General features: G+C 35.6%; 1 protein-coding gene across 4 annotated transcripts; it reads left to right on the top strand.

Moving 5' to 3' along the window:
- The first annotated feature begins 29,731 nt into the window (after positions 1-29,731).
- Positions 29,732-141,936, top strand: ZBBX (zinc finger B-box domain containing). Of its 4 annotated transcripts, none has more exons than XM_032836087.1 (20): positions 29,732-29,772; positions 37,089-37,226; positions 41,631-41,744; positions 44,077-44,167; positions 50,734-50,782; positions 51,670-51,779; positions 58,865-58,960; positions 89,482-89,637; positions 94,510-94,684; positions 99,262-99,382; positions 107,719-107,828; positions 108,249-108,349; positions 109,499-109,578; positions 111,698-111,837; positions 116,703-117,010; positions 120,579-120,732; positions 121,580-121,696; positions 127,993-128,250; positions 139,550-139,688; positions 141,455-141,936. In XM_032836087.1, the coding sequence occupies exons 2-20, from the start codon at positions 37,159-37,161 to the stop codon at positions 141,570-141,572; spliced, it is 2,505 nt and encodes an 834-aa protein (XP_032691978.1). In that variant the 5' UTR covers positions 29,732-29,772; positions 37,089-37,158; the 3' UTR covers positions 141,573-141,936. The 4 variants fall into 4 exon arrangements, with proteins under 4 accessions (XP_032691978.1, XP_032691977.1, XP_032691979.1 ...); XM_032836086.1 differs by lacking the exon at positions 29,732-29,772 and adding an exon at positions 31,064-31,156; XM_032836088.1 differs by lacking the exon at positions 29,732-29,772 and adding an exon at positions 31,581-31,613.
- The last annotated feature ends 2,243 nt before the right edge of the window (positions 141,937-144,179 follow it).

Genomic DNA, 144,179 nt, shown 5'->3' with positions numbered 1-144,179 from the left:
TAGCAATTCAATTGGTGGCTGAAAACAAAAACAAAAACAAAAACAAAAACAAACCCTGAAAAATGCAAAGGAATTGGAACCAGGGAATACAAGTGAGAAGTAGAAGGTGGTATGGAAAGGAGCCAGATTTCTACCACTGAGAAATCTCTGTGCTTAACTAATATCTCATCAGTTCTGCAAGCCAGTAGTTGAGTTTTTCATGTTTATAAATGAGATACTCAAGGATTTAATGATTGGGAAAGAAAAAAAAAAAAAGGTAAACAGTGTTGTGCTTGATATGAGACTAGGGCACAATTCCTTTCTCCCTGGTCTGTACAGTAACAACAACCAGATCTGACATTATTGTGATATTTTATTTAAGTCCTATGAGAAGCAGAGACAAATGGTGGTAGTTTAAATTTCCAAAGTAATTTGCTATGTCTCAGTTTTTATTACCCATTGCTCTTAGGAAGAAAATGGCAAGAAAAATTATTAATGTAATTATTTTCCAGTTAAAATGTTCATTGATGAAAACAAAAAGACTTTAGTTTAACACCACCATTGTGTACATTGTGTATATTTTGAAAGAACTTTATCATTTGTACATACTTATTCATAAATCATAAGTATTTATAACATGCCCAGACATTCATGACTAGTTTCAACAAAGCAAAACAAAATAAAATGAGCTACTACTTTTTTTATTTTTTATTTTTATTATTATTTTTTTTAATTTATTTGACAGAGATCACAGGTAGGCAGAGAGGCAGGCAGAAAGAGGGGAAGGAAAGCAGGCTCATTGCTGAGAAGAGAGCCCGATGCGGGGCTCGATCCCAGGATCCTGGGATCATGACCTGAGCCGAAAGCAGAGGCTTTAACCCACTGAGCCACCCAGGGGCTCCTGCTCCTTTTTTTAAAAAAGATTTTATTTATTTATTTACAGACAGAGATCACAAGTAGGCAGAGAGGCAGGCGGGGAGGCGGGGGAGGAAAGCAGGCTCCCCGCTGAGCAGAGAGCCTGATATGGGGCTCGATCCCAGAACCCGAAGATCATGACCTGAGCCACCCAGGCACCCCTTGAGCTGCTTTTTTTTTTTTTTTTTTTTGAGCTGCTACTTCTTAACAATAAGTCAAATCTGAGTATAAAAATGTAACAGAAATTTCTGGGTTCATGAACCCCATTTTTACCTACTTCTTAGAAATTATGAGAGTCCATTTAGATATCATTTTAACATAAAAATGAATATATATGTAATATTCCTTTGTTATACAAATAAAATATGTTTCAAATGTGATAAATTAAGATTTTTCTTGGAACTTAGTAGCCCATTTCTTCAAGATTTGGTTTATTGACTATCTGCATCAGAATGATCTGGATCGGGGCTTCTTAAGCTATGTGGGAAACGGTCGTTTTTGTTTTATTTTATTTTTTTCTTAATCTCTAGAGGACTGAAATTTTGTTCTATGTTTTGTGCAATGAGTCAGGTCCACTAATTATGGAGCTTAGATGTGGCACTTCTGTCAGCTTGTTCAGAAAGTTTTTAGTCCCTTACTCTCATTATCTGTACTTCTTTCTTCCAGGAGGGAAACAAATAGTTTGCAAACTCACAGTCATCCTTAAAGCACACTTCAAATAGCACTGAGTTAGCCAGCTCATGAAAGTCTTAATCAGAATCTCGTGAGGTGGACTGGATCTTTGAGATTGGCATGTCTAACAAGTCCCTAGGTGACATGTATGTATCCTTAGGTTTAAGCCTGTTGCTTTTAGGTAAATCCAAATTTTGTTATTGCTCTCAATCACGAGCCCAGGCAACCTACTGTCAATTATAATACTTTGTAGAGCAAAACAGTTTGTAAACACAGCCAAGCATATGGTCTTCCCAATGTCTCTAACAGTTATTGTCTGGGCACTGCATTCATTTTTTATCAACTGAAGACCCCTGTTCTCTGTCCATTAGATATATTTGGTCTTTTTTTTTTTTTTCCTTCCTTGGCTTTCAAAGGATCACATTAGTTGATTCATCTCTTCTACTTCTGCATTTTTTTTAAATTTTTTATTTTTTTATTAATGTATAATGTATTATTAGCCCCAGGGGTACAGGTCTGTGAATCACCAGGTTTACACACTTCACAGCACTCACCATAGCACATATCTTCCCAATGCCCCTAACCCCTCCACCTTCTCCCTACCCCCAACCCCCTGGCAACCCTCAGTTTCTTTTGTGAGATTAAGAGTCTCTTATGGTTTGTCTCCCTCCCTCCCATCTTGTTTCATTTATTCTTTTCCTACCCCCCAAACTCCCCACATTGCATCTCAACTTCCTCATATTGGGGAGATCATATGATAATTGTCTTTCTTTGATTGACTTATTTTGCTCAGCCTAATACCCTCTAGTTCCATCCATGTCATTGCAAATGGCAAGATTTCATTTCTTCTGATGGCTACATAGTATTCCAGTGTATATATATACCACCTCTTCTTTATCCATTCATCTGTTGATGGACATATAGGTTCTTTCCATAGTATCTTTAGGGTAAATACCCAATAGTGAGATTGTATCTTTAGGGTAAATACACTTGTATCTTTAGGGTAAATACCCAGTAGTGAGATTGCTGGGTCGTAGAGTAGCTCTATTTTCAACTTTTTGAGGAACCTCCATGTTGTTTTCCAGAGTGGTTGCACGATCTTGCATTCCCACCAACAGTGTAGAAGGCTTCCCTTTTCTCCACATCCTCGCCAGCATCTGTCATTTCCTGACTTGTTAATTTTAGCCATTCTGACTGGTGTGAGGTGGTATCTCATTGTGGTTTTGATTTGTATTTCCCTGATGCCGAGTGACGTGGAGCACTTTTTCATGTGTCTGTTGGCCATCTGGATGTCTTCTTTGCAGAAATGTGTGTTCATGTCTTCTGCCCATTTCTTGATTGGATTATTTGTTCTTTGGGTGTTGAGTTGGATAAGTTCTTTATAGATTTTGGATACTAGCCCTTTATCTGATATGGCGTTTGCAAGTATCTTCTCCCATTCTTTCAGTTGTCTTTTGGTTTTGTTAACTGTTTCCTTTGCTGTGCAAAAGCTTTTGATCTTGATGATGTCCCAATAGTTCATTTTTGCCCTTGCTTCCCTTGCCTTTGGAGATGTTCCTAGGAAGAAGTTGCTGCAGCTGAGGTCAAAGAGGTTGCTGCCTGTGTTCTCCTCAAGGATTTTGATGGATTCCTTTCTCACATTGAGGTCCTTCATCCATTTTGAACCTATTTTTGTGTGTGGTGTAAAGAAATGGTCCAGTTTCATTCTTCTGCATGTGGCTGTCCAATTTCCCCAAGACCATTTGTTGGAGATACTGTCTTTTTCCCATTGGATGTTCTTTTCTGCTTTGTCGAAGATTAGTTGACCATAGAGTTGAGAGTCTATTTCTGGGGTCTCTATTCTATTCCACTGATCTATGTGTCTGCTTTTGTGCCAGTACCATGCTGTCTTGATGATGACAGCTTTGTAATAGAGCTTGAAGTCTGGAATTGTGATGCCACCAACTTTGGCTTTCTTTTTCAATATTCCTCTGGCTATTTGAGGTCTTTTCTGGTTCCATATAAATTTTAGGATTATTTGTTCCATTTCTTTGAAAAAAATGGAGGGGATTTTGATAGGGATTGCATTAAATGTGTAGATTGCTTTAGGTAGCATAGACATTTTCACAATATTTGTTATTCCATTCCAGGAGCATAGAACATTTTTCCATTTTTTTTGTGTGTGTCTTTCTCAATTTCTTCCATGAATACTTTATAGTTTTCTGAGTATAGATTCTTTGCCCCTTTGGTTAGGTTTATTCCTAGGTATCTTATGGTTTTGGGTGCAATTGTAAATGGGATGGACTCCTTAATTTCTCTTTCTTCTGTCTTGTTGGTGTAGAGAAATGCAACTGATTTTTGTGCATTGATTTTATATCCTGACACTTTACTGAATTCCTGTACAAGTTCTAGCAGACTTGGAATGGAATCTTTTGGGTTTTCCACATATAGTAACATATCATCTGCAAAGAGTGATAGTTTGACTTCTTCTTTTCTGATTTGGATGCCTTTAATTTCCTTTTGTTGTCTGATTGCTGAGGCTAGGACTTCTAATACTATGTTGAATAGCAGTGGTGATAACGGACATCCCTGCCATGTACCTGACCTTAGTGGAAAAGTTCCCAGTTTTTCTCCATTGAGAATGATATTCGTGGTGGGTTTTTCATAGATGGCTTTGATAATATTGAGGTATGTGCCCTCTATCCCTACACTTTGAAGAGTTTTGATCAGGAAAGGATGCTGTACTTTGTCAAATGCTTTTTCAGCATCTATTGAGAGTATCATATGGTTCTTGTTCTTTCCTTTATTAATGTATTGTATCACATTGATTGATTTGCAGATGTTGAACCAACCTTGCAGCCCTGGAATAAATCCCACTTGGTCGTGATGAATAATCCTTTTAATGCACTGTTGTATCCTATTGGCTAGTATTTTGGTGAGAATTTTTGCATCTGAGTTCATCAAGGATATTGGTCAGTAATTCTCTTTTTTGATGGGATCCTTGTCTGGTTTTGGGATCAAGGTAATGCTGGCCTCATAAAATGAGTTTGGAAATTTTCCTTCCATTTCTATTTTTTGGAACAGTTTCAGGAGAATAGGAATTAATTCTTCTTTAAATGTTTGGTAGAATTCCCCTGGGAAGCCGTTGGCCCTGGGCTCTTGTTTGTTTGGAGATTTTTGATGACTGCTTCAATCTCCTTACTGGTTATGGGTCTGTTCAGGTTTTCTATTTCTTCCTGGCTCAGCTGTGGTAGTTTATATGTCTCTAGAAATGCATCCATTTCTTCCACATTGTCAAATTTGCTGGCTTAGAGTTGCTCATAATATGTGCTTATAATTGTTTATATTTCTTTGGTGTTGGTTGTGGTCTCTCCTCTTTCATTCATGATTTTATTGATTCGGGTCCTTTCTCTTTTCTTTTTGATAAGTCTGGCCAGGGGTTTATCAATGTTATTAATTCTTTCAAAGAACCAGCTCCTAGTTTTGTTGATTTGTTCTATTGTTTTTTTGGTTTCTATTTCATTGATTTCTGCTCTGATCTTTATGATTTCTCTTCTCCTGCTGGGTTTAGGGTTTCTTTCTTGTTCTTTCTCCAGCTCCTTTAGGTGTAGGATTAGGTTGTGTACCTGAGACCTTTCTTGTTTCTTGAGGAAGGCTTGTATTGCTATATATTTTCCTCTCAGTACTGCCTTTGCTGTGTCCCACAGATTTTGAAACATCGTGTTTTCATTATCATTTGTTTCCATGAATTTTTTCAATTACTCTTTAATTTCCTGGTTGACCCAGTCATTCTTTAGAAGGATGCTCTTTAGTGTCCATCTATTTGGATTCTTTCCAACTTTTCTCTTGTGATTGAGTTCTAGCTTCAGAGCATTGTGGTCTGAAAATATGCAGGGAATGATCCCAATCTTTTGATACCAGTTGAGACCTGACTTATGACCCAGGATGTGATCTATTCTGGAGAATATTCCATGTGCACCATAGAATAATGTCTATTCTGTTGCTTTGGGATGGAATGTTCTGAATATATCTGTAATGTCCATCTGGTCCAGTGTGTCATTTAAGGCCTTTATTTCCTTGTTGATCTTTTGCTTGGATGATCTGTCCATTTCAGTGAGGGGAGTGTTAAAGTCCCCTGCTATTATCGTATTATTGTCGATGTGTTTCTTTGTTTTTGTTATTAATTGGTTTATATAGTTGGCTGCTCCCGTGTTGGGGGCATAGATATTTAAAATTTTTAGATCTTCTTGTTGGACAGACCCTTTGAGTATGATATAGTGTCCTTCCTCATCTCTCATTATAATTTTGGGCTTAAAATCTAACTGATCTGATATAAGGATTGCCACCCGGCTTTCTTTTGATGTCCATTAGCATGGTAAATTGTTTTCCACCCCCTCACTTTAAATCTGGAGGTGTCTTTGGGTGTAAAATGAGTTTCTTGTAGACAGCATATTGATGGGTTTTGTTTTTATATCCATTCTGATGCCTTGTCTTTTGATTGGAGCATTTAGCCCATTTACATTCAGGGTAACTATTGAGAGATATGAATTTAGTGCCATTGTATTGCCTGTAATGTGACTCTTACTATATATTGTCTCTGTTCCTTTCTGATCTACCTCTTCTAGGCACTCTCTTTGCTTAGAGGATCCCTTTTAATATTTCCTGTAGGTCTGGTTTGGTGTTTACAAATTCTTTTAGTTTTTGTTTGTCCTGGAAGCTTTTTTATCTCTCCTTCTATTTTCAATGATAGCCTAGCTGGATATAGTATTCTTGGCTGCATGTTTTTCTCGTTTAGTGCTCTGAATATATCATGCCAGTTCTTTCTGGCCTGCCAGGTCTCTGTGGGTAAGTCTGCTGCCAATCTAATATTTTTACCATTGTATGTTTACAGACTTCTTGTCCTGGGCTGCTTTCAGGATTTTCCCTTTGTCGCTAAGACTTGTAAATTTTACTATTAGATGACGGGGTGTGGGTCTATTCTTATTGATTTTGAGGGGGGTTCTTTGCTCCTCCTGGATTTTGATGCTTGTTCCCTTTGCCATATTAGGGAAATTCTCTACAATAATTCTCTCCAATATACCTTCTGCTCCCCTCTCTTTCATCTTCTTCTGGAATCCCAATTATTCTGATGTTGTTTCATCTTATGGTATCACTTATCTCTTGAATTTTCCCCTTGTGATCCAGTAGTTGTTTGTCTCTCTTTTGCTCAACTTTTTTATTCTCTGTCATTTGGTCTTCTATATCACTAATTCTCTCTTCTGCCTCATTTATCCTAGCATTAAGAGCCTCCATTTTTTACTGCACCTCATTAATAGCTTTTTAAATTTCAGCTTGGTTAGATTTTAGTTCTTTTATTTCCCCAGAAAGGGTTTTATATCTCCAGAGAGGGTTTCTCTAATATCTTCATGCCTTTTTTGAGCCCGGCTAGAACCTTGAGAATCGTCATTCTGAACTCTAGATCTGACATATTACCAATGTCTGTATTGATTAGGGCCCTAGCCTTTGGTCCTGCCTCTTGATCTTTTTTCCGTGGTGAGTTTTTCTGCCTTATCATTTTATCCAGATAAGAATATATGAAGGAGTGACTAAAATACTAAAAGGGTGGCAAAGACCCCAGGAAAATGTGCTTTAACCAAATCAGAAGAGATCCCAAATCATGTGGGGAAGATGGGGTTAAAAAGAAGTTCAGAAAAAAAAAAATTAAAAAGAAAAATATAAAGAAAAAATATAAAAAAGAAAATATATATATTAGACTGGTAAATAGAACAGGGTCACCCACTTAATTTTGGGAGTATTTGGTCTCTTAGAAGAAACTACATCCCTAAATTTTAAAGAATGAAAAACATATATAAGGATAAACATGATGAAGGGATGGAATATGACTATAAAGATGAAAAAATTTTTTTAAAAATTTCTAAAAAAGGAGTTGATAAGATAAGTTGGTTGGGAGAATAAGGAAAGAGAAAGTGGAGAAAATTTGCTCAGGCTGGAGACTAGAACAATGTTCTAGATTTAGGGTATATTTTGATCTATTAGAAAAAGTTGTATCCCAAATATTTTTAGAAGATAAAACCCTCTGTGTATAAAAAATAAAGTTAGATACAATGAAGGAAGAAATATGACTATAATAATGAAGTTGCAAAAAACATTTTTTTAATGAAAGGTATTGTTAAGATAAACTAGTTAAAAAATATTAAAAGAAGAAAGAGTAAAAGTTAAAAAAGTTTTAGCATAAGAAAAAAATAAAATTAAAAAAAAGTAATTAACTTGCGAGACTAAAGAGTCATGGGGAGAAAGCCATGAATTCAATGCTTTGCTTTTTCCTCCTCTGGAATTCCGCTTTTCTCCTTGGTACGTGAACTTGGTCTTGGCTGGATTACTTGCTCATCTTCTGGGGAAGAAGCCTGTTGTAGTGATGCTCAAGTGTCTTTGCCTGAGGCAGAATTGCACCACCCTTACCAGGGGCCAGGCTAAGAATCCGCTCGGGTTTGCTTTCGGGAGCTTTTGTTCCCTGAACACTCTCCGTAGAGTTCTGGAGGACGGGAATGAAAATAGTGGCCTCCCAATCTCTGCCCAGAGGAACCAAGAGCTCGGGGTCCCACTCCTCAGTGCGCCCTCTCTAAAAAGCGCTCAATCACTCCCGTCTCCCTGATCTCTGGCTGCACTCCGAGCTCACCCAGCCTGTGACCAAGCATCTCTGTCTCTGGCACACAGCCCCACCTGGAGTCTCCAAACCCCACAGATCCCTGTGCTCTTTCAGGGAGGTCTCCCCAGATCTTGAGGGGTCCCTTCTCAAAGAGCAGTGGCCCTGACTGTGTCATGAGTCACAATTTAAGGTAACCCTGAGTTGAGAGCTCACTCCTCAGCTCTGTCTCTGTAGCTGGCTTCCCCGCTCTAATACCTGCGAGCTCTGCGACACTCAGATACCCCCGATCCTTCTGTGACTCCGTGGGACCTGAGACTATGCTGTCCCTGCGTGGGTTTCACCCTGGCTGAGCCTCTGGAGTGATGTCCCTCAGTGGAGCAGACTTTTAAAAGCTCTGATTTTGTGTTATCCATTGCTGTGCCACTTGCCGGGAGCCGGGCCCTCCTCCCGTGGTCTATCTTCCCGTCGCTTTGGATTCACTTCTCCACTGGTCCTACCTTTCAGAAAGTGATCGATTTTCTATTTCTAGAATTGCTGCTCTTCTTCTCTTCAATTTCCTGTTGGATTTGTCAGTGTTCAGAATGGTTTGATAAACTATCTAACTGATCTCCTGCTACCTGATATCATCTGAACCTGCTACTTCTCTGCCATCTTGACTCCTTCCGACTTCTGCATTTCTTTTACTTTTTTTTTTCCTGCTTATTCTAGCCACCAAGCTTGTTCCAAGTTCAATCTTATCATTGTTAAATTTTTGTACATACTTTCTTCCTCAGTGATTTTACCCACTGTGGTGATGTCCCACTATTATCCATGTATTAACAATTCCAATTTTGTGATTTTAATCCAGTGTTTTTCCTACTATTCCCCTCTGCCTAGAAGATTATCATCCTTAAAACTCTTTTATTCCCTTCATTGCTATCTTTGCCAGCCAGTGCAACAGTCTTCTGCACTATGCCTTGAAAATGGCCACATAAGCTTCATTCTGTACAGTTTTGTGACATGCCATTCAGGTATACTTCAAAGTGAATGTTGTCCCCTGGGGTTGTGCACCCTGGTAGTCGGGATTCTCTCAATCACCTGGCTTACAGCCATGCAGACAGACTTAGTTGACATGGTTTGCATTGTCATTCATTGATACATCCAACAATTGAACACAGTTGGGAGCAGCAGAGACAGAGCCAGGGAAACGCATCCTGCTGCAGTCAGCTCTGCTGGAGGTCAGTATAGAATGGAGACAAAGATGGATCTGAGGGCAAACAGACCCAGGATTACCCTACTGGTTTACATATACTCAGGAACTCTATTTTTGAATGGATTTGACTGGGCTCCCTGAAGTGAACATTTTGCCAGGAGAGCAAGGAATTCTGAAATCATGCCATGGCAACTATCTTCCTCTTCAAGTAACATACAAAAGTGTGAAACAAAACAAGTGTATATCTTATTTTAACTACAGTCTGGACACAAATCTTAAAGTAGAAATCTAGTAAGTGAGGGTGAGCCATGCAGAAGTTTCTTTCCATACCAAGTAAGTGAAACCCTGAAACTAAAGTGGGCCACATGGTTTCTCTCTTCATTCTATACTTTGACATTAGTTCTTCCAAATATGTAACTTCTGATATGTATGGACAAAAGGGCAAAATGAACCAGTATCAAAGAGAGATATAAAGAAGAGTAAAGAAATTGTGTGCCTGGGTGCTTCGTCGGTTGAGTGTGGGATTTCTGGATTGTAGGATCAGCCCTGTGCTTGGGTTCTGTGGTCAGCAGGGAGTCTTCTTGAAGATTCTCTCTCTCTGCCCCTCTAGTTCTCTCTCTCTCACAAATAAATAAATCTTTTAAAAAAAAGAAAAGAAAAAGAAAGTGTGTGCCCTGATATGAGATAGTGGGCTAAGGCTGTCTCTTGAGTGAGACTAAGGCCAAGACATATACCTAGACTTAGCAATCATGTGGTGAAGGAGGGATGAGAGGATGGTAGGGTCACTGTTAGGGAGTAGACCCCAGCATCTCCTCAGCACAGCCGGTGGTGAGTGGAAGAGAAGGGAAAAGGAGGGCCAGGCAATGTCTTGACTTTCAGCCCTTTCAAATCCTTTCAAAACATGACTTGTCAGTCTTCTACACTCTAGATGTGGGGAAGGAAGTGCAGCTCTTTCTCTGTGCTGGAGCAAAGGCGGCACAAGGGAAGAGGAGTCATGGCACCTGCTCTGAGGAAGCTCAAGGACACATGTGAATGAAGGAAGCTAACCAATAATTTTTCCTATTCCCATCTACTGTGTCTGGCATGAGTATGGTGTGTGCTTTAAAAATGCCACACATAGGTGAATTGATGTTGTCATCGAATAAGAAAGTAAAAATCTTCCTACTTCTCAATATTTATTATGGAAACACATAGGTATGTCCTGCTATCTAGACCAAATATTAACCTGGAATTAGATACTTTAATATTTTAAGTATATCTTTGTCATCATTACTTTGAGCAAAGGTGTCCAGCACAGAGTGTCCGTGTATACCATTACAAAACTCACCAAGTATAGTGTTTGTTGGTATTTCTTACGTGTAATCTTGTCTTCCCAACTCTTTATTGATTGAAATGCCAATAACAGAATATATTACCCTTTGAAAATGTGAACTTAACCAGTGTTAAAGGGTATTGTCTGAGCAATACTTTCATCATGTAGGAGTTTGGAAGAGTTTGCTTAGAAACAGTTTTCCAGGTTTCTTCTTCATAACAGTATCTTTGCATTCTTATATAGAATACAGAGTCTCAGGACACGTGGAGAAGCTGTCAGTAGATCTGATGTGGGGACAGGAAATTGGAGTTTTTAACACGTACTCCATGTGAGTCTTAAGATCAAGAAACACAGCCACAAGGTGTCTTTAAATTCTAATATTCTGCAATTCTATTGTAAACCCCTGGACCACAAAGAACATATCACTAATGGCTACATCAGAGTTAGTATTGCACTGAGAACAGAGAGGGTGTTCAGTGCTGATTTAATTGATCATTAGTGAGCTTTTGGCAGATTCTCAGTCTTCAATTCATATGCGCACTTTATAGCCAGTGGTGTTTGGGTGGTGACTTAGAGGTGAAATGGATCATTAGAAAAAAAAATACATGATTTCACTTATGTGGAATTTAAGAAACAAAACAGAGGAAGATAGGGGAAGGGAAGAAAAAATAAATTAAGATGGAAACTGAGAGGGAGGCAAACCATAGTAGATGCTGAACTCTGGGAAACAAACTGAATGTTGCTGGAGGGAAGGTGGGTGGGGAGAAGAGATAATTGGGTGATGGGCATTAAGGAGGCACTTGATAGAATGAGCACTGGATGTTATATGCAACTGATGAATCACTAAACTCTACCCCTGAAACTAATTTAAAAAAAGAGAAAAGATCACTGTGATTTTCAAAACATCTCCTAGTTCACAAAGTATTTTTATTATGTGCTCTCTTTTTAACCTCATCACAACCTGATAAAGTTGTTAAAGTGCTATTATTCATACAAATTTAAAAGTCATGGATGTTTAGTACCTGCTCCTATTTTCCTCAGTTACTACATGTGGAATTAAGATTCAAATTCTGATCTCAGGATTCTTTGTGATCTTTCCATGGTAGCAGTCTAATTTTCTACCTGCTTGTTCTTATTGTAAACCCAGAAGAAGAGAATTCACTACTTTATTCCTGCATAAAGATTGGTATTGCAAGTGAAATCAGCTAATACCAAAATTGATAACTATCATATACAAAACATGAGACCAAAAGTGGAATACTCAAGAACATTATCCCCTTTTAAGAAAGGATTTTAGTAATTTCTTTTTTAAAAAAATTTTATTTATTTTAGAGAGGGAGAGAGAAAGAGTGAGAGAGAGAACAAGTAGGGGGAGGGGTAGAGGGAGAAGAAGGATCAGTCTCCAGGCTTAGCAGGGATCCTGATGCAGGGCTCAATCTTAGGACCCCAAGATCATGACCTGAGCGAAAGGCAGCCACTTAACCATGGAGCTACTCAGGCACTTTGATTTTAGTAATCTCTAATGAGAACAAGAAAATACCCATCTAGTCCAATCTATAAATCCTCATATCTCACCATTTTTCCACCACAGTATTGGCCTTCATTCTTCTACTGAAATGATATACTTTTGAGAGGGTTGGGGAATGAGCCCTAATTAGTCAGCAAGAGATTTTTAAGTCTCCCTTCAGAGGAGGAATTGAAATTAGAGGGATAATCGAACTACCATTGCAGGTACTTGTAAAGTGTACAGATTCTTGAGGTCTACTTCAGAAAGACTAAATCAGAATTTTTAGGATTGGGTCCTTTATGGGATATTTATGATACTTAGACCAGACTGCCAGAGAGAGCTTAACCTGATTGTGTATACAGGTGTAAATCTTTTTTCAAGGAGCTAGTTTCCTAAGTATATCTCAAACTTCTGGCAGCGTTCTGTAGCACCTATTAGAATGGATCAAGATTAATGAAGAGTTGCTTGTTTGGGGCACAGAGCATTTTGTCTCAGAGGAATTGGGATATCAGATGCTTATTTCTCTTCTTGATGGCAGAAAAAAAAGTGAGTTTGAGAGATGAAAGGACAGAACTGCATTTTTGGCCAAGTGAATTATTATTTTCTAATCAATCTCATTAGTCTGCATTATTTTGGGGAAAATAAGCAACTGTATTCTTTGACAGGATTATTAAATCCTAAATTGTGTCCATTTGTATGTGGTTTGTATTTATACAATCAGAAAAGAAAATAATGCTCATGTCAACAATCTCCAAACAATTTCCAATGGGAATATTTTTAAATTCTACAGATAGCAAATATTGCTTAGCCATAAGTTTTATCAGGCCTGGAGGAAAAGTTAAAAAAGTTGAGAAACACTTTGAAATGTTAAGTTATAGTACAACTCCACCTGATGGATTTCTGTTGAATTTCACTTGTGTTGAGAAACACTATATATAAAAATAGGAGATGCCATCTGAATCTGTACTTGATCACAATTGTGTGAAGATTAAATGATTAGTGGTATGGATAGAGAAAGAGCTGGAAGAAAATATATACATATACAAACAGTTTTTGATATGTGCAGAAAACTTGGAGTGAATATATTTTCTATATTTAAAATATTTTCCACATTTTCATCTGTTTGTCTATATTGATGTATATATATGTAAACATAATAGTGAAAAAGTTCAGCAAAATAAATTTTTAAAAGGTAAAAAACATTTTATAAAGTGCTGATGGACAGTTTTTTGGTGCTGTCTCCATGATAAAAAGATTACGCTGCTTAGCTCTTTTATCCCATTTTTAATTGGTTGTGACTTGTAATCCAATACTTCAATAAAAACAGAAGTGAGATAATTGCATTTTACTTCCACCTTTTCCATTAACTTGGTTTGCTGTTATGGGCAAATAATTTAATATCTCTACTTTTCTTCAGTGAAATGAGGACAACCACATTAGCTTTTTTTTTTTTTTTTAAACTTTAGTATCAAGAATTAATTGAGGCAATGACTGGAAAGAATTGCTAGTACATGAAGAAAATATTCATTAATATTCTATAAGATAATATCATTATTTCTTGGAGCAGTTTAGAAATACTAGCAACCCAAAACTTTTTTGTAAACTAAACCTAAATAAGTAATGCCAGAAAATAAACAAGATCTTGATAAAATCAATAAAAATGAATAAAATAAGTGGCAATGGAGATTTATTTAGTTGAGCATAAGAAATAATTGGATATGCTTCATGATTCAGTTAAGCCTTAAGCTGCTAAAAAAAAAAAATCACATATAGTGCCTTAAATAAGATAGAGGTTAATTTTTATTTATTTATTTTTTAAACGTAAGAGTCTGGAAATGGACATCCAGACTGGTAGGGACACTATCACTAACATTCCATTGAATGATAAGAATTTAGCCATATGATCAGAAACATGAAAAAATGTTCATCATCACTAGCCATCAGGGAGATTCAAATTAAAACCACATTGAGATACCACCTTACACCAGTTAGAATGGCCAAAATTAGCAAGACAGGAAACAAAATGTATTGGAGAGGATGTGGAGAAAGGGGAACCCTCTTACACTGTTGGTGGGAATGCAAGTTGGTGCAGCCACTTTGGAGAACAGTGCGGAGATTCCTTAAGAAATTAAAAATAGAGCTTCCCTATGACCCTGCAATTGCACCACTGGGTATTTACCCCAAAGATACAGATGTAGTGAAAAAAAGGGCCATCTGTACCCCAATGTTTATAGCAGCAATGGCCACGGTCACCAAACTGTGAAAAGAACCAAGATGCCCTTCAATGGATGAATGGATAAGGAAAATGTGGTCCGTATACACTATGGAGTATTATGCCTCCATCAGAAAGGATGAATACCCAACTTTTGTAGCAACATGGACAGGACTGGAAGAGATTATGCTGAGTGAAATAAGTCAAGCAGAGAGAGCCAATTATCATATGGTTTCACTTATTTGTGGAGCATAACAAATAACATGGAGGACATGGGGAGATGGAGAAGAGAAGGGAGGAACTCTCAATGGAGAGTTGAAGGAAATTGGAAGGGGAGGTGAACCATGAGAGACTATGGACTCTGAAAAACAACCTGAGGGTTTTGAAGGGGTGGGGGGTGGGAGGTTGGGGGAACCAGGTGGTGGGTATTGGGGAGGGCACATATTGCATGGAGCACTGGGTGTGGTGCAAAAACAATGAATACTGTTACACTGAAAAGAAATTAAAAAAAATTTAAATTAAAAAAAAAAAAGAATTTAGCCATATAACCATACCTAGCTTTTTTTTTTTTTTTTAAGATTTTATTTATTTATTTGACAGACAGAGATCACAAGTAGGCAGAGAGGCAGGCAGAAAGAGACAGGGTGAAGTAGGCTCCCTGCTGAGCAGAGAGCCCGATGTGGGGCTTGATCCCAGGACCCTGAGATCATGACCTAGCCGAAGGCAGAGGCTTAACCCACTGAGCCACCCAGGCACCCCATCATACCTAGCTTTAAGAGAAGCTTGGAAATATAATCCCTAAGCAGTTTACTGTATTATTAGGGAAAAGGAATAAAAAAGATTTTATGTTTTATTGTTTTGTTTTAGGCTAAGTAGCATTCTGCTAGTTATATTTATACTTAGCTTGGTTTCTGAAAACAGCTTGTGAAATCATTGCATCATTGGAAGGAAACCACGTACTACAATCATTCCCTCTTGATCTTATCTCATCCCCTTGCTTTAAATTATACCATATGTTTATGATTTTCAAATTTGTATTCCCAGTTTTGATCCTTGATGGAAATATACCAGAATGGTATATTGAACAGTTTACGCATCCACCCACTTGAACACCTAAATCTCAAATTTAGTGTGTCAGGTTAGTTAATGGTACCAACATCCACTCAAAATGCAGAAGAAGCCAGATTTGATTTCTCTCCTTCACATGAAGTCAGTCCCTGAAATTTCCATTTTGTCTTTCTTCCACTGGCAATAGAAACCCTGAGTTTTAGAGCGGCAGTTAATATTTGAATTACAGACTATTTTTCCCATTTCTCTTGTGGTCAGATGTGGTCACATGACTAAGCTCTGTTTAACTGGATAAAGACTGAAGCCATACATACAATTTCCAGATCATGTTCATAAACAAAGTGATGGCAAATGGAAATCTACTTGCACACAGATGTTTCAGGCAGTTTTATTCATAATAGACAAAAACTAGACACAATAAAATGTCCATTAAAAGATGAATGTATAAATAAATTGTGGTATATCTATTCAAAGGAATAGCTCTTTGCAATAAAAGGGAATAAACTGCTGATGCACACATCAACATAGAAAATTTTCAGATACATTATGCTGAGTAAAGAAGCATTACACAAAAGAGTACAAACTGCATGTTTATGTTTCTAATGAATTCTAGAACAAGAAAATTATTCCACAGTAGCAGAAAGCAGGCTAGTGGTTATCTGGGAATGTTCACTGCAAAGAGGCAAACAGGAACTTTTTTGAAATGATATATATTTTCCATATCTTGAGTTTAGTGGTAGTTATACAGGTATATACATGTGTCAAAATTCATTGGCTATAAACTTAAAATGTGTATAATTTATTGTAGGTACATTATATATACCCCAATAAAGTTGGGTAAAAGAAAGATAGCCTTACTTGCAGTAGAAACTAAATGGTAATAATTAAAAGTTAATCATGTTGAAAAGAAACAGTTCTCAGAAATAGAAGCACAAATGGCCATTAGAAAATGCTCAAACTATGGGCGCCTGGGTGGCTCAGTGGGTTAAGCCTCTGCCTTTAGCTCAGGTCATGATCTCAGGGTCCTGGGATCGAGTCCCGCATCGGGCTCTCTGCTCAGCCGGGAGCCTGCTTTCTCCTCTCTCTCTCTATGCCTGCCTCTCTGCCTACTTGTGATCTCTCTCTCTGTTTCAAATAAATAAATAAAATCTTAAAAAAAAAAAAAAGAAAATGCTCAAACTCAGTATGAGTAAACGTAAATTTAAGAGATGATTTTTACATATCAATTATTGAAAAAACAAGGAGGATTCCAGTTTCCAATCTGGCCTGTAACAAGCTTGGGAGTCACCATTCAGTCCTAACAAATGAAAAGTTGAACAAACTGAATAATCAACAACGTTCCTTTGATCTGTAAGAGAAGCTCACAGGCAAACCACCGCCTCTAAATTGTAGAGACTTACAGGTAAATACAGAGATTCACAACTTACTGGAACAGAAACTTCCTTGGGAACCCGTGTGAGGGTCAGGAAACTTGGATTGTAATTGAAAAATTATTGGAGGTGCAGTTTAACTCAGAGTTAAAAACTCCAGGGGGAGCCTGGAGTTATTCCCCCCTGATTTTTGGAAGGACGACGCACTTTCGTGAATTTTGGCTATTGACATTCTACCAAGTTCTCACAGTGAATATTGGAGGAAAATCCCCTCATGCTTCCAGTAGGGGGAGGCGAAATTTAAAAAAAAATTTTCAGAGCATCCTGTTCTTAAGAAGGTCTACCTGTAGGAGAAATTACTGAACTAGAGTCTAACCTGCTGGTGTTTTTTTTTTTTTTTTTTTTCTTTGGAGTCTGACGTGGGGGAAGGGAAATACCCAACCCCAGCTGGCTTTAGTCATCTTGTCCCACTTAAAGATTTATTGATTGATTTATTTATTTATTTATTTATTTATTTATTTATTTGACAGACGGAGATCACAAGTAGGCAGAGAGGCAGGCAGAGAGAGAGGAAGGGAAGCAGGCTCCCCACTGAGCAGAGAGCCCGATGCAGGGCTCGATCCCAGGACCCTGGGATCATGACCTGAGCCGAAAATAGAGGCTTTAACCCACTGAGCCACCTAGGTGCCCCTCTTGTCCCACTTAAAGGGGAGACAAAACAACAGAGAAACAGGAAGAAATAGGAAGTTCAAAATTCGGAGGCACAGGCTCCATAAAGGACTGAAATCTAATTATAAGACTTGAATGTTTCTCCTCCTTCCACACTTTCAACCACATTACTAAAGGCCTTACAGCAATTCCTTTTAACCCAGTACCTCATGTCCAGCTACCAAGGAAAAAAGTTACAAGATACTAAAAGGCAAAAAGCAGTTCTAAGAGATGAAGCAAGTATCAGAACCAGACTCAGGTATGGCCGGCATGTTTAGGAATGATCAGACTGATAACTTGAAATAACTATGATTAATATACTAAAGGGTTTAATGGATAAAATAGACATCATGCAAGAACAGATGGGCAACATAAGCAGAATAGCAGATGTTCTAAGAAAGAACCAAAAAAGAAATGCTGGGAATCAAAAATGCTGTAGCAGAAGTGCAGGATACCTTCGATGGGCTTGTTAGTGGGGTGCCTGTGGCTGAGGAGAGAATCTCTGAGGATGAGAATATCTCAATAGAAACCTCTAAAATTGAAAGACAAGTGGGAAAAGACTGAAAAAACCTGGAACAGAATACCCAAGTGCTGTGAAGGTATAAGATGCATGAAATGGAAATAACAGAAAGCGAAGAAAGAAAGAGAAGGACAGAAGAAATATTTGGAACAACAATGACTGAGAATTTCCCCAAATTAATATCAAACACCAAACTATAGATCTAGAAAGCTCAGAGAATACCAAGCAGAGTATGTGTCAACAGCTATACCTAGGTATATCATTCTCAAATTACAGAAATCAAAGATTAAAAAAAACTTAAGGCGGGAGGAAAAACACCTTAGCTAGAGAGAAGCAAAGACAAGAATTATATTGATTTCTCCTTAGAAACTATGCAAGCTAGAAGGGAGAAAAGAGTTAAAACATTAAGAAAAAATCCTCACCAACTAAGAATTCTAAGTTTACCTGCTTGTGATGAGCACTGGGTGTTATATGTAACCGTTGGATTGCTAAATTCAACTCCTGAAACTAATATTACACTATATGTTAACTAACTTGATTTAAATAAAAACTTGAAACTAATTTTAAAAAAGCCTATAGAAAGCCATATTCTTTAAACAAGGAGTTTACCTAGAATTATCCTTCAAGAAGGAAGGAGAAATAAAGAATTTTCAAACAAAAATTGGGGAATTTGTTTCTAGCAAGCTTGCCTTGAAAGAAGTGTTAAAAGAAATTCTTTAGAGAGGAGGAAAATGAAATAGGCAAGACACAGGTCTACATAAAAAAAGAACACAGAAGGAAGGAATAAGTAATGGTAAAAGAAAAACTTTTGTTTTTATTTTTCTTATTCTTAATTGATTTAATAGATAACAGTTCAAAATGATAAAAGCAATGATTAAACAGTGAAAAGCAAGCATTTAAGTTTACAAACTTATTTGTAGTGTATATATATATGTTTATATATGTATAATATATATACATTTATATATAGTGTATATATAAATGAATGAATGACAACAATGTACCATGAAAATGAGAGAAGAATTAAGATTGTTATTATGTTATTATGTTATTACCCATCAAAATGGTACAGTGTTATTTAAAAGTGGACTGGGATGAGTTGTAATTGTGTACTACAAAAACTAGGACAACTACTAAAAAACATTTTTTAAAAAGACTTATTTACTTATTTATTTATTTGACAGAGATCACAAGCAGGCAGAGAGGCAGGCAGAGAGAGAGAGAGGAGGAAGCAGGCTCCCTGCTCAGCAGAGAGCCTGACGCGGGGCTTGATCCCAGGACCCCAGGATCATGACCTTAGCCGAAGGCAGAGGCTTTAACCCAATTAGCCACCCAGGTGCCCCTAAAAAACATTTTTATATAGTATATATACTAAATACTAAAAAACATTTTTAAAAAGTTATAACTGATAAGCTAAGAAAGGAGAGAAGATGGAATCATATAAAATGCTCAATTGAAACTACCAAAGCAAAAAAAAAGTAAAAACAAAAATAGGCCTGAAGAATAAGAGTAACAAATTTTAAGAAGTACCAAATGTTATAGATATTAATTCAACTATATTAATAATCACTTTGAATGTCAATGGCCTAAATGTACCAATTAAAAGACAGAGAGGGTCAGGGTGGCCTGGAAAAAAAACCTGGGGAGAGAGGAAGATGGCTGACAGAGAGGAGGGACTTTAGGCTTGCCCCAGCCCATGAACAAACCACATGATTATCAAATCATTCTAGATACCCCAGAAATCTACTTGGAGACTGATAGAATAAATTCTACAACTGAAGAGAGAGAAGAGGCCACATCAAAGAAGGAGAGGGAAACATAACAGGCTTCTGTAATATACAGAAGAAGGCAGACACGTAAACAAAATGCAAAGATGGAGGAATTTATCCTAAATGAAAGAACAAGGTAAGGCCACTGCCAGAGATCTAAGTGAAATAAGTATAAGTAACATGACTGATGGAGAACTTAAAGCAACAATCATAAGGATACTCACTGGGCTTGAGAAAAGAATAGAAGACATCTATGAGATCCTTATCACAGAGATAAAATAGTTAAGAAAGAACCAGTCAGAGATGAAGAATGCAATAAATGATATTGGAAACAGGCTTAATGCAATGAACAGCAGGCTGAAAGAAGCAGAGTAACAAATTAATGATCTAACTCTTGCTCTGTTGGTGGGAATGTGAATTGATGTAGCCACTCTGGAGAACAGTATGGAGCTTCCTCAAAAGGTTAAAAAAAAGAACTACCCTAAGATCCAGCAATTGCACTACTAAGTATTTATCCAAAGAATACAAAAATACTAATTCCAAAGTATACATGCATCCTGATGTTTATAGCGGCATTATCTATGATAACCAAATTATGGAAACAGCTCAAGTGTCTATCAACTGATGAATGGGTAAGGGAGATGTGGTGTGTGTGTGTGTGTGTGTGTGTGCCCACACACACACATATATAATGGACTATTACTCAGCCATAAAACTGATGAAATCTTGCCATTTGCAATGACATGAATGGAGCTAGACAATATTATGCTAAGTGAAATAAGTGAGTCAGTAAATAATAAACAAGTAAGTAAATAAAGTAAGTAAGAAATAAGAGAAGACAAGGAGAACTTAAGAAACAAAGCAAATGAAAAAAGAGGGGAGAAAAAGAAGAAGGCGCACCAAGAAACAGACTCTTAACTATAGAAAACAAACTGATGGTTACCAGAGGGCAGGTAGGTGGGATTATGGGTTAAATAGTTGATGGAGACTAAACAGGGCACTTGTTGTGATGAGAACCATGTATTGTATGGAAGTGTTAAATCATTATATTGTACACCTGACACTGTTAATTGGAATTTAAAAACTTAAAAAAAAAAGAAAAAATAAAAACAAAGCCCAACTATATGCTGTCTAAAAGAAACCCACTTTATATGTGAAGACACATACAGATTAAAAGTAAATGGAGAAATACAAAACATGCTAATATTACTCAAAGGAAAACAGGAGTATTAAATTCAGACAGAGCTGACTTCAGAGCAAGGAAGAGTCAGGACCAGAGAGGGGCATTATGTAATGATAAAGGGGTTAATTCTCCAAGATGTAACTTTTAACATTTATGTGCCTAACAACAGAGTGACAAATTATGTGAGGCAAATACTGGTAAAACTGTAAGTCAAAATACATGAATCCACTATTAGCTAGATATTTCAACATCCCTCTATCAGAAATGGACCGATCCATCTGGCAGAAAATCAGTTAGGACATAATTGAACTTATCAACACCATCAATCAACTGGATATAAAGGACATCTATTGACTACTTTATCCAGCAACAGCAGAATACACATTCTCCTAAAATCTCATGGAATTTTCACCAAGACAGACTGCATTCTAGGCCATAAAACACACATTAACAAATTTGAAAGAATAGAAATCATACAATGTCTGCTCTCAGACCACAATGGAACTAAAAATCAATAAAGAATGATAGCTAAAAAAAATCCCCAAATACTTGGAGATTAAACAACACTCTTCCAAATGGCGCAAGGATCAAGACAGAAATCTCAAGAAAAATGAAAAAAAATTTTTTTGAACTAAATGAAAAAGAAGACACAACTTATCATGTTTGTGGGATGCATCAGTGCTTTCAGGGAAATTTATAACACTGAATCTAAACTTTAGAAAAGAAGAAAGATCTAAAATCAGTCATCTCAGTTTCCACCTATGGAAACTAGAAAAATAAGATCAAATTAAACCCAAAGTAAGCAGAAGAAAAGAAGTAATAAGAGAGCCAGAATCAAAGAAATTGAAAATAGAAAATCAATAGAGAAAATCAATAAAACCAATTGCTGGTTCTTTGAAATGACCAACAAAATCAATAATTCTCTACCCAGGCTATACCTATGGAAAAAAGAGAGAGGATACAGAATACTAATAACAGTAATGAAAGAGGGGAGGATCACTTCAGACCTATTAGACATTAAAAGAATGATCAGTGAATACTATGAACAACTCTAGGCCCACAAAATTTGATAACCTAGATGAAGGAGACTAAGCCCTTGAAGGATACAATGTGCTAAAACATACAAGAAGAAATAAACTATCTGAATAGGCCTGTATATATTAAACTGCATGAGTAATTAACAACTTTTAAAGAATTTATTTATTTATTTATTTGACAGAGAGAGATGCAGCAAGAGAGGGAACATAAGCAGGGGACTAGAAGAGTGAAAGCAGGCTTCTCACTGAGCAGGGAGCCCGATGTGGGGCTTGATCCCAGGACCCTGGGATCATGACCTGAGCCAAAGGCAGACACTTAATGACTGAGTCACCCAGGCATCCCAGTAATTAACAACCTTCAAAAATGAAAAGTACAGGCCCAAATGGATTCACTGGTGAATTCCAGCAAACATTGAAGGAAGAAATTATACCCATCCTGCATTATTTTTTTCAGAAGCTAGAAGCAGAGGAAAGACTTCCTGATTCATTCTATGTGGCCACCATTACTGATACCAAAACCAGACAAAAGCATAAGAAAAGAAAGCTACAGACCGCTATTTCATGAGCATAAATGGAAAAACTTTATCTTCAGTTTTTTAAATAATGGGAATCATCCTTTGAGTCTCAGTCTCTCTAATCAATTCCAAGTCCACTGATGAGTTTTTAAAATAAAAATTGGATCTTTCCCCCTTCCTTTAATATTACTTCAAGATCAAGGCCTAGGCCACTAGTATGTTACTGACTATAGCAAAAACCTTTTAGTTTCCTTTTGGCCAGAGCATTACTCCCCTTCTTTTCTTCCCCTTATGTACTTCTCCCAAGCCCTTTTCATGTTTCAGTAATGATTCAAATTTTTAGATTAATTAAACTTACCATATTTTAACTCACTGTGGGGAAGTTTGCATATTCTTTCTTGTTCTACCCAGAACATTCCCTAATTTTACCCCCCCTCCCCACAAACAAGTCTGGAGCTCCTACTCAACCATCTGGGCCAAACCTAGATAGGACATCTCATGTGCTAAGAAGGCTTTCTTGAGCCTCAACTGTTGGGTTAGTGTTCTTCCTCTGCGCTCCCACAGTATCGTGTTTTCACATGGTTTTAGCAGTTGTTATTCTGAATTCTTCTCTGTATCTCCCATCAAGACTACTTTTTTTTTCTGTTCTGCAAAGACATAATACCACTCTGTCTTGTTTACGTCTGTACCAATTATCTATTAAAGTACCTGTTACATAGTAGGTCCTCCATGAGTATTTGGTGATTGTCCAAAGATTCACAGAAGCTAACCATATTAGATGCATATGGTTTTCTGAGTTAATGTGAAGATGGCTACATAGATCATGTTAACTCAAAGTGGGCACAAGAATAGTAAATCCAGTTTGTTGTATGGTGGAGAGAGTTGTGACAGCTCCTTTGGAATGTTTTGGAAGCAATTTTTGCAAAGGTAAGGTTGTTATAAAATGTTTCACAAAATCTGATGAAAAATCTGCCCTTGGGGATGAGAACTGTAGGAGAATAAAGTTGATGAAAGAAAATTACTGTTAGACATCTCATGTCAAACAAACCTTGTAACTCTTGTTTTGTGCCTCCCAGCTTGAGTGCATAAGAGAAAAATGCAAATTTTCCAAATGAAGTACAGCTAACAGTGCATAAATCTTGAGAAGACAGTAGGATACACTTATTAAAACTTGGCAAGGATCAGAAATGAATGACTTTTTCTCTGAAATGCCAGCTTTTTTCTTTTTAAGATTAGCTTTTCCCTAAAGCTACATCAATTATAAATAATTGTCTGCTAGCAAAACTGGCACAGCTAAACTTAAAGAAAATAAACTAAGAAATTAAACTGATTAAAAAATAGAGATTTGAGCATTTTGGGGAGAAAATGGCTTCAAAAGAATGCCAGATGACTTTCCTGTTTTGTGTATGTAGGAATATTAATTTAAAATTATCAGAGACATAGATTAATATTCTACTCCTGTTTACAAGAATTCTTTGGAAATCTATACTTTAGACTTGCCATTTTAAGACAGTTACTTTATATTACAATTCTTCTGGCAGTCATTTCAGTCAAGTTTCTTTGTTCTGAACAGCAAGCCACGCTAGTTTAAGTTACAAAGGAGAATTTATTTTAAGGATACATGGGTGTATCTTGAAACCCGAGGGTTAGACTGTAGCTAGTGTTCAGGAAAAGGAAAGCCTTCAGATAATCTCCTCCTTTCCTGTCTCCCCCGCCTTTTGTCTTTTCTGCCTTTTTTTCTTCCTATGGCTCAAATGACAAAATATTGCAACCCTAAGACTCTCTCTCAGACTCAATTCCACACTCTTGCCCAGAGAGAATCTGGTCTAGTTTGGACTCCTGTGCCAATAAACCATTATAAGAGTGGGTTGGGTTGTGTGGGAAAACATGGCTGCCAAGGCTCACAGATTGCTGTCAGGCAAATGGGAGAGGGTGAGTAGCAGATTGTTGGTGTCCACCATGGTTGTTTATCAACCCCTGAATGGAACCAAGGAATATTAACTGTTCAAATAAAGTGTGTTTCTAAGACCCTCATCACGAATTCTAGCTTCACTTATTCTGGACCTGTTTACATGACTTGTATGTAAACTCTTCCTTTATCATTGATTACTCTCTACATGCTGATGATACCCTAATATATATCAACCCCCATCACTTTCCTAATAAGTAGACCTATACATTTTGGTTTTAAAAAATTACTTCTTATTGCTATCTCAGAAGTAAAACTTTCAAAACTGAACTACTTTCTCTACCACCTCCTTGGTCCCCACTCTCTGTGAACTGTTCCTTATTCCTGGACAAGCACCTGTCTTCAGTCTCCAGATGTCAAAGTTCAAGAAATCCTCTTGAACTTGACTTGTGAGCTCTGCACTGATTTATTCCAGACTCACCATTTCTATCGTTGACTAATATAATTGTATTTCAAAATTGTCCCTTTGTCTTCATCTTCTAATTTTGCTCTATCCTCACATTGCCACCAGAGTTACCTTTGAAAGGTGCTGCTCTAAGCATACTGAGATGATTATTTTCTGTCTTAAAGCCAGTTTTGGGGTTTCCATTGTGAATGAGGTAGTATCTTAACTGAGACGCTTTTAAATGTGGCCACAACACTGCTTTTTTATCCATATCTCTGTGCCATCTATACTGTGTTTGAATGTTTGAAAGACCCAGAAATTCTGGCCATGCCACAAACATGTCCTGTTCCCGTATTTTGTGAATATAGTGCTTGCTGCATTACATTTTCTGTAAACTCTCACATCCCTCAACAGACAATGGGTTCCTCAAGGGCAGAGATGCAGCCTTTGTTTCTCTGTATCCATTAGGGCAGTGCCTGGGATGGAGCAGGTGTTGAGTAGGTGTGGGTTAAATGAAGCTGTGCCCGTCCAACAAGCCCGTACATTTATTTCTCAACCAGGAAAGAACCGCACACTGCATGAAGCAGAAATTTATCATATGCCCTGATGATTTTCCTCCACTTGCAAAACATCAGTAATAATTGCCTAGTGTTATGGAAATTTATTTGCTGAAGAATTCTGTGTCATCGGTGACAGCCAGAAATTACAAGGCTGAGAAAAATTATAAAAGGACAATGTCACCTCCGAACTACAAGTTTCTTCTTTTTCCTTCTTAAGTTCAGCCTTTCAGAACCACTTCAATATATTTATATCACACTAATTTAGGTTTTTGTGAAATCTTTTTGTAATTTTATGTTGCCTCTGAAGCTCAGCTATCCTTGACAATTTGAAAAATCCCATCCATAGTAATAGGATGTTGTATCCAGTATCAGCCAGCACAAGAAGGAAGTAGATGTTCTGTTTCAAAGTAAGGTTACATTGCAGGACTTGTAGAGTGGAATGGTAGAAAGCTTGTTTTTCAGTCCTGAACTGACTACCAACTTCTGCCTAGAAAAGGGTATGAGGAACCAAGAAGTAGAGTGTAGGTTGAGAGAATACTTTTGGAAAGCTCTTGGTAAGCTTTGTCCCATCTCCTTTCAAAAGAGGAAGGCCTGGTAATATAAAAATATAATTTCAGTAGGTCATAACATGATATTATATAAATAAAAGAATGTGTATGTTCCACAGTATATTTAAGTCATTACAAAAGGAACCCCCAGAATGGTAAAGCTGGGTTCAAAAAATTTTGAGAGGCTACCTACACACAGACATTGACCAAAACATTGGTATAAGATTTCTAGGTTAGATACCAAACTGGTTGATGTATTACAGGGCAGTAAAATTCTAATCTTTTACATTATTTTACCTAAATAAACTTATCTGGATATCTAGATGCAAAATTATAGGTGCAAAAACCTACCAAATAACTTGTAACTTTATATAGCCTTATGCATACAATAGTAAACGATAATCACACAGAGGTCTATTTTCCTAAAAAAAAAATAAGGTGCACTATGAGTGGGCTCTTAGAGGGGGCATTGGAAGGATATGTAATTATTCCTTTACCTGATTTCCAAGTTTTGGGCAATGTCTGTAAACAGTCCCTGACTGTCATTTGAAACCTGATGAGACATATATCAATGGGGTCCCTGCAGCTGGGGATGTAGCAGACTGGTTGTTTACTTCCATCTGGGGAGTCATAAGTGTGGCGGTTAAGCTGGCTGGCTCCTGGTCTATGTGCTGAAGAGAGGTAATTACACTGGCTGCCTTACACACCCACAGGGTGGCAGGGCAAAGTATACAAGAGGATTGCCTGTAGATCAGACACAGAATGTGTGAAAATGTAGGAGAAAATGGGTCATTTAAAATTCTGTCCAGGAGGATCACTGAGACCCCATAGAGAGAAGTAAGAATAATCACTTGATGCCTAGCGACCCAGTAAGCAAAGGTGTTAGGAGAATGCTTCACCTGCAGCTAGGGGAGTGTAGGTAGACGTCCTCAGTGGAAGGGGGGTGGGGTGGTCTCAGGCGAATGAGCTGCTCTAAATGCCTAGCAGGCTCAGTACCATCAAGTTAGGACTTTTCTGCTTTAATCCTTCTCCTTTTCCGTGATTTTAATGTAGGCAATTAAAAAGACTGAAGGAAGCATGGCTGGTGAGGAATGGAAACCCAAGCCTCTCCTAACAGTTCCTTGACCTCAGGTCTCCTCCCTCCATTCAGAAGGCCCAACCACTGAGAAGGGGGAAAAAAAAATCTCAATACTAAATCACATGCAAAGTTTTGACAATTATATGGAACTGGACATTTTTATTACTCATCTGAGAACTTTTATCACCTGTGAGTGACCAGAGAGTCTCGAGGCCCTGCGTGCGAGCGCACGCGCACGGATGCGTGCACATGTGAGAGAAAGAGAATGTCTTTTTAAGCATGACCTTGTAGCTTTGAATTCAGTAAGTCTGTGCTCTTGGTTTCTTCAGCATGGGTGATTTTTATCTCTACATTGAACAACCCTAGTTCAGAAAACTTGCATTCTAATCTTGTCTTCATACTGGCACAATGAAGCATGAATTTGCAAAAACGCTCAGGAATACCATGCTTCGGATATAGACATGGTAAACTATTTGCAGAATTGCTGGTGTCAGTTAAATGCACTCTGCTTCAGCAGAGAGGAAATCCTATCTCTAGAGGTGTCATTGTTTTTACATGTTTCACTTCATTTTGTTACTAATCATGGTTCTGAAAGACAAGCTCTTCATATTTTTCATTTTACTATGCAACTTGGCATCGGGATTATTTTTTGGCTCTGCTTTGTTTTGCATAACTGTGCATAAGCTAAGATATTTCTCTAAGTATAAGTAAGATAATGTCCTTTTAATGCTTTTGAAAAGTGCCAGAATATTTTATACATTATTTTTATGAGTTTAATTTTACTGTTGTACCAGTAAATGCATTTTAAGAATGCCTTTGCAAGTAAAAATGTGCTGTACAGAAGTAATCAGAGGTTTTTTGCAAAATACTCCTATTGATTGGGCCTGAACTGAAGTTTATTCTTCTCTCTGTCTGGAATGTTTCTGGCCCTAATTGCCCATGTCATCCTCCCTCCCTGCATTCTGGGACTTTCCTGACCATCTAACCTAAATTTGAACTCTTAATTATTTTCTGTTTCTTTATTCTGCTTTATTTTTTTCAAAGCACCTGATGTATATTTATGTTTGTTTATTGTCTTTCTGTCCCTATTAGGATATAAGTTTGCTAACAGGAAGGGCTATGTTTCCTTCACCGCAGTATTTTCAAGATGTAGAAGAGTGGACTTTCAATAAATATTTGTTGAATAAATGAATGAATGGATACACACTGAAAATATCTTTCCTGGTACTTGGAAGAGCATGTCTGGAAAAAGTCCTGCATAAGAGAATTCTCATAGTATTGCACGTGCATTTAACACTTGGCATTGTACTAGATTTAAAGGAAGGACTTGTTGAATTTATATCACGAACACTTAGATACCAATCACCATACAGCACCACCACCTTTTTTTTTTTTTTAAACATTTATTAAGCACCAATTAGGGGTCTGGCTTAGTGCTAAAGACTTAATATGCATCATTTCATTTATGTTTCCATGCTAGACTATGTATGGACTAAGTATATTATCAGCTCATTTAACCAATTAAACAGGTTTTATATTTCACTCAGGATCATACAATAGCTTACTTGTGGCAGGACCAGGACTCAGACTCAGGTCTGCCTTCATTTCAAAGTCTGGAATCATAGCCACAAGACTATCATTGTCTTTTCCTATCTAGGCTAGTTAAGTTTTGTACAACTGAACCTTCCAGGGGAAGACATTAAATGTGTTCTTAAATGAGTTTTGACAGACATATTAGTGCAGAAAGCAATGGTGCAAAGTTTAGTATCTTAACCATAATGGTTGAGATTATTAGTCTAGTAACAAGATAGATAACAATGTGGATAAGGATAGAGATTTTTAGACCAACTGACTGAAGAATCGACCACACATCCTACATGAGTTGTATAAAAAAAGAGTTAAAAACAACAAAAACACTGCAGCGTATTTAGGAAGCAAAAAATAAATTCACCACAGGTGACTGGACAGAAAAGTTTGAGAAGCATAGGTTGATTCTCTTTCTCTCTTTCACATACACATAATATATAATGTATAATGTATAATATATAAAGACTCACACACAACCATGGGTCATGTATTTGGTATAAAGAAAAGAGTGTTCTTAAGACCTGGATTCTAGTGTTGATTTTACCTATTGTGACCTTTGATAAATGATTGAACAGAGCATACATGTGGGATTTCTTAATTGCTTCGGTTAATTCTTCTTGGGTTTGCCATTTGCGAGCTTCGTAATTTTGAGTCGTTATTCAAACTTTCTGTGCCTTAATTCTCTTAGCTATAAATTGGGCCATTATGAGGATGAATTAAATATTGCAGATAAAACTTTTAGAATATTGCTGCGAATATGGTGGGAACCCCTGCAGCAGAAAGTCTTCAGAGCCTGCTGAGTTTCCCAGTCCTTCCATTTTTGAGAAGATCCTTCTCCCCCTCCCTGCTCCCCCTCCTTTCTTCCCTCTCCTCACTTTTCTGCTCCCCTCCCCTCTTCCCTCTCTCGGCAGGCTCCTTTGTGCCCTCTGCTGGTCAACAGCGGCAGGACCTAGCGTTCTGGTTGCTATGGGTACTGAGGTAACGCGGTAACCACGGAGACCGAGGCGGAAGTTCTGGGTAGCCAGAGCCGAGGGCAGTGACGCAGGCGGCGGGGTCTTCAGGTGGGTCGGCTGGCTGCAGAAGACGGTGGTGCCTGGCGGACTTCCGAGTTGGCGGGTGTGTGTGTGTGTGTGTGTGTGTGTGTGTGTGTGTGGTCGCCGGGTCTGCGGTGGTGCGGGGAGCAGGGCGGGACGGCGGGAAAGTAGACTGGGTTGAGGGTGGAGCTGGGGCCCCCGCCCAGTCGGTGTTTGCGGAGACTCTGCCCTGTGCCAGACACTGTCCCAGGCCCACGAACTGCGAGACGCAGCATCGGCCTCAGGAGTTGAAGCTCTTTTTTTTTTTTTTTTTCTGTAAACAAAGAACTTCTGAGCCCATGATGCTAATGGAGTCATGAACTGAGAGTGAACCCTAGACAGGGAAACCAGGGGCTTGTCCCCCCTCTACAATCTGACCTTTTCAAACGCCACCGTCTTTTATCCTTTGAAGTCGTTGGTGCCTTATGAAAAATTTGGTGCCCTGACAAGTCATTACCACATCCCCTTTTTAAGCCTGCTTCCTGCCTGGGGCCACATGCACCCGCTATATTCTGGAAGTCTGCTCCTCCCAAGTAAAGGTCATGGTGAGGGGTGGCAGATTCCTAAAAAATCTGAAGCTTGTGGGAGTTTTTTTCTCCTATCCCCAAATCAGCATTAGAGGTACTCATATACAGGTATAGTTATGTATATATATATTTTTTAATAGCCTGATTTTCTAAATCCAGAGTTAGCTAGACTCCTAAGGGGGGTAAAAGTCATATAAATTTGAAGCTACACAAGATTAACTATGCAAACTGTACGCTTATAGAAAATGAAAACAGGGGCGCCTGGGTGGCTCAGTGGGTTAAGCCTCTGCCTTTAGCTCAGGTCATGGTCTCAGGGTTCTGGGATCCAGCCCCGCATCGGGCTCTCTGCTTGGCGGGGAGCCTGCTTCCTCCTCTCTCTCTGCCTACCTCTCTGCTTACTTGTGATCTCTCTCTCTGTGTCAAATAAATAAATAAAACCTTAAAAAAAAAAAGAAAATGAAAACAGAAACAAGAACAAAAACACCTCACCTCCCTCCAACACCTTATTTTATAGGCTACTTAGAGGCCTGTCCTGACTTTATTATTAGTATTAGTAGTATTTTCGGTTGTGTTACAAATGTATTTGAAAGTGCCTCGGTCTTTTGTCTGTTTACTTCAAAACATTTAATATGTCCTCCAATTATTTTTTTGCTTTTTAATTTTTTAAAAAGCAAATACATTTTAATTTTTAAGTAAATTTTTAATTTTTTCCTATTTCTTCACCAGAGTAAGTTCAGTGAGGATTGGTGTTATACCTGTTTGATTCACCTTGTTCTTCAGTTCTTAATCTGATACCTGGCACAGAGGAGGTGTTTCTGTACTTACTGAATGTTCATCAAAGTCTGGTAGGATACAGAGAAAAAAGAACAAAAGGATTTGTTGAAGTGGGAAAGAGGGTGTGTTTGTTTAATTTTTTTCCCATAAGGTTAGTGCAATAAATTCAAAGCCATAGGAAAAAACTAAATATTTAAAACTTAACATATTATCACTGGCAGTACCTTATGAGTAGGCCCTCTTCTAATTGCTGGAGATTCAAAGATCAATGATATATTTGGGATGCTTAGGGAAACAACACCTGTACAAGCAAAGCAGCAAGAAATAACACAGGGCAGCATAGAATAGCAAATGATGGTGTTACACATGATGTCCTTACAGGAGAAGTTCACTTTTGATGGAAGAAATCTTCATGGTAGAGGTGGCCTTCCAGCTGGGCACTAAATAGAATAAAACTTGGTGAGCAGAGAAGTGGAAAATAAAGTATAATGCTTAGGAAGATTGGAATGCATAATTGAGGCTCTTAAGGTACCAAACAGAGCAGTGAGAAATATTTTTTTTCCTTCTGGGTACGGAGGGGGGAAAAATATAGAAACAAAAATTTGTTACCTTGTATTAAATGGGAGCGATTTGACACCTAAAAGATTTTCAAGGTATTTAAATATATTGCTGTAAAATTTAGAAAATGATCTGATGCCAAACAGTTCTTTCTCTAAATTTCTTTTTTATGACAGGTTAAGAGTATGAAAGGGGGAAGAAGATGAATGATATGAATTCATCACTTTAAGTACATCGAACAATATTTAGATTTCGAGGCTTAAGAGGAGCTAACAGGACTGGCAATAAAATTGTAATTTCTGGTTTTGTCACTAATCTTGGACGGGTGCCTTTAATTTTCCCATTCCTAAGATAGTCATAAGCGATCACTTAGGCTAATAGTGGATTTTATGAGAATGAATGGGATGGATAAATATAAAAGTATTGGATTTCTGAAAGATGTGATTTATAAACTTAATGCTTTCATTGCTATTTGTAATCATGAAGTTTTCAGTTGATACAGAATTAATAATGATTGTATATTGATTTACTGTTGTACCTTTAAAACATTTTTTTAAGCTATAGAGGAGTTTCTTTATAGTAAATCTGACCCAGAGGTTCATTATGTAAAATAGACGGAATCAGAGAAGCTGTGGTTTAAGAAAAGCCTTGATGCTCCCTCATTTTCCTCTCAAAGTAGTTTCTAAGGCTGCTCCTTCTCTGAACTCTGAACTCTCTGAGGTCCTTAAGGAGGATTTACAGGCCACAAATTTGAGTCCTTTGTTTGATATCCTGGAAATTAGGTGGGGGTGGGAGGCTGTGGGGGGTGGAATTAATTCTCCTTATTTAATACTGATAAACTGAGGCTCAGAGACCACTCTGACACAAAGGTCTTCAGAACTTAAAACTGGTATTTTTAATATTACTTGTCATTTTTAGTTGGCAAATATTTTATTTATTATTATTTTTTAAAGATTAGTTGGCAAATATTTTAAAAAGATACCTCACCCCTTGATATCTGAAAGAAAACTTTCTTAATTGTTCTCAAGGGAACCTGCACATACAAGGTAAAAACTGGGTGATGTGGGTACTACTTAGTACCCTGAGACAGTATTTATCAGATATGTTGGTTTGTTGAAAGAGTAAGCACAGCTGAGAAGTCAATACCTGATTTACTTTCATGGACTGCACTAGGAGAAAATGGCGTATTTCTCTTTAGTAGCCCAAGCCCAAGATACGCTAAGGATCATGTATTATCAGTCTTTTCCAGATTTTTAAAAGATTTTAAAATAAATATATACATTTAGAATATGGATAATATCAGATAGTGAAAATACTAAAGGTATAATTCTTTTAAGAGTTTAAAACTATTTTTTAAAAAAATTCATTTTTATTTGATATTTCTTTCTTGAGTCTCTGATTTCTAAGTACTATGGTAAACATGTTAATCCATCCAAAAAAAGAGCTTGCTTCTAGACCTTAAAATATGTGTTAAAATAAGGAAAAAATTCTTATTTGTTGGCTTTTAAGTTTTTAGGTCTAAGATGATCTGGGTCTTCAGAATAACTAACTCATCTTAGATAAGTTTTCAGTTATAAAAATTTTCCCTTCTTGGGTACCTGGGTGGCTCAGTCCATTACATATCTGCTTTTGGCTCAGTTCATGATCCTGGGGTCCTGGGATTGAGCCTTACATTGAGCTCCCTGCTCAGCGGGAAGTCTGATTTTCCCTCTATCCCTCACTACACTTGTGCTCTCTTTCTCTCTCTCTCAAATAAATACATCTTTTTTTTTTTAAATTAACATATAACGTATTATTTGTGTCAGGGGTACACACCTGTGAATCATCAGTCTTACAGAATTCACAGCACTCACCATAGCACATACCTTCCCCAATGTCCATAAGCCAGGCACCCTATCCTTTCCCCTGCCCCAGCAACCCTCACTTTGTTTCCTGAGATTAACAGTCTCTTACCATTTATCTCCCTCCTGATCCCATCTTGTTTCATAAAAAAATTGTCCCATCTTGAAAACAGTGGTTTCCCAAACCTCCCGTTCTGCCAATGATGTCATGGCAAATTCTAGGAGACCAGGGCAACTCTTGATGAATGCTCTGAGTTTCTAGGATTATAAATCATCATAATTTCCTTGTTTCCATTCTGTGGTAGCCAGTCGATGACTGGGTTGCATTCCCAGAACAGGAACTTATGTAGGAGGAGAATCAAACCATCATGGACAACATTGGGTCATATTAGGTGTACATGTGTGGGGAAGAACAAGGTTAGGGTTGGAAAAATGATGCAGTCTAATAAATCAGGTAATGAGAAAATTTTCCAAATAAATATTAAACTTTTGCTATTTAATCATAAGCAAAAAAATGGAGTCACCAAAGGACAGGAGGAACTACAAAATTTGCATTATAGGGTATTTATCTGTAGTTCTCTGATTCCATTAAGAGACAAAGTTTTGTGCTTTGCTTTTCTTCCTGCTGACATTGTTATATCCTTGCTATCCCAAGAAAGGTGACTAATTCTCTATTGGTTTTACGAAAGGAAACAGGCAGAACAGCATGACTCACAATTATAATCTTCCTTTTTTCTTCATACAAGAAAATTGGCTTATGTGTGTGACTTGATAAAACATTTAACTGAGAAGAAGCCTTACTAATTGCATTCAGTGAAGTGAAATGCCCTCAAATAAGACCATTTATTGGTTAAATCACATTATCAGCAGAGCTATAAATCTGAATCATCTCATCCTAATGAAATTTACAGACTTTTTTTTATTCATTTCAGTCCTCATGTACTGGTTTGGTTTTATGCATATGTACATATGCAATTGACCCTTGAACAGTGTAGGGGATTAGGTACAGCAACTCCCCACACAGTGAAAAATCCATGTATAGCTTTCAACTTAATTTTTTTTTGGTAATGATAACAATATGGAACTTTTCATGAAAAATTTAGCCACAGTAGACTAGGGCCCAGCTGTTGGATGTCTAGATTATAATAAAAAAGAGATATAGACTCTTTGAGTAGTATTATTCCTGGAGTTTTGTTTTTGTTTTCTTTCAAGGTTTGTGTGCTTTCCCTTTCATTTTGAGTTCTTTGAGGGAAGACACCATGTTTTTACCATTGTGACTTTGGTACCCCCAAGGGAGTCACAAAGGAATAGCTAAATGTTTGTTTTTGAATGCACAAATACACTTAATTCTACAATGCATCCACTACACTGCTTACAATATAAAATTATTTTGTATAATTCCATTGTGGAATTATCTCCAGAGAATAAATTCCTTCAGAATTTTCTCCAAGGTAGTAAAAATCTACCCTTTCAGACTAGGTTTTTTTTTGGAGGTAGAGTAACTTGAAACTAGATTTGACTGAAAAAAACAGTCACTCTTGCTGAACAATATCATTTTCAGTTTTAAATGAGGCATAACAAGGTAGATCTGTGTGTTTGTTGGGTATATGATGGACTCTTCAGATAGTTTCAAAAGAGTCTTTTTTTAAAAAAAAATTTAATTTATTTATTTGAGAGAGAGAGAGAGTACAAGCAGAGGGAGCTGCAGAGAGAGAGGGAGAAGCAGGCTTCCCACTGAGTAGTGAGCCCAACAGGGAGCTCCATTCGAGGACCCTAGGATCATGACCTGAACTGAAGGCAGACGCTTAACCAACTGAGCCACCCAGGCACCCATCAGAAGAGGCATTCTAAAAATGTTTTGATCAGTAGTTCTGTCATTGAAATTATGAGAGAGTGTCCCAAAGGAACAAAACCGAAGAACTACTAATTCGATTATGTAGACTTTGATGTTACAATAGCCTTCCATTTGGTTGCTCCTGTTCTGATGCCCTTCCTCCTCAAGTTTTTGAGCAAAGCTTCTAAATTTATTTTCTGTTCTTTTATCTAAAACTTCCGGTGACTCTCATTATTTAGAGAATAAATTCCAAATACCTTAACTTTGCATTTAAAGCCACTTGTTTTTGGGCCTCAGCCTTATTTCCAAATGTATGCCTACTTTCCCTCCTCCATGTAAACCCACACATCAACCAAATGGAACCAGTTATTAGTCCCCATTCAAAAGCTGTTCTTTCTTATAGTGTGGAGTGTTCATCCCATCCATATCTTCTTCTTTTTTTTTTTTTTTTTTTTAAGTGAGGGAGAGAGGGGGAGGGGCAGAGGATGAGAGAGAGCAAGAATCTTAAGCAGGTTCCATACCCAGCATGGAGCCTATCCCGGGCGCTCCTTCTCACAACCTGAGATCATGACAACTGAAATCAAGAGTCAGACACAACCAACTGAGCCACCCCGGTGCCCCCTATATCTTCTTATATAAGCCCCCCTTCTCCTCAGAACTCCACTTTAAATGCTAGCCAGCTCGAATTTTTTCCTTTCTCTCACTTATTATATTATTACACCTTGTTTTATGGCCTTTATAATTTTTACCCTATTTTATGGCTTTTATATACAGTTTTTATACGCCCTTTTTGACTCTTTGCCATTTGAGCCAGAAAACGAATCTCCCTGGGCCTTGATTCCTTCATGCCTCTTAGCACAGTGCTTTGCATATAGCAGAGACTTAGTTAATATTAGTGGAAGTTGTGAATATGTAGTAACACACATATACACTAACAATATCAAATGGTTTGGCCACTTAAGAGTCTGGACTCTACGGTAATGCCTCATATTTCTTTGAGAACGTTCAGAATTTGGAAATTTTTATTGGTATAAAAATCCAGTAGTTGTGCATGTGATTCAGTAATTCAGCATTACAGAATAAATTATTATAGAAACATGAATAATTGAGATATTCAGGAAATAGGGTGTTCTGAATAATTTAATTTTCTGGTTAACTTGGAGTTGGGTGGAAAATCTTTTTTGTTTCATTTCTTGTTAAAAAATTCTTTCTAAATATGCTAATTTCTGGTCTTGGGCAAAGAGCATCATTAAAATTTTCTTTGATGAATGAGGATATTAGAATGCCTTTGGGTAGTTATTACATACCTTAATTCTCATTTTACATTGCCATATATGTACAAAAAAAGTTTTGAGTTTGGATTGTATCTCAAAAGTTCTTTTCTTTTCCCTGTATTTAGCCATGGATATTTGGATGGGAGCAAAACCTGATATGTATTTTTATACTCTTTACTATAGAAAGTGCCGGAGAATATTCTCTGTCTTAAAGAGTGCATTCTTCACTTTCAATTGACTATTTCCATAGTCTTTTGCTATATAATTATTGATAAAATTTTAGTTCCATTAGATATGTTATATTTATAACTTTGTTAATATATAAATACTTATAAAATTTATATTTAGCATATATACATTTATTGTCTAGCCTTTAATTCAGCTTTTTCCTTCATAATGATCTCTGTTTTTAAAACCTGCCTGAACTATATGTAGTTTTGAATTTGTAATTTATCAGCTTACTCAGGCATAATTCTTTTATCTGTTACTTTTCCAGAAGTTTTTGCAAATCACAATGATTTTTATTTACTATTAAGACAGTGAAAAAAAAAAAAAAGACAGTGATCATGAACACCAAAGATTTTATAGTTCTTCCATGGGGAAAACCTGGAAATTCTGTAAAGCTGAAATACAAGTAAGTGTGTGTTTATTACTTAAATAGAAATAATTGCTAACATTTCTGTATGTTGTAATTTTAAGTATTCTTTTTATATGAGGCAGTTTAGACTTAAATTTGTGAATTATTATCTCCATTTTCTTTACCTTGGTGTATTTTTATCTATAAGAGAGTAGGTTTGACATATTATAAATCCACAATAGTTTTTAAAATAAGGACTAAAATTATGTCACAAAACTGAAGTGAGAAGTTATAAATAAAATCTGGGTTTGTTGACTATTAAAGCCTTCTAATAAAGTTATAAATAGTTTGTGGCCCTTGTTCGGAATTAAAAGGAATCACCCTGAAGAAACTGAAAGACACTGAAATTTAGGGACGCTATTGGGCCAAGAGATCTTAAACAGAGAAGGTACTAACTATCCCAGCACTTTGCCTACTAAGAGACAGTATATTAAATTCACCTTTCTTAGGTGGGGCACCTTCTGTCCTGGATTGCCTTGTGGATGCATTCAACTAAAACCAAGCCATTCTGGGTATCCTGGGAATTTCATAACATGGCAGGAATACTGGAAATGTCAATATACTGTTTCCCTTTGAGGTCATCTAGAGTCACAGGAAATTGCCAAGGCCTTCCTTTCAAGTATCAATAATGGCCAGCTGGTTTGGATTCAGGACAGACTGTAGACTTTTAATTTTAGTTTTGAGTTCCATGGATGAGATCAATAGTCCTGTTGTTATTCAGTGTCTTCAGGGCCTTCCTAATTCTTCCTTGACTTTTGAGATACTGTGGGTAAGAGCATGTGTAAGCTGGAAAATGTTACACAAATATATGGGATTCTCAGCACAATTGACCCTTGAACAACACATGGTTTAGGGGCACTGACCCTAAATCACTAAAGTACATTAAAAAAATCCATGTATAACTTTTGACATCCCCAAAACTTAACTAATAGCCTAATGTTGACCGGAAACCTTATGGATAACGTAAACAGTCAAATAACACATATTTTGTATGTTGCATGTTTTATATACTGTATTCTTTCAATAAACTAAGCTAATGAAAAGAAAATGTTATTAAGAAAATTGTAAGGAAAAGACAACAGTACTGTACTGTATTTGTAAAAAAAAAATTTTATGTGGAAGTGGACCCATACAGTTCAAACCCCTCCATTATCTGTATTAGTTTTACCATTTTTTGGTGGGAGGGGAGCTATCCAATTGCTACTAATACCAAATTTGCTTTTTTTGTGTAAAAAGAAAATGGGGCATACAAAATTTGATTTTGGTCATGTTTCCAGTCTGTGTTTATATACCTATAAACCATTTACCCAAACATTTATTAAGTGCATGCGTTCTATACACTGTGCTGGAGAATGGTGAATATGAAAGTAAGAAGACAAAACCTTCGCTCTCAGGTAGCTTGTAGAGGATGTGAATGGATAAAGTCACATTTATGAGATAGTGTGAAGTGTAGTGTGATGAGAAAGCACAGTGGGCTGTGAGAACATGGTCAAAACTACTGGATTAGTGGGGAGGAGGTCTCCAAGGTTCCTCTGAATGACGCAGTTAGTTGGGTAGTTACTGGGAGAAACTTGGGCAAAGGCACAAAGACCACATTGTCTGGAAACTTTCAGACACATCCAGTGATGTATGGAACAGAGACTTATAGAGCAAAGTTGGAGAGAAGGGCAGGGTTGTACAGATAATAAATTAATTTGTGTGCCACACTAAGGAGTTTGGAATTTATTTTGGAGGTAAGGTGGGGGGGATCACTGTTCCATGGCCTGCAGGTCTTCCTGATCCATCCATAATCAATAACCTATAGAAGCTATGACAGGAACACCCACTCTATGGTAATTGCTCTGGAGATCCATTTGTTCCCCTTTCCTTATTCTCCTTGTCCCCCTATTTTCATTTGATACTGTCTTAATGATTATCTTAACCTTGTTTGATGTATTGGTGCTCTTCAACATTTGTCTTCCTCTTTCTCAGCCTCTAACTCATTTCAGTAGGTTGTTTCTGGCCCTTGGATTTGGTGGGTTGACCTGGTCTCTGCAGGATCAACCCTAGTTTTCCTCAGTGGTCCTTCCTGCCTGCCCCCTGGCTCTGCGTCTGAGGCTGTCTCCGGAAGGAACCCTTGTCTTGTTTCACAACCATAGCATCCCATCAACTTGACCACTTGGTCAGTAAGCCAGTCTTTTTTTTTTTTTTTTTTTTTTTTCATTCTCATCCATTTCCTCTACCACAGTGGGGTCTTCAGAAACATTAAATGTTTTCTAAGTAAGTGAGTAACACAATCACATTTGTGTTCTTGAACCCTTTTTCTGGAAGCCATGTGAAAAGTGTTCTGGGCCATTGAGACTTTGGGCAGGGAGACCAGCTCAGGTATCAGTCCTGAACTGTGTCCCCATCCCATACCAAAGTGATCTAAGCATCATTATCCTTCTGGTTGCCTGAGTAAGAAACCTAGGATTATCTTAGATTCCTTCTTTGTACCTTCCCTGGTGAGTCAACTGCTTCTGGTCAGTCTCCAAGTCCAGTTAATTTTATTTCCTCATATTTCTCAGGTGCTCCATTTTTCTCTCCACTGTCTCTATCCAGTCAGACCAGCGTCATCTCTCTATTATTAGGATTACCAAAATAGTCTACCAACTGGCTACCTTGCCTTTGAGCCTTGCACCCTCTAATTTCCCATTCTGCAATCAGAGCGATCTTTCTAAATAAAATGCAAGTCTGATCAATTCTCTTAAAATCCTTTGGTGAGTCTCATTACTTGTAGAATACAAATCCTTGTCATGGTCTACATGGCTCTTCATGATCTGGCCATTCTCCACCTCAGCAGTTCCATTTCTTGCTACTTTTTCCATCCTGCACATAATGCCTGGTTACATGGAACCTCTTGCTTCTTGACCCACATGTCACCTGTATCCACTTGGGCTCACACTTTTCTTTCTTCCTGGAACACTGCTCTCACCATTTCTCTTTGACTGGCTAGGTCCTTTCATCCCTTAGGGCTCAGCTCAGACTTCTCTTTCTCCTGGAACTGCTCTTGTAGGCCCATCAGCTGGGTATGTGCCCTGTGCCCTTTCTGTGTGTTCAGATACCTGCAGGTACATCTCCAGTGATAGCACCATTATAAGGTATTTCAATTACCTTCAGGCATGTCTGTGTTCCTGTGTGTGCTGGAAGCTCTACTGGGTCTCATCACCTTTCATGTACTGTCACATATCCTGTGCCTGTTTGTTCTGGGGGCTGAAATACTCCTTGTGGAGCAGATATAATGAAAATAGTGCCTCCCCCTCAGCATCTTTGACAGTTTCTCTGAACCCTTTGGCAGCCTTTGCCTCCTTTCACTTTCTGTTTATCCCCCTGGATAGTGTATACTTGGGCATGGATCTTTGGCCCCCTTGCTCCTTGGTGCCTGCTTTTATAAATTAGTTCCCTTTTCTGATCTCCATTATTCTTATTTTTCAACTCCTCTCCATTAAATCCTTGGGGGTATGCACACTACCTGAATATGGACAAACACTAATGTAGTAATAAAGGAAGAGATTTAAACTCATGATAGATAATAAAAGCTAGAGAACTAGGTTGGCATAGACCTATGGAAGACGGAGTCAGTGACTAATACTGACAAGAGATGAGAACTGTAAAATGAAGAAAATGGCTTGTGTCAAAAGTTTGATGAGCTTCAGATATCATTATCAAAATCTCTTGCACAGGAATCTATAAGATGGCTCCTCTCTTTCTTCAAAAAAGTTCTTTTCTTATTGTCTTCCTTCAGAGGAAACAATAGGTGGTATTGGCCCAGTTCCCTTTCAGTCCTTTTGATGGCTCCTATACCGAGACCATCAATAGATGCCTTCTTCCTAATAGGCCCCAAACAGGCTCTGCTCTTTTATTTTTTCTTTGTATTGTACTTATACAATACAATAGAGGTAGAAATTTATTGAAGGTTTCCAAGATGATCAGGTCAGCAAAAAATGCGTATTCTGTCTATGGAGAAAAAAAATGGTTACTTTAAACCATATGCCTCAAACTATTTGAATTCTTTAGAGGAAAGACAGTATGAAAATTAGAACATATTTTTTTCTTTTGCATTCTATTTGTATAGCATAGATATTTGTGCATATGTGAAGGCAAAGTTCATATGGAAAGTGAATTATGATTTGAAGCATCTAACACTGTAATAGGAAAAACAAAAATTTGAGATTTGAAGAGATGTATACATCAAGGAGAATGTTAATGGAAGTTATTGCTAACTTGAGAAACCATATTTCACAGAATGCAAAGGAAGTAGTTAGAATACCTTATCACTTACTGTTCATAATTTTAAAGGCAAAAGATGATATAAAATTATTTTGTCTTTGTTTGTTTGTTTGTTTACCACAAATGAACATTCTGTGTTTAACTCTTACTCAGAAACGCTCAGGAACTGAGGATGGAGAAGGTCCAGTTAGAACTGGAGAATCAACAGATGGAAAAGAAGCTACAGGAATTCCAATCAGCCCGGAGTAAAGAAAAGGAAGAAAGAGAGTAGGTGACATTTTTAGGGAATTTGAGAGGAATAAACTGACTTTGGTAAAGAATTACTTCGTATATTAATATATCATTCCAAAAAAGATCTGCCCTGAATGAATAATTTCTGGCTTTTCCTGATGAACAAATAGTATTAAATTTCTCCTACTTTTTCTTTATGTCTTTTATGATGTAAGACATGTTGCTTTTGAAAATTACCATTACTTCTGTTTCCTTTGGACCTTATTTGGTCTTAGACTTTCTTATTTCTCTTTTTACATGACTTGTGAACCATTAAAGTCTGGGATGTTTAGCACAGAAATGCAGAAGTTGGCCTTTGCTCTCATAAAGCTGCCATCCATAGGAGATTGCGTTTGTGTTTAAGGTCATTTTTACTTAAGAAAAGACTTTGTGGGGATAGGAGTTTACATGTTCATCTATAAGAACCATTCAAACCCTCAAGTATGTTTAAAATATTTTTAGACAAATATGTTTTAGCTGAAATTTTATTAATGAGCACTCTCTAATATTGTATTTTGCATCTATACTAATTTTACTGGGCATTTTCCTTTATTATAAAAATGATAAGCGTAGATTATAAAAGTCAAACAGAGCTGATGGTTATGTAATGGAAATTATTTCTTCTTAGCTGTAGGCTGAGTCTCAGACCATTTGTAGCTCTGCTTTTAACAATTAAGTTTTTTTTCCCCACAAGTATCTTATCTTTGTGTAAGTTTGTGTGTGTGTGTGTGTGTGTGTGTGTGTGTATTTGTATGAATGTGTATTTGTGTATTTCTCACATATCTTTTACATTTTTATAAGTGAGGTTATCTATAAAATGATTCATACCCTATATTTTTTTTTTACTTAATACATCTTAGCACTCTTGCCACATCAGCATGCAATTGATCTCATTCTTTGAAAGGCCACATAATATTTCTTTGTGTATTTTTCAGATCTTTATTAAATTTTCTCAGTTTTGTAGTTGTAAGTGCTACTGTGAACATGCTTCTATGTATATTTCTGCTTACACATGCAAGAGTATCAAATGGTTAAATTTTAGTTCAAAGTGTATGTGCAGTTTACATTTTGGTAGATACTAGGAATATTGTTTTTCAGATAGGCTTTAAAAATGTATAACTTTCTCCTACGAGGATAACAGTGCATGTCTCATGTGCTTTGGCTGGTACTAAATCTCACCAGGCTTTTTGTGTATTAAATTTGCTTTTGTTTTGTCTTATCAGATATCCAAGTGATATTATCAAATATCCATGCAATACCTTCTGAACCATTAAATAAAATTCAAATGTTTACTATAGCGTCAGTAGTATTTATCTTTAGAATCTGATTCTCTGAAAAATATTCATGACATATGCACACACCTTTTCTAATAACAGATTAATCAAAGATCTCAATGTCATATGTCATCCCAGGTGATAAAGTATATTGTATATTTTGATGCTCCTCTTTTAATGATCCAATGAACTTAGTTTGCACTTCTCAATGGCTCATGAAATATTTGTGAATCAGAGTTCCTGAAATTAGCATCAAGAGAGGGTTTTCATTAGCTGAGGAAACTTTTCTAGATGTTTTTAAAAATGTTCTAAAGCTTGACTGAGTTTTCAGAAGAGGTAAGTGTTCTTCTAAGGTCACATAGATAGTAAATGCCACTGCTAGAATGAGAACCTGCCACTCACTGGTCAGGAAGATAGAAGTCTAATGTTCCGAACTTGACTTTATTATTTATTATCTGTGTGACCTTGGGGAAGTTTTTGTCTCATTATTTTTTAAGTGAGAATTGGACTTCTGTCCTGCTGACTTCAGAAAATTTTGTGAGTTTCAAAAGTGCTTTGAAAACTGGAAATTAAACAGTTTGCCTTCTTTCTCATCTCTGTTACCTTTCAACATGGGAGCTGATTTGTAGTCTTATACATGGAATTCATCACTAGTAGATCTGCCAAATATTTTGGGTATTATTTTGCTTCCTTTTCCTCTTTAAATTTGTAGACACTTAGGTTTTAAAACTGCACAACAATCTGTAAAGTTTCCTATAAATCAATAAAGCTATCTTTAATCATCATAAATGTCTAAAAAATGAAATTCTTCATCTGTGTTTGGACATTTTACTTTTATTCATTTCTTCTCAACAGTTCCAAATATGGTAGAGCTATATTTTGGAATTGCTGAGGATATCATGGCATTATTGATATTTCATTTTCATTTTGTGGTGGTCTGTTACATGTTAATGATTGAATATCATTTCTTGAAACAGGGAAAATATATTTGTTTTCATTAAAAGGAGAAATGTATTTGGTAATTACATTTTGTCTTCTGTTTATATATATTAAAGGTCAAGTGGATATCACTGGAAATCTGGACGAGTGGGAAAATTGGGTAATCAATCACACACGATGTCACAAACTAAAGGAAATATTATTAAGGTAAGAAAATACCATTGGGCTCTCAGGGAATTTACTCAGTGAAGAGATATAAGTTAATTTTTCAGATCTTGTATTCCCTTCTATACTTAAGAAACCTACTATTCTTATTTTAACAACTGTATATTATTGGATTTTGATTAATTCTTATGGGTTAATTTACAGCTTTCATTATTCAGATATATTTTGTTTTTCATCGACAAGATGATTTTCAAGAATTCACCTTGAATAGAATTTTTCTAGACTGATTTTTTTATACAGTTCAATCAGTTCTGATTTCAAGCATGTGAAATACAACTATGTAGTTTTATATATTAAGATGAAAACTAAGTTATTTGATGTAACAAAGGACAGACTTTTTTCTGTCTTCCTATAATCACATTTGTTTAATAGTATTTATGTTTTGCTTGAATAATTATTATTCATATACTATTGAGTTTATGTGTGAAGATACCCAAGGAAAAAATGTTTTCAGGTTTCTCAGCTGTAGAATTGCTTTAGCTTTACTGTGTATTATAAAATATAACATTACCTTATATTTAAGATTAAAACAAGATGAGTGACTTTATGTAAGGAAAGCTGTTTTGTTTCTGTATTGTTTAGTACAAGATCCGTGACTTCGTAAGTCTTAACTTATATAGCTTTTTCTCTTTTATATACCTATCATTAAACTTTCTTTGGACCAGTTGGCATCTATAAACATCTTACTTGATGCTTCTAACCTTTCTGGTTTCAAAAAAGCCTTTTATTCTTTAGTGTCATTCTCTTCTTGAGATACGTTTCTTTAATTTTTGGATTATAATCCACTTCCCATTTCTCGTGATCTTTCTGAGATAGTGTTCCATGTTTTAGATGTTATTGAAATATAATATAATAAAAATGCTGACTCTGTGATTATTGACCTATTTATTCAATAACAATTATTAAGTGCCTCTTTTGTCACATAGTGATTATCCTTAATCTCAAGGAGATCCTCATCTAATGTAAAAGATGACATACATATGAGAATAGGAAAAGTCAGTATGTCATTTTTGTCATAACCATTTAGTGTATAAACCATCTGTGTTTGGGAAAAAATACTTTAGTTCTACAAATAGTTGAGTCTTCTAGATGTCTTTGTAAGGAAAAAATGAATAAATCATAATGCCAGGCCCCACAAACCTCATAATTGAGTCAGATGTGAAAGCATGGGGTTTAGGGAGCTCTGGAAGGTGGGGTTAGAAAGTGAGCTAGGGCAGGAGGGAATAACAGAGTTCAGAGTCTTGACTCTTTCACTGTGGGAATGGAATTCCCTGACAGCTTTTGAGCAGGAAGACAGCAGAATTAAGGTGATGATTTATGATGGCTGATTATGTTTAAATATCCAGGGCATTAGGAGTTTATAAATAGAGGATAGAATAAGTCATATTGAAACTATTTCATCATGTCCCACATCAATAAACAATGTATTTTGATCATGAACTTTTCTATACATGAACTTTTCATTTATTTATAAATAGAATTTATTTATAAATATGATAGTTTACTAATATATCATGTGTATTATAAAACAAATTGTGGACATTATTTAAGGATGACACAAACTTCATTTCTACCTTCTGGTCTTTTCCTGAGCTCCCTCAGGCATGCATACATGCTACTTTGGAGGCCACTAATATAGATAGTAGCCTCCAAAGTATAAATAGGCAGAAAGACTATTTAGAAGACTAGTAAAAAAATCTAGAGGTCAAATGAGAAGAGTCTCAATTAGAATGTAGCAGAAGAAATATGAAGGAAACCACGGAACCAAAAAAGCAGTGAGAAAGGAAAGGAGGAAGTCAAATGTATAACTGATATCAGGATGATTGACAATGAGGTAGAATAAAGAAAGAAGCTGAAAAAAATTGGGATTTAGAAATCCCTCCCCCGCTTCTTCTTTCCTTCCTCCTTTCCTCCTGCCGTCCCTCCTTTCCTTCTTTCCTTTCTTCCGTCCTCTTCTTCTTTTCCCAGCTCTATTGAAGTAACTGACGATTACAATTTTAAGATACTTTAAAGTGTAACAGCATGATGATTTGATGTATGTATACATTGTGAAAAGATTTCACCCATAGGTATAATTAACCCATCCCTACCTGACATATTTACTCCTTCTCTTCTTTCTTTTGTCTTCCTTCCTTCCTTCCTTCCTTCCTTCCTTCCTTCCTTCCTTCCTTCCTTCCTTCCTTCTTTTCTTTCTAGGACATTTAAGTTCTACCTAGCAGATTTTGAGGATTTAGAATTTTATTTGACTTCTAATATGTTAGTTGAAGCCAAGAGAGTAAATATGCTTCCTAAGAATTTATAAAAGGGAGAAGAAGGGTATAAAGGAAAATGCTCAGAAAGGGCAGGTATGAAGGATAAAGCTCAAGGAATATGGAGGTAAAAGAGAACTTTAATATTGATAATCACTATCTATTTTATAGCAGTCAACAGTTCAGCTGCTTTTCCTGTTTTATCTCATTAAGTGCTTATATTGCTCTTGAGAGGCAGTTGTTATTTTTCTAATTCCACAGATGAAGTAATTTAACATCAAAAAAGTTCACTTGCTCAAGATCAAGCGTCAGGGCCAAGATTTGGAATGCAGGCTTTCAAGCTGATGCTAAGTTGATTTGCCAGCTCTCCGGTAAAGGGAGCTTGAGAAGTGGAAGAATGGTAGAACCCAAGTAATGTAATTTCAGAGAAAATGAAAGTAAAGGAGGGTGTTTTGACTGTGATTTTAGACCAGTGTTTCTCAACAGGGGTTAGTTTTACCCCCTAGGAGACATTCGGCAATGTCTGGAGACATTTTTAGTTATCACCACCAAGACGGTTTCAGGTTTTTGGTTTATGAATGTGAGTGGCTGCAGGCCAGGAGTGCTGGTATGCATCCTACAACATACTGGACAGCCTCACCACCAAAGGATTATTTGGCCTAAAGTGTCAATGGTATCAAGGTCAAGAAACCATATGTTCATCCATACTGACTAAAATCCTGACTCATTTCATTAGCTCTGTGATTTTAGGTGAGTCACTTAACTTTTCTGAGCGTCTATTATCAATTTGTAAACATACAATATTTGCTAACTACTTCACAGAGTTTTAAGCAATGTTAAGATTATGTGTCTGAAACCAATTGTAACATTGGCTGAAAATGTTTGTGAAGAATTAGAATTTTTAAAAAACACTGAATTTGATTTGATATTAGATGGAAAAATATCAGTTGGTTACAGGAAGAAAGGTGGGTGACAGTGAATAAAGTCTAATGTTGCAGTGAGCATGAGAATGTTGGGTGACATCTCAAGGATTAAACAGGATCAAGGAAAGACTTTATTATAGTTGACCCATGATCATCATAGATTTGAACTGTTCAGGTCCACTTAATAAGCAGATTTTTTTCAATAGATGTATATACAGTACTGTAAGTGTATTTTTTCTTCCTTATGACTTTCTAAATACCATTTTCTTTTCTCTAGCTTACTTTATTGTAAGAATACAGCATATAAACATATAACATACAAAATATGTGTTGATCAACTGTTTATGTTCTCTGTAAGACTTCCAGTCAACAGTAGGCTATCAGCAGTTAAGTTTTGGGGGGGCCAAAAATTGGTGCCCCAACCCCCGTATTGTTCAAGAGTCAACTGTATATTGTTTATTATAATCAGAAACATGTGAGCCAGTTTGTGGCTGAGGGATGGGACTCACTAGTGGGGGAAATGTAGAAGTTGCAAATGAGGAAGGTACCAGTTGCTGGGGTGTAGTCTTTGAAATGATGGTTCCTTAGGTAGGCCTTGGCCAATGGAAGAAGGACACACTGCATCTGGTTAGAAAGACAGAAGACAAAACAGGTGGCAGTAAAGGTAATATTTTAGAGGTTGCATTTGACAGGAAGTGAGGCAGGAAGCTGTGGAAAGATTTTAATGGGAAGACCTCAACATTTGTAGTAAATTTGAAGGCAGGATCATCTGCTCACAATAAGGAGGGGGAATGGGGTGAATGTGAGTCTTTCAGAATGGGGAACATTTGAGTCATGTGGGAGTCATGATTGAGGTTTAGCACAAAATGAATAAGTAGACTGCTGAAGAGCCGTAAGAGCATGGATTTGTAGGGGACCCAGTCAGGATTATTTCATCACAATGGTAGGTAGATAGAGGTGGAGGTCTAAGAGGAAGGAGGTAGGGTGATCATGTTTAGCACTGAATAGCTCTGAGTCTGGGCTTTTGAAGGTGTGGCCTTTCAGATTGCTGCTAGGTTTAAGGTTTGGTCATAATGGTCAGGTGGCTAAAGAGGCACTTAGATGTTCATAGTAGTCGGCATGGTGGAGGGTTTTCAGCATCAGAGTGTCAGGTGAACATGGACATTGAAATCTCTACGATCATCACTCAGAACTGTGATGGAGAAAAATACTGAGCAGATTACTCTAGTTCAGGTGGAAGAGGATCGTGGATATTAATGAAAGTGGTCCGTAGATGGTAAGGACCTTCAATAGAGGCATCATTGCTGAACGATGAGATCAGAGCAATATTCTGGAAGCAGCACTCAGGACCAAACAGGGAGAAAGATTTTCTTCTCTCCTGGTGAGTATAAGGGAGTAGAAATGGAGCTAGTTCCTCTGGAGAGTTCTTTGGAGAAGGTTGTGTCTGAAGCAAGGTGAGTCCCATTAATGGGAACTTTTGCTAGAGGTGTTTTTAGGAAAGGTTTAAGTCATAGGATAAATGACTATTTAATAAGAGCTCTATGGATTAGCAGGAAACCCGGATATAAGGACAAACAGTAGAAAATGGAAAAAAGTTATGTAGCTAATTGTATTAAGCATAAGAATATTTGAAAAAGTTGCTCATGGGAGGATGTGGGCCCAGCATGGCAGATTAGGGCATTGGTGGGAGTTTGGAGGCGTTTGTCAATGCCAAGGAGGCTGATGATGACAGCATAGTCTGACTCCCAAGGCCCATATGATATGTCTGTATAGTACAGCCATTAAGCTTCCCTGACCCTCAGTGTACCCCTTCAGTATTCTCTGGTGGAGGCATAAGTGGGTTAATAAGGCATAGGCTTCAGGATATCAAATTACTGATGTTTTAGATATACGTGTATGTACATATACATACATATGTGTACATATGTGTATATACATATGGATGTGTGTGTGTGTGTGAGATGTAATGTGTGTATCCCTGGTCCAAGCCTACCTGACCCTAGACTCTTCCAAACAGATGAAAATCAGACTTAGGAGGAAATTCTAGCTGCCTAAAAACAGCAGCCAGCAGTTTGTTCACTGAAGTATTTTTATGCAGTTTGAATAATTTCAAGTAAATGTGGCCATATTTATAGAGCTGAAAAATATTTACAATAATAAAAACAAATTATAAAATTTCCCTAATAATGGGTTCAGTTTATTTTGGCATAGCCATCCTGCCCAGGTTGCCTATAACCACCTTGACCATGTTGTAATTCAGATGTATCATTAAGGTAATAATAATGGATAATTTTGTTATGAAAAATGAGATTAAATTATCTGTAACTTGTATAACATTTTCAGTTTAAAAATAAGAGTGTGATTCACATAAAAGTTGATTATTTCAATCCCATTTTCTTTTCTACTGTGTTTGGTACATAGCATCTGAGCAGCTACTTGAAGAATGTGAACAAAAAATGCCCTTTTGAAGCAAAACCACTAGATTCACTGAGAATAATTATGCCTAAATTTTCAAAGATGACTGCAGTTGGTACAGCCGTCGACATAGAGGCAACTGTTGTTCTCATATTCTCATGTACAAATTGGGCAATTGAGCATGCAAATTGAAAATTGAAAACTAGGCATGAATTGACAGGGTCCGTGTAAATGTGCACCATTCCTCCATGCTCATTTGTGTACTTTGAATGTTGGTTTTAATAAGATCAAGGCAAGTAAATACAGTTAGTGAGTCCGTTTTATGTCTTAAAATCTTAAGATCCAAGGATTTTAAGTGACTATTTGAAACATCTGAAGGCAAAGCTTATTTACTCAATATTTTGTCTATAACTTCAGACTGTCAGGGATCACAGCTAATATATTGAAGGTTAAATCTATGATGCTTAAACATGTGGTTCTCCAAATTAGACAAATAAGATAATATTGGCTTCTACAGTTATGTAAGCAGAGTGGCTCAGTCAGAATTCAGTTTAGATTTAGTCTGTACAAATATTAGGCTTTGTGTGTTTCAGAAAGTTCAGAGATAGAAAAGGCTTACTGAGCCTTTACAGTGTTTGAATACTAGTGCTTTCCTAAAATAGTTTCCTGAGGATATATAATTATTTTTGTTCAAAACATAATTTATGGCATGTTTTTAAAAGTGGTTTAGATATTTCCCAAAGTTCCTTTTTTTGGGGGGGGGGTAATTTGCTCTTCCTTCAAAGTTTTATATAAGTTTTAATCATGATTTTCTATTAATTTTATATTATTCTCTCAAATGTTTGTTTTGCTCAAGAAGCCCTGAAATTTTATGGGTCTCTACCATTTTTGTTAGTAACTTAAACATTCTTTGAATAAGAGAATATATACCTGACAAATAATATCCATTTCATTAATACAGTTTTCTGCTGGAAAAGTGAAATTAAAATTACTGAAGGAGCAACTTCAAGGTAAACAGTTTACCACTGTGTTATTAGATGCTAAAGCTATAACTTTTCTTTTTCATTTGAAGTACATAGATAATTAAAGTGCTAGAATTGTTTGTGCTATATAATGATTCTAAAACCCAAAATGATGACTCTCATGTGAGGTTTTGATATTCAAATCCTTTTTATTTATTTTGGGTGGAGGGCAGCCTTATTTTATGTTAAAAAATGTCAACTTAAAATATGAATATAATAGTAACATTTTCCAAACTGAGGACTTTGATAGTACTATTCTGTGATCTTACTTATATAATCTTTTAACCAGGAAGATAATTGAGCAGTATAAAATTATATATTGAAATTCTACTCTAGGAATCTAAAAGAATATTGAAAATAGTTTTATATTTAATTAATTATTTCAAAATAGCAAAACCCAAAAATCAGTTTTGAATTCACAGTAAATCCAAAAGAAGTAAATTTTTTATGAGGATAAGTACATTTAATTTGAATGGATAAGATAATTTGGTAGAACAAATTCTAGAAATACATGTAACATTTATTATAGAAGGTTGTTTTCTGTGAGCTTCATTTAATTTAATCCTGAGACGGGACAGAATGCCATAAGGATTCTATCAAGAGCATAGTTTTTGACATTCTGTAATTTCACTTATCCAATTCAAGTGAGTTTTAAGCAGGATGGGTATGGGCACGTATGTGGGCCCTGAGATCACAGGGGGCTATGAGGGAGGACTATGGTTTCCACAGTTTACTGGGAAGAGTAGACTTGCCTGCACTCCATTCTTACTGGGGAATTAATATTTAAATACTCTTTGAGAATTTAGAAATGTGCTTAAGTTCATTACTTTATCAGTCAGAAAACTAATTGGCCTGACATTTTTCTTTTCTTCCAGATCCAGTGAAACCACAACTTAATTATAAGATGGCCAATCCTTCTGAAAGTAAAAAATCCAAGATAAAAGGGAAGGTTTGTGGACAGTGTGAGAACAAAGCTGCTCTGCTGGTATGTGCACTATAAAAAGGTACTAGAACCTAACTTTCACATGGCCTCACTCACCTCTCCCAAGTCGACCTGCTTTGGGAGCCAGATACTTTTCCTTCGCTGCTGTTGCTGAAGGTGATGTGTGCATGCCGCCCCGTTCAATGCACTGCATCTCATCCTCTCATTCCAGTTTAAGGATATCACCTTCCTCCTTTCCTCTCCCTCTTGGATCATGCCAATCAGCACACAAACATGTTGCGGTGCTTTCCAAAGCAAAACTACACCAAAAGTTCTTCCATGACCACCACATCTCCCTCTGCACCCTTGTTAGTAAAACTTCTAAGGAGGTGTGTACACTTGCTCTCATCATATTCTCTCTTCCTATTTTTTTCCTCTCTCTCTTTTTTACTGAGGTACAATGCACTTACTGTGAAACAGACCTTAAATGTACAATTAGAAACCTTTTGACAAATGTTTACACCGCTGTCAATGTAAGAGAATACCCCTGAGAGTTCTCTTGTGCCTTTTCCAATTAATTTCCACTACAAAGCCAACTGCTCTTGTGATTTTTAGCCATACCTTTAGTGGCACCTATTCTTGAACTTTATGTAAATGGAATGATAGGGTATATATTTTTCTGTGTAAGGCTTCTCTTGTTCCACATAGGGATTCGCCGATGTTATTACATTTATTAGTAATTTGTTCATTTGAATTACTGAGTAGTACTCCATTGTACAATATACCACAATCTGTTTATTCATTGACATACTGAATGACAGTTGGGTTGTTTCCAGTTTTTTACTACTGTGTTTAAGGCTGCCTTGGATATTTATGTGCAGGTCTTTTTATTTTTTCCTTCAAACAAATGATGTTTATTTTTTCTCCTTAAAAGTTATGAAGTGAAATTGAAAAAAAAAAAAAAGCCCCCAAACGGTTTCCAACGCTTCTCTAACTTCTCATTGTTGCTGATTTCATGAACTTAAAAAAAAAAAAAAAATTATGGCAAAATATGCCATAATTTAAAAGTTACCATTTTAGGGGCGCCTGGGTGGCTCAGTGGGTTAATCTGCTGCCTTCGGCTCGGGTCATGATCTCGGGGTCCTGGGATCTAGCCCCGCATCGGGCTCTCTGCTCGGCGGGGAGCCTGCTTCCTCCTCTCTCTCTGCCTGCCTCTCTGCCTGCTTGTGATCTCTCTCTGTCAAATAAATACATAAAATCTTAAAAAAAAAAAAAAAGTTTAGCATTTTAGCCATTTTAAGAGTACAGTTCAATGGTGTTAAGTACATTCATGTTGTTATGATGCCATCACCACCATCCATCCACAGAACTCTTTCCATCTTACAGAACTGAAACTCTGTACTAATTGAACAATAATTCACATTCCCCATTCCTGTCAGCCCCTGGTAACCATCCTTCTCCTTTCTCATTCTTTCTGTCTAGGAATTTGACTATTCCAGGTGCTTTGTATAAGTGGAAGCTACTATATTTGTCCTTCTGTGCCTGGCTTATTTCACTTAATGTCTTCGGGGCTCATCATATGGTAGCATGTGTCGGATTTTCCTTTCTTTTCAAGGCTGAATAACATTCTATTGCATGTATATTCCACATTTTGTTCATCCATTCCTCCACTTGGGTTGATTCCACTTTCTGACTATTGTGAATAATGCTGCAATGAACATGGGTATAAATATTTGTCCAAGTTTCTACTTTCAGTTCTTTTGAGTATAGGCCCAAAAGTGGAATTGCAAAATTCCCATTCTTTCTTGAACCTGTCTATTCAGAATTGGGTCTATGTCCAGCAACTGCTGCTATCAAGGTCACCGATGACATCCATATTCTTAAATACAGTGGCCAATTCTGAGTTCTTATCTTAATCTATCAGTAATATTTGGTACAGTATTCCTCTTTTCTTTTGTGACTCTTAACTTGGCTTCCTCCAGGACATAATTCTCTCTTGGTTTCATTTTACTTTGCTAGCTGTCCCATCTCAGTCTTTTGTTGGTTTTCTGTATTCTAGACCCCTGAATGTTGGGAGTGCCACAGGGCTTAGTCCTTAACCCCCTTCTCTAGTCCATCTATTTACCCTTTTTTTTTTTTTTTAAGATTTTATTTACTTATTTGACAGAGATCACAAGTAGGCAGAGAAACAGACAGAGAGAGAGGGGGAAGCAGGCTCCCTGCTGAGCAGAGATACTGATCAGGGCTTGAGCAGAGGACCCTGGGATCATGACCTGAGCCGAAGGCAGAGGCTTTAACCCACTGAGCCACCCAGGCACCCCCAGCTATTTACTCTTGATAGGTAATTTTGTCTACTCTCTTGGCTTTAAAGACCATCTCTACATGGATGGTATCCAAATTTACATCTCTTGGGGTGCCTGGGTGGCTCAGTGGGTTAAACCTCTGCCATTCAGCTCAGGTCATGATCTCAGGGTCCTGGGATGGAGCTCCACATCAGGTTCTCTGCTCAGCAGGGAGCCTGCTTCCCCCTCTCTTTCTCTGCCTGCCTCTCTGCCTACTTGTGATCTCTCTGTCTCTGTCAAATAAATAAATACAATCTTTAAAAAAATATACATCTCTTATTCATCTCCTCCCCCTGAACTTTTCCAACTCAGACTGCTTACTCAACAGCTCTACTTGGTTGTCTAACAGTAATCACTAACTTAGTGTGTTCAAAATTCAACCTTCAGTATCTCTCCAACATATTTTCTTTCCCACAGTCTCCTCAGAAAAATGGTCAATTCAAATGTTCCCTGCCCCAGCAGCCCTTTGTAAGGGAGGAACAGCTGAGTAGCCCTGAATTTTTTGGAGCTTCTCCATGCAACCACATTACATTTATTACCTCTTAATATGTACTTATGTGTTTATTTTCCACCTACCTATGTCAAGTTCATGAAAGTAGGGATTTCGTTTTGTTCACTGGTGTATGCCTGCCACCTAGAATTCTGGCTGCAATTTAGGAGGCACTCAACAAATATTTGTTGAAAGAATCCATTTTTTTTTCTGTAATAAAGACTTCAGATATATCTTCCTTTCAGTTGGTATTAAAAGTACTCCAATATCTGATGTAATTTAAAATATTATATGCCTTTGAGAAGCAGTTTCCCCCCCAATAATTTAATGATTATAACAAATATTTGTAGATGACTGTAATGATATTTGTTATAGGTTTTGGAGAATTTGGCCTTCATCATTTCTGATTTGAGACTCTGTTACTGTCCTTATTTCATGGCAGTTTTAGTTGGTCTAAGAGAGTTAGAATGCTGTAAGTCTGATAAAGAGATAATAGCAATGTTAAATATAAAACCCTGGCTCTTGCTACAATGCGCTTACTATTATATCATGCTGTCTTCTTATTTGATGTAATGATGGACAATAATTTAAGAAATCTTTACAAATTGTATCTATCCAGAAATGTTTAAAAAAATACAAACAATGTTAATATTCTTGAAGTTGGAAGTATGAAAGCTAGAAGGAACTTACTGGCTGAACTGAATTGTTGAGGCCCACTGTTCATGATCTGAGCAAAGTATTTATGTAGGAGCTGTCAATATTTCTTGTGAATCCTGTTCTGTGTTGAGCATTATTTAAAGACCATCAAATTTGAACAACATGACATATGTAGGTAGGTAAATTTGACCTGGAAATAAAGGATGTTTTTCCAAAGAGAAGGAAAAACAAGAAGAGGACGTTCCAGACAAGATAAACGGCACATGCCTTGTCTGGAAAGCAGACGAGAGTGATGATGTATGCAGTGATTAAAAGGCTGATTTGCTTGAAAACTGTTAGAAATAGAAGCCATCATTTAAATCCTACACAGTCTTGAAGATTTTTGCTAAGATTTTAAGAAAATATGTTGGTTGATTTGAAGTGAAAGTAATGACCCATGATTATTTGTCAAGCACCACAATAAGTTATTTAAAAATTCAAGTTAGGCATATCTAATGAAATAGACCATGGTGATGGTGAACTTAAGGTTATCTTGTATTCTTAGCATCCATCATTCTAGATGGTAATGCTGGTGTGTAGTGAGATTAAACCTTCTAATAAATTATGATAGGGACTGCATCAGGGTAAGCTGTATATGGGAAGTAGAGGTTAAGAGCTTGCATTTTTGATGGTTTGAATCTTGACTTTACCTTTTATTAGCTATGTGATCTTTAGAAAATGGCCTAATTCCTCTGTACTTCTGTTTTCTAATTTGTTACAATGGGATAATAGAGGTAGTATAGTCTATACCTCAGGGTTACTGAGAATAATGGTTAATGCATATGAAGTAGTTAGCATTGTGCCTGGCACATTGAGAGGAGATAGTAAATTGTGTGTTTTGTTGTTGGCACATTTTCATATCTCCTGATGCATTCACATACATTGATGGTAAAAATAAAATCCCAAACCTCCAGATTCCTTATTTTTAAAAGAAATTCTGTAGCTTTAGGCTGTTTGTACATGGCAAAAGTGAAATGGATCGTTAAAAATTACATATTAATTTGGCAAATGTAGATAATTTAATTAAACTCAAAGGGAATCTAAAGGCTTAGCACAACTGATCTAGGCTTGATCAAATTAAAAAGATATTTGCTAAAACTGCACTTGGGTATTCCATCATTGAAGAAGTGTCTTTGGCGGAATGGGGTCCTTATCTACATTTTTAGTACTTTCTGCCAGTTATACAAACTGCCTAAAAAGATTTTCCAGTTAGCGGTCATTTTAACCCAATTTAAATCCAAATATGCTTGTATAACAAAATATATAAGCTTACTCTGCAATTCCAGCTTTGATCTTCTAGTCTACAACATCCGTTTGGCTACTTTCATTAAAAATCTGTTGTTAACAAATACTTGGCTTAGAATTCAAAGTTCAAACTGATTTTCAGTATTCTATATTACATTGTAAAGACAGTTCCAATATGTCTAAAAAATTTATTAAATTATAAGCAGATATGTTAATAAAAATTATGCAGAATACATTTGGAAATATACATCAATACAATAGTACTGCCATGTGTATATGTGAAATTACAGCTTTATATTTGGTTGTGCACTTAAAAATTATGGATCCAGATAATGTTTTAATCATCATTTCTGTAAGAGACTGTTGTTCTTCAAACATGAGTTGAAAGGTGGGACTAGTTCTGCTATTAGGGATAGTGTTTATTTTTCCTTCACTTAAATAAAAAAATCAGTTCTATATAGCTAATCACATTTGAAAAAGATGCATTTGGATTATGATAAATACCCCCCAAGCAGTCATTTGTCACATTGGGTTTTATTTTATTGCAGATTTTATCAAGGTTTTTCAATAAATGATTAGTGTTATGATTAATGGTCAATGTGATTTTTAATAATTTGGGTCATGGGCAAGCTTGAGTTTTCAGCCAGACTGTGGGATTAAAATCCTGGCTCCATTAGCTGTGTGACTGGGCACATTCCCAATCATTATGTTCCTTTATTACTTCCTCTTCACAATGGAGATATAATGATCATGTTAATCTTCTAGGGTTGTTGGGAGGATTCAGTGATGAAACATATGAAACCATTTGAACAGTGAGTTAGTGTTCCATAAATGTTGTGGATACTGTTATTGTTATGGGATTTTAGCCTTCCTTTTCAGTTTCATTAGTTTTATAAAATGTCTTACTCTTTTTACCTTTGGTGGTTGTTGTTGGTGTTGTCCTAATCATCTTATATTTAATAAATCTGGTCACATTATTGCAGACAACTGTCATCATATGGAGACTTGTAACACAGTTTTTTTTTTTTTTTTTTTTTTTTAAAGTAATGGTCTCCTGTTGGGTTTTTAATAAGTGTTTACTTTTCTACATCCTGTACATTCTGGTGCCTGTTACTTGGTGCGTGGTCTGCACACCAGCAGCTGCATGGACGTTACCTGGGATCTTGTTAGAATGCAGGATCTAGGTCCCAATGTGGACTTCCTGAATCAGTCTTCACTGCAGCAGAATCCCAGGTGATTCATATGCGCAAGAGGGGTCACTGTATTGCACATTTCAGTCAGCCACTCCCTAGTCTAGGGTAGAAGAGCTTGGTCAACCTCTCCCCAATCTGCCCTAGCTGCTTTCTGTGTAAGATCCCTTGACAGGAGAAGAGAGGGTGGAGGGGAAGAATGGCGGTGGACATGCAAAGTGGAGGGAGAGGAAATGAAAAAGAATCAAAGGGAATGTGGGCTCTGTGACATAGACTTTCTGACATCATCTCTCCAGACCCTGCGCTTTCTTACTTACTTGTGCTGCTGGCATTCTTAACGTGGCCCAAACTCAAGAAAATTAGAGGTCTTAGCCATTTGGGCTGCTTTTTCTCATGTTGTACAGGCTCACGTTGAAGTGGCTGTACAACTGCCTGTAGTACTTTCAGTCGCAGTAAAAATTCCATATTTTTTTTCTTTTTACTTTCAGTCTTGCTCAGCACCATCATAGGTACAGGTATATCCCATCAATTTATTCATAAATTAAAAAAAATCATTTTAAGACCATAGAGAATTTGAAAGATAAATATAAACTTGTCCATAATCATTTTGCCAGTCATAAGAATTGCTGACATATTGATGTGGTTCTATCCTGTTCTTTTTCTTATACTTACTTTCCTTTGAGGAATCTTCTAAGCATACTTCTCAAACCATATTTTGAGAATCACCAGTGAATTAGTACCATTGAAAGAAGTGTGTGGGGATTTTTGGAGACAAACAGTATATGCATTGTGCCATGTAGATCAATAGAGAAAAATTAAAGAACTCATAAAAATGAAGGAGTTTTGGCCAAGAGAATGCCTGCTTAGTTCTTACCAGGTCAAGAAGTTTGGTCACAGGTTGCTGGTGTTTTATGACTTACTTGGAATTGTATATACATATATACATCTAACACATATATCTAAAAGTTACCTGCAGCTATTATATTTATTTTCATATGACAGTAATTAGAGTTTGCAAATTAGTTTTTTGGGTCAAATTGTTCCAGTTTCCTTGGGCTTCTCGATTCTGATGACATCTAGGCATGTAATTGGAGAAATAAAGATAAGAATAATGACTTCTTTATGCAAATGTTTTCTCAAGGTCATATTAATATAAGATTGTGTGATATTTTAATGTCTTTTAAGGTATGCCTTGAATGTGGAGAAGATTATTGTTTGGGTTGCTTTGCTAAAATTCACCAGAAGGGGGCACTGAAACTCCATAGAACAACTCTTTTGCAGGTATGACTTAAAAATGCTTTACTTGTACTGTATTTATAAAATGTTGCGACCGAAAGACATTTAAAACATGTTTAATTATCTAGAATTTAGGACGACTTATAATTTATAAAATTCTATAATGTACAGTTTTTTACTTATATCTTAAAATTATTTTACTGAGTGTTAATCTGGGTTCAATTTTGCTATTTAAACTGTTTTAATATAGTTCCTGAGACATGAGCTTGATTAGAGTTTTTAGATCATGCATTTTATCTGTGAACTTGACATTTAAAAATTAGACAGTATTTTTATCTATTGTGGTTTCAAATGAACCCATGGTTTGCTTTAAGTATTATTTCTATATAGTTTATAAATAGAAATCTGTACTGTTTCCTTTTCATGTTTTTTTTTAATTAGTTTTTTATTTGTCCTCACCCATTATCATTTAAATAAGCTTATCTCTCAGGTTTCTACTTTTCCTCCTACATAATAGAAGCTTTTATTTTTCCTCATACAGGCATTGTTCTGTGAAATGCTCAAGTTCAAACCCTGTCAGATGGTTTAAAAATTCTAATACTTAAACAAGAAATATTGGTTAAATATAGATAGGACATATCATACTGGTTACATTTCACAGTGCACTGATTTGTCATAGATTTCATTCATTATGCAGCAATTTATTGAACAAATATTTATTGGCTACCTTTTAGAAAGCAAGGTCTGTGCTAGGCAGTACCTTACACAGATGAATAACACTAGGATTCTGCTCTTAAGGACCTAAGTGAGAACCAAGGACCTTGTGTAATGGGTTAAAGATTTTACTATCTTGTAGGCAAAAGGAGGGAGATGATCAGATCAATATTTAGAAAGATACTGGTAGGTTTCAATTTTTACATGACAACTCAGCATAAATATTGATAACTCTCAAGGATGCTGATGACCCAAGTCATAATAATCACAAAACATAAAACAGACCTTATTCGTATCAGTATTTACCAAAGTTACTTACTTTTCAGTGACAACTCAATATTTAGAGTTTCTTAGCAGAAATCATGAGAGAAAAACAAAACAAAAATAACCAACCGCCTGTTACTCTCCTGTCTCAGGAAGGTTTGTACAACTGGACAGTTATAGAATTGAAAATTAATGTCTATAAAAGTGAATGTAATTGTTAATATAGAACTAATGTAGAATTTAAAGACACTCCACTTTAAGGGTAGAGTCTAATTCCCTCGCCCACCAAGCACATATTAATAATATTTGCTGGTCTGGAAATACAAAGAAGAATGAGACATGGATCGGAGGTTTGATTCTCTGCTCTCCCTCCCTCCGACCCCATCTCTATTTCCTCTCTTTCATGTCTCTCTCCCTCTCTCTCCCTTTCTTTCTTTCATACACATCACACACACATATACACAATTTCAAAAGACAGACTATGCTGTGATATGGCTTATTGTTATCCAGAGACAGATATAATATGGGTCAAATCATGCTTACTAAAGGCAATGCAATATAGTATATGCTTTATAAACATTATGTCATTAAAATCTATGTCTTTTATGTCTTAAAAAGAAGAATGTCATCTTTCTAGATGGGATTCTCATTTAATTCTAGTGTGGAATTGATAGGGAAGAGAGAATTAATACTTATGAATATATACTTTGTATCATACACTGTTGTTATATCCTACCAGCATCACATTTTCTAGCTTTCAGAGGAAGAAAGGTTGGTGAGCCAGAAATAGTAAAATGGCATTTAAGTTCCTAGTGAATCTCAAGTTGTGGAAGACACATTCATCTCTAAAAGTTAACAGAAGTGTATTTTATAACAGGTGTGAATCAAAGAGCATAGCAAGCGACAACAAATCCTTGAGACGTCTCTTTAAACACAGGGGTTCCTTTATGTATGTATTTTAAAGTTAAATACCATAGAGAACTATGTATTTTCCATATTCATGTTAGTCCTCTGTGTTGCCCTACAGTCTGTGAAGACAAAAGTTGCTACTTGATGCTATTTCGAGGATAGTTCTGGGAAGTTCATTGCCTACTGGGGAAATCAAATTAGGAGGCTAAACTTAGAGAAAAGTATGGGGAGACGACGCATGTTGGGAGCTGAACATATATTGTTCCTCTTTTTATATAACGTTTCACTTACCCAGATTGCTGTGTAGTGAAATACCTTGAAGATGTTTTCCAAATAAATCAGGTAAATTTGACCTTTATTCATTGAACAAAAATTTAAATTAAAAAGGGATTTTTGTTTTAAGGAAGCTTTCAAAATGTATAACATACTCCCTCCCATCTTAGTAAAGATTACGGTGAATATAGTCTCACTGTATTTTGGTGACTCCTGCTCATTGTTTTGCCCACCAGCTGTTACAATAGTTTATTAGTTAATAAGAGGCCTTGGCCAGCAGATGTAGTAGGTGGAACTATACCTTCCTTCTAAGAGGTTTGCTCTGATTAGTATTTCATTTTTCTTCTTTATCATGGTCTTATTAATTCTCTGCTATCACTTCTTGATTTTAATCAATTGTCCCGTTAGCTATCTGGCATTTTCTTCCTCATTCTGTTCTCTGTTTAGCCCTTTAATTTTTTTTTTTTTTTCCAGTCATCTTGTTTTTTTCTCCTTGTTTTCATCATTCTCCCTTGTTTTTTCCCATCAGTAGAGGTTCTTGCTGCTGTTGTTCCCTGGCCTGAGGATTATTGGTCAGTAGTGAATGGTGTCTCTCTCTGTTTAGCTCTCATTAACCAGTCATGTATTATTTTTACCTTTCCACTAATTTGGCAACTGTCAAAGCCATGAGATTTTTTTGTTGAGTGCTGAATTCATGCCAAATTTGAGAAGTTAGAGCAGACATTTGATACTTGACTTTTAAGCATTACTATATAAAAAGCAAGCTTTCTAAGCTAATGGCTACTCTACTTTTATATTCTTTAACCTATGCTGACATTTTCGGTTATTTTAGAGCACAGCCAAATTTGATTGCTGTAAACTGTTTCAGCACCCATCCTATAGCCCAGTGAGTCTTTATATAGTTCACAGTCAACAGGGACCATTTTGTACTGCATATCTTCTTTTACTTAAGAGATAAATCCTTGAAAAAATTGAAGGCAAACTATTACCATTTCCATGTTGACTGACACTGTAATTTCAAAGGGTCTTTCTTTTGATTTATGATTGATTTATACTTCGCAGTGATTCTAACACAAGTTTTTTTCTTTTTTCACCTCTCCAATCTCTGTTAAATAGTTAATTATCTGCAAAATAAAGTGCAAATGCATGAGGAGAATTACTAAGGATGAAAATCCTATTTCTACATTTAGAATGATTTGCAACACTTTAAGGATTGAAACAAATTTTTTTCAGTGAGTAAGCCTCACATTGATGAAAAATAAGGTTTTAATCTATCAGGCATTTCTATTTCCTTTTACCAACATATGATCAAACACAAGAGACAAGGTTAATCAGAGATAATAGAAGATAGGAGGGAAAGCAACCAAAAGGTATTCCATTATGAAATACTACATGCACAAAGGGAGGTTGGATTAGGTACATCACTAATAGATTCTGGTATGTGTGTTTTCTTAATTGGAATGGAGATTTTTCTTAGATGGGAGGGAGAGATCTTGGGAAGGGGGATGGTTATTAATGAGTGAAGAGATAATTGAGGGAGTATTTCCATGTTTTCTGGTATAAAGCATTTATATGCAGCCTCTTTACCTTTTTTAATCTCCAAAGAAAGGTATGTCTATGTAGATATAATAGAGTTATATGTTTGCTTGAACATACTTGTAGGAAAGTAATCATCAGGTAGAACTTCAGTTATCATCAGAATACTATTTATGGTAGTTTTTTCTTTTAGTTGACAATGACCAATATCAGCTTACAGGCTCACACTGTCATTGTTCTGTTAATGTTAGGAATAATACAGTGTTTTTAAATCATAGCTAGTCATTTGGACAATATCATTATTACTAAGATGATCTTAATGGACCCATTTTAAATGCTGTGTGTACACAGTATTTATAGATGCCATGGTGTGCTACTGAGATCCTCCTCTTCAGGATTGAGAAACTCACTTCCTTAGCTACCTGGAGCAATTGCCTATAGGTGGATCATATTTGGGTCTCCTTGGGAACTGCTCTTGCCCAAAGAGAAGTGCCACTTCCAAGCTTACACTCCATTCCTTGAGGCAGTCATTTTCTGGTCCAATTTCTGGTCTACGTGAGGGTACAAGTTCCCAGCAGCAGACCCTTGCCTCAGTTGAGAATAGCTGATGGGCCATTACAGCTTCAACTGGCAATCGCATCAAATTCAGTTTTCCTCTTTCCCTAAAATTTCCTCTTTTGTCAATCATACTTGTTCTTTTCAAAGAATTTCCCACTAAAAGTTAGGCAGCCAGATCTCAGAATTTGTTTCCTGGGAACCTGACCCATGACAATATCCAATTCAGAGTGGAATTATAGAGTTTTTAGCCCAACTTTAGAGTGCGCTGCAGTTTTTGGAGGTCAACGTATAATATCTCTTTTTTTTTTTCATTTTTCAGATTCTGAACCAAGTGAGAAACAGATATTAGAGTGAAGACATAGAAATCTAAATATCAATTTTATTATTGCTACAATTAAAATTACTGATTGCCACAGTCAGCTTCCCAGTTCTTCCTGGAATTGAACATTTTTTTACCCCACTCCCAAGTGGTAGACATTTCCCTTTGCCAGGGCAGGATCTACCCAGTAAAACTTCTTAATGGATATCTAGATTGCAATGTCTCCTTCTCCGGACAGGCAGAGCTCAGAGAGAAAACCCAGAAGGGGCAGCAGTGAACATGCTCCTTTCCTTCTCCAAAGTCTCAGCAATAAGATAGATACGTAGGGATGAAGAGTAAATATTCCCTTAAAAAAGAATTATCACAAATTCTTATGATTTTAAAGTTTAGCTAATGTAAATGTCTTGTATAAATTTGCTATTTATAAATATTAGTTAATATTATACTTAAGAAAAAACAAAATACCTAAAATATATATATAAACAACTGAGCCATGGCATGTTTTTCTCCTATTTTTTAAATATGAATAGTGTTATTAACAAAGATTCCTTATGCTACAAGTTTGCATTTATTACCCTTCTATATGATTATCACTTTGTACTTCCTCTATCAAAGGGTTCTTTAAAATTATATTCTTATCAACTATACACTCTTTTATAGCTTCTGATAAATTTCAAATCCTGTGAGGAAAGAGACTATTTCTATTTTGTTCATCACCGTATTCTCAGTGCTTACCATTATACCTGGCCCACATAAATCAAATTTTTGAATAAATGGCAACATGAATGAGTCCCCAGTGATACGATCAAGCTCCTGAAATAATTTGAAACGGTATTTTAAGTAGCAAAATTTTATTATTCTCTGAATTTTGAAAACCAAAGATTGGGTAATTAAAGGAATTTATGGTATATTAATGTGTTCTGTGGGTGAAGGGCCAGCAAAAGCCTTTTAAGTCTGAGAGTTTGAACTTTAATTTCCTAGCTGTATCCCTGGGAAGAAGATAAAGGTAGTGATGTCAGCTGTGTTCCTAGACAACATATTTATGGTAAACATAACCCCTGATTGGCAGATTGCCTCCAAATGGGAGAGCTATACATACTTCAAGTAAGCCACATCTCCCTAAGTGTGGTGAGCTTTATATCTATGCCTTCTGCTGGGGGGCTCTGGAAGCCATGCAGATGGGGATTGACTGGTGGAAAATAAAGCTCCTAAGCAGGTATCATCCTCACCTATTCAAGCTGTACTTGTGCGTGAATTTCTGCAAGACTCCCACCCAAGAACAACTGGTGCTGTCCTATTAGTAAAGTGCTGTCCCTGTTCTTACCCTTCTCAGCAGACCGATGCCAAAACTGGTCGGATGACAGCCTTGTGAGCCTGAAAGTTTGGTTAACTCAGGCAGACTCCTTGGTGAGCATTACGGTTTCAAAAAACAAAATGGTGGAATGCCCAAAAGATAAATGAAGAACACTCGTGCAGCATTGTTGACAAGAATATTTTAAAAACAGTTTCCTTGAGATACAACTTGTTGTATCTCAAGGATGATGTTGTATCTCAAGGATTGATGAATTTATGAATTCATCAACTCAATTCAGTAGATTTTAGTATATTCACAGATAATGTATAACCATTAGCACAATTAATCGTAGAACATTTTCATCACTTCAAAAAGAAACCCCATACGCTTTTGCTACTACTCCCATCTCCCAACACCCTCCTTCCTCCAATCTCCTGGCAACCACTAATCTACTTTCTGTCTCTGTAGATTAGCCTATATTTCATATAAATTGAGTTGTATAATATGTGGTCTTTAATGACTGGCTTCTTTTACTCAGTAAAAATAAAAAGTTTTCAAGGTGCATCCACATTGTAGCATGTGTCAGTATTTCATTTATATTTAAGGCTAAATAACATTCCATTGTATACATTGATATACCACATTTTGTTTACTCATTGTTTGATGGACATTTGTTGGTTACAACTTTTGGCTATTATGAATAATGCTGTTATGGACATTTACGTACAGGTTTTTATATGGACATATGTTTTTATTTCTCTTAGCTATTTCTCTACCAGTGAAATTGTTAGGCCACAGGGTAACTCTGTCTTTAATTGTTTGAGCAACTCCCAGAGGGTGTTCCAAAGTGGCTGCTCCATTCGACATTCCAGTCAACAGAATTTGAGAGTTCTGATCTCACTGTGTCCTAGCCAACGCTTGTTTTTGTCTCCCCCCCTCTTTTTTTTCTAGCATACAGTGTTATATTGCAGGTGTACAATCTAATACTTTAACAGTTCCATACATCCCCCTGGGCTCATCAAGACAAGTGCACTCCTTAGTCCCCATCACCTATTTCCCTGTCCTCCCATCCCTCTCACCTCTGGTAACCATCAGGTAGTTATTTGTTAATTAAGAGGCTGTTTCTTGGTTTATCTCTTTTTTTCCTCTCTTATGTTTTCCCTTTGCTTGTTTTGTTTCTTAAATTCTACATATGAGTGAAATAAGGTATTTGTCTTTCTCCGACATTTCACTTAGCATTATACTTTCAAGCTCCATCTTTGTCTTTGCAGATGACAGTATTTCATCCCCCCTTTTTCCCCAAGTTCTTACATAAATTCCAGTAAGCTAATTCAGTGTAATACTAGTTTAGGTGTTGAATTTAGTGATTCACCACTTCCATACAACACCTGGTGCTCATCAGGACAAGTGCACTCCTTAAGGCCCATCACCTATTTCACCCATCCCTCCACCCCCTTCCCTTCTGATAATCATGAGTTTGTTTTCTATAGTTAAGAGTCTGTTTCTGGGTTTTCCTCTCCCCCCCCCCCCCTTATGTTTGTTTGTTTTAGTTTTTAAATTCCACATATGAGTGAGATCATATGGTATTTGTCTTTCTCTGATTGACTGACTTTACTTAACATTATACTCTCTAGCTGGACCCATGTTGTTGCAAATGGCAAAATCTCATTCTTTTTATGGCTGAGTAATATTCCATTGAATATATATACCACATCATCTTTATCCATTCATCAGTCAGTAGACACTTGTTCTTTCCTTATCTTGGCTATTGTAGATAATGCTGCTGTAAACATAGGGATGCATGTATCCCTTTGAATTGGTGTTCTTATATTCTGTGTATAAATAACCAGCAGTTTCATTGTTGGATCATAAGGTAGTTCTATTTTTAACTTTTGTTCTTTGGAGAAACACTGACAAGAAGTTTTCTCTTCATTTCTTAAAGATTTATTTATTTATTTATTTGAGAGAGAGAGAGAGAGAGAGAGAGCACACACGGGGCTGGAGGGCCAGGGGGAGAGAGAGTTTTGAGGAGACTTTGCGCTAGTGTAGAGCCCTGTGTGGGGCTTGATCTCACAACCCTGAGCTTACCACCCTGAGATCACTCCTGAGCCAAAACCAAGAGCTGGAAGCTTAACCAACTGTGTCACCCAGGTGCCTCTACAAGTTTTGAGAAGACCTAGGGATGGGACAGTTAATAGGCAACACTTCAGTGAAACCACATCTATGATGACTTGTTCAATGCTAGTATTAAGAAAAGTTAAAGAAAAGAAAAAGGTGATATTTGAAAGGGTATGGAAAGGGAGAGTAGGGCTTCTATTACTATCAGGAGTTGAAACCACCATAAGTGGTTTAGGGAGTATGTTACAAAATCAAATGACAGATGGAGTAACAGATACGGTGGAGAAGGATACAGTGCAAGGGTTTAATGCAGATGTGGTTCAAACTAATATCAAAGGGAAAGAAGGGTGTTTCTATAATATTTATACTATGGGACTCTTTAAGATAAAACTCATATATGCAAGCTCAGAAACTTGCAGGGGTGTTGCGAGGAGCAAATTAAATGACAACAAATATAAAAGTATTCTGCTTATAGCAGGTGCTCCATATATTAGGTTTTATTAGTCAGGATATAGTACTTGGAGAAATTCAGCACAATTCCTACATTCTAAATTTAGAACCTGGAAAACAAATTATATTCATAGTAATGAATCTAAAGAATTAATGAAAAGGTTACCTTCGGTTTTAGGGTTATTTTTAAAATCATTATAGTAATATATATTTCGGGAGGCTCGTGAACAACCAGTGAAGTAAAGTTTTAGAGAAAAACAGACTTTCTTATTATCTGAATAGAGAATAATAGAATCTCAATTTTGGAGGGGACCATAAAAATTATTATTCTAACCACATGTCTGAACCTTTAATCAATCACATTGTTATTGAATATTTGAGGAGCCTTTATAATTTGCAGGTGCTAGTTATGTTCTTAAAAATTTTTTCATGGAATCTGACAAGTTTTACGGTATTTTATGTTCATTGGTCTTTATAGGATAAAAATGTTCAATTGTGATATAATAGCACTGCTATATGTAAAAACCAAATATGACAAATTATTGATTGTTATTTGTTAGGAAGCTTATTCTGCTATGTTAAAAAATCTATTATTCAGAGCACTGCATATAAAATCATTTCTTTCTCATGTAGCTCAATATGAGTAATTACTGAAAGCAGCTAACTCATCTGGATGCATTATACATGTGATATTAGTTGAAAACAATAGTAAGCACTTGCCAAGATAATTAATATAGTGCATAATTATACGGCATCAAAACTGCAAATAGAAAGATTGCAGGTGTGAATTTCCTGTGTTATTTTTTTGTTGCTATTCTAGCTCACTTTTAAGATTGCTATCTAAGTAGAATTTTTAAATGTTAATAAAACTTGAAAAGCACAGTTATTTAGACCAAGATCCCATTTTATTATTTTTCTGGATATCAAGTGATTTAACAGTTTTTGACAATATGTTTTCTTTTATATACATATGCTTTATTGCCTTATTTAAAAATATTTTCCTGCATGAAGTGTGTTTTATTTCATGATTTTCATATCACTTTTTGACACTATTAAATATTGAGTCTGGATTAGTTTTATTTGACATTTACTATCCCTTGAATAGTAAATCACATTTTTTATTTTTTTAATTGAAATAAAATTGGTGTGTAACATCATATTAGTTTCGGGTGTACAAAATAATTCCATTTTTGTATACATTACAAAGTGATCACCTCAATAAGTTATCATCTGTCACCATGCAGTTAACCACCTTCATCCATTTTATCCAACCCCCTTCCCTCTGATAGCCATGTATCTCATCTCTGTATTTATGGGTTTTGTTTTGTTTGTCCATTTGTTTTGTTTTTTTAGATTCTGCCTGTGAATGAAATCATGCAGTGTCTGTCTGTCTGACTTATTTTGCTTTGCATAAAACCCTCAAGGTCCATCCATATTTTTACAAGTGGCAAGATTCCCTCCTTCTTTGTGGCTGAGTAGTATTCCATTGTGTGTGTGTATAATATTATAAATACATACATACATACACATATACATATATGTATATATATACCACTTCTTCTTTATCCATTCATCTATTAGTAGACACTTAGGTTTCCATATCTTGGCTATTGTATATACTGCTACAGTCAATGAAAGGGTGCGTATATCTTTACAAATTAGTGTTTTTGTTTTCTGTAGGTAAATACCACAAAATGGAATAGCTGGATCCTATGATAGTTTTCTTAGTAATTTTTAAGGAAACCTCCATACTGTTTTCCATGCTGGCTATACCAATTTACATTTCCAGCAACAGTATATGAGGGTTCCCTTTCTTCTACACCCTCACCCACACTTGTTTCTTGTCTTTTTGGTAACAGCCATTGTAACAGATGTGAGGCCATACCTCATTGTGGTTTTGGTTTGCATTTTCCTGGTAGTGAATTTGAATATCTTTTCATGTGCCTATTAGCCATCTGTATGTCGTTGGAAAAATTTCTGTTTAGATCCTCTGCCCATTTCTTAATCAGATTCTTTAGGTTTTTGTTTTGCTTTTTGTTTGGTTTTGTTTTTTGCTCTTGAGTTGTTTGAATTCTTCATATATTTTAAATATTAATCCCTTATTGGTTATATGATTTGCAAATGTTCTGTTCCATTGAGAAGGTTGCTGTTTCATTTTGCTGATAGTCTCTTTTGCTATGCGGAAGGTTTTTAGTTGGATGTAGTCCAACTTATATATTTTTGTTTTTGTTGCCTTTGCTTTTGGAGTCATATCCAAAAATCGAAAGCCAAGCCTGATGTCTGGGAGTTTACTGTCTACTAGCAGTTTTATGGTTTCAGGTATGATATTCAAGTACTTAATCTATGTTGAGTTAATTTTTGTGTGTGCTGTAAAATAATACTCTAGTTTCATTCTTTTGCATATGTCTGTCCAGTTTTCCCAACACCATTTATTAAAGAGACTGTCCTTACTCTCTCTGTTGTATATTCTTGACTCTGTATTATAAATTATTGACCATATATGTGTGGGTTTATTTCTGGGATCTCTCTTCTGTTTTATTTGATCTATAGGCCTGGTTTTATGCCAGTACTATACCAGTTTGATTACTTTAGCTTTGTAGTATAGTTTGAAGTCAGGGAGCCTGATATCTCCAACTTTGTTCTTCTTTCTTAAGATTGGTTTGATAAATCTCAAATCTTTGTTATTCAGGGTCTTTTGTTGTTCCATATGAAGTTTAGAATCATTTGTTCTAATTCTGTGAAAAATATTATTGGTATTTTGATGGGGATTGCATTTAATCTGTAGATTGCTTTGGGTTGTATGGACATTCTGACAATATTAATTCTTTTAATACATGAGCACATAATATCTTTCCATTTATTTATGTCTTCAAATTCTTTCATCAGTGTTTTATAGTTTTCAGTGTACAGTTCTTTTACTTCCTTGGTTAAATTTATTTCTAAGTTTTCTATTCAATTTCATGTAATTCTAAAAGGGATTGCTTTCTTAATTTCTCTTTCTGATAGTTTGCTATTAGTGTATAGAAAACAGATTTCTGTATATTGATTTTGTATCTTACTACTTTACTAATTTCATTTATTAATTCTGATAGATTTTTTTAGTGGAGTCATTAGGGTTTCCTATATATAGTATTATGTCATCTATAAATAATGACCATTTTATTTCTTCCTTTCCAATTTGATTGCTTATTTCTTTTTCTATGCTATGTCTAGGATTTCCAATGATCTGTGAAACAAAAGTGGTGAGAATGGGCAGGTTTGTCTTGTTCCCAATCTTAGAAGAAAAGCTTTCAGCTTTTTACCATTAAGTATGATGTTAATTTTGGGTTTGTCATATATGACCTTTATTGTTTTGAGATTCTTTCTTTCTTTCTTGTTGATAGTTTTTATTATAAAATTTCTTACTTGTCTTCCTTGTTGATAGTTTTTATTATGAATGGATGCTGAATTTGGTCAAGTGCTTTTTTTGGCATCTGGTAAGAAGACTGTGATTTTTATCCTTCATTTTGTTAATGCAGTGAATCATGTTGATTGATTTGCAGATGTTGAACCATTCTTGCATCGTTGGAATAAATCTCACTTGATCATAGCATATGATCCTTTTAATGTGTTGTTGAGTTTGGTTTGTTAATATTTAGCTGAGAATTTTTAATCTATGTGCATTAGGGATATTAGATTGTAATTTTCCTTTTTTGTGGTATCCTTGTCTGGTTTTGATATCGGAGTAATGCTGACCTCATAAAATGGGTCTGGAGTATTCCTTCTTTTTCAGTAATTTAGCAGAGTTTGAGAAGTATTAAGTCTTTTTTTTTTTTAATATTTGGTACAGTTTATCCGTGAATCCATCTGGTCATAGACTTTTGTTTGTTGGGAGTTTTTTGATTACTGATTCAATCTCCGTATTCTAGTAATCTATTTAGGTCTTCTCTTTCTTCATGATTAATTTTAGAAGATTATATGTTTCTAGGAATTTATCCATTTCTTCTAGGTTGTCCAATTTGTTAGTGTAAATTGTTCCTAGTATTCTCTTATGATCTTTTATATTTCTGTGGATAAGTTGTATCTTCTTTTTCATTTTTGATTTCATTTATTTGAGTCCTTTCTTTTTCCTTGATGATTCTAACTAAAGGTTTGCCATTTTGTTTATCTTTCAAAGAACCAGCTTTTAGTTTCATTGACCTTTTCATTTTTTTCCCTCTATTCATTTGTTTCTGTTCTGATCTTTATTATTTTCTCCATTCTACTAATTTGAGGCTTCTTTTGTTCTTTTTCTAGTTCCTTTGGGTGTAAAAGTTCGTTTATTTGTAATTTTTGATTTTCTTGAGGTACACCTGCATCAATATGAACTTCCCTCTTCAGATATATTTGTGATTTTTTTTTCATGTAATTGATTTCTAATTTTATACCACTTAGTTGGGAAAAAAATGCTTGTTATGATTTCAGTGTTCTTAAATTTATTGAGACTTTTTTTTTTTAAGATTTTATTTATTTATTTGACAGACAGAGATCACAAGTAGGCAGAAAGGCAGGCAGAGAGAGAGGAGGAAGCAGGCTCTCTGCCAAGCAGAGAGCCCGATGCGGGGCTCGATCCCAGGACCCTGGGATCATGACCTGAGCCGAAGACAGAGGCTTAACCCACTGAGCCACCCAGGCACCCCAAGACTTATTTTGTAGTCTAACATGTGATCTATCCTAGAGAAAGGTCCATGTGTACTTGAGAAAAATGTTTATTCTGTTGCTGTTGGATGGAATGTTCTGTGTATGTCTATTTAGTATATCTAGTCTAATGTTTCATATAAGACTGATGTTTCCTAATTGATTTCTATCTAGATGACCTATCCACTGGTGTAAGTGGGGCATTAGATTCCCCTACTATTATTTTATCACTGTCAATTTCTTCCTTTAGGTCTGTTAATACCTATTTTATATATTTAGGTGCTCCTATATTGGGTTTACAAATATTTACAAATATTATCTTATCTTGTTGGATTTTCCTCTTTATATTATATAATGCCTTTCTTTGTATTTTACTACAGTTTTTGTTTTAAAATCTGTTTTGTCTGATGTAAGTATAGCTACACCAGCTTTTTTTTTTTTTCTTCACTTTCATTTGCATGGAATATCTTTTTCTGTCCCTTCACTTTTAGTCTGTTCATGTTGTTACTTGTAAAGTGAGTCTCTTGTAGGCAACATATAGATGGGTCTCTTCTTAATACATTAAGATCATTTTATGTCTTTTGGCTGAAGGATTTAGTTCATTTACATTAAAGTGATTATTGATAAGTATGTGCTTATTGACATTTGGTAGTTCTTTGGCTGTTTTTGTGGTTTTTCTCTTTTCTTTTCTTCTTCTCTTATACCCTTCCTTCTCTTGTGTTTTGATTATGTGTTATGTTTGGATTCCTTTATCATTATCTTTTGTATATATACTATAGTTTTTTGCTTTGTGCTTACCGTGAGGTTCACATATAAGATTATATATGTATATATATGTGCATGTATATCTACATATATGCATGCATATATATTTCATAGTATTTTTAAGTTGATAACAACTTGAGATTAAAAGCATTCTAAAAACTCTAAATTTTTATTCTCCTCCCATACTGTTTTATATTTTTGAAGCTATATTTTACATCTTTTTATTTTCTGTATCTCTAACTAATTATTGTAGTTATAGTTAACTTTACTACTTTTGTCTTTTAACCTCTATGCTAACTTTATATGTGGCTAGTTTGCTAAACTTTATTACATATTTGCTTTCTCCTGTAAGATTTTTGCTTTCATATGTTTTCTTATTATTTAGTTAGTGTCTTTTATTTTCAGCTTAAAGAAGTCTCTTTAGCATTTCTTGTAAGGCCAGTTTAGTAGTGATGGACTCCTTTGGCTTTTGCTTGCCTGGAAAACTTTCTTTCTCCTTCAATTCTGAATGATAGCCTTGCCAGTTAGAGTATTCTTGGTTGGAATTTTTTCCTTCGAGCACTTGGAATATATCATGACGCTATCTTCTGGCCTATAAAACTTCTGATAAAATGTAGTTGATAGTCTTTTGGGGGTTCCCTTGTACATAACAAGCTGTTTTTCTCTTGCTGCTTTTAAGATTCTCTCTTTAACTTTTGACATTTTGATTACAGTATGTCTGGTGTAGGTTTTTTGATTTATATTTTTTGGAACTCTCTGTACTTCCTGGACCTAGATGTCTGTTTCCTTCACAGGTAAGGGAAGTTTTGAGATATTCTTTCTTCAAATAAGTTTTCTGCCATTTTGTTTTCTTTCTCTTCTCCTTCAGAGACTCCATCATGTGACTGTTATTCTGCTTGGTGTGTATGTCCCATGAGTTATACTTTTCTAATTTGTTATTGTTACTCTGTTTGGGAGATTTCCACTGCTCTGTCTTTCAGATTTCTGATCCATTCTTCTTTATCTAATCTGCTATTGAAATTTTCTATTATATTTTTCATTTCAGTTATTGTACTTTTCAGTTCTTCAGTTCTATTTGGTACTTTCTCATTTTTTTTTTTAATTTTTGTTGAATTTTCCCTGTGTTCATCCACTCTTCTTCTGAATTTAGTGAGCATCTTTAGGACTATTACTTTGAACTCTTTATCAGGTAAATTACATACTTATGTTCCGTTGGGAGTTTTACTGTGGCTTTATCTTGTTCTTTTTGTTTGGAACATATTCCTCTGTTTCCTTGACTTGCTTCTTTCTCTGTGTTTGTTTCTGTGTATTAGGTGAAGCAGCTATGTCTCCCAGTCTTGCATGATCTTGTGTAGACGAGGAACATTATTGTTCAATCTTGCTTTAGTTCTTGGTTCTTTTGAACCATCATGATTATCTAAGCAATCTGATTTGTTCCTGATAAAACCCAGTTCTTGAGGTTGTTCCCAGCCCTGCCAGTGTTCCAAAGGGAGGCGTCTCAGCCAGCGAGTTTCAAGCCTACAGGAACCCATACCCTCAGGCAGCAGCTTTTAAGTATGCAAATATATACAGTCCTTTGGAACCACAGTTGCAATCCTGCCGGCCTCCAGACCAGGCAATTCAGAGCCAGCCCCTTCATGGCAATTGTAAAAATCGAGGCTTTAGATGAGATATAAGCTTCCTTCTAGGAGCTACTAGGTGAGCTGTAGCAAGGTCCAGGGAGAGTGCAAAGCTGGATCCCCCAGATTCATTCCCCGAGAGCTCCTCCGTAGTCTCTATATGTATGGTAAACTGATGCCCAGCCTTCAGGCTAAAGCTCCAGAACAAGTAAATAGGCCTTTTTTCACAAAAAGACCATTTCAGTCTGCTTTCTGTGCCATGCCTTCGGGTTGATAGCCTGCCAAGAACTTTCTCTTTGATTGTTTTAGTCCTTTGAAGCCCTGTAGCACAGATCCAAGCCACCAGAGCCAGGTGTTCAAGGGGCAGCCCTGTGTGGACTGTGCATACCCACCCACTGGCTTCAGTGGGGCCATAGGAGAACTTGGCACTAGGGCAAGCTCACTGACTTCACTGGGGCCACAGGGAGCATGGAGCTAGGGCAAGCCGCCCAACTCTAGGTGGGAAAGCTTGTGGGTGGAGCCTGCCTGCAGGATGTAGAGAGACCACGGGAGTATAGGGGGGGCAGGGAAAGCCTGCCAGCTTTAGGGCAGAGGTCAGGAGAGGAGGAAGCCTGTTCATTTTAGCAGGGCTGTGGTGAGGGGGTGGAGCAAGCCCACCAGTGCCAACAAGATAGGAGCAGGTAGAGCACAGCAATGGTGCCTGCCATGACTTCCTTCCCCACAGAAAGTTCTACCAGATTACTGTGTCTTTAAGAGATACTTGAAGATTAGCTAATGAATCTTCACATATGGTCTAGGTGCTTTTCAAACTGTTGCTTTTACTTCTCAGGGTGAGTCTGCATGCAAACCCTTTGACAGTAGAGTTTCTGTTCCCTTAATCTTTTGGATCTCTTGGATATAAACTCCATTGTTTTTCGGAGCCAGACATTTTGGCGGGGGCTGGAGGGGGGGGCAGCGGCTCTCATCTTTCTGGTATAGATCCCAAGGGCTGAGATGCCTGATGTAGGTATAATGCCTTACTTCTCAGGGAAAAATTCCATAGTTGTGAGATCCTTCCCAATTGTGGGTCAGCATGCCAGAGATGAGGATTTTGGCAACACTGCATCTCTGTCTCTCCTACCTGTCTTAACATGGTCCTTTTATCATTTGTTCAGCTAGTTTCCAGGTCTTCAGGTCTTTTGTAGAGGGAATTGGTCTATATGTAGCTATAGATTTGGTGTGTCCATGGGAGGAGGTGAGATCAGGATCTTCCTGTATGGCTGTCCTGAATTGCTCTCTCAGTAAACTGCATTTATAATGAGGAGCATGTGTCCAGGTCCTCATTTATTTTTATTATCTCTTTATGTGTAAAGGGAGAATACCAATAAATAAATCTTTGATTAATAAAATCTGTGGTTTTCATTAAACTTTCAAAGGGAAGGTAAATCCAAGGGTCCTTTAAGTTCTACTTAAAGTTATACTTAAATGATGCTAGAATAAGCAATAAATTTTAGCCACATGAATTTTGCACTTCCAGAATTTGATTTTTATTTAGCTTGCAATAAGCAGGTTTTTTTTATACCATTGATATTTTTGTACCCCTCATGCAAATACTCACATCTGTTTTTAGCAAGATGATGAGCAGAACTGTATTTAAAACATGATTCTGTTGTGAGTTGCCTCACTGCAACATTCTTTCATCCTGTAAATATTTAGTTTTCTCCTGTTTCTTCATGTATTTGTATGGGAACTTTTACCCAAATTGTTTTTCTTTTCCAGTTTTATATGGAAATTCCCATCTTTGCTTCTCTGCCTTTATAGTTGCTCTAAAGTTAACTCCTTTTCTCTTTCTTTTGATCCCAACACTAGATGAAACCTTTGATAAAATCATTTATGGATATTTCCTTCTTCAACTTTCATAGAAAATGCACTGTTGACTCTATGGTAAAGCCTATTTTTAGGGAACAAATTTGAGCTAAGATAATCTGTAAAGATGGATTCATCAGACAAGTAAGACAACAATTTTCTGTAGAAATAAAAGATATTTCCTTTATATATGAAGATATATATATCTTTTATTATATATTATTATAATACTTATATAATTATATAATTATGTGTGTGTGTGTGTGTGTGTGTGTCCCTGAGCAACCCAGGTGCCCCAGTGGATTTATTGCATTTTATCCTAGATCTATGATAATTTGAGGAGTTTATCTTCTTGTTGTAATTACTAGTCCTTCTTTTCTACATATCTCCAAACTCAGATTTAATCTCATTTGTTAATTATTGATGGTAGTTAGCAGGATCCTTATACTGTCATCATGAATGTGTTCAATGCAATGTATAAAGAGAAAATATGCTGGCAAAATAATCTGTGGAAGTTTCTTTAGATAAATACATCTTTTTTAAAAAGATTTTATTTATTATTTGACAGAGAGAGAGAGATCACAAGTAGGCAGAGAGGCAGGCAGAGAGAAGAGGGGAAGCAGTCTCCCCCTTTCTGAGCAGAGAGCCTGACATGGGGCTCAATCCCAGAACCCTGGGATCATGACCCAAACTGAAGGCAGAGGCTTTAACCCACTGAGCCACCCAGGCACCCCTGGATAAATAAATCTTAAGCAAATGTTTATATGATTTTTAATGAAAAGGTTTATTTTACTGTAAATATAGTTTTTTAGTGTACATATGTTTCTGCCATAACATGATATATGATTTCTGAAAAACTTCCAGTCTGGAAAATAGTAACCCTCCTAATAACTTCAGGAAAAATTAGGGGAAGGCCACTCAAATCCTATGGCACTTTGTAACCAGAGGCCTAACAAAAACAGTTAACAATCCTGCAATACCATTAATATACACACCTTGAGGACTTGTTCTTTCTTCTCTGTGATGTAGATCCTGGATAGAATTAACTGCTAACAGATCATTTTAATCAAAATGAAAAATTGGAATCAGACTGTTACTTCCTTTATGAATCCATTGTTTTAAATCAGCTTCTTTATCTACACTCACATTTTTTCCAGATAACTTAGTGGAATGCAAGGTTGTTAAAACCATTAAAATAGTTCTGCACAAAGGGGAAGATTTAATACAGATTTTCAGCTTTTTACTTAAGGTCTTCCTATATTGCTAAAGTTTGGGTTTTAATGGTGAGATAGCTTGCCCACAATTGTCTCAAAGCAGTAATGTGTTGGAAAAGAGAAACTTAATAAAACTCCATGGTTCTACTGACATCCTTCCCCTACTTACCATTTGCATTTGAGGTAATTCACATCAAAGAGACCAGAAGAAGCTTTATGTGGGAAAATATTTTCAATATGGGAGGAAAGTGTTTTCTCAAAATCCAGGCCAAAAAAATTATATATAAATATGTATATGAAATATAGCATGTAACATATGTAATTTTTAAATTCCCCTTGGTGTGTAATTTGGTCTTTCTGAAATAATTTTATAGTTAACAGCTATCCAAGTTCTACCTATATTCAACAGTCAGTGCAACCTATGAATTCATAATGGTTCTTAAGTTCTGCTTAACACAGTTTTCTTGTATTTATATGTGTGTATCTGTATCTATTTTCCTACCAATACAAATGAAATAATAGGTTTTATTAAAAGCCTGTGGTTGCAGTAAATCTCTTCTAAAATCTTGCAACTGGAAAATCAATGGAAATTAACACCATGAAAAGAGACATTTCAGCATTTTTTTTTCTTCTGAATTTAGGAAATAACATAGGTTTAAATTACGTGTGATCTTCTTTGAGCTGAAACTTCTGGATCATCTAAGGAGGCGTGGCTATGTCAACAGGATTATTAATATTTATTGCTGGATAGCCAGGGTTTGGGATAATGATGGTACTTAGAATTTTGAAGCACTGACACTACCATAAAGCATATCATTTTTCTAACTAAACTAAAACTTTTACTCTTGGACCTAAACTTCTACAAGGTGCCATCCACTCCAAAGTGCTATAAAATATCAACCCTCTTTACTTTTGATTAATGATACATTGTCAGAGTGATGAATTCTTCTAGAGTGTAATTTGAAAGATAATATCATTCTAGGGAGAAAAAAGTTCAGGTAAGAATTTAGAACAGTTACCAGATGAAATCCTACCATCACACAGTATAGTGAAGGATTGGGGGGTGGGGGGAATCTGGAAATGCTGGCAGTAAATCACATTCTTTGGCTTTAGTTTAAGCTTCTATCCCACAGTGAGATATATGATTTACTATTGCCCTGAAGGCTGTTTTGGTTTGATTTTTAAACATTTTTAACATGTAAAAAAGTTGCACAAGTAATTTTATTCATTTTCGGTCCCCCCATTTTTTCTTGCTACCTATTAGTACTGTTATGTATAAATTTTCATATTTAGCAGATGGAAATATAATTATCTTTGAGTTTTTAATTTTGATAATACCTTAATAGATAAGGTACAGTATTTGATACTTAATATGCATAGTTAACTATTTTGTTTTGTAACAACCTTAACATTCTTGTTCATTGGTTACTTACTATTTAAGATGATAGTTGGTATACTATTAAGTGAAAGATAATGTATTTTGTGTTGCAAATCTAGGTGTGTCCATCTAAGCAAAGACAAAAGACTGCAGGTGGTTACCCCTGTGAAGTACCACTCATTAATTGGAAGGAATGTCTATTTGTTACTTTTTAATATGGTGGTATTATGATTTATTTTTACTGGGTTTCTGTAATTTTTAAGAAAAAATATTGCTAATTGAAGGCTAGGTCTATGTTAAGTGTTTCTGGATGAGGATACTCTTGAGTATTTTGGGCAGGAATGTTTTTCTTGAGCTACACCATTCCTCAGATTTCAGAATACTCATTAAACCTGGTTATCACCCATCAAATATCAGTAATACTCTACAATGAGTGTGAAAACCCAAAACACCTTCCCACACTTTGAAATTTCCTTGCTCCAGTTAGGAAGTACCGATCCATATATTAATTAGGTCTCTTTGCAGTAGTTTGGGACCAAGACTTGTTTCTTAATTGCTAAAGGCCTCATAGATGTCTCTCATTGTATGGGGCTAAGGATCATGCAGCTGAGTTATATTCAGAACCAGGACTGGAAATTGCAAAGCTATTGAGATACATGTCAGACTACTTCTTCCACTTTCAACTTTATTTTTTCTTTGTATATCTACTTTATTCTTTTCTTTTAATGAATAAATTACGAATTAGATTATAGAACATCAGTGACAGAGAGAACATATATTGCTTTCTTGATTCCAAATCTAAGTTCTCATGAATTCAATGAAGACTAGGTGCTTACTTATTGTCCAATGAGCCATGGCCCAGAGGACAGAAATATGTTGAGTGTTTGTGTCTCACATGGTGGGGCTGGTGCAGAGGAGCACTGCTGTGGATCAGGGAGAAATCACACAGAATGGGACATTACTGGAAACTGAGTATTCACCTTAATACAATTCTCCACTGCAGTTAATCACCCAGTGATTCAGGAAGCTACTTGTCTATCGATTTATTTTTTAGTCCAAACTCTTTTTATTGAGTTTTAATTTATACACTCTGAAATTCACATTGTAAGTGTACAATTCAATGATTTTTTTAAGGTAAATTTACAAACCTGTGCAACAATCTTGCAGTTGAGTTTTAGAATATTTCCATCACAATAAAAAACTTCCTGGTACATTTGTGCAATCGACCCTTGCTCCTACTTCTAGTTGCTCCAGGCAGCTACTGGTCTGCTTCTGTTGGTATAGATTTACCTTTTCTAGAAATTTCATATAAATGGAATCATTGCTATGTGAATCTTTGTGTCTAACTTCTTTCACTTATCATAACATTCTTCCACATTGAGAACATTCTTCCACATGTTCGCTGTAGGAGTTCATTCATAATGTATTTGTTAGCTTTTCAAGGAGATACCAAACTGTTTTCTAATATATCTGTAACATTTTACATTTCCCACCAACAATGTATGAGGGTTTCATTTTTCTCCATATCCTTGCCAAAACTTAGTATTGTCAAATGTGTTTTGCATTATAGCTATTCTGTATGGGTGATGATATCTCTTTGGAGTTCTAATTGCATTTCTTTAATGACTAATGATGTTGAACATCTTTTCATTTGCTTATTAGCCATCTGTATGTCTTTGTTGAAATGTTGATTTAATTTTTTTGGCCATTTTTAAAGTCGCATGGTTTGTGTTTGTTTGTGTTAGTGAGGTTTAAGGGTACTTTATACATTCTGGATGTAGGTCCTTTTCAGATATATGATTTTCAAATATTTTCTCCTAATCTAGATATCTTGATTTTTAAAATGAAATTTAAAAAAATACTAATTCTGGATTTTTTGCATTTCCATATACATTTTAGAATAAGGCTGTAAATTCTAGGATAAGATTGTCAATTACTATAGAAACCCCAAACAAATGCAAAACCTGATGGAATTTTGGTATAGAACATATGGCATCCACAGACATTTGTTTTTACAAAGCCTTAATTTATCAATTGATTCTTTTATGAATCATGTTTATGATCATTTTGTGTATTCATACATTGATGGATGCTTGGGTTACTTCTACCTCTTGGCTATTGTGAATAGTTCTTCTATGAGTATGAGTATGTAGACACTTCTTTGAGACCCCACTTCAATTATTTTGAATATGTATGTAGAAAGGGAATTGGTATATCATGTTAAGTCCATTTTTAATTTTTTGAGGAATTCCTTTTTTTTTTTTTTTTAACTGCAGCTGAACTATTTTACAATCCCATTAATAGGACACAAGAGTCATGCACCTGGGTGGCTCAGTTACGTGTCTGCCTTCAGCTCATGTCATGACCCCAGAGTTCCAGGATAGAGTCCCACATAGGGCTCCCTGCTTGAGACTGCTTCTCCCTTTCCCCTTTACCTTTCTTGTACTCTCTCTAGTTCTCTGTCTCTCAAATAAATAAGTCTTAAAAAAAAAATAATGCACAAGGGTTCTAATTTCTCCCCTGCTCACCAACACTTGTTATCCTTTGTTTTTTTGATAATAGCCAACCTAATGGGTGTGAGATAACATCTCATTGTTCCATATACATAATACATAAAAGCTTGTCAATTGTTACAAAGCAATATCCTGATGGGATTTTGATAAAGATTTTGTGTAGTACACGGATTGATTTGGGGGAAAATTGCCTTCTTAACAATATTGAGTCTTTCAGTCTCTGACATGATTGTGTTCCATTTATTTATTTATCTAAAAAATTTTTTTAAAAAAGATTTTATTTATTTATTTGACACAGTGAGATCACAAGTAGGCAGAGAGGCAAGTGGGGGGTGGTGGGCAAGTAGGTCCCCACTGAGCGGAGAGCCCGATGCCGGGCTCGATCCCAGGACACTGAGATCCTGACCTGAGCTGAAGGCAGAGGCTTAACACACTGAGTCACCCAGGTGCCCCTTATTCCATTTATTTAGATCTTATATAATTTCTTTCATCAATGTTTTATACTTTTTAGTGTTAAATCCATATACTTTTTTGTTAAATGTTTTTGTAAGTATTTTGTTCTTTTTGATGTTACTGTGGATACTTCTTAATTTTATTTTTGGGTTGTTTATTGCATATATATATATGTATATATATATATATAAAATTGATTTTTGAGTATTGATCTTGAGTCTTGTGAGCTTGGTAAATTCACTTATAGTAGCTGGCTTTGTTTGTTTGTTTGTTTGTTTTAGATACCTTAGGATTTTCTACATGCAGGATCATATCCTTTATAAGTAAAAAATAGTTTTACTTCTTCCTTTTTAATCTAGATGGTTTTAATTTTTTTTTTCTTGTTTTGTGTTAACTAGAGCCATCAGTAAAATGTTACATAGAAGTGGCAAGTATTTACATCCTGACGTTGTTCCTGATTAAGGGCTTAATATTTAGTCTTTTTTACCAATAGTTGTGATGTTTGCTATAGGTTTTTCATAGGTGCTTTTACCATGAGGAAGTCTCTTTGTATTTCTTGCTTCTTGTTCCCTGTTTTTATTGAAATTCTCATGTTGTTTGGTCTTCTATTAATATGCTTTTTTCTACAATACTTGATTTTTAGATGTCCAGTTAAGGAGGTGTTACTGGATATAAATTCACTTGGTCATGACTCATAATTTATGTATTGGTGGAACAGATTTGCTAATATTTTGTGAAGGAATTTTGCATGTAAGTTCATGTGGGATATTAATCTGTAGTTTTATTTTCCTGGAATGTGCTTGTCTACCTTGGTATTAGAGTTGTATTGGCCTCATAAAATGAATTTAGAAATATTTCTTTCTCTTTTTCCTGAAAGTATTTGTGTTAGATTGGTATAATTCCTTACTTAAATATTGGGTAGATTTTACCGGTGAAACAATCTGACTCTGGGATTTTTTCATGGAAAGATTTTGAATTATTAGTTCAGTTTCTTTACCTTATTGTTCTATTCTAATTTTCTATTAGTTATGAGTAAGTTTTGGTGATTTGTGTTTTTTGTTTAATTTATCCATTCAATTTAAGTTGTCTGATTTATTGGCATAAGTTTTTTTTTTTTATTAAGATTTTATTTATTTATTTGACAGAGATCACAGGTAGGCAGAGAGGCAGGCAGAGAGGTGGGGAAGCAGGATCCCCGCTGAGCAGAGAACCCGAGGCGGGGCTCGATCCCAGGACCCTGAGATCATGACCTGAGCTGAATGCAGAGGTTAAACCCACTGAGCCACCCAGGCACCCCACCTGGCATAAGTTTTTCAATTCCTTTATAATCTTATAATATCTGTAAGTCTATATTGATCTTCTTCTTTCTTTCATCACTGATTTTGTTAATTTGTGTTTTACTCATTTTGGGGCAGTTTAGCTAAAGGTTTATAAATTTTCAAGTCTTTTTAAAAATATGATTTTAGTTTTATTGATTTTTTAAAATTTTTGTTTTATTTCATTGATTCTGATCTTTATTTTCTGGTTCTGACTGGCTTCTGGACTTTTTTCCATTGATTTTTTTCCCCCTACTTTTTTGAGTGAGGGTCAGGTTAGGTTATTGGTTTTAGATATTCTTCCTTTCCAAAGCAACCATTTAAAACTATAAATTTCAGTCTAACCACTGCTTTAACTGCATTTTATGTATTTTGATCTGTTATGCTTCCTTTCTAATCAATTCAAGATTATTTACTAACATACCTAGTGATTTGTTTTTTTATCTGAAGGTTATTTAGAAGCAAGTTGTTCAATTTCTAAATATCTTGTGATTTTCCAAAATTATTTCTTGCTGATTTCTAATTTTTTGTTGTTGTTGAGGTCAGAGAACATATTTTCTATGTTCTATTTTCTAGAACATGTTTTCTACTTCCAACCCTATGAATTTATTAATACTTTTTTATGTGGAGCATATGGTCTAGCTAAAGAATGTTCCATCTGAGCTTGAGAAGCATTCATATTCTGTTGTGAGGGCTAGGGTTTCTGGGGATCTATCTTTCTTTTGGTATAATTTAATTAATTAGTTTATTTATAAGATTTTATGTATTTATTTGACAGAGAACACAAGCAGGAGGGACCACAGGCAGAGGCAGAGGGGAGAAGCAAGGCTATCCATCAATCAGGGAGCCGGTGGGAGGGTCAGTCCTGGAATCAGGACTCAAACGGGAGGCAGATGCTTAACAGACTGAGCCACCCAGGCGCCCCCTTCTGATGGATTTAATACCTTTCATCTTTACCACGTTTTCTTTTAGTGTTTCTTGTTAGGGTGGATCTGCTAGTAATGAATTATCTCTTAATTAGTCTATTTGAGAGTAATCTTTATGTTTGCTTTCATTTTTGAAGGACAGTTTTCCTAATATAGAATTATTTTTGGCAGTTTTTCCTTTTAGCACTTTGTGTTATTCTATGGCTTTTGGTCTCCATTTTTTTTTTTTTTTCCAGATACAAAATCAATTTGTTATTCATATTTATGTGTTCTTATATGTGATTAGAAATTTTTCTCATCTATTTCAAGATTTTCTGTTTATCTTTGACTTTTAGTAGTTTGGTTATGAGTTGTCTTGGTATGGATCTCTTATATTTATCTTTCTTGGGGCTTGTTGAGCTTCTTGGATTTTTAAAGTAATAATTTTTAAGTTTGGGACCATCATTTTTTCATATATATTCTTATTCTCATTTCTCTCTGATACTCTCACTAAATGTGTGTGGGATGCTTGATGTGGTCTTGTAGGTCTGTAAGGCTGTTTTCATTTTCTTTAAACTTTTACTTTTTACTCTTCAAATTAGATAATTTATCTCTAACTTTAAGTACACTGAATTTTTTTCCTTTTAAAATATTTCATACTCTAGGTCATAATCAAGAATTTTCATTTGGTTCTTTTTTATGATTTCCATTTTTAAGTAGCTCCTCTATAACTCTTTCAGAGATTTTCAGAATCATCCCATTAAATGTTTGAGTAGTCCACTGCTCACCTTAATTCAGACCAAAGCCTCAGGCTGTCAGAGCTGTTGGTTTTTCCCCATTTATTTATAATCAAATTTGCTAGTTCACTGATAATGCCATTATAATTTTAAGATTCTGCCCTCTCCAGGAATCAAACACACTCCTTGTTCAGTCTTTCCCTAGTAACATTGACCAAGTTGGGAAGGGAGATACAAGAAACAGCCATAGATTTTTGCTGAGTTATATCATAGTAGTTTTTCTTTAGTAAATATTTCTCAACTTTTTGTTAGCTTTTGGTTGATTTCAGAGTCCTGAAATAGTTTTAAAAAATTTATCCAGTGTAACATTTGTTTTATGGGATAGAATTATTTGCTGACCTCTTCATTATACCATAGTCAGGTGTTCTATCTCTCTCTATTGAATTGAATAAGAATTCTATTTTTGGGGTATTTGAACTATTTCTCTTACTTACAGGAAAGTATTATATTGTGATCTAGATAAAATGGTAGCAATCATTTGGATGCACTATTTTGTGTCATCACTCTGATAGGTGATTTTCATACAGGATGTATACTTTTCACAACAGCTTTGTAAGGTACATAATGTCTTCATCTTATAGGCTTAGAAAGACAAGTGATTTCCCCCTTTATGCTATTATTAACAATGCCTTTGATTTTATCTGTGTTGACACTGACTTAGATAGCTTCAGTATAGGGGAGGAATGTTCAAATAGAATATTTAGTCATTTTTATCTCAGTAAGTCAGTGAAATTTGATTCAACCAACATTTCTCAAGTACTTAAACAGTGTCAAGCAATGTTCTAGTTGCAAAGTGTGAAGGATGAAGCTTCAGGGAGGAAAGGCAAAAGAAGGTGATATGAAGCATGGATAAGTTAGAATAAGACATGGTCCCCTCTCTCAAGGAATTCATAATCATGAAAGGGAAGACAGATGTATTCAACCAATTGTTGGTTGGATGGATTTCTTTATATATATACCGAATGGTATAACGCATGATTCTTAAACCATAGTGAACATTCAAATTACATGGTAAGGCACAGATTCTGTTGCAGTGGTTCTGAGTGGGACCTGAGATTTTGTATTTTTAGCAAGTTTCCAGTTGATGGTGATGCTGCTGGTACATAGATGACACACTGAGGAACAAAGCTCTAGTACTGATGTGAGCAAAAATTTATAAGGGCCCTTAGAAAATACATAAATTTTGCTGCAGTTAGTTGAAGAAGAAAACTCATTTCAGAGAAATTAAATAATTTTCCCTTCTGAACTATTTTTTATAATGCCATTGAGATACATTGGAACTGGATAATACTTGATCTGGGCCTAAAATGATAAACAGGATTATAGCAGGAAAGCTAGCCATTAGAGAGGAAAACTTTGGCAAGACATAGAAGTAATATGTTCATGTGTGTTTTTAATAGGAAACACATTTAAAACACGCCCCCCCACCGCCCCGTGAAACAGAATACCCAGTTAGGAGCAGTTCCAAATATGAGGCTATGTATTGGTGGAATCCTTGCTGAAGTAGAAGAACCTCCAAATCTCAGTAGCTTAAAACAGTAAAAGTTTAATTTTTACTTACCTAAATTTCAACATGGATGTTCCTAAGACATCTCATTTTAAACATCTCCCTACCTCTTGATTTAGGGACTTTAATGTGTAGCACCACCATCTTAGATATGTTATTTCCAAGGTAACTATACATCCATCTAGCTGGCTTCTTGAACAGGAAAAAGGGTAGTTTCTTACCACCTTGCCAGTAGAAGTAATATTCATTACTACCTCTCACATTCTGTTAAACTACCATAAACTCCACCTAGATTATATATTCTTCTCTGGAATAAGTGGGGAAGATTGGATTTGGAGAACAGGAAATTGCAAATCATTAACACATAAATGATATATTTTTCACATACCTAGGAACTTAAAAGTATTGTAAAATAGTATGTTATAGCAGTATGGTAAATTTCTAATCTTAATAATTTTGTTAAATCTTATACCTCTTAATTAAGAGATAGATATTTTAAGTGTGTTCTATAATTCTACTCTTATAGGATACGTCTAATTTTGTTTTTCGGAAGTTTTGTTTTTGCAAAGTTCATATGTCTCCCCAACCTGACATTGCAGATAGTAGATGAGACAAGTAAAAGAAGAATCTGTTTCTCCCTTCAATTTTCTAGTGCTTAGTCAAACATGAAAATAAGAAGAATAAGTTAGAAACAAAAACTAAACAATGTAATTCCCACATCAGCAATTATATACATAATTACAATTTTTTTGTAAAGGAAGGAAAAATGTTCATATCTATGGAGATAAAATCTAATATATTTTAAGTCTTAGGAAATAAAAAAGTAAAACACATTATCTGTATTAGTGTAATTCAGTAGGGTAAAGGAATTAGGCTGAGAGAAGGAAGATCTTGGTTCTAACTCAAGCTGCAATATTTTGTATTCATTTGGCTTTGACGTAAGCTTTATGAGCTTGAATTTCCTTGTCTGTAATGGGGATCATAGTATCTGTCTCTTCCCTTGCATGCTTATTTTAAGAGTAAGAAAAATGTATATACACTTACAACTGAAAAAAGTAGTATTTATTTTTTAAATTAAAAACATTTTTAAGAAAAGTAATATTTAAATATAAGATGTTCTAAGAAGGAAAATCCCTGTAAAATTAATAGTTGTTTTTACTACTTTTAAGAATGTGTAAAATGACAAGTAGACCTTCTAATCACCTTTGAAATCAATAGATCTCTACCCTAGGAAATTTAAAATCAGGCTTATATTGGATTACCCAGTTTTAAAAAAATACTTGTTTTGGTAAAGTGTTACCATTGGCTTGAATTTCTTTTAAAAATGATTATATAAATCTGTATAGGCTTTTTGATGATCACTGGGAAAACTTAGATCAAATATCACTGATATCTCTGCATAAAATATGTATATATAAATGTGCATATATCACATTAGTCATTTTTCATAGATAATCCATTAATTCAGCATGAAATAACACTAAATAATTTGATCTTCATTGGTTTATTCTAGAATAAGTTTGCAGTGAATCTTAACAGATCTGTAAAAGGTCATAACTGGAAAGATTCAGTATAATCTTAGTCATTTAAACAGGTAACTAGATAAGAATTTAAAAATAGGAATATTTCCATGAGAAAGTGCAAATAATTATTTCTAATCCCTGCTGAAGTTACTCTCTGTCTTGAGGACGTTTGCTAAAGGAGTACGACCTATTGTTTGTCTTTCTTTTTTTTTTAAAATTTTTTTTTTAATATTTTATTTATTTGACAGAGAGAGAGAGAGAGAGAGAGAGAGAGATCACAAGTAGGCAGAGAGGCAGGCAGAGAGAGAGCGGGGAAGCAGGCTCCCTGCTGAGCAGAGAGCCCGATGTGGGGCTCCATCCCAGGAACCTGAGATCATGCCCTGAGCTGAAGGCAGAGGCTTAACCCACTGAGCCACCCAGGCGCCCCTGTTTGTCTTTCTAATACCAGGTTTTCAGAGAGTTTCACCCTGTAGTTTGCTTGGTTCAAGGTCACATGCAACCCAGAATCTGCAGAATCCTAGGGCAGATCAGAGTAGTTGCTGATAGGAGATCTCTCAGAGAACAGGGACTTTCTAGGAGTTGCCCATTCCTTTTTTAGCTACACTGAAGGCATGAGGAGAGGTTTTTGAAGTCGTTTTCTCAGTCATTTATTTTAATTCTGCAGTTCTTCTTCCCCCCTCCCCCTTATTTTTACCATATGTTATATGCCAGGCACTGTGGTGCCTGAAAGATTTAAGAAGACAAGATTTTTTCCTTCTTTGAACTTATATGGTATGATAGAATAGATAGACACCAAAAGGGAATGTACAGTCAATATTGTATGGGTTACTAGAGATCTACTTTGGGTCTGAAGAAGGTACAGAGGATGGGCACCTCACACAGCCAGAGTGAAGAGGACAAAGAAAGGTTCCTAGACCTGTGGGAGTCATTTGGGATGAATTTAGAGGGAGAAGTAGGAGTCTGCCAGGCAAAGAAGATGGTAGAGGAGGGAAATCCTTTCTGGTTAGTGAAACTCATGGGCAAAGATACTAAATGAGGAACAACTTGGAGTTTACTAGGAACCTTCAGGTAGAGGCGCTTCCTGATGTGCACTTTTGAATAGTTCATACTTTCCAAAGATGTTTTATCACCAAGGGATACTCATTACTGCTTATTCAGGCTCCTACTAGATTAGCTATATTTAGTTCTTTAGCTATGTTGTACAAAAATAACACATCTATCTATTTGGGGTTGACATAGTAGAAAGGCTCTGAGTCAGAATTAAACACACCTGGGGTCATTTCCCAGCTCTGCCGCCCTCTCACCATGTGACCAGGCCTAATTTATTTAAACTACAGGAGCTTTCATTTCTTTATTCTTAAAACAGAGACAAAAATAGTAATGTTTTAGAGTTGACTTGAAGATTAAATGATATGTTTTTAAGATACTTGGGATAGTATGAGACCAAACTAGCTCCTTAGTAGATGGCAGCTGTCACTATTATATTGTTGATATAAATGTCAATTTGTATTTTGAAATATTAAATAAAATGTGTTGGATTTTAGTAATCATAGAATAATAAAAAATGCAATTTAATGTATCTAATTTACTTAGACTGACGTATTAGTCTTTTTCGTCCTATTTCATTTCTTTTTTAACAGACAAAATCTCAAATATTATCCAATGTATTGGATGCTGCCCATCGATTTATCAAGGAAGTTAATCCAGATGAACCCAAAGGGAATAATCATTCTCCAGAAGAGATTAGTAAAAGTGAGAACAAGTCCAAATCTCTTCTACAGGGGATCCACTCTGGGGTAAGCTAAAGAAAATAGAGTAGACATTTTCTGTCATACATGATCATGGAGACTGTCATTCATAGACTTAACGAGAGGCATACAGTTTTGTGGATTATTTCATCACGTTGTTTAATATTTGCATTTTTTTAAGACTCAAAAACATCTTGACTGTAAAAATCCTTTCTTTAAGGAGAATTCTTTGATTCCACTGAAGACTGTTTTTTTTATGAATGATTGTTTGACATGTTGCTTTCTGGTCATTGGGTCCATTTAAGGAAATGAATGAGTATTTGGGAGAAACATGAAAAAAAATAACACAATGAAATATAACAATTTTATTTTAGTTAGGATTTCAGAGAGGCTAAAAATACAAAACCTTGCCAAGTTTGTTTTGTTTTGTTTTTGTTTTTGTTTTTTTTTTAGGTGGTGGGCAATTTTACAATTATTTAAAATTGGACTTACACAAAATTCTGGTCATTATTCAGATTGACTACTGATCCCATGATGTTCTAGATAAGCTTTCATCAGTTCATGTCTATATTTTGTAATGGACATGTTGTAATGATTCTTTAGCAAGAAACAAGCTTCCTTGAAGTTTGATCTATGTTATAATCCTCATCCTTTTACATGCCACTCACCTTTCCACTACAGTTCAGAAATAGTAACAAACATGGCCAGTCACACAACTTCTTAGTTGGTGACAGGGTCAAGCTTGAACTTCAGTCTCTTGAGTTCTTAACCCATGCTCATGGAACAAAGAAGAAAACATGCTTTATGCGTATAGGACCTCTTTCCAGCAAAGAAACTGTGCTTGAGTTGTCCAGGAATGTCAGTGTTTTTACATGGATTTCACTTTCTAATAGAGCTGTCAATGGTGATTGTGAAGAATCCCTGAATGAGTTATGGCCTCATTATCATAATAGTGATGCATTGAAAATGGACTCTGTGCCAGACATGGTCCTACATATTTTACATGTATTATCTCTTTCTGTCTTCTCTTAATTTTTCCCTACTTTTTCCAGATGAGAAAATTAGTAACAAAGATCAGTTTTTATAAATTGCCCAAGGTATAAACGAAACTTAGATTTAAACCTAGACTTTATGACTCCAAATTATTTGCTTTTAGCCGCTACACAGAGGCTGTGGCATTAGGGGTTTCTCCTTCCTGCATGCCATTTTATGTGATTTACCTAATCGTTAAAAATAGTGATAGATCAACAGCTAATATTTGTTAAACACCTAACACTAGGCATTGTGCTTAATCCTTTCATTGCCTTATCTTATCCAATAATCACAACAATCATATAAGTTTTGCATTTTTTATTACTCTATTTAACAGATGACAAAGGCAGAGAGGAACTTAGTAAGTAGCCCTACTAGAAAGCTTATGCCTTTGCCTGTGCTTTTAATCCCTACAAGAATGCTGCCTCTTGTTCCCATAGGTGACTGTATATGCTAGATAGACCCTCTCTACTTCTCCTCCTAACTTAAAAACTACTAATTCAGTGGTTTCATCCAGGAGTGCACACCAGAACCAACTGGAAAACCATTAAAGGAACACACACATGATCAAATTCTGCCTCTCTTTGGGTGGGTCCACAGGTGTGATTTTAACAACTGCTCAGTCACGGTGGTATAAGTATTCCGGTTGGACATCACTGCTATCAACCCTTAGGTGAGCACCTGTACTCAGTGCCAAAGAGCAGTGGCTCTCTAGCTGTAATACATAAAATATCAGAAGCACTGAGTGAGTTTGTTAAAATGTGACCTTTCTTCTAGAAAGTGGGGATATTAAACCATATCTTGCAAGGATACCATGTGGCTTAGAAGGATAATGAATATTATCCACTGAATTCCATAGGCTCTTTCAAATTTCCTATTCCCTTCAGAATTGGGTAGAGTCATGTTAGGTTTTGAGTTGGAAGCGGCATATGAGAGAGAGCTCAAACATTTGAAAGCCGATGTCTAGTCTTCTGATTTTTCCTATCCTGCCATTGCTGTGAAGAAGCCAAGTATTCCAAAAAACATAGCTATAAAAAGCAGATCTCTTATATCTCTGACTCATTGGTTGGAAAGGAACTGCTCTGGACACCTGCTGTAATCCCTGCATACTTAAACCATTTTGTATTAAGCACTGAGTTTCCAGTGCTTCTTCATTAGTGCAGCATACATACATATGTGCAGTCACATTGTTTATTGGATACCTATAAATACCTCCCACAAACTCGGCACTTCTTTTCTTTCTCTTTTCCCTCCCTTCAACCCTCCCTCCGTCCCCCCTCCTCCCTCCCTCCGTCCCTCCCTTTCTTTCTTCCTCCCTTTTTTTTAGAGATAAGAGAGTGTGAGTGGAGGGGGTAAGGACAAAGGGAGAGGGAGAGAGAAAATCTTAAGCAGACTCCATACCCAGTGTAGAGCCCAACATAGGGTTTGATTCCATGACCCTGAGATCATGACCTGAGCCAAAATCAAGAGTTGGCCACTTACCAAGAGAGCCATGCAGGTGACCCTAAAACTCAGTACTTTCAAACCAAATTTACCTCTCCTTCAAAACCTATAGATGTCACTGTTGATGACAGCCTATCTTCTTGCTTTTCAGGTGAGCCAAGAACCATCATTTTCTGTAGTCATTTCTCTTCTTCCTCTGCACATCCAATTGGCTACCATGTCTCATGCAGTCTACTGTCTAAAAACTCACTAGAATACTTGGGCCCTTCTGTCCTTTTGATCTTCCAAATATGGAAATTAGCTTTTTCTTGAAGTACAAAATGTTCACTACATGGAACCTGGATTTCATTCTCTCCCTTTCTAGAAGTCAATAATAATTCCCGTTTTGTGTGTATGTATTTCTTTTCACAACTAATAATATGCTGCTCTGCAAATATGCTTTTTATAAAATGTTTTGATATTCACATAAGTACATTCTATAGCCTTCTCATTCTATATAGTGGTTGTAAAACACCCTATTTATTAGATAAAAATGACTTTAAAATGTAAGTTTAAATTTTAAAATTTCCACTGACTAGCATTTACATTATTTTGATCTTTTGCCAATTCAAAGTAGAATATAAAGAGTGATTTTGAAAAATATTTTTGCATATATATATGCAATATACTTTGTGCATGTATATATATGTGTATATATATATACATATATATACATGTTTGTGTATATATACATGTCATGTGTTTGTAATGTTGATATTACCAATTAGCTGTAACTGGTTTGGTTTCTTTGCATCCAAACTCACTATTCCTTAATTTCTCTTTCTCCCACACTACTGTGTAGAAGTCTACAGGGACTTTGACTTTCCATTATGTGTAAGTTTAACTTCCTCTGTATGTAGGCAGGATCCTTCATGATCGGACACAGATTATATTTTCTCTTATCCTACTTTTTACTACTTCAGTGTAAACTACTAATGGCTCCATGCCACTGTGCTGTTTGACTCCATGTTTTGGCATATATACCGTCCCCTCTCTCTGGAATACTGTCCCTACCACTTTTTACCCATACACCTCTTGCTTATCTGAGTTAAATAACCTGTTTCTTGCACTTGTTTCTGTTGTGGACTTTTAAACCCGTTTTTCTGTGGCCAGCAGCTGGGATAGTGACTTAAGATTCCCAAATGCCTTTTGTTTATATTCAAAATTTTGGACACATATTTAATGCTCTTTTCTCAATTATACTCGAACAGTCTGTCTGTTTATTTTGTAATCAAGGGGTGAACATAGAGAACTCTACTTTTGTATCTAGAATATACACAATGGAGATTTAGCAATTTGATCAGTGTAGGTAAATCCACAATGCTAATTCAGCATTGGTGTGGACTTTATTTTGCCTTATTTTCCTAATTTGGCCGTTTTCTCTGATCCTGTGTGTAACTACCAAATCCTACCTTTATTTTCTTCTGTGCATTCACAGTGAGTCTATATTTTGCGCTGAATTCATCCTTTCCTCTTATCGTTATGCCAAGAAGCATGTGATGCTTCATATGCATTAATTAATTTGTTCATTCTTTCAACTAACTTTTAATGAGCACCTACTTTGTGCCAGGCACTGCTCTTGGCACTGAGAAAAAGAAAAAATCCCTGATCTCATTACATTCTAATGGGGGAGAGATAGGCAATAAACAAACAAACATGTAGACTAAATTCACACAGAGATGTTTTTCAGAGAAAAAGAGAGCAGGTAAGGGAATGGAAGGTGGGGGTAAAGGGGCTATATTTGTAGGGTCATCATTTGAACACAGACCGACTGTAATGAGTGGAATGGCTATGTGAACATCTGGAGGGAGGGTCACTCCAGGTATTGGATGTGGCTAGTGCAGGGCCCTTGAGTGAGAATGTGTTTCATGGGCTCAGCACTAAGAATGCAAACATTTCTTGATAAATGAAGAGGGGAATTGAAGGAAGTATAGTAAAAAGGCAGGGAAGTACACGGTCTGCAGAGCCTTGTAGGTCCTTTTAGGAACTGGGGGTTTCAAAGGATCATTGGAAGGTTTTGAATATAGGAATGACATGATCAGATTCACATATTAAAAAAAAAAATCTGCTCTCTCTGCCATGGGAAGTTTGCTGGTAGCAGATTGAAGTAGGGGGATTAGGTTCATGGCTATTGCCACTCCCCTGGGTAACACTGGTGAATAACATGATGATAAATCCTCAGTCAGGCAGGCTCTAGTTTTAATAATTTTTGAAGGGACCATTTCTAATTGTCCATACTGTTTGAAAGAAATCAGTAAAGCATATGTGTAAGTACAACTTAAAAAATTCCATTTTAAAGTTAAAAAGTAGTGTATGATTTAAAATGCCTAATAATTAATGCTACCTATATTTTAAGATAGGGAAATTTTAATAAAGCATACTTAGATGCACTTTTAATTGGTTTAGGTAGACGTTCCAACCACAAAAAGAGCAGAATGTTCACATCCAAAAGATAGGCTCCTCTGTGAAGGGTCATTTGATGAAGAAGCTTCTGCCCAGTCCTTTCCGGAAACTTTAAATCAATGGAGAACTGGATATCAAGATGACAACGAGAAACAGAACTCACCTGCAGCAAAAGCAGGTACAGCTACTTTTATCAAATGAATGTTATAAAATAAAGTTGAATTTATCTTATTTATCTCCATTCTCTGTGAATATAAATACAGTGTTTAAAAACTGTTAGCATTAGGATAACAGTTTAATATAACTCCTCAAAGGAGCATTCACTGTACAACCAAGGATAAGTGGTTTAATATTTATAGAACCCTGACTTGAGCACTGGGGAGATTTGTGTTTGTTTCCTATGTAAATTAAGACTGTCAAATGAATGCAGAATTGGATGCTTTCAGCTCCCCCACTCCTGGCAGAACGTTTTTGTCAGGACAACTGTTCCTTTATTGAACTGTATTTATATATAAAACAAGAGGATCTGTGAGATAGAGAAGTAAAGAATTTTTTGTATGTGTCTTGAAAAAATATAGTTCAAGGACCGCTGTGAACTTAAGGGGGAGAATTGATTTATCTTTTTTTCCCCTCCTGTCCAAAGGAATATTATTTGTTTTTATTTTTCCTTGATGATTTTTGCACCCATATTCTAGACATTGAAGATTGGGTGACTGAGGCACATACTGTTTCTGTTTTACGTTTTCCAGAATCTTTTGAGAGATATCATACTTCGCAAACTGTTTGATTAATTAATTTTATTTCTCAGAATCTTATAGAGACTTCCAGTTGCTTTTCACTGAAAATAAAATGTGAGACAATAAATTTCAATCATGTATCTTTATTGATAGGATCCAATTTATGATTTTTACTTCATTTTTTTCCTGTGAAGAAATTCTCCTGATTATTCATTTTTTATATTTTTATTCATTTTTAAACATTTTTTATAATTCCTGACATCAAGGTATCACTTACCACTTTCCAATTAGAACTGGAATTTTTTCTAAATAATTTTCTTTTTGAAATATTTCCCTACCCTTGTTCATGCTGCATCAGTTTCATTAATACTTCCAAGATTTTATTTAAATACTCTCTTTGTAGCATGTATCTTAATATAATTCTCATTGATTGTGTTATTTTATGTTTTTTATTTGAACTTTCAAATTTTGATGTATTTTTTACTTTTTAGCTCTGAAAGGGAAAAGTCTTCTATACAAATACCTTTTGATTGTCTACTTTGAAAGACTTAAAATAATAAAGGGACAGATATGATACATCAGATAAGATCAGAGAAGATAAAAACTTTGTTTTTCATAGTGGTGATAACTATATTATAAGAATAACATAATGATTATTTTGCATGATTTTATTATTACAAAAAGTTAACCAAAAAGAAAATGAGAATAACCTAATTCAACCATCTAATCAATGTTAACATGTTGGTACGTTTTTCAATAGACACAGTTGCACCATCACACACAAGTATAAATGGGGTGACACTATTAATGCTATTTGCAACTTTTTTGCTTAGATTCTATCACGGACAATGTTACATATAAATACAGTTATATGTCATCGTTTGTAACTGTTGCATAATACTCTGTATGCCAAGATTTACTTAATCAGGATTTTATTGATGGATATTTTGTTTCTAATGCTCACTATAGTAAAAATAAATTATAATGACCATCTTAGCTCTTGTGTACTGGTACGATTACTTTAAAATAAATTTTTAAATGTAGAAATACTGCGTCAGGGGCGCCTGGGTGGCTCAGTGCTTAAAACCTCTGCCTTCCGCTCAGGTCATGATCTCAGGGTCCTGGGATCGAGTCCCGCATCGGGCTCTCTGCTCGGCAGGGAGCCTGCCTCCTCCTCCTGTCTCTCTCTGCCTGCCTCTCTGCCTACTTGTGATCTGTCTGTCAAATAAATTAAAAAAGAAAAGAAAAGAAAAGAAATACTGCATCAGTGATTGTTGAAGAGAAATCATTAAGATGAGGACTTCTGTTGATATGATATGTGATTTTTCTTGCCCCAGAGTATTGTATATATATTGTATATATGTCAATATTTTTCTTTTCCTGACATATTAAGTAGATAGAAAAGAGCATTTACAAAATTTGTATAGATTCTGGAGAAAAACAAAGCAGTAAGCACCTGTTCTCTCTCCTTTCCTCCTCTCTAAGAGATTGTCACTTAGATTCTGTATTTTTCATTTAAAAAAAATTTCCTTGTAATTTACTGTATTTTGTGTATCTCTAAATAATATGTAAAATTTGCATGTATTTGAATATTACGTAAGTGGAAAGCTAGTGTATATATTCTTTTGCAGCCTGTTTCACTCACTATTATTTACTGAACTTTACCCACGAAGATGTGCATAGTTGTATTTTATTCATTTTTACTGCTTAATATTCTTCTGTTATGGGAAATTACCACCATTTACCTGTTTAAATGTTGATGGGTTTGGGGGTTGATTCCTATTTTGCCATTATAAACAATGCCGGTCTGAATATTTTTGTATAGGTCTCCTGGTACACATGCACGCGTTTCTAGGATGTCTTTTCCTAGGAGTGGAATAATTGGGTCATAGGCTGCATATGTCTTTGACTATACTAGATAAAACTGAATTATTTACCAAAGTATTTGTATCAGTTTATACTCCCACCAGTAGATAAGCAGTTTGGTTACCTCCCATTATCACCAATGTTTTGTCAGATTTTTAAATTTTTGCTGCTCTGATAGAGATGAAATGGCATATTTACTTTGTGTAACTCATTACAAGTGATACTGAGTATCTTCTTATATGCTTCTTGGCCATTTAACTTAGTAACATGCTTTGAATTTTCAAGTTTTCTAGTTATTTGTTATTGACTTTTTAAAAAATATATTTATTTTTTATTTGACAGAGAGTATGAGCCGGGGGAGGGGCAAAGGGAGAGGTTGAGGGAGAAGCAGACTCCCCACTGAGGAGGGAGCATGACTTGTGGGGCTAGTTCCCAGGACCCCGGAATCATGACCTGAGCTGAAGGCAGATGCTTAACCAGCTGAGCCACCTTGGTTCCCCTCTGTTACTGATTTCTAACTTCATTTCATTTTAAGTGAACTCCAAAGTCTCATCTCCTTCAGTGTGAAAGGCACGCACTTACAATGGCCTAGAAGTTTCAGTGTTATCTCAAGTCTGTTATCTCTGTGATCCTGTTACTAGGCTTGTTCTGTTTCAGCTACGCTGGCCTTCTGACTGGTCCTCCAACACCTACTCCAACACATCCAAACATATGTCTACCTTAAGACTTTGGCACTGTCTATTGAGAAAAACACCTACCATCCCATCAGTATGAATACTGGGGCATCTCACACAAATTCTCTCACAAAAGGTAGCCAGAGACCCATCAAAAAATGCCATCAAACTAAAACCCAAGTTATGTAGCTTATGTGGCACTTTCCAGAGAGAGATGTTTCATAGAACCATGTGTACTAGAATTGTTTTCTATAAGCAGTTCTAAATAAGGGCTATCCTGTCAAATGCATTAAACAGGTAAGAGTGTGCTTCCATTAATATCACTAATCTATTTGCCAGTAGGTTCAGTTATTAACATATTCACAAGAAAATTAACTCAGGTTACCCACTGACTTTATTTCCAGGGGATGTACCTTTAGTAATGGGAGAAGGGTGAATCACAGGCCAGATGCTTTATCCCCTTCCTCCTCATCAGCTGATAGGTCTGGGAGTTATCTCTCAAGCAGAGTGGCTCCTCTTTATGCCTAGTCAGAGACAAAAGTGAGTCCTCATTTTTAGTTTCAGATTTCCTATCAAGACATATTTTGTTTGGCACTGGAAAGGAGGACCCGTAGTGGAGGGATCTCCTTTTGCTCACAGGTTAGTGCTTTCTGGAGTGTTTCTCAGAACTTCCTCCAATTGCTTTCTTTGACAAAGCTCCACTTTTAGGGGAAGAATATGGGTAGTGTGACTTGAATTCTTTTGGTTCTTTATATTGCTGGCATTTGGCTGTTCTGGAAGCTAATCTTTAAAGGCTGTGGGGTATGATGTTGAAACTATTCTCTAGTTTCAGTCTTCGAAACTAATTTTTCTCTTCCTTACTACTTCCCTTTCTTCTCCTTCAGAAGTTTTTCTTCTCCTCTTATGGTCAGTTTGGAGAGAGGGATAGTATCCAAGAAGGTGGAGAGACTGGATTTACACTGCTTTCTTTCCCAGAAATCTCCATCAGTTTTAAATATCCCTGAATAGAGGTTTTAATTTACTAGTACTTCAGAAACATCTTAAGCATCTGGAAGTGAATTGCCGTGTAGATATAAATTCATGAAGACAGTTGTCTCCTCCAAGTGCCATTCTGAGTTATTTATTTTCTGTTTCCCATAATGTGTAAATATTATTGTCAGTGGCTATGATACATACCTTTATGTGTCTTTGCATTTATAGAATATATAATGAATCTGTTCGTATTTATCATTGAAGAGAATTGGTTCCTTTTAAAAACCTTATGAATCATAAGATTCTTTCATTTTAAGGGATTATTGAAGAAAACTGTTTATATAGTCATTTAATAAATCACTAATAGTTAACATTTTGCATTAATTAAGCCTAGAACTATTGACTACAAAGCATATTTGCTTCAAAAATGGTGAGTTTTATATCTTGAGAGATTTAATTTATATATTAGTTTACATTAATTTTGTACATTATATTTATTTTTATAGACTCATTGGAAGAATGTGAAGTACAAACTAATCTGAAAATTTGGAGAGAACCACTCAATATTGAATTTAAAGAAGACAGTCTATCCTATATGGAAAAGTTATGGCTTAAAAAACACAGGAGGTATTTTCTGAAGCTTTGCATTATTAATAAGAAATATAAATGCTATTTATGTTCCTGGCTTGTGTGACATGCTTTTTTGTAGCAATTATATATGTGTGCTTCACATTTGCATAAATAATTTTAAAACAATATTATATCCCTGTGAAGCTTCTTCTATTCTAATAAGAATTTAAATTTTATTTATGTATGTTATGCACCATTAATTTAGAGTTTGCTAGGAGAAAAGCAAATATGTATGTGAAAAAAGGTACAAATATGGTATAGAATTTAAGAATGATAGCAAAAATAATGTGTAATGAATGATTATTTTGAAAAGGTATTACTCTCATTTTTTTACATTAGCATAAACTTTTGAGGTTCTACTTTTTAGAATCTACTTTTAAGTTAATTAGACCTTTAATATTATAGCTTTATTAATAGTATTCAGTTATTTTATTCAAAGACTATGTCATTAGATGTGCCATTTCATCAATTGTTCAACAGTTAAATTGTTAAATCTCAGACCAGAATTATGACTGAGTACATGCTAGAGTCATTCACATTTTTATGATCAAATAAGATCCGTATTGGGAGGTACCTTTAAAGTCTCACTTTTTCCTATAGCAGGGCTGCTCACACTTTATTGTGCCTGTGAATCACGGGCAGACTGGTAAAATACAGATTCCTCTTCAGTAGGTCTGGGTGGGACCTGACACTCTGCATTTCTGAATTTCTAACAGCTCCCAGCTGGTACTAGTGTGGGTAATTCTGGTCTCTGAACTGCATTTTGAGGACCAATGTGTTGGAGTGCCAATATGTTGAAGGTACCTGAGGAATGGTCATCAAGCTCTTGCTTCACCTTCAATCATATAAAACTCTCCCCTGAGATGGCACATTCCATCTTTGGAACTTTCTGCCTGCTGTAGTATCTCCTAGTGAGCTGTAATTTGTGTCTGACTGGTTTCCAAACATGGTCTCAACTCTACCAATTAAGCCAGTATAGAGCAAATTGAATTCTTCCTTTCCATGGCATTCCTTTGGATTTTTGAAGTCAACCCTCATATCTTCCTTGAAGCTTCTGTTTGATGACAGGTTACTATCTACTTCCATGCCCCTTTAACTGTTTTTCATGTGACATATTTAAATTTTTTTTTTAAATTTTGAAATAAGGCATACCAAGGAGTTGTAAAGCAGTATTAAGATTTCCCACATATCATTCCTTCAGCTTTCCATAATGGCAACATCTTACATAACCATAGTGCATGTATCAAAACTAAGAAATTAACTCTGATACAATATTATTAATCAAACTACAGACTTTATTTGGATTTCACCAGTTTTTCCATTGTCATCCTTATTCCACTTCAGGATCCAATCCAGGATCCACATTGCCTTTTTTTTTTTTTTTTTTTTTTCTTTTGTAATCATAGCTCCTTATCCATTACACTTCCTTAGTCTTTCCTTGTTTTTCCAGACCCTGACATTTTCCAAGAGTACTTGCCGGGTGTTTCATAGGGTACACTCAATTTGGATATGTCTGTTTTTTTTTTTTTTTTTTTTTTCATAATTAGATTGAGGTTGTGCATTTTGAGGAAGGATAACACAGAGAGGATGTGCCCTTCTTAGCGTGTGGTATCACAGAATCATACTGTCAGTGTATTTTGCTACCAGCATGTTAACTTTGAGCCTGTGGTTAATGTGGTACTCACCGAGTTCCTCCTCTGCATACTCACTCTTTTGTAAATAATGTCTTGGGTTGTTACACAGAGTAACAGGTAGCCTATGAACACTAACATTCGCATTTCAGTTTTTAATGGTGGAAAGTCCAAGAAAAAGGTGCCAGCAGATTCGGTGTCTGGAGAGAGCCAGCTTCTTGATTCACAGATGGCCGCCTTCTCACTGTGTCCTCCTGTGACAGAAAGGGCAAGGGAGCACTCTCAGGTCTCTTTCATAAGGGCTTTAATCTCATTCATGAGAGCTCTATCCTCATGAACCCATCACCTCTGAAAGGCCCACATCCTAATATTATCACTTTGGGGTTAGGATTGCAACATATGAACCATTCTGAACATAGCTCAGCCCTCCTCCCTGCAAGGTTCATCAGTCCTCTCACATGCAAAATATATTCATTCCATCCTAAGAGCTCCCAAAGTTTCACTTCTTCTAGCATCAACTCAAGTCTAAAGTCCAAAGTCTCATCTAAATATCATCTAAATCAGATATGGATAAGATTCAATGTGTGATACATTCTTTTTTTTTTTTTTTTAAAGATTTTATTTATTCATTTGACAGACAGAGATCACAAGCAGGCAGAGAGAGGGGAAGGGAAGCAGGCTCCCTGCTGAGCAGAGAGCCTGATGTGGGGCTCGATCCCAGGACCCTGAGATCATGACCTGAGCTGAAGGCAGAGGCTTTAACCCACTGAGCCACCCAGGTGCCCTGTGTGATACATTCTGAGGCAAATTGCTAACCATGAACCTATGAAATCAAACACATTATGTGCTTCTAAAATATAATGGTTGTACAGGCATGGGATAAATATTTCCATTCCAAAAAAAGAGAAATAGGTTATAAGAAAGGAGTAGCAGGTTCTAAGCAAGCCTGAAATCCAACAGGACAAATTCTATAAAACCTTAAGTCTTGAGAATTATCCTCTTCATTGGTGTTCTGTACTCCAAGGCCCATTGGGGTGAAGGTCCCACCATCCAGACACACTAGAATGGGGGTCCTGCCTTTCAGACACACTAAGGAGTGCCCCCATAGCTATGCTGTGCTGGGGCTGGGACTCTCAAGACATTGGGTGTCTCTGCCTCCATGGTTTTGGGTGGTCCCATTCCTATGATGGCCCTGTGTGGGGTCACATCTTGTGGCTCCCTTGGGCTAGAATCATGTGGCATTTCTAGTTCGGGGTTATAGGGGCTTCCTTACCCTCATAGTTTCACCGGGCATTGCCCCAACAGGTATTCTCGGCTGTGTGGCCTGGAGCTTTCTGTGCCTGCAATTGAAGGGATAGCCCTGATGATTTTTGAATTGCTTTTGGAGGTCATTTTTCCATTGTCTCTGATGAAAGTCACAACTTCTATCTGGGTGATTCTGATTAATCTCCATTTCAGATGGCCCTTTGGCCATTTACTTCTTGTTCTCGCCTGAATAGGCCCTCTCATTCTTTTTCAATATATATATTTTGAGAATATTCTAAATATTTAAGTTTGCTTATCTTTTGGTTAATAATTCTGTCTTTAAGTCATTTCTTCCTTCTTACTTTTTACTATGAGCAGTCAAAAGAAACCAAGCCTCTTCTTCAACACTTTGTTTAGAAATCGCCTCAGCCACAGAACTAGTTTCATCACTCATAAGTTCTACTTTAAATAAAACACCAGGACAAATACATAGTTTAGCCAAGTTCTTCGCTACTTTATTAATGAAAATTGCCTTTCCTCCAGCATCCAATAATATGTTCCTTATTTCCATTTGGTATCTCAGTAAAATGGCACTTACCATCCATATTTCTACGGACACTTTGTTCAGGATTCCTTAGGTATTCTGTAGGGAGAGTGAGGCTTTTCCTCTGTTCTCCTCTTTTTGAGTCCTCACCAAAATTGCCTTTAAAGTGCTTTCATAACACTATTGTTTTTTTTCTAGTATGAACTTTAAACCTCTTTCAGCCTCTACCCATCATGAGTTCCAAGGCTGCTTTTACATTTTTTTAGCAACATCCAACTTCTGGTACCAATTTCTGTCTTTGTGCATTTGGGATGTTGAAACAGAATATCATAAACTGAGATGCCTTAAAAACAACCATTATTTCTCAGAGTTCTGGAGGCTGGAAGTCCACGATCAAGATACTGGCAGACTCAGGGACACCTGGGTGGCTGTTGGCTAGGGATTGGCCTTCGGTTCAGGTCATGATCCCAGGGTCCTGGGATTCAGTCCCACATGGGGCTCCCTGCTCAGCAGGGAGCTTGCTTCTCCCTCTGCCTGCCACTCCCCCTGCATGTGCAGGTACACACTCTCTCTCTTTTTCTCTCACAAATAAATAAAATAAAATCAATTAAAAAAAAAAGATACTGGCAGACTCAGAGTCTAGCGATGGCTTGCCTCGTGGCTCATAGGCTCTTTTTGCTGTGTCCCCACATTGCTCTTTTGGACCTCTTCTATAAGGGCATCAGTCCCACATGGGGGCTGTACTTTCATAACTTACTCACCTCCCAAAGAACCCACCTTTTAGTGCCACCACATTGATGTTAGGATGTCAGCATATGAATTTTGGGAGGGAGCACATTCACATCATAATAACTAATACGGGTTTTAGGGGAGATACCGTGAGATGATATAAAATGCTGTTTTTCCTTAAACTTTCCTCTACTAATTTTAGTATATCAGTGGATTTTGCCGGAAGCAGAATATCTGGGGATTTTCTATTTCCTTCATTTCTTCTATATTTACTAATTAGAATTCTTCAAGGAAGAATATTCCTTCCCCCTTCCATTTATTTATTCTGTTTATTTGTGTAGACTCCGGATATATGTTTTATTTTTTGGATTAATATCCCATACTATTGTTATTTATTTTGTGACTCAAATAGTTCTTGTCTTGACCACTGAGAGCTGATTTAGTTTGACTCCTCTCTGCTTTCAACGTGGTCTCATCCTTTTTTGTTTGTTGGTTGGCTTGCTTGTAACATCTCTTTATTTTTCTGACACTCAAGATACATTTCTGTGCCCTAGACCAGAAATAATTTTTCCAAATAATCTTGATTCTATTTTTTTTTTTTTTGAAAATGGATTCAGAAACCAAGATCTGGATTATAGGTATGCTCATGGCTACAAAGGTACCACATTGCCTAGGTCTTCTCAGAGAACATCTAGGAAATATATGTAGGTATACTTACCTACTATAAACATACAGCCAAATTTATTTCTGTATCTATCTACCTGAGTACTTATTAAAGTAAATGTGAGTGTACTCATATCTCTAACTCAAAACCAGCATCACATTCTCCCTTTGCTTATATGTAGTTTCTTTCACCTACAGTAAGAATCCTGCCTTTCATTACCTATGATATATTTATTCATTTATCATCCTGTGTGTGTGTATATAAATATGCATATAGTATACTACTATATATGTGTGTGTATATGTATATACATATATATTACACTACGACACACTGTTTGTGTGCAGTGCTTTTTATCTTTAGCCCACAGTATACAGTCCAAATCTTTTCCTTCAAAGTTGCTGAGGCCATGGCCCTCATTTCTTTCTCACCTCCTTTAGAGTAGTTCTGCCATTCACTTGGTTATGTCTAAATGCTGAGTACTTTTAAAAATTTGAATAGCATAAACTTGTATATGATTCTGTGGGTTTTTACAAATGCCTGGAGTCAAGTGTTCACGATAGTACCAAATAGCACAGTTCCATTGCCCCCAAATTTCCTTTTGCTTCCCCTTTGTACTCAACCCTTCTTCTCCAACACATGGCAACTTGCCTTTTTCTGAATGTCATGTAAATGAGAGCACACAATATGTAGCCTTTTGTGTCCTTTACTTGGCAAAATGCATTTAAGAGTCATCTGTGTTCTTCAGTGAATCAAAATCCTCCCCCGTAATTGGGGGAGAATTTCATCATCCTGATGTACAGTTTATCCATTAATCTGTTGAAGAACATCCTGCTGATTTCTAGTTTTTGGCAATTATGACCAAATCTGTTAGAAACATTTACAAATAGCTTTTGTTTGAATATAAGTTTTTAATTCCCTGGGTAAATACCTGCAACTGGGATGGCTAGATCATATGGTAAGTGCATGTTTATCTTTATGAGAAACTGTCAGACCATTTCTGCAAAGCACCTGCACAATTTGTGTCCTTTCCCACAATGTGTGAATTCTGGCCGCTCTCCATCTTTGCCAGTGCCTGGTAATTTCAGGGTTGTTTGCTTGTTTTATCGTTTGTTTGGTGGTGGTCATTTTCATAGGTGTATAGCTGTATCCCCTTGTGGTTTACGTGGCAGGGTATTTAAGTTCATTCATATACTCTTCTGATTATTCCTGTACAACTGCTGTCCAAGCTGTCTATATCTCTTATAAAGTGTAATGCCCATAATAGTCTTTTTGGTATGAAACTCAGTAGTGTGTACCTGTCATTTAGTCAGTCTTCAATAATATCTGTTTAAATTTTGAGGAAAATCTGGTGAGGTAGTCTTCTTTTAAAAGATGTTTACCGTTGGGGCGCCTGGGTGGCTCAGTGAGTTAAAGCCTCTGCCTTCAGCTCAAGTCATGATCCCAGGGTCCTGGGATCGAGTCTCGCATTGGCTCTCTGCTCAGCAGGGAGCCTGTTTCCCCCCTCCCTCTCTCTGACTACTTGTGATCTCTGTCAAATAAATAATAAAAAAAATCTCAAAAAAAAATGCTTACCTTTTATTTATGTGGCATGATCTTTCAAACAAGCATTGGTTCCAGGGTCCCAATATCCAGACCTAGGTCACCTAGGTCACTGACTACCTAGTTGTTTGTTCATGGGCAAATCCCATAAAATATTTTGGTCCACATTTTTCATCTTCAAAATTTTAAGTCTAGAATAAAGAATCAATAGTTCCAATACTCTGTTGTCTAGGTTCTATAAGCCTTTGGTTCAGCGCTTTGCTCATTAAATAAGGTAAATTTTTACTTTAAAAGGAGTCCTGGATAATTGTACATTCATGTGCATTTGTGATTGAGTTTTTTGTATAGTATATTTGTGTCAGACTGGAAAGAGGTTTCTGGTGGCCAGGTGCCAGTTTGTTTTGACCTTTACTCTTTAATATTTTCCATCACTTAATTAAATTATAGATGTAAGATGTCATGCCCATCAAATTTGTCAAGACACAAAGCTGAATAATATAATATAAATATTTAAATAATATAAATATTTTGGAGTGTTCTGATATGTACATTACGTATATTAAGATGCACTTAGTCATAGACTGCCGGATTATCAAATTTTATTGCCTTTGCAAATTAGGAGAAAGGTTATATAAAGTAGTGGTTAAGAACATTGACTTGGGGAGGTGGACTCCTTGGGTTCAAATTCCTCTTGTGCTTTTACTACCTGAATGACTTTGAACACTTTGATTTACTTCTTTGTGCCTCAGTTTTCTCATCTGTAAAATTAAGATAATACTGGTACCTACTTAATATTACCTATTAATATTTTAATACCCCAACTTAGTTAGAATAGAGCCTGGTAAATTTTAAGATTTGTATCAGTGATACACAGAATTATCATTAAGAGGACCCTGACTTTTACATGAGGACTCCTTGAACTGGCATGGTCTGGAAGGGCTGTAGCTACTTACATTCTTGATTGAAAAGTACCACCTTCCTGATAATTTGGGAATATCCTCTGGAATCAGATGCATAATCTTGACCTCTGAGAATTCCTGTGTTTTGTTGCCTTCTATATGAGATGGCCATATCAGATCTCGTTAACTGGGTGATAAATGTGACAGCCAGAACATACTGCATTCACATTGTGGAAGCAGATTTTATCATCCTACTGGCTTGGTGAAAGTTTAGAAGAATATCTTTAGGTTCCCTTAGTACCTATCAACATGTTATGGAGGCTGTGATACAACACACATTCGTATATTAGTGTTTTTTAAAAAAGATTTATTTGAGAGAGAGAGAGAGAAAGAGAGAAAGAGAGAGAGAAACATGAGAGGGCAAGGGATAAAGCAGATTTCCCACTAAGCATGGAGCCTGATGGAGGGCTTGATCCCAGAACCCTGAGATCATGACCTGAGCTGAAACCAAGAGTTGGCCACTTAACCAAGTGAGTCACCCAGGGGCCCCCATAAATTAGCTTTTTAAATAGTGTAGTATGTTTCATGGGCTCCATGTGGCTTCTGCAAGAACGCTGACTTCTATCATACCTTTGATTTTCATCCTAAATGAATAATAGTAGGACAAGCAATTGAGAAATCTTGTGTGGGGGTTCCTGGGTGGCTCAGTCGATTAAGTATCTGCCTTTGGCTTAGGTCCTGGTCGAGCCCCATATCCATTTGCCTGCTCAGCGAGGAGTCTGCTTCTCCTTCTCCCTGTGTCCCTTCCCCTGCTTATGCTCTCTCTCTCTCTCTCTCAAAAAATAAATACATTTTGAAAAAAAAAGAAAAATCTTGTGTGATGTTAATTTAATTTATAAAATTATTTTAGTAGATTAAGATTCTGTTATACAATCATACTTCTGTGAATTAGAGGCATAGCTTTGCTTTCATCATTAATTTTGTATACTCACTTGTTTGTGAAATAAATCAAGATCTCATCTGGGAAAATTTCACATAATAGATTTTAGTCTTACAATTCCTTCTTTCTTGTTTTGTAGAACTCCACAGGAGCAACTTCGAAACATGCTACCAGATACATTCTTACCTCAATGTAAAACAGCGAGTGAGGCACAGTGTTCCCAGAATGAAAGTGATGAAAATAGTGATGGTTAGTTCAGACTTGTTTGATATTCTCTAATTTATCATTTCAAATTTTACACACTAAGCATTAGTCAGCATCTGCATTTATTTATTTATTTATTTGTTTATTTATTACTGTATTATCTTCAGTTGGACTATGTACCCTTTGTCTCTAGATCAGGATCAAGCACACTCCTCTTCCCATTCCACAGATTTACTTTGCCTTAATTATATCATTTTATTTATTTAAACATTGAATGTTAAGAAAATGTGTATTTTAACTTGAGGTGGGGAAATTGATAACATTTACATATTAGTGTAGATGCACAAGAGAACATTATTCTTTTATTGTTGACTATATAACATAGTCAACTATTTGAAGAGAAGATAGGGAATTATCAGGTGAAATATATTCTTTAAGATATTATTTCCTAATCTTATATCCTAGTTGAGGAGACCAAAGTACAATACCCAGCGCCTTTTCTGACAGTAGAAGAACTAAACATAGAGAGACCTGGGCCATCTCTAAAAATAGTTGAACTGGATGATGTAAGTGCATAATGACTACTCTGTTACCTAACAAGAAATTCAAAACACGTAATTACAACTATGTATTATATTTAAGAAGACTTTTATCATAATTCAACATTGTTTGGAAGGAAGTTTATAAGAGTTTGAATTAAATATGTTGAAAGGAGTAAAACAGTATTATTTTTAGTGTAGGCAGTACATTTCTGAGCTGTACTGATACTGTGCCATTTTTGGAAGTGTGTAGTGTGGGAAATGTACTACTTTTAACTTATATAAATGTAGTTTAGTGTTTGTTTTGCTTAGGTCTTTATGTTATCAATCTTTTTAAACAAAAATTAGTCTCCTAATATCGTATCTATTTAATATAATTTGTATATATGTTGTTTCTTGAACGCCATCTAATATTATTTTCTATTTAAAGGAAAAATAGTACTAAGATTTAAGGGATTTAGTATAATAATAACTTGGATACAAACCTGTAGAAGACACAAAGTAAAATCAACTGGAGCTTGAGCCAATCAGGGGTAGAGCTTATGCAGAAGGTTTAAGTTTTGACAAAACTTAATGTGTCAGCACATTTCTGACTTTCTAGTTATCTGGTAGCTGAATATACAACTTGTCCTCAATATTTCTCTCCCTGTGGTTCTCATAGAAAAAGACTAGAAGAAAAGAAGTATCTATTTAAGGACCACTTTCTTCTTTAGGTTAATAACTTCTGCTCTTTTTGCATGTATGCCTAGAAACATTTTAATTCTCTTGGATAAATTTAAGATATAGAATAAATAAACACATATGCTTACATATATGTGTGTGTGCTTGTCATTATTTTGTTGATGCACAGAGTAATCTTATAACATGCTGTCCAGAGAACTAAAAACACTTCAGTCACTAGCCTACTTGGCACTTAGTAGTTACATAATAAAACAGCTGTTAGTGTTATTTCTAGGTGTGGTAGTAGCGATAAAATGGCTGACACAGCAAATGCCCTCAACAAATAGTTGTTGTATTTGTTTAGTTCTTCTAGAACTCATGTTCTATGGCACATAGCCAGAAAGCTAATGACATTATTTGTAGGAAGAAAATTCTCTAAATACTACATACTAGTTAGCTGGTTAATGTATAATACATTTATTGAATATACTGATATTTTTACATGTATTTAATAAGACTTATGAAGAGGAATTTGAAGAACCAGGAGACACAGTGCCCTACAAAGTTGAGTTAGCAGATGCGGACAGTCAACAAAGGTAAGATCTTGCTAACTCACTTTTGATGCTTATTAAAAACCTACTCTCAAAATCAACTATCTCTTTAAATGATAAATTCATGGTGTAAAAAACATGTGACTTCAAAGTTAGAATATATTTTACTAAAGCCATGTTTAAATTTGTGTACAATATTGCTAATATTTGCCAACATTCAATAGTAAGCAACATGGTTATAATGATATGTTTATATTCTTACCTAGTATCTGCATTATTTAATAAATACTTCTGATTTTAGCATTATTATTTGAAGTAACTTATCAAGGATGATGAGTGTCATATAAGCTTTCTTCTTTTCTCCAAAGATACTCTTTGAATTGTTCTTATTTTAGTTTGCTATGAACCCTAAATAAAAAGTTATATTAATGATTAGTTTGAGAGACAAAAGAGCTCCCAAACTATAGATTAGTTACTAGGTAGATTTTACTATGTGATAAATAAGTATAGTATAGTATAGTATAACAGCTCACTTTGCAACTTTTTTTTAGAATTTTGTCATTTCCAAGTGAAAAATAATAGCTGTATCTGTTAGTAATGATAAAAGGACTCTGGGTCTTCTTTGCTGTTAAAACTTTAGCCAGTGTTTCATGTGTTTCGATTACAAAGTATTAAGTTGGGTAAAGAGCAGAGTGAGAGTCCTGTTAAGTAACTCCTATGCCAATTTTTTGCTTATACGTTCACATCAACGTAAGCCCTATCAGCATTTTGGAATAGCAGTGGGCCTAAGGGATATCCTTGGACCTGTCCCTTTCTTAAGGGAAAAGACCCATGTTTGGACACATAGACCCAGATGTCTAGCAGCCAATGTGCTTTTGGCAGGAGATAACCTTATAGTCAGTAGATAAAAGATTTGTATGAACTACTGTATTCCTAAGAAAATGAATGACGTATCTGCTCTCTAATTTGGTTCTTTTATATGTCTTATCGCAAGTCCTGCTTTGACTTCCACATAGGGTATTACAGAAGGCAGAGAAAGTTACTGATCATGGTTTGGCAATGGTTTTGTCTCTTGGGTATGGAGGTGACTGTAGAGTTTCTTCCCTTAAAAAAAAAAAAAAGATTTTATTTGTCAAAGAGAGAAAGAAAAGGGGAGCACAAACAGGGGAGTGGCAAGCAGAGCAGGCAGAGGGAGAAGCAGACTGTCCACTGAGCAAGGAGCCCAGTGTGGGACTTGATCCCAGGACTGAGCCTGAGGTGGGAGTCGATCCCAGGACCCTGGGATCATGACCTAAGTGGAAGGCAGACACTTAACCAACTGAGCCACCCAGGCATCCTAAGTTTCTTCCTTTCTAAGGAGAACCATAAAGAATCATAAGTGACACAGTAGCATAATCCAGTTTTTATGGTGGTACTACGTAAAGCTTGCATATTGGATATTATAAATATTAGATTCAATTCATAGAAAGTGTTGTTTGAATTGTACATATGCAAGTATATAGTAGCCATCATTAAAAATTGAAAATAAATATCACGTATTGCTTTTTAACCCACTGAGCCACCCAGGCACCCCCCTCCCTTTTTTAAAAAGATTTTATCTATTTACTTGATAGAGATTACAAGTAATCAGAGAGGCAGGCAGAGAGAGAGGAGGAAGCAGACTCCCCGCCGAGCAGAGAGCCTGACGCGGGGCTCGATCCCAGTACCCTGAGATCACAACCTGAGCCGAAGGCAGAGGCTTTAACCCACCACATATTGCTTTTTGACTCTGATAGTTCATTGATAAACAAATAAAAAGTTTATTTAAGTAATAAAACCCTAATTTTACCAGATTTCAATGCACTAGTATGTAACTCTCCATTTTTAGAAGAAAGAATACAAAGAACAAACTTATTTCAGAATATTTTTTAAAAGAGGTTTTCAGTTGACATTGTTCAATTAAATCAGATCTGACCAGTTACTTCTTTCTTTAAAATCCATAATACTATTTAGTTATTTGTGGTTTAGAATGTGTCCACAGTAAGGTTAAAAAAATATTAAATTAATGTGAATAACCCTATTCCCTGAAGGTTTTACTGTAATTTTAATAATGTGGGCCTTTTTACTTTCTTTTCTATATCATTTATTTCAATTCTTCTCTTTTGCTTACCCTGAAACATGAAAGTTGCACATTTCATGATTATCAGAATACTTTTCTGTATGAAACTGACATCCATCAACGTCATGTTTCCACCAAGGGAAAAGCAGACCTCTTACATCTTCATCTGAACAACAGCTCTTCTTACTGTAAAAATAACTCAAAAGGTAACTTTTTTCCTTGTAGATTAATATTATTAACAATAAATGTTGGCAAGTTAATAAAACCAGTAGGTATTGCAGTGTGTAAAAGCTTTTCTTATTATGCTGTTTAAGCCCCCAAAATGTAGTACTTAGAAACACTTGGTTGAAAATATAGTTTTCTTGCAAATACTCTCTTCAGTCAATGGGGAACGGTGTCTGTAATCAGAAGAAAAGCAGGCAATGTTGGCTGGTCTGTCTAAAAGTTACTGTGGACTGAGCTAGCATTTAAAAGGTTACATGGGCGGGCTTTTAGTGAAGAAAATTTAATGGACACCTTGTTGCCTGCCTTACATTAAATCTTTCAAAATATTCAAATTTGATGTAAAGTTTCACATAATTGATAAAACCAAACCAAACCAATCATTGTATTTATATATCTACATTGTTATTACTAGTAAGTTCCTTAGAATTTATAGATTAGAATGCTGGGTGTAAACGTCTGGTTTCAATTTCCAGATGGTGAGAGCACCATTTAAAGACAGTCACAATAAATTATCTTAGTCTGGAAGTCAAATTTCATTTCTATTTCTGTCTTAAATCATTGTGTGACCTTGAACATGTCACTTGCTTTCTTAGATTGCATTTTCCTAAACTAAAACATAGGAACTAGATTATTTCTAATCTGCCTTTCAAGTATAATTTTATTCTATTTAGAATTTTCAGAAAAACTAATAATATGTCTTATATGAAGGTTTTGAGAGATACTTGACAGCATTATTTAAAATAACTAGTTATAAAACTGATGATTACTTTTGATTGGGTAATAGATGGTAGAGCCATGATTTGTGATAATCCTGCTGGTTTTGACATCTTCAACTAATAAGCCTCTAAATTATTATGACCAACTATGAACTATATCCACATGGGAATTTAGGACTTCACAGGGCTCCAAAAAGATATTTTCTTACCTACCTGGAGCATGGTGTTCCAGTTGTCTTTGAGGAAATGCTGAATATAAATATCCATTAAGTGTTTCTTTACAAGATACTTGATTTATGTAAATAGACTTGATTTTTTAAAGCAGCTTTAGGTTCATAGCAAAACTGAGCAGGATATACAGATCATTCCCTTATACAATCTGCATTCACAGACTCATAGCTTCTGCTACCATCAGCATCCCAAACCAGAGTAGTACACTTTTTACAATCAACAAACATATATTGACACACTATTATCACCCAACATCCATGGTTCACATTAGGGTTCACTCTTGGTATTGTACATTCTGTGGGTTTGGACAACTTTATAATGACATGTATTCACCATTATAGTATCATAAAACATCATTATAGTGCCCTGATTTTTTATGTTACCTCCCTGCCTCCTAACTCCTGGCAACCACTGATCTTTTTACTTTATAGTTTAACCTTCTCCAGAATGTCATGTATGTATGTCAAGCTGGAATGATACGATGTGCAATCTTTTCATATTGGCTTTTTTCACCTAGTAATATGCACTTAAATGTGCCTCCATGTCTTTTCATGGCTTGTTAGCTCTTTTTTTTAGTACTGAATGATAATTCATTATCTGGATGTATCACAATTTATTTATACATTCACTTATTGAAGGACAACATGTTGATTCTGGGTTTTGGCAATTATGGATAAAGCTGCTATAAACATCCATGTATATTTGAAGATAACTTTTCATCCCACTTGGGTAAATACCAAGAATTGCAATTGTTAGATCACATAGTAATAATATGTTTAGTTTTGTAAAAAATCACCAAACTGTCTTCCAAGGTAGTTGTACCATTTGCATTCCCAAAGCAATGAATGAGACTTCCTGTTCTCTACATCCTTGCCAGCATTTGGTATTGTCAGTGTTTTGGATTTTTGTCATTCCAAAAATTGTGGGGTGGATTTCATTCTTGTTTTAACTTGCAATTCCCTAATAGCATATGATGTTGAGCACCTTTTCATATGCTTATTTGCCATCTATATATCTTCTTTGATGAAGGTCTATTAAGGTGTTTGGCCCATTTTTAAAAATTGAGCTCTCCATTTTCTTACTGTTGAGATTTTAGATTTTTTAATATTTTGGATAACAGTACTTCATGAGATATGTGTTTTGCAGATATTTTCCCTAAGTCTATGGCTTGTCTTCTCATTCTCTTGACAGCGTCTTTTACAGAACAGATTTTTTAATTTTAATGAGGCTCAGCTTATCAATTATTTCTTTCATGGATCCTGGTCTTGGTGTGTGTCTTAAAATGTCATCACCATACCCAAGATCATCTAGATTTTTAGGTTCTAAGGGTTTTATAGTTTTGCATTTCACATTTAGGTGTATCATTCTTTCGAGTTAATTTTTATGAAGGGTGGAAGGTCTGTGTCCAGATTATTTTGGAGGCATGTGGATGTCCAACTCTAGCACCACTTGTTGTAGAGAGTGTCTTTTTCCCATTATTTTGCCTTTACTGTTTGACAAAGATCAATTGACTATATTATGGGGGACTATCTATAGATTCTCTGTTATGTTCCATTGATGTATTTTTCTATACTTTTACCAATACCACATTGTCTTTGTTACTACAATTGTTTAGTAATTTTTGAAGTTGTGTAGTAGCAGTCCTGTGACATTGTTCTTCTCCTTCCATATTGTGTTGGCTTTTCTGGGTCTTTTGCCTCTCTATATAAACTTTAGAATCAGTTTATCAATATCTACAAAATAAGTTGCTGGGATTTTAATTGGGATTGAATGAATCTATAGATTAAGTTGGGAAGAAGTGACATTTTGGCAATATCGAGTCTTCCTATCTGTGAACATGGACTATCTCTCCATTTATTTAGTTCCTTGATTTCTTTCATCAGAGATTTTTAGTTTTCCTCATATAAATCTTTTACATATTTTGTTAAGTTCGTTCTTAAGTGTTTCATTTTTTGAGTTCTAATGGCATTGTGTTGTTAATTTCAAATTCTACTTATTCATGTTTTTGTATGGGAAAGTGATTGACTTTTGTATCTTGATCTCGTATCCTGTAATCTTGCAATCATAACTTATCAGTTCCAGGAGTTTTTTGGTTGATACTTTCAGATTTTGTACATAAACAATCATGCCATCTGTGAACAAAATTAGATTTATTTCTTCCTTCCTAATCTGTATACTTATTTCCTTTTCTTGTTTTATTGCATTAGCTAGGACTTGTACAGTGTTGGAAAGGTGTTGTAAGAGGGGACATCCTTGATTTGTTTTTGATGGTAGGGTTAAATCATCTAGTTTATCGTTAAGTATGATGTTAACTCTAGGGCTTTTTATAGATAGTCTTTATCAAGTTGAGGAAGTTCCTTTTTGTTTCTGGTTTGCATCTATTGATATAGATCTTGTGATTTTTCTTCTTTAGCCTCTTGATGTGACATATTCGATTAATTGATTTTCAAATGTTGAACCAAGACATCTGATTTTTATGGCTTAATGGGCCTTCCACTGAATAGACTAAATTAAATCATACCTATACTTTCTTCATCACATTTTTAAAGATCATTAAAAGGCAGTTTTGTCACCTCTTCAGCAACATTTGATCCTAATAATAGAATTTTGCAATCTTGCAAAAATATTGCAGAGGTTAGTTGTAGATATTTACATAGAGGAAATAGCATCTTTTTGTACCAAAAAGTCAATTAATTTCTATTGAGGTTTAGGAGGAAAATGCAGGATTATTATGGAAGTTTCCTTAAATTGAACAGTTTTTATAAAGTTATGCTTGTAAAAATATTTCTCTGATATACAAGTTACTGTATTTCTCATAGTACTTGTGTGATTTAAGAGGTGGTAGTTGTTGGAAATGGAGGTTCTAAATACTATGTATAATTGCTAAGCTATATAAACATTTGATTGCAACAAGTAAGTCTTTTGGGCAGCAAGGCAGAATTTACATCACTGGAGAGTAATTTAGTCACAGCCTTTACTATTTTATACCATCTATTTATAGAGATAAGATATTTATATTGGAAAGAGCATAGGATAATCAGATGAAGCTATATTCAATATGGATAATGATAAACATACTGTTATTTAAAATGAATGCAGTATGGTGTAAAAATTGTTAAAGAATTTTTATTCTTCTTAAAATTAAGACCAGTGTTTCACAACCCTGGCTGCACATTATAATCACCTGGAGAACTTTGTGGAGGGAGGTGGAAGAAGTAGTGCTTGAATCCCACTCCCAGTGTCTGATTTAATTGGTTTGGGGTCAGGCTCATACACTGACAATTTTAAAGAGTACTTTCAGATGATTCCATTGTGCACCCAGGTTGAAAACCAATGATCTAAAGCAACTCATTTATTTAAAGCAGACATAATGAGGTGGTGACTAATATAATCTTGCTCATTTTGTAGCTTTCCAGAGGCAGGTGTCCCAGCTGAAACATTTTCTGTGCCCCTAACTGGTACTGCTCTTTCATCTGCAGATTTCCCCTTGCCCTCACCTCATCACTAGGCATGTTAAGGAAAAGCATAAAATGTGGAAATAGGGTTCTCTCTGCATTATTTTTCATAAATTGCCAATATAAAACTGGAGTGGGAGAAGATGTAGGAAAGTGGGAATTGAACCACAGGCTGAAGTAAAAATGTGCATCAATTTTGACATTTCATTACAAAATAAAATCTTGCCCCCTTCCTTTAGTCTGGTCCATTAAGGTTTGGATATATCAGTAAATTATGATTATCATTTATAAACATTAACAGAGTAAATGTATTTTAACACGAGATCTCAGTAAAGAAATGCTGATAAAATAGTGCTTATTGACAAAGGTTTACACCACAAAAGTTTTGGTTTATTAACAGTTTAGTTAATTTATTTAATTTTTGTAAATAATTGTTTTCAACAGCAGGAACTTCAAATACAGAATTTGACATCATCGTGGATCCTGACATTTATTCTCCTGCCATTGAGAAAATAGGGGAAAGCAGCTTTTCTGAAAGAAATTTCAAGGAGAAAATGATAGATACAGAGAGTAATCAAAAGTCTGGTGATTCCTGCGTATCACTTGAGAGCAAGGCTTCTTTGCCAAGCATAGATTTAAAAAAATCTTCCATTAAGGAGCAGTTATCTCAGGACATCAAAGAATCCTTGGAATGTAGCAATCTGCATGAGAGGCCAAACTTTGAAGATTCTAAAGCTACCGAGTCACCACTGGTAAATCTCTATTATGTTTATTACATTAAAAATTGTATATGAAATGTCATAAGAAAATTTTATATTGACATCATATGTTCTTAAACATTACTACCTATTGAAGTTAAAATGTGCTACCTTATATTATCATGAGACAGTTGAAGAATGACTCACATGGGAAAGAATGTTAATGACCTATAGGACAAATTCTAATATAGTAAATGCCATTATAACAAACGGTTTTATGTGACAACACTTTAAGGCCCACCTCATGCACCATAGTAAGAAAGCTGTTACTTTTCTAAATGAAATTTATTATTAGGAATAATTTAGCATAATAAATCCTTTCTAGCTTTTTACCGTACAGTCACTGTTAAAATGAAATAAATGCAGATATGTAGATAAAACTAGTCTTTGTGGCTTAATGTAAGTACAAGATTTTAAAGGTGGTTCCTTCAGAAAAATGGCTAATAAATAAATAGGGGTATACTTTTCATTTCATCTTAGAGGAAAAAGTAAAGTAGTTCGTCATTGCATTAATGCCAAGTTTTGAAGCTATATTTGAATCTCTGTTCTATATATTAAAAATCTTAGGTAATCATGATTACCTAATACAATTTTTGGAAATTAGGGAAGTCAAATGTTTTAACAACCCTTCCAAGTCATATGAAATGAACGTCCATGATGCCTAAAGTGAAGGTGGGGCCCAAACCATAGGAGAATGACTATGGAGTTGTTGCCCCTTCTGCTTAGGGGATTGGATATGGGGGCCCACCTTGTGATGGGTCTTCTTCCTTTTTGAAATGCAAAATTGGAACTGAGACCTTTGCAAAAACTTTTCATCCGTAGAAGTCTTCTCAGTCACTGGAGGAATACCCTGGGAGACATACTCACAGATGCAACAAGATGAAGAGAAACTGATTTCTGCAGAGGAACTGGGACAGATCAATAAAATACCTTCCCTGAAAAATGGAAATCTTGGACTTTCACTTAACATAGGTTTACAGTTTAAATATATATTTCTTGCTCAGGAGCCCCAAGCCAACAATTTCACATTAATTTTAATCCATTTCTATTGTTACCTTAATGTGTCTGCCAGAAGAAATCCAATCCCTTCTAGAAGACATTCTCACAATTAAGCTGATAATAGATCTCAAAAACAAAGCTTCATTGCAGAGGAGCTTTTCTTCCTCCTCCCCCAGTGAAGAAAGCAATCAGACTGAATTTCTGCAAACAGAACTCTAATTTTCCAATTTCTACATGGCCTCATGAAGAGGGCTAAGTGACAACCTACACATGCATTGTCTTGTGTTACGGGAGAGGAATCCTAGAGCAAAAGGACCCCAATTCTTTTATAACTGGGTGCAAGCCTGCCTGACCTGTGCCCTAGGGGGAGACATTCTCTGCTGTAACCTAATAAAAGGCATTTGGCCAAAGCTCACAGATGTGTAATCTGTGGTAATTTGTATAATGGAAAGCAATCTAGCAGTTAAAATGAATGACATAGGACTATTTTTATTTATATGGATCCATCTCAAAAAATATGGCATTAAAATTTAAATGTAAAGGACACGTAGAGATAAGTCAGTATTTTTGGAAACATTTTAAGACAATTATAACTTTTTATGAATACATTCAGATGTAGTAATAGTCAAAAACATGCATTGGAATTAAGTATGTCTACTTCAATGCAATAATACAATTAGCTCTAAAGACTAATTTTTTGGCATGGATATCTGAAGCAAATATTTTTTTTTTTTAAGATTTTAAAATCTTTATATGTATTTGAGAGGGTGGAGGAGAGGCAGAGAATCTGAAGAAGACCACGCTGGGCGTGGAACCTGATACGGGGCTTGATCCCACTAATGTGAGATCATGACATGAATGAAACCAAGAGTCAGACATTCAACTGACTAAGCCACCCAGGCACCCATGAAATGAATATTTTAAATTACGGATATAAATTGTGTGAGCAAGTCATGTTATATATGATACATATCTACATACTTAAAGTATTTCATAATTAGAATTGAAGTGTTACAGAGCTACTAACCATATTTTGATTACTTATACTACTATTGTAAAAAAAAAGTGGTAAATGATTATGTCACAGAAAACAGTGCTTTATATATAGTGATAGAATCTACTTTGTTTTCATCTGTGATGACTAGACATGAATTGTTTTTATTCTCTTCCTGCTGTGGTAGAAGCTATTCCTTGAGCAGAGACTACTTAAAAATCTATGTTGCTGCAGTAGAAAATTAAAGGTTGAGCAGTAGGGGCAATTTTTAGCAGTAGTATTACTTGACTTGCACTGGAGTGCACGATCATTCATTTTGCACTTCAGTTTTCAGAAACTGAGTCCTTCGTGAAGGTGGAAACTATGGAATTCAGTACCAAGTTGTAGAGCAGCAGCAGTGGAATAGGTCCGGGTGCCCGGAAGAACATGGACTAGTTAGGGGCTCTTGGTTCTGGTTTTGACACCATCAGTAGTTAACTTTGTGAGTCTGGGAAACAAACCAACCCACTTTCTTTGTTCTTATCTCTCCACTGATGCTTTACAAAAACGTTCCAGATTTGCAGTTGTCTAATACAGATAAGAGCTGCACTAGAGCTGAAGTGTTGCTATGAATTGAAAATCAGTGTCTGGGACAACCAGGGAAGATGCCATGAGTAGAGCCAACTTAGATTTGTCTTTGAAGGAGGTGCTTTATTGGTCACTAGCTTTGTTTTGTAATGTTTTATCATTTATATGACTTATAAATTTGAATCGAGTTATCATAATTTTTTGTGTTGTTTACTACCTGGAAACAGACTGCATTTGGGCCTTAATTAGATCCATTAGGGAACTGTTAAATACTGAAAGCACTCTGATTATGCTTTAAGCCCATCTAGAGCTCTCACGTCTGAATCTCTAATCTGTTACTTATTAGAATCATGTATGTTTTAATCCCATTAATATTCTTCCGTAGGATGAAAGCATATCACAAAATGAATTCATAGGGCGAGAAAATAAGCCTGTGCTTCACATCAGCCAAACCTAGGTCTGCTAGTTTCTAATTGTATGACCTTCTCAAATTGTATGACCTTCGCTTGCTCTTGCCTCGGTTTACTACATCGATGTTTGTTTCATAATGAGTATTTTGTTAACTTGGATTTTGTCCATGACAAGTTTTATTCCCTTTGGTATTCTACTTTCATCTTTGAAATTAGTTTATATATAGACAAAGATACTAATTCAAAAGCACAGCATATGAGGAAGAATCTGTTTTCCAGAGTAACTCAGGCACAAAGACACGAAGGGAAGAAAATAAAAGGAGGGAGAAAGGAGACCTTTTCTTTTGTGATCTTCTGTCCTTCTTGGATTGATGACAACTTTCAGATAATTACGATAATTGCGGTTTATATATTTTTCAGGACTTACTATATATAAATGTTGTGTTGCTTTCTATGTCTTCAGTACAAGAACCTAAATCTAATGAGGGGAGAATTTGTGCCAAGAACATAGTAGGTGCTCAATGAATGAATGTGCTGCTTTGTGTTGATGAGATAAAATAAACTTAATTTTGTTGAATATTTTGTTTCCTAGTTGTTACAAGAAATAGCCCTCAGAAGTAAGCCTATAACTGAACAATATCAAGGACTTGAAAGATTCTTTGTTTTTGATAAAAATGAAAGACTCAACTTACTTCCTTCTCATAGCTTAGAATGCAGCTATTCCAGTACTAGGATTACAACTGCAGGTAAATTCAGACATGAAATCAGATGGCCTGTGGATCAACCTAACAATTTACTGACATTTTTTTTTTTAAACAGCTCATCCTCATTTTAGAAAATACTGGGCAATTCTGTACAATGAATAAAGTCATTTTCTTCTTCTCCAGCTGAAATTATTAACCCTCTGTGAGTTGCCACATATTTATATTTGAGGCTACTCTCAGAATGTGAGAGAAAATAAGTATAATGAGACTGAGGAGAGATTATTTTTAGAATTTAGAAACGTAGCCTTCACTAAATTGTGAAATAGAAATTCTTTGAATCAGTTAATTAGCTGCTAAGTATTGTATGGTGATTCTTAAATACCATCCTAAAAGCAAAGATCAAAATCTCAGGATTTGTAGGAATTTTTGAAACATAGCTGGAATTTCCTTCTGCAAGTTCTGGTATCACCTATATTCTTAGGTTTCCCATGTATTCAGATATGTTTATTCATGTACTATTATGCTTTATGTTATATTGTTATATACTTAAAGTATTTGTTTTTATTATGTATTAAGTATATTGTTATATACTTAAGTATTTGTTTTTATTATATATTAAGTATATTGTTATATACTTAAGTGTTTTTATTCAAATGTGTGTTTGATATCTTTGCAATTTACAGTTTATTTCTTTTTATTATGCTATGCAAATCTCATGTTTTTATTATATATTTATGAGATTTCTGTCTTTTATAATATATCCCTCACTGTTATCAATGTTCCTTATTTAGCCAAAGATTATCCAGTAAGATGATAAATAAAATAAAGTCATAATATGGATTTCTCTGCTTTTTAAGATTTAAATTAGCTTACAATTTTTCCATTTCAGGAGACAGAGAGTGGATCCCAGACCGTACCATAAGTACCTATGCTGCTAATGCAGTTGCCTTGGGTGTTCTGCAGAGTGCCCAGAACCCATCAACGAGTAGAACACAACGAAAAATAGGTGAGATCAGCTGGAAGGCCACAGTGCCATACTGATGACTCACTGTGTTTTTTAATTTCTCTGAGCAGTTTACTAGGTACCTGAAAATTAGTTTTTGCAGTTTCATAATGTGAACTTATTCATTTTACTGGCTGCCTTACATTTTTCTTCCAAAACCAAAAAAGCAAGACTTGTCATATTCTTCTCAACAACATGAGTTCAGTCTTAGTTATTTTTGCTACAATGTATTAGTAAATAGTATTTTTAAAATGTAGCTCAGGGTATGGTGTGTATTTTAAACAATACTTATAAAATACATACTCAGTTTTATTATACTCTTGGACACAGTGTATTTGTTCTAGATTTTGCATATCATACACTTGGTTCACATTATGAGCAGACATAGTCATTTGTGAAAGGAATGGTTTAGGTTAAGATTGCTTTCTGTAGCCATGGTTGAGACACCTCTGTTCTACATCTTGTGCTGAATACGTTAACCCTGGAATCTTGATTTAAGTTCATTGACTCCATTCACTAACCAAAATAGTTTTAAGATTGTCTATACGATAACTCTTTTGAATGTTGAATCTCACTGTAATATTTTCCTAGAGAATGTATGCAGAGAATTTTGACATCATTAAAATCAGTAGTTTTATTATGTCATTATTATTATTATCCAAGAACACCTGTTGCAGTAAATTTGCTTTATGCTGAATTTCATGTGAAGTTGCTGTTGATGACTGATGAATTAAGGCAATTCAACAGACATGTGTTGAGTATGTTAGCCTGATGCTGGGCCCTGAGGAAAAAGGGATGCGTAAGTTATGTTCCCTGATCTCCAAGAGCTCACAGATTTAGGAAGAATGCTTGACAAGGGGGTTATTTGCCTTCATCTGAGTGCCATCTTCAAGCCAGAGATTTAATTACAGATGATTTGTCCAAATAGGCAAAATTTATATGTCTCTCTTGCCCTAAATCCTATGATTCAAACTGTCACTAGCTTAGATCCCTTTCATATGCATTTATGTTGATAAATCTGTCAGATTTAAAATATTTTTTTTTCTTTTTTTTCGTGGAAAAACCATCCATTTATTATAAATGTTTTTTGGCTCTATAATTAGGTACCTGTTCTCACATCAAAGTCTCAAGCAGCTTCACAACTTCTGGTAGCTTCATTTGGAGGTAGCCAAAGGAACTGTTTTAAGTTACCACATATTGCTGAAAACAAATTCATATGCATGCTATGAGAAATTTGTTAGGACAAATCTTTATAGATAAGAAGCCAAATGCCTTTAAGTCTTGATTTGGAGTGATCAGTTGAAATCAGTAATTTACTATAAGAAACATTTGTGGAAGCACTTACTGTAAGCCAGGCACTGCAGACACTGGTGAGACAAAATCAGCCCTCATCCCTGAGCTTAGTCTAAGGCAGAAGTTCTAGAATGTTAGTGTGAGCATAACCACCTGGGAAACCTGTTGTAGTGTGGATTTCACCACCTCATTCTTAATATTCTGATTTATTAAAGTTGAGATAGGATCTAGAAATTTGCACTTATTTTATCAATAATTCCATGTTATGCTGATATAGACAGTCCAAAAATCATACTTAGGGAAAACTGCTATATAGATACATAAACACATAAATGACCCCATATAAAATACAAATTTTGTAAGAGGACTTTGAGTAACATACTTTTGGAGACTGACAGGTAATTGATAATCATAGTACATGTGATCAGTTAATAGTAAAGGTAGGTACATGTGCAGTCTTTTTAGGAATGGAGATGGTAAAATGATTGCTTTGCTGTTAAAAGGTGTAGACCACCAAGGTGTTAGAGACCAGGTGACATTTCAGCTGAGTCTTAAGGAATTAATAAATGTACTAATTAGGGGCAGAAGGAAAGGACTTTCTGAACAGAAGCAGTATCCTGAAATAAAAATTAAATTTTTCTGGCTAAGCCACAAGTTATCAAAATCTTATGTTCTGAACTGATGCTAGTATATAAAGGAATTCTTCTGTAAGATTTTTAAGTCTGTGAATGTAGAAACACAATAGCTATGAAATACAGCAGCAAGCCCATTGATCTCCCCAACTCCTGCCAAAACCTCCTGCTTACCCACCCCATTTTGCTGTCTCTGTCTACAAAACCATATAAACATTGGTAAGATGGTCAGGAGCCTTCTTGTCTCTCTCTTACCCTCTACAGCTGAGTCATCCCTAGACTCTGTTGATTTCAGCTCTAATACTGATCCCAAATCTGACTACTTCTACCTTTATTCCAAGATGAGCCCAAGCCAGTTGTCCATTATCTCTCAATTTCACTTTTTGCCTCTCTTGAAAACAAGTTTCAGTAAGTAATTTCTATCAAACTATACTGTTTATAGTCAGTGAGTGAATTGTTTATAGCCATAAAATTGTTTATAGTTTATAGGGAGCTAATAACATTTTCTGTAAACTTAAAACATAAATTGTATCTTGTCATTCTCCTGCTTAAAGGCATTTTATAGCTTCTTATAGAAGACAGAAAAAAAAAAAACCAAAAACCCACGACATCTCTTACCAGACATCACACAGCAGTACTGAGTTGGCCTTGCCCAACTCTGCTAACAGTGTCCTCTCTCACAGTGCAGCTACACTGGCTGGCTTCTTTTTGGTTTCATACAGGCCACTCTCTGTCTTGCTCCTTAGCTTTAGAATTAGTCTTCCATCTAACCTGGAATGGTCTATAACCTCTTTCTCACTCTACACCATTTTTCAAAAGATAATTTCTTTTCCATTTTTCTATCTCAGCCCAGATGCTGCCTCCTTAGAGAAGCCTTCTGAAACCACCTTAACTAATGCCAGCCTCTTGAGACCCCCATCACACTTACCTTCTTTTGTCCTTCTCCAAAAACTAGTAATAGTTTCTAATAATAGATGTAATTATTGTACTTGTTTACTTGTTTACTAGTAATAGATGAAATTATTTTAGTTATTTATTTTCTGCTCATCCTATGTTTGGTTGGAAAGAAAGCAAGGACCTAGCCTGTCCTTTTCTTTGTTGCGTCCTCAGTGATGGAACACAACCTGGCATATTGTCAGCACTTAGCAAACATGTCTGAGGAGGGAAGCAGGAGAGCAAGACTGTGTGTTAGTTTGGAGTACAACTTGAGGGTACAGGCAATGTCTCATTCACTTTTGAGTACCCTGAACCTGACACAGTGCCTGGCAATTTCAGGATTTGACAAATGATTTTATAATTTAATTGAATTGGGTATTAATTCATAGGCTCTCAGAGTTGGAGAGGATTTGAGATATTCTGTCCCAACTCCCAAGTTACTCCTAACTTTTGTAGGTTGAAATATATTTGCATGCCTTAGGTCACAAAATGATTTCTAATTCAGTGAGAATGGACAAGTGCTTCCCACTTTAGCCTTCTTTCTACTAACCCATACTGCTAAATAAACGTCCATCTAATATAGTACATCTGTATTTCTAAGAGTCAAGAACTCTTAGAAAATACATTTTTATCTTTTAAAGTATAAATGCTTAGTAATTTACACAGAAGAACAAGAATGTCAAAAGGCAATGATCTTTTACAACCTTTATTCAGAAATAAAATAGTGGCTTCTTTGATCAGATGTTATTTGTTATTGAGACACTGCACAAAAAGCATGTTGCTCTATTTATATTTCATCCGGTTCTAATGTTTTTATTTAGACTGGCAATAACAGTTATTGTACTAAATACTAGTCACTGAGTGATTCAGACTTTCATATTCTTGTCAGCATTCTTATGCCCATTAATAAAGTCCAAAATGCTCTTCTCTTTTATCTTACCAATAGCAAGCATAGTCTCATTAGTAGTCATGGAGCATATTTTCTTTAGCTAATACCAAGAACAGTTTTTTAAGTTATTTTCAGAGTATAACTGTGGTCACTGGTAATCTATAATTTTGTAAGATTACATTGCCAGCAATGGCACAATTTACTCTAAAAATAACTTCTTATGTTCCTAATCTACAGGCTGAACTTAAAAAAAATATGGAGTGCTCCCTTCCATCATGGCACTTTTCATTAGTGTCAGTCTTAACAGTGTTTCAAATTTTAGCCCCAGTGGTAACCTCAATAAGCTTCTACATTAATAAGCCTGTACAGAGAATAATATACTCCTCTAAATAAACAAATAAATAAAATCAAGGACCAGATTGTAGCTTCTGCTGTCTCTTTCTATGTTTTGGGGACTTTAAATTACTCTTTAAACATATTTTCCACAAAAAGATGGTCTGTTTGCTGCATGCTAAGCTTTAGTCTATCCCACCCTCAGTGTACTTGTTTTCTCAACTGGGATCAATTAACTTCTAATACTGTGGCAACCAGATGTTGTCGCAACAGTTCGGCAAGTGTTTGCTTTCTTCGGAATCTTCTGAAGGACATCCATATTATGCTAAATTTTTCTTGACTCATATTTACCTGTGTTGGCAGAAGTCCGGTTCTTCCTCGTAACATCTTCCACTTGTTTTATTTTAGTCAGAGTTCTGCATTCCTCTGAATTTTACTTGACTGGGACAGAGCACAATACAAATAGAAGGATATCATTTTCTCCATAGATGCAGAACTTTCAATTCATATAGTTGAATTATTGTTATACTCACATTTCCACATTAGCTGTTCTTGCTGTGGCTTTGCTATGTAAGAAAGGAAGGTTGCTTTTTTGTGTGTCATGTATTCTTATGTATTTGTTTATTTTATATATGATGTACTCTTTGTATTACAAGTAAAAGGGGAAATTATTTCCAAATTCTAGCCTTTAAAGTAATCTGTAAGGATATTTACATTTGTATGTCCTCAAACATAGATACATTTTTGTCAATAATTTTTCTTCATAATTACCTCTGTGCACATAGACAAAAAGGTCAGAATCTTATTTTAATTTATTCATAATTTCATTCCAACAAAAAATGTTTTCAAAATTGATTTCTGAAATGTTCATTAAAATTGGTGCCCTTTGGGACTTACCTTAGTAAGTTTTAATTGCTTAAATAATTATGTATTACATTAGGATGCTTCTTGGAGTACTAGCTACATTCAAAGTAGATTTTTAAGTTAAAAAAAAGACAAACTCAGTCGTTTTTAAATGTTTAATTCATGACAACTACCTGTAGTTGTTCTTCTGAATCGTACATTTTCCTTCGAATTGAGTGGGCATAATGTTATAATGGCGTATGTTCATTCAAATAATGATTTTCATGATATTGACAGTAGTGCTCCTTTAAATAATTCAACATTTTACACAAAGCCAATTCTCATTAAGGGGATACAAGGTTATCTTATAAAGTATTTATATTTAATATAAAAATATTAATCTAAATAAGAACAGTGATTTAGTACATATAAACATATACCTACACTCTGAATTTCTAAATTTGTACTTTGAATATTCCCTTGACCTTCATTAAAGAATTTTGTGAGCAGTATCAAAAGATAGATATACGTATCTATCAATAGATAGATGGATATATGTATATAGAGAAAGAGAGAGAGATAGTTATTTTATGTTAGTGTAAGATTTGAAGGGATCTCTTTTCTGCTATGAAAGAAACACAAATGTTAAAGAAACCAACTAAACAAAGTCAAAACGAAGTTGTGACCGCCATAGTGGAACAAAGTAATAACCCGAGTTAGATCTGTGTTTCTGGAACTTTTCCACTAAAGTGCCCTCTACAGCAGCAGAAAGTGAACTCATATTTAGGAAAATTTGAAATAGAATCTCAATTTCTTTAAAGCCTGTGTTTTTCTAGAAAATTTCGCATACTATTATTTTGTCTCCATATCTGTCTTAATAGAATAATATTACACACCATCAAATAAAATTCACAGGGAAGTGGTCCCATGTCTATTCTATGGGTTTTTTTCTCTTACAAGGCACAGTGTGGTATCATCCTAGAATTTAAGAAACATGACATAGTTTGGGATGTTTAGGGAACAGACTATAAGATTGGATATTGGAAAAAAAGAAGATTAGATACTGAATTGTTCTGGAATTAACTTGGTTTACAGATTTCTTGCTTTAGTTAAAATTAGCTTGTCTTTTTCTGAATGTAGAAAAGAAAGGGAAAAATAACTCAGAAGTGTTCTTTATGACATAGGGAAAGTAATTTGGGATTAAAACATTGTGGTAAACCAGAATGCATGATAATTTAAAGTACACTTTCTCTTAAATTCTGTTGTATGACCTTAACTGTTCTAGATTTAGGGGGCTGGTATTTTATACCTTTAAGCATTCATTCAGAATTTTTTAAAAAGTTGTTATAAAAATTTTTAATTTTTCATTTTAGTCCAGATATCCCAGAGACCTTCAACAGGAAATTTATCCCTTTCCAACTCTGTTAAAAAAAGCTCCAGCTGCCTTGTCTCCTCCCATCCTCGGTCAAGAAGTGCAGTTGCTCGACCATTATCTAGAGCTGCTTCTGAAATTTCAGAAATTGAATATATTGATACTACTCACCACACCGAGCCATTCTTAGATGGCACTGCTGATCAGCAAACCTTAGACAGTTTGGAAAAAGAATTAAATGTCCTGAGAAATCTTGCAGGTAATGTTATTTTTTTCCCCTATAGACAATGTTAACTCTGTCTTCTGCTTGAATCCTCCTATCACACTCCAAGGAAACAAGGTTTTCCCTCTCCCTTATTCAACCACCAACCTTTGTATTTGTTTCCTTGGGTGTCCCATGACATCACCCTGAGAATGTTATAATACATATGGATGCCCACACTAGAGATGTCTCCTTCGCTTATGTAATACACAGTCAAAATATAGCATAAGGAACTTCATGTGGACAACAAAGTAATTTTTTTTCTCCTTTCCACAAACCCCACTGAGTAGTTAATCTCTGTAGCTTCCTGAAAGCTACCGCCCAACACCCTTGTTGGAGGTTTGAGCTGTTAGATCTTTTAAAGAAGTATTTTTCAAATTTCAATGTGTATACAAATGCCCTGGGGATCTTGTTACAATGCAGATTCTGGGGTTGGGCCGGGACTCTGCACATCTGACAAGTACCCAATTGATGTCGATGCTAGTTGGCGGACCAGTTTAAGGGAAACTATACTTGTGCATTCTCCTTCCTAAACCTCGGTGTCTGCAGTCTAGCAAATCATAATCCCCTTGAAAGAAATACAAAAAATACTAAAAAGGAAGTCAAAATCCCCACAAAATCTTATTCTCCCAAAAACAGCCATATTATTTGATGAGCATCATTCTAAACATCTGTTTAAATCACGAGTATACATCTAAAAGTACATAGAAGGATGAATAGATTGAAGGAAAGACAGTAAAAATTTTATAAAAATATATTTATGCTCTAAAAGTTTATAAATAATTTTGTATTTACCCTGTTTCACAAAAGAAAAATTGAAATGAAACTAAAGGAAATCGTACATTTCAGAGAAGTATTTTTTCATTACAAAAATATGAAGTTGACATATATGAAACTGCCATTTTGTACACAAGAAACGTGGGATATTGGCAATTTTATATAGTCTATCCCATAACTTTTTATAAATATCCCTTTAAAAATTAAGGAAAAAGGAAAAAGGAAACATTAAGCTATGAAGGCCATTTATAACTATATATGACTTAGTTTTAGACAATAACGATTAAATCCCTATAATAAGAGGCCTCAATTGTTCTTCTTCTTTTTTTTTAAAGATTTATCCATTTATTTGAGAGAGAGAGAGCGGGGGAGAGAGCAAGCGCACACAAGGGGAGGGAAGAGGGAGAGAGAAACTTGAGCAGACTCCTGCTAAGCTGATAAACACAAGGTGGGGCTTGATCTCGTGTCCCTGAGATAGGAACCTGAGCAGAAACCAAATGTAGGATTCTCAACTGCCTGCACAACCCGGTGCCCCTGATCTTTTTTTTTTAAGCCACATGTGGTTATAACTGTATTTTGTATAAAAATTATATATACAAATATATATATTTTTATATATTATATTTATAATAGAATGTATTGCTATTTTAATTTTATTTTCCATTTTTTAAGGTTTCCTTTTTCATTTTCTTAGTGAAAATTCATATTAGATTAAATGATCAGTACTAGCATTTTTATTATGACTTTCCAATTCTGAGCCTTTTATTTTGATTCATCTCTAGAAGATCTGATTGTGGAATTCTTCAGAATGCCTGTTTCGACTTTATGGTCAATTGGCAAGTTAGCTAGATTAATTTAGGGAATGACAATTTTTTTCCTCTGCACTTAGTAGACATTTCTCCACGGTCTTCTGTCCCTGATTATTGATGCTAGTTAGTTTAGCACAGTCTTTCTTTTTAACTTTTGTTTGGTTAAATTTAATTGTCAAATAGTTTTCCTCCCAGGTAGGGCTCATGGTAGCTCTACCACTCGAGTTCTTTCATGTTTGAGAATGCGTGCTTCCTTTATATTTCAATGGCATATCAGTGGAGGGTAAGTTCCTTGGGTCATTTTACTTGTAAACCTTGTACGTACTGATTCTTTGTTTTCTGGGTCTGAATTTTGTTATGACGTAGTCTCAGGTTACCCTGATATCTTTCTTCACTCTCTCTCTTCCATGTGACAGGCTTCTTTCCAGACTAGATGTTTGAAGAATTTTTTTCTTTATCTTTGAAATTCAATAACTAAACCAGGAATGTGTTTCAATATCGATAATTGAGCATTTCTTAAAGCACAGGGCTCTTTTTCTTTTTTGTAGAATAAACTGCTCCTTATTTTCAGAGAAATTTTCTGCTGTTGTGTGTTTGAATTGCTTTTCTGTTCCATTTGGCTTTCTCCTGCTGACAAACCTATTTTGTCAATGTTGGATCTTCTTTGTACAATGTATTTAATTATATTTTCTTCAACTATTTTAACCAGTTTTTATTTTCCTTTGCATTTATTACTTTATCTTAAGCTTGTGTTCTATGTTGGAAGTTTAATTTTAAGCTATAATTATAGAATATTCTTTATTAATTGATTTAACAAATAATGGGTTGATTTACTAAATTAGCTCTCTAAAGGTATTGCTTTGATTTTTTTGGTAAATTTTTACTTTGATAAATTTCAAATTTATAGAAAATTTACAAAAATGCAAGAAAATACAAACCCTTATATACTCCTGTATGCTCTTTATTCAGTTCATTACCTAGTATCTGTCTTTTGCCCTGCTTAGCTATGCACACGCACACACACACACACACACACACACACACACACACACACACTGTCCTTTCTTGTAAGCATTTGAGAGAAAGTCATAAAGATTATGACACTTGATTAAAGAAATACTTCAATGTGTATTACCCAGGAACAAGGACATTCTCTTAAGGACCATAATATAATTATCAAAATCAGGAATTTTAATATTGATATAATGTGATTCTCTAATCCACAGTACATATCGAATTTTAAAAATTTGTCTCAATGGTGTTCATTATACTTGTTTTTTTCTGGTACAGAATTCAATCCAGGAATAGGTGACTATTGAAAAAACATTTTTTTTTTTGATGTCTGACATGCTATTGTTTGATCTTTAAGATTAGTTTTACTCTTTTTAATTAAATTTTTATTGAAGTATAATTGACATACGATATCTTATTAATTTCAGGAGTACATAAGAGTGATTAATGTGTTTATAAATTATGAAATAATCCCCATGGAAAGTCTGCTTACCATCTATCACCACACACAGTTATTACAGTATTATTGACTGTATCCCCTGTGCAGTATATTACATCCTCATTACTTATTTACTTTATAACTGGAAGCTTGTAGCTCTCAATCCCCTTTACCTGTTGTGCTCACCCCCCGCCCACTCCTTAGCACTCTAGTAACCAAGAGTTTGTTTCCTATATTTATGAAACTTTTCTGTTCTGTTTTATACACTTGGTTTTTTTTTTTTTTTTTTTTTTTTTTGCTTAGATTCCACATATAAGTGAAATCATATATATTTTTTTTTCTCAGTCTGACTTATTTCACTCAGCATATCTTCTAGGTTCATCCAGGTTGTTTCAAATGGCAAGATTTCATTCTCTTTTTATGGCTGAATAATATTCTGGTGTGTGTATCTGTGTGTGTGTATGTGTGTGTGTGTGTATATCTCATCTTTATCCATTCATATATTGATGGACACTCAGGTTGCTTCTATATCCTGGCTATTGTAAATGATGCTGCCATGAACATAGGGGTGCAGATGTCTCTTTGAATTGATATTTTCATTTTATTTAGATAATCCAGAAATGGAATTGCTGGATTGTGACGTAGTTCTATTTTTAATTTTTTGAGGAACTTCCATATTGTTTTTCATAGTAGTTGTACTGATTTACACTCCTACCAACAGTGTACAAGGGTTCCCTTTTTTTTCACATCCTCACTAACACTGGTTATTTTTTTGTCTTTTTGATAATAGCTTTCCTGACAGGGGTGAGGTGGTGGTTTTGGTTTGCATTTACGTGATGATTATGATTTTATAGAGCACATTTTAATGTGCCCGTTGGTTGTCTGTATGTCTTCTTTGGAAAAATGTCTATTTAGGTCCTCTGCTCAATTTTTGATTACATTGTTTTTTGATACTGAGTTGTATTTTGAACATGAACTCATGATTTGCTATATAATTTGCAAATAGTCTTCTCCCATTCAGTAGGTTACCTTTCCTTTTTGTTGATGGTTTCCTTTGCCGTGCAAAAGCTTATTAGTTTGCTATAATCCCATTTGTTTATTTTAGCTTTTGCTACTCTTGCCTGAGAATACTAGTCCAAAAATATTTAATAATATATATTGCTTAGACCAATCTCATAGATTTTACTGCCTATGGTTTCTTGTAGTAGTTTTATGGTTTTCGGTGTTTAAAGACATTCAAGTCTTTAATCTATTTTGAATTTATTTTTATAAATGGTATAAGATAGTGATACAGTTTCATTCTTCTGTATGTAGCTATCAGTTTTCCCAACACCATTTATTGAAGAGAATGGGCTGTTTTGTGGTTCCATACAAATTTTAAGATTCTTTGGTCTAGATTTATAAAATATGCCACTGGTATTTTGATGGAATTTGCATTGAATCTTTTGATTGCTTTGGGTAGAATGGACATTTAAACAATATATTTTCTTCTAGTCTAGGAGCACACTGTATCTTTATTTTTGTTGTTTCTATTTCTTATATCACTATCTTGTAGTTTACAGAGTACAGGTCTTTCACCTCCTTAAATTTATTTCTAGATATTTTATTCTTTTTGATGCAGTTGTAAATGGGATTGTTTTCTTGATTTCTCTTTTTAATACCTTGTTACTAGTGTATAGAAAAGCAATTGATTTCTGTATGTTAATTTCGTTTGTATCCTGTGACTTTACTGAATTCATTTGTTAGTTCTTACAGCTTTTTGGTGGAGTCTGTTTTTCTGTACAAGTATCATGCCATCTGTAAATAGGGACCATTTTACTTCTTCCTTTCCAATTTGGATGTCTTTTTTTTCCTTTTTCTATCCTAATTGCTCTAGCTAGGATTTCCAATGTTGAATATGTTGAATAAAACAAGGAAGTCCTATAAAAGTGATGAAAGTGAGCACCCTTGTCTTGTTCCTGATTTTAGAGGAAAAGCTCTCAGCTTTTCATGGTTGAGTATAATGTTAGCTTTGTATTTCCCATGTATGGGTCTTTCTTATGTTGAGGTGCATTCCTTCTGTACCCAGGAGTGGGATTGGCACAGGATGCAACACGCTGGGGGTTTGTCTTAGGGAAATGGCTGGAACTTTTCTAAGCTAAGGGCCTGAGGCTTGTCAGGTCAGCCCCATCAGGCCAACTACAGTACCTGGATCCTGCTTTTTTGTCTGTGCTATCAAGGAGCAGGGGGAACATAAAAAATGACACTTGCCAGTGCTTCCAATCCTGGAGTGATTTCTAGTAGTTTCTCAGCATTTGGTAGGTGCTCTATGGTTAGTAAATAAATTTCCTTCACTTATCATTCGATTTCCCTTTAAGCCGCTATTTTTTCTTTGTGTCCCAGGGTGAGGGAGTATGCACATGCACACACTCTCCACTTCAGGTTGCCACACTGGGGATGGGGTTCCCTTCATTACCGTGTCTCCATCTCTTACCCTTCCCTGTGTGGTCCCTCTCTCGTTTATTGTGCAAGAGCCATTCATTCAGCCTTGAGTTCCTCTTCAGGAAGAATTGCTCTATAAGTAGGTGTAGACTCAGTGTGTCTGTGGGAGGAGTGAATTCAGGGTCTTCTATACCACCATGTTGGACTGGCTCCTCACAGTGTTACATTTTTTAAAAAATGTCATTTTCATCACTTCTCTTGTAACCAAAGGATTCATGGGAAATTTTCTGATCTTGATCTGTTTTCTACCAGATTGATCTTTTATTTAATCATTCTTTTCATGCTATGAAATCTTAGATTCTAGTTTGTTTGTCTGCATAGCTAGTTGCTGCCTATTCTTTGTATCTTCCCTGTTTATATGTACTGTGGGCTACTTTGCTCATATGCTCTGTCTTTTCTAATATAGTGAGATGACAATTTCCCTAAAGTGCTGTTCACCTGAGATGTGTCATTCTTATCTTTAGAGCTACTATTGGTGGGTTGGTTATTGCATTGCTTTCATGTCTTGCCAGCTCAGAAGCATGGGAGGATAGAGGAAGGAATGGGGAGTTCATCCTCCTTTGTTGGAGGACCTGGACTCTCTAGTCTTCTTCTTGTTACATTAAACTTCATTACACCTGGTTTCAAGTGCATTCTGTCCCTATGGGGACACCTGTAGGTTTGTAATTTGGTTGCCTCTGCCAGGATCTTACAGTGGGTACTTAGGGGCTTTAAAAATATTTCAAATAATTTCTTCTTACTTCCCGTTCATCTACTTTTCTCCAAATTGGTATGGCATTGGTGAGACTTGTACTTTAGATGACTCTCCTTTTCCTGTTACTGGTTTGATGTGCCTATTGGCTGGGGAGGAAAATGGGTGGACAGTGGTAGCACCCAGTTGTACCTCAACGAATCTTCTGTTTTTCTTTGGTTGCCCCTTGTCCTAGTTTATTATGTGGACTTGTATCCCTTCCTTTTTTGACTCTTTTTGTGATTTGATTTGATTTTAATTTTTTTCTGCTTTTTCTATTCATTTCATTATGGGGTGGGGAATGAGAGTCTATGATACATCTGTATGTACTGTTCATTTGCCTTACTCTGAAATACTAAAAATCAAATGCAAATCTTCTTGGAGGTAATTCTCACATTAAAGATCAAGTCTATGGGGCGCCTGGGTGGCTCAGTGGGTTAAGCCTCTGCCTTCGGCTCAGGTCATGGTCTCAGGGTCCTGGGATCGATCCCCGCATCAGGCTCTCTGCTCAGCGGGGAGCCTGCTTCCCTTCCTCTCTCTCTCTGCCTGCCTCTCTGCCTACTTGTGATCTCTCTCTCTGTCAAATAAATAAATAAATAAATAATCTTAAAAAAAAAAAAAAAGATCAAGTCTAAAATGAAGCCTGACAGATCTGAACTGGATCTAAAAAGAATAATCATACAATTTTTATTCAGAAAATGAAGGGTTTCTTATTTTGATAAATTGGTAAATTCTATTTACAAATAAAACATAGCACTTAACAAGCAGTAGTCTCTTGTGGTTGTTTCTAACCACTTAGCTTTTCTTATTTCCTTTATCATTTTTGTTCTTATTTATTTCACTTTTTCTCTGGGCCACTCCTTTTCTCATATGCCAACACCAGTATTTTCACTAGGATACATAACTTTTCATATACAAAAGCAAGCACACACTGTGTAGCCTGTGAACCACCAGGGTTTTTCTGATGTCCCAGAAGCAGAACAAAATCACTTACACACATTTGACCCATGAACAGCTCTCTTTCTATTTGGGAAGATTGGCTCTGGATGAGTTCACAGCTTTGGAGACATTCACCTGGAGCTGAGGAAGGAAGAGGGTGGCCCATCAGCTGAATCAACCCAACAGTCACTGAGGTGACAGATGCTGTGGTATAATAAGCTGCTCTTCCAGAAAAATCACTGTTTCTGTACGAGACTTTTGTATTCTGTTTAGCATCAATGGGCAGAAAAATTCCACCCACATTTCACTACTCATGGCGCAACCTGGAAAAACTCCGCCTGAAGTTTGGTTCCACAGAAGCACAGCTACACAATTTGACTCTTATACAAATGTAAATCTGTTCATATCTCTGTGAAAGCCAAATTTTTGAGAGCAGCAAACCTGACTTGTTTTCTGTTAGCTCTAGGGTGCATCCACTTCCCTTCCTCTAAGTTCTGTGGAAAACAACTGTGTCAAGGAGGTAGAAGAAAAGACAGATAATAACTATATTAAGTGAAGTGTTTTCCCCTTTCATTCAGCTTGCTGTGGCTGATATTAGAGCCTTTTCAGAGGCAGGCAGGCGGGGCAGGTGGGCAGGGACAGGAGATGTGTGTGCAGGTTGCAGACACAACTTTCTGCTGAGGTGGAAGGTGGGGGAAGCAAAACATGGTAGTTGGGAGCCAGGCTCGGTGGCTAGGAGCCTGGTTTTGAAATTTGAAACCACTCCTTACTAGCTTCATGACTTTAGGCAAATTACTTTCTTAAACTGATTTTGCATCAGTTTCTGTGTATGAAACCTGGGTAGGAATAGGCCCTATCATAAAATTGTTCAATGACTGAATTAAATTATATATTAAATACTATATTTGTGAAGATTTCTTTCATGCTCTCTCTCTCTACACACAAACACTCTCTCTCAAGAGTTAATTGCCTAGCACATAGTAAGTCCTGAAAAAATCTGTTAAATTATGTAAGGAACCAGTGAGTGGTATTTTCCACATATAGTCAGGTAAGATTCTCTTGGTAAGTCTAATTTCTAGTCAAAAACATCTAAAAGCTGTTTTTTATTCTAAAACCATGTTTTCTTCGGGGCCACTTTAAGGATATAGTTAGCTATAGTTCATGCCATATAATTATTTCCTCTATGAATATCTCTGTAAATGATGTTATAGTCACTTCCTTTAACGGGATCAACATGACAGTATAACTTATTTACCAAGTCACTTTGTCAATTTTTGAATATTGTTATAGCCTAAAGAAATTTGGGAAATATTAGAAGATATGTATTATGAAAAAGTATCAATAATAATGCGTGTTAAAGCATTCACATTTTTGTTAGTTATAAACGATTCAGTTGTTCAAATTCATTCTGACTTGTGGTTTAAGGCTTAAATTCCCATGGCAATCCTATGTTTTAAAAGTCCACAGGTAGTTAACTGAGCCAAGTAATTAAAGGATAAATTAGGGATAAATTAAAAGATTAAGGGATAGAAAAGGTTTAATTTCAATCCGTTCCTCAAAAGTCCACTTTCTTGACAGGTATAAAGTAAATTTATAACACCTGAATTTCCAATATAAATGTCAGTCCAGTCTTCCCTGGTCCTATATTAGAAAAAGGTTTATGTACAATTGATCTTTTAGATTTAACACTAACCCACAATAGGGTTTTTATAAGCAGTTTTATTTTCCATTGCTTTGAAAATCAAGTGATGTCATCTTTGCCCCTATTAACTTCAAAAGGTATTTTGAAATATAATTTTGAGAATGTACAATTATACAAAAATAGACCCATTCTGTTTGCACCATCTGAATTAGCTCCGTGCTAATTAGGACTCAAATACCTAACAGCGGTTGAATACTTCTCCTTCTGGTGTTCTTTAGATCTAAGAGCCCCTATTAGGTTTCAGTACTATAGTGTTACCAATTCCAAATCCTGAATTGATTGCTTTCTCACCAGTAACACTCCCTATCATTGGGACAAGTAAAGGTATCTTGCATACCGGTCTTATTCCTTGTGGAAAAAAAGGAGAGAAAATAAAAGCCTCAGCTAAAGAATTAGATTCTGGAACATAGTGATTGATGATATTGGTGAGCTAGAAGAGCTTAGAGCTAATTCCAGTTCTTTTCCTCTGGTGTGTGACTTCTAAGTTACCAATGCCTTGGGGACCCACAATTTCTAATCTCCAACAGCTGGGGATGTGACAAAAATTCTAGCTGAGGATCTTTTGTTTTTCTCAAACTTAGTCTTATATACAGAACCCCAAATTTAAATGAGACCCAGTGAAAGCTGTCTTGATTGCTTTGGGGTGGTGGGAGCAGGAGCAATATCCTCAAGCCTTCTGAACTTCACCATGTATCATAATTTGAAAGTCACTGGCCTAAATAATTTTAAGGATACTTCCAGTTGTATATATATTGAGGTCTATCTTGCTGCAGGAATGATTTGAAGTTTCTTTCAGCAGGGGAATCTCTGCTTGCTCAAAAATTTCTGGTAAGTGCTCTCTTCCGAGAAATAATAATAATACTAAAATAATTCTCTCTGTCAAGTGCATAATACACGTAGTTTGGTGTGTGGTCCTTTAGATCAGGAGGATATTTGCTTGACACTTTCATAGGAGTTGGAAGTGTCCAACTCCCAGATCCAGTATTTTTAATAATTTTAAAATTCATCCTAGTATAACCTTAGGTACAAGCTAGATTGGCCCTTAAAACTTTATCAAAGATGAAAAGAAGGCATTATGGTCTTTCTAATATAATAATCATATTTATTTCTATACTTGACTTTTTGGTAGTTTATATAAAATGTTTGCTTGTCCATTGGCTTATTTAACTTGCACTATTTGTCCTTACCTGAGCTAAATCATAGGGCAACTTCATGTAAAAGGAGAAGATTTAAGGCTTCTCCCCTTTCACATACAAATGGTTATTATCTACCCAAACAAGGCAAGGAAGCAGAAAAAGAAAGGGTAGCTTTGCTAAGACTAATCTTTGCCTCAGACTGTGTGGGGGTAAAACTTTTATTTCTTAGAAGACAAAAATAAACAATAAAGCAGTTAACATTCAGGCAAATTGAGGTGTCACCTAATATTCTAGTTTTAAAAAGGATCCCATGATACTCTTTGAGATATTATAAATTTTCAGGACAACTGACACTTTAAGTATAATATATATTTAAAAATCAATATGGGGGCGCCTGGGTGGCTAAGTGGATTAAAAGCCTCTGCCTTCGGCTCAGGTCATGATCTCAGGGTCCTGGGATCGAGTCCTGCATCGGCCTCTCTGCTTGGCAGGGAGCCTGCTTTCTCCTCTCTCTCTCTGCCTGCCTGTCTACCTACTTGTGATCTCTCTCTGTCAAATAAATAAATAAAATCTTAAAAAAAATATCAATATGGTTAGGTGAAATTAGTCACAAAGACAAAGACAAGTACTATATAATATCACTTACGTATGGAATCTAAAAAAGCCAAACTCATAGAGACAGATACTAGAGTAGTGGTTACCATGGACTTAGGGGGTGGAGGAAATATTGGCCAAAGAATATAAACTTCCCATTAGAAGATGAATAACTTCTGGGATGTAATGTACAGCATGGTGATTATAGTTAATAATATTATATACGTGAAGGTTAATAAGAAAGTAAATCTTAATTGTTCTCACCACAAACAAATAAAAAAAGAGGTAATTATATGACATGATGGATGTGTTAGCTAACACTATGGTATTAATCATTTTGCAATATATGTATTCCAATCAACATATTGTACACCTTAAACTCATACAATGTCACATGTCCATTATATTTCCAGAGAGATGGAAAAAAATTGGGGAATTCGCTAAAAGCAAAGTCAATATGATTGAAGTGACTTGGTACCAATGCCCTAATTTCGAGGGTCAGATCGAACTTCATATTCTGCCCACCCCACAAATACTAGAAAATTGAGGTGATTAAAAATCTGTACTGACCTTCTTTGTACTGCCTATAGTTTACACTGGGTAAATTTTCAGTACCATATGCTGCGCGTTTATGTCTTGAATTTATGTGTTGACAGTGCATGAAATAAAATGTTTCAGATCCTTCAGAAAAGCTTTACAGCCTAACCTCAGAAGAGTTACCAGCCTTCAACAACCATTCGCTGAACATAAGTCAGACTACCCTAGATTTCTGTAAGATCTCAAGTGCAAGAGGCCTACGTGCAGTTGAGGAATGGAGGTAGGTTAAGGCTGCAGCCCACATGTAAAGATAGTGCATAGTGAAATTTTTGACAAGCCCCGAATAGTTATCTTTACTATGTAAAGAGAGATTGTCCTCATGTGTATACTTTATATGGCCATTCTCTATAAAATGTTTGGGTCCTTAGTTGACCTATTATCAGGATTTCGTAGAAGTCTTATGAAGTTACTTGAATGTGAAGAGATAATTCTCTGCTGCACAATGTGTGTCAGCAAAATGAAAATATATTTGGAATTTTATAATCCTTCAGCCTTTCTTCTTATGTTGAAAAACAGTTGCTTTACTTGGATTAATTAACTTAATAAATCTCACTAGTTTGCAGTAGTAGGATCTTACTTAATGTGAATAAGGTTTTTAGAGTATTAAGAAGATTCTTTCTTAAAATTAAGTCAAGGTTGTTAATGATAGCATATTTTAAATTGTATCATTTCATTCTTTCTGCACATGAAAAACATTTTTGGATGATCAGTCTGTAAAGAATACAGGTTATATTAATAAATGCTTCAAAAAGTAGTTTATCATGTTGGTCTATTATTGACATGCTAGAATTTCTTGAAAAGGAGGATGGATTTTTCTAGAAGGATTAAGATAAATGTAAAATAAAAGTCCCTTGAATTATAAATTCCTTTGTTTGGTTTGAAGTCTAATATTTCAGTGAAAAGGAATCAAGAGTCCATTACTCTGTCTTTATAAAGGAGAAAATCGTTTAGCTGTGGTCCTTGGATTTTTGCATTTCTAACACCACTTATGTTTTTAAAAAGAGGAATCAATATAAAGTTGCTATTTTTTTTTCCTAAAAAGCTCTTTTAAAACAAAGTAACTAAACCATGTACTCTGGGTATCATTTCACGAAAGAAAGGACATTTCATACTAAAAATATAAGGGGAATAAACAGAATAAAGCAAAGTTCTTTTAAATTAAAAATGTCATGAAAAAGTCATTACCTTGTTGTTATTTTTTCTTCTTAGACCAGTGGAAATTTTTATCTCAGTCAGATCTGCCCTGGTCCACAGATCAGAGTTTAGGAACTGCTGATTTAGCCTCTGTTGGGCTTATAAAAAGGGATCTAAAAAAATATCCATCACAGGATGAAATATTTATATTATTTAGTAGCATAGACAGGCTGAAATTCTAGATAAGTTGGAGAAGAAAAAAAAAATCTGAATTGTACAAATTCCTTTCTGTTCCCCCACACTACCTCCTTTCCTAAACCTGACACCTATATATTAGAGTTTCTACCAGTTCCTTTCCACAATAAAATGTAACAAAATAAAACAACTAAATAATTGCTGACATTAATTTTGATTTTGGCATATCTTGACTGGCTATCCACATAGTTCTAATTTACTGTACACAAAAGAGGTGATTTATCTGGCAGTCTATTCATTGGGAGTCTATTAAACAGCCAATGTAATGATGAATGTTCTTAATGATGACCCTGAGGCTCTGCAAGTTTCTGAAGAGCCTTCTGAATCATCAATGAAAGACACAACCAGAGACCACACAATCTCCCCTTGGTTCCACTATGCCTTTATTTCTTGGGAGAGGGAGAATGATGAGAATTTCTCATTAAAAGGAGGCTTCGTATATTGGGCACATTGAAAATTATGGCCAGGGTCTGAGACAGCCTCCTCACATCTGCCTGCCTCCAATGACTTCAATTCATGTAGTATTGATCAGAAGATAAATGAAGAGTTGAAACCTGGTTCTGTATATTGTGTATTGATCTTTTAATGTATTTCCAGCTCTTCTGAAAGAGATACTGAAGTTCAGTCTTTGCTGACACTTTCTGAAAGCAGCACAGATGAGGAGGAAGAGGATTTTCTTGATAAGCAACATGTCATCATGCTACCGTGGTCATAGAGTGCCTCATGATAATGATCATTTGTTCATTACTTTTTTGATTTTGTACCCAAAGTAAAGCAAACAGCTGAAAAAAGTGACCAAGTGATTACCTGTCCAGGTGCTGGGGATTTTGATTATTAATGTTTCTGATATTTCAAGGTTTGTAAACTAATAAAAGTTAGTGAAGTTATAAGGGCTTTTTCTTCCAAATGATTTATTGTATGTCAAATGCTAATCTATATTGCAGATCATATTTGGAAAATTTGGTGAATTTGTAAAAATAACATTTATATTGTGTGTCTAGAAACTACTATAGGTTAGAACATGATTGTATTTAAAGTAATATTTAATTGCTGAATTATATTTGAATAATGATGTCATCATAAGAGTATATATTCAATGGCCAACTCATACTTGGCAGCAGCGTTAATTGAGCCTAGAATCCTTATTTTACTTTGGTAACTACTGTTTGGTTTTGATTTGATTCTGTTAGGGTTTTTGACATTTAGAAAAGTTCTGGTAACTTCAAACATTGCTGCAAGAAGAGAAAAAGAGGACCCAAAATAAAGCAGACATAATATTTGTCATTCTAATATGACACAACGACATAAACTAGAAAACACAGAAACTCCCCCTCAAGCATCTTACTTTGGGAGGGTCATGTGATGGTTAATTTTATGTCAACTTGGCTAGGCTATGATACCCAGATAATGGTGAAACTGTATACTAGATGTTTCTATGAAGGTATTTTTTAGATGAGATTAACATTTAAATCAATAGACTTTGAGTAAAGCTGATCACCCTAAATGGTATGTGTGGGTCTCATCTAATCAGTTTGAAAGTCTTAAGAGAAAAAAGAACCGGGTCCTCCAAAGAGAGGGGACTGTTGGCTCCAGATCACCTTTGGGCTGAAACTGCAGCATCTACTCTTCTTTGCATCTCCAGCCTTCTGGCCTGCCTTATAGATTTTGGATTTGCTAGCTGTCACAATGGTTCTGTTTCCCTGGAGAACACTGACTAATAAAAATATAGTTTCTAGATTGTTGTGACAGTGAAAGAAATGAGCACACATAGAGGTATTCTGCTGGTCTCAAGTAGTAGGAGATTTGGGGTTCAATTCTTTACATGATCTTATAATTCAAGGATTTAACAAAAGAACAGAAAAAGACTTGCCCAAGGAAAGCTTTATGGTTGTCACTTGGTGACATTTTAAGACAGTTTCCTCTTAAGGAGTTTATTGACATCAGGAAAACATACCTGTAGGTTAGTTATGCCATCATCAGAGCACAGCCATAGCTGAAGGATCAAACTCTTTTTTCTTCCCTCTGATTCTGGGTAATAACCCCTTATATAAGACTGATGATTATTTAGCGTAATTTATATTTGATATATTTTCCATGGGATCAATACATTGTACTGGTATTCACACAGGTCACCTACTATCAGGATAAAAAAATGATGAAGACACCTCTTTCTATGGTCTAAAAATAGTTAGGTCTATAGGTCTAGAGATGCCCTTTAATTGTGCCTAAAAATGCCCTTCATTAAAAGTAACATAAATGAACAATTTTTAATAGGTCTAAAAATGTCCTTCATTGAAAGTGAGTAACATATGAACAATAAGCAATAAGGAAATCCAATTGTACTATCAAAATAGAATTTCTGAAAAGAAACAAATATCTTAAAGAGTGTAACTCCTCCGAAGTTTTCACTGTCCTCTTAGCACTTCCTCTGTCACCATCTCAGAAAGATAACAGTGAGTCACCCTCAAATCCTCATCATTTATGTCAAAGACCCTTCTGGCATCTTGTCCTGAGGCTGATAGCTTTCTGAATTTTAGAATTTATAGTTAAAATGGAGATTGCCTTTTCATCAGTTAAAATAGAAAGAAAATACATTATTTTTGTTTTTAGCATGTCTTCTCAGATTTAAAGTTTTTTGACTCTCTCTACCCTCCTTTGCTGTAAGACAGTATCTTCCTTTTTCCTTCTGATGAAGAAGAAAATTGCTCCCTAGTGACAATTTATACAACGCCAGTGTTTTTCTCCAAGTGGAAGGAGGTGTCCTATTCTCGTTAAGGAAGAAGGACCACTACTATTCCTTTTGTGTATCCAGGCATAGCTTGAGTCTTTTATGAACTAGCTCAGAAAGAGATTTTATAAGATGCTATTACCTTTTACAATAAAAGAATTTTAAAATAAAAATAAATCTGAGAATTAGTTGTCATTAGTGCATTTCTGGCCAGGACCTGAGATAAGGCATGTATCATTGACTTTGCCATTTGACTTCCAATATGACATTGAAATTAAATATGAGGGTCCTCTGTGGCAGAGCAGACCCCCTTCTGCCTTTATTTGCTTCCCGTAACCACACATTTAGAAAAGTTCTTTCATTCCTTTTCCATTAGTCTAATGAGGAAATAAAAACTAAATAAGATTAGAGCCTTTGCCTGAAGCAGTTTCAGTGTGTTCTCTCATTTCGAAGCACAAGTTTAAAATCAGTGTTAAAGGCATGCACCTAATTCTGACTGTGGAATTGAGAGAGTTACAGACATTCGAGAAGAATCACAACCATGTTCCGAGTGCTGCAGTTACCAGTGTGCCTCTAGCAACCACTGGACAAGTG

This window comes from Lontra canadensis, unplaced genomic scaffold, assembly GCF_010015895.1.
Source record: "Lontra canadensis isolate GAN:19392208 unplaced genomic scaffold, GSC_riverotter_1.0 scaffold90, whole genome shotgun sequence".
In the NCBI taxonomy this organism is placed as follows: domain Eukaryota; kingdom Metazoa; phylum Chordata; class Mammalia; order Carnivora; family Mustelidae; genus Lontra; species Lontra canadensis.
Note: the sequence above shows the minus strand (reverse complement) of the source record. Positions and strands in the feature narration are given on the sequence as shown.

What these genes read in the sequence shown, in the direction of transcription:
- ZBBX (XM_032836087.1), top strand. Translation starts at nt 37,159, where the DNA reads ATGAACACCAAAGATTTTATAGTTCTTCCATGGGGAAAACCTGGAAAT. An exon ending in ACTGAAGGAGCAACTTCAAG is followed by an intron (nt 50,783 to 51,669) that starts GTAAACAGTTTA and finishes CTTTTCTTCCAG; the next exon opens with ATCCAGTGAAACCACAACTT. An exon ending in GATGCGGACAGTCAACAAAG is followed by an intron (nt 109,579 to 111,697) that starts GTAAGATCTTGC and finishes GAAACATGAAAG; the next exon opens with TTGCACATTTCATGATTATC.